Here is a 144179-nt window from a genome sequence, read left to right as displayed (position 1 = left end):
AAGATGTTTTTGACCAACTAATTTAAAGTCTGAAAGCAAAGTTATGCAACTCAATTGTTGGGGTAACCTGTTACTCTTAAATCTCCAAGTTTTCCTATCATGTCAATCAACCTGGCTTCGGAACGTTGTCATACCATTTGCCAGAGTACACCGGCCAAGACTCAATTAAAGTGATCAGTGGACAATGACGTAATTGATGACGTTACTTGGAAGGTTTCAGAAGATTCTGATATAGCAATATTGCTGAATTCTCTCAGTACAAATACGTTAATCAAACGTTTTGAAATTCAATTCATATCCCTATTTGAAGAAAAGCAACATTATATTTATATCACGGGATTTATATCAACCTAGTCACCTGACTCACCTCAATAAAATGATCATATGAATCATTCTACAACTGGTCTTACAATGATCATATCAATCATTTTAGTGCAGTGATAGCACCATCTGTTGTTATTAAGTTTATGCCGTATATAAAACGTTTTGAAGGTATATTTAACATCATAGAATATAAAAATATATAATTTGATAAGGTTGTCGATTACTTACGGTTACGCAGGGTTGTTTGAATTATAACCCCACTTTTTGTACGGTTACGTAAATTAAAAAAAAACATCCGTGATAGTTCAGGTTACACATTTTTAAGTTAAGCTTAGTGTGGTATATGAGGATTTCTCTGGAAATTGGGAAATGCTCTGAGCATGTTTTGAATATAATTATTAAATGAGTAGGGCAAAGTATACTGATCAATAGGCTGTATGTTTGAAGCAAATTGGGCCTAGTTTTCATAATCCATCAATTTATATTTTCTTTGTATCTTGTTTTTATCAATAATTAATGCAGTTAATGAGCTAAAAAAAATACACTGAAAATTTATGCATGGATGTTTTAGCAAAATATTGGCAAAAATTACATATTAATGAGCCTTTTCAGTCACTTTGTTGATTATTGATTTAAAAAACCCAATAGGATACAAAGAACATATAAATTTATATATTTTGAAAACCGAATGTCCGATTTGCTTCAAACATATTGATAAGTATGGTTTGCTCTACTAAAATAATATACATAGAGCACTTCCAAAATGCCCAAATACCACCTTAAGGTTACGCATTTTTAAGTCCTGACGAGCTGAGGGCCCAGTAATCAACAAAAAAACACCAACGCCGCAAGCCCGGCAGCCGAGGGCTGAGACCAGAAACTCCCACAGTGAGGACTTGCAACTATTGGAGTTCCAATATAAAATGGCCCGCAGGGCAAGAAAACAATGCGTAACCTTAAATTATCGATTTATTTTCTTTAAATTTTTTGCTATACCCCTTTAAAATTTCCCTAATTCTTCAGGCCCTGCCCTCTGGCCGGGCCCTCTGGGGGGAGGGGTGGGTAATATATAGTTTAACCTTGAACGATATTGATTTGAGCGCTGTTGCTGATACCTTCCCAACCTTCTTTGAGGAATCAAATAACATGTTTTTATATTCTATGGTCTCAAATATATCTTCAAAATGTGTTATATACGGCATAAGCTTAATAATAACAGATGGCGCTATCACTGCACTAAATTGATTGATCTGATCATTTTAAGACCAGCTGTAGAATGATTAATATGATCATTCTAATAGGGAGATTGGGGTTGATTTATATAGTAAAACATAATGGTAATACTTGCCTTTGGTAGTTGCGATAGTAGTGGAGCAATGAGAAATAACGTCAACAGAATGATTCCACACGAAAGAATAGATGCAACCTGCAGAAATCAAAGGTATTTATTACATTTTTTTTGTATTATGAAAACATTTTACAATTTCCTACCTCCTGTGATTTGGGGTTAGTTGTTCGGGTAAGGTAAGGTCGCCTTTAGTTTTAGCATGTTTGGGATAAAGTAAAGTCATCTCACGAAACAACTGCTTTTTCTATAATTGGATCTAGGACTAAATATTACTGTGGCTGTTACTAGGGCAGGGGTTGTTATTTTGGTGGTGTATGTAGATCTAATTATATAAGTAGGCCTATATATGTATTATTTTATATAACAGATCATATTTCTTAACATCGTACTGAAAATGGGTAATAATAGAAAGTATACCTGTGTTTTTCCACCGGCTCCTTCCTGAATTCCTGAACGACAAACCGAGGTAGAAAACGGGTAGCAATTGAAAAATGAACTTACTAACCCTGCTGTCCCATAAGCCATAAACTCCTGAAAGATAAACATTATGAATATCTTTACAAATCATTTGTTTTGATATCATTCCTCAAATCCACACACTCTTTGAGAATCTGGATCCGAAGACACCATGTTCCGAAGACAACATGTTGTTTTCGTTGTTGTTGCATCCTAGAGTTTATACTAGCACCAGAATCGTAACAGCAGCGGAGCAGCCTCAGATGATAGTCCATACCCGAGAGTCCACAAATTCGGAGTCAACAGTTTTAAGCTATGAGTGAATGGAGAATAATGAACCGTTCCATTTGAAATCATACCATTGATGGTTACAGACTTTAATGACATTAAAATGCATAAAAATATAAAAAGAGCATATAAATGCTGTACCTACCTGGTTAGCATTAATTTCATAGCCATGTTTTTTCGCGTAAACCTTCGCAGCAGAATATGAAAGTGCAAAACCAACGATAGCTATAGCGAAGATGTCAGGTAGCACAATTTGAAAATATTCTGGTGACGGTATCTGTGGAGGTGGTAAGCTAGAATGACAAAATCACATCACATCATATTTAGGGAGTGTTCATAAATACTTTGGTGGGGGGCTGGAATTTTTTTTTTTTTCATGTCGAAAATTTTGTTAACCCCCCCTCTTCGCGAACCCAAAACTTTTTGACCCCCCTCTTAATGGACCTAAAACTTTTTGACCCCCCCTCATATAGGTTCAAAACTGTTTTGACCCCCCATCAAAATTCTACTAATTCAATTTTACTACCATTCAAATGGCACTAATGATACTAAAATTTGTATTCAAGTGCAATGAAATTGTACGCATGTCATTGATATAAAATATGTGGAATTGTGGAAATGTTTTAAAGTAGCATGCTAAATTTTTTGCCATTTGGAAGCTAAACAAATGAAATTTGATGCAAAAGTGGATTACATACGCGCGAAGCGCGTAAAAATGTGTACTTTGGGGGCTAAAATGGCCAAATATGAGCTTAATTTGGTCAGAAACACATACAGGCGTTAACATTGGGGGGATGATTGAATGTGCCATCCCCCCGGATCTGCGCCTATGTTTACTGGGACTTTTTGTTGCGGCGGTGAAGCGCGCAAAAACAAGACTATTATAGCCCAAAATACAGGGGCGTAGCCAGTTTTCTTGGTCGAGGGTTGAATAAAATTTCGGGGGCACAGACGGGATAAATAAATTGCAGTTGCAATACCGGTTTTGTTTTTTAGAGAGACTGTACATGTATTTGAGCTTCAAAAAAAGGCTTTACTGGGACAAAACGCGTGCAAAAATTGTGTATTTCGCCCATGATGGGATGCAAATACCTTTATTGTGACAATGTGCGCACACAGCGTGCAAACATTTTGTATTTTACACTATTTTGGTCCATGATCGGGTTGAATTTATATGGAAAAGGGCCTCCTTGCTCCTTTTCTTTGCTCTCCAGATTTTCTCTTTCATTTTTTTCAGAGGGGCACTTTTCTCTTTCATTTTTTGTCAGGGGCCCTTCTGCCCCCTCTCTACACTACTGCTGAAATGGTGTGTTTTGCTATTAAAGGAGTATTTCGTGATCCTAGCATCTTCTTTTTATGACATATTTCAGTAGATATCCACGAAAAAAGCTTATTCGCAAAATTTCAGTTGCTTCCGATCGTGCGTTTGTGAGTTATGCATGATTATGTATTATTGCACTGCTCCATAGACAATGTGTTGTAATTTCGTTCTGGTGCACCAGAACGAAATTCAAATTTCACGATATCTTTGCTAAACGAATTAATCTGCAAAAAATATTTTGTACAAAAACATTATGTAGCAAGAGGTTTCCAGTGATATGAAAATCTCAACTTTTTTTGAGAAAAGTGGGGGGATGATGCTGTGGATCACGAAATGCCCTTTTAAATTGATGGGCCAGTTTGCGTGATCGCGAAGCGCAAAATTGTGCAATTTTACCCTATTTGGGTCCAAAACATGGTGCTTTTCGATGTGCTAAAAAAGTTGCACATGGCAATTATTGCTTTAATTTGTCTTCTTTAAGGATTTTTAGGGGATGTCCCCCATGTAAAAAATTAGGGGGAGGACGTGTACCCCGGTTCTCCAAGCTTCCTCCGCCTATATTGTAATGCAACATGATTTAGTTGTATATATCAGTGATAATAAATGAATAATCTGTACTACATGAAACATTATTGTAAAAATGGTCAACACTAAAGAAGAGCAAATATATTGCAGCTTTTAGTGATTTAAAGAGCTGATCAGAAAGAACTGACACAAACCTCAAAATTAAGTTATTGACGACAATTTTTAACATTGGATCAAATGTACTTTTGTTCTGGTTTAATATGGGAACATTTGCGCGCAGCAGCTACGAAAATTTTGTACACCCCCCCTCTACGTGACGAAAAACCTTTTACCCCCCCTGTTCATACACCCAAAACATTTGTACCCCCCCCCCTATTCAGAACTCCTAAAATTTTTGACCCCCTACATATTTTCCAGCCCCCCACCAGAGTATTTCTGAACACTCCCTTAGATCGATTATTGCAAATTGACAGGATCAATTAATTTGTATTTTTCTTAAAATCTCAGAGGGTCTCTGTGCAAATATATTGGTAGTTTTACAGGACCACGAAGTAGCCATTAATAACATGCGAATTATTTAAAGTTTTTGTTACCTCATTCAAATTTTATATGATGCATTCAATTACCCAATGGGGAGGTCCCCTATCACAGCAACTCCATACTTATCCGCGAATTCTCCAAAGGTTGACGCAATGAGAGCTATGATTACCTATAGTACATAGATCGATTGGAAGACATTTTAGAAGGATAGAAAATGAGACAAATATGCAGACAGACACAAACAAACACACATCACACGTTCTGTTCTCCAAGCAATTTGCAGACATATAATAGCATGTTTGTCAATGTGTTATTATTTTATTCGCGCAACCAGTGACTTAACCAGGGGCATTGGGCATGAGAAGTCTTGCTCCCCTATTGCCCCCACCTCTTCCCCTTGTTGGATGCTGGCCGCCCTGATATTTAAGGTTTTTTTTATGCCACACTTGTTTGATGTGATCATCTGTTAAGTTTTCTAATAAAACATTATATAATGTTCAATTCTAGACCTGGACAATACCAACAGCTATCGCACTAATATACATAATATTTTGTAGCTATTTTAACATAGATTTTTCGTTTCTATATCCAATTCTTCATCTTTTTCTGCTTTTTGTGGTAATTTTTATGCTATAAACTGTACATTTGTGTGTAAATTGAGGGCGCTGTTTTCATATATTTTAATTTTAAACAAGCCAAATAATATGAATTATTCCTTATATTTCATGATAAAAAGTTTTTGAAAATTCCCTTGCCCTTTGTTAGTCTCTTTTCTGACATGTCTGATGTTCCAATACAAGTGTATATCCATTGTAAATACGATTTAAGTTAAATAGCGCCATCATTGTTCAACTTTTCTTAAAAATGAATCAGTTTTACATGCCATCAAACAACCGTGATGCCTTTTTAACCCATGTTTGATCATATTCGTCATAATCATGTTGCCCCCCTCCGGGTCGGGGTTGCCCTAATTGAAAGTTGCCTTGACCCTCTTTTCCCCACCCCTCTGAAAAAAGTCCTTTTTACGTCTCTGCGCGCCACTGCGTCATTGTTATACTGCGCGCCACTAAGTAGCCAAACGTATACCACTTCAGTTGACTACAACTTGATTGAACCCATTATCTTGTCTCAAACATTACGCTCCCCACAAACAAACGCACCACATCACAGTCCATCAAACCCCAACACCATCCAGGTTGGCACACCCCAACACACATATCTTATCTACATCCACGCACTCACCCCCACCCCGTGTGCAAGTGTCTAGTATAATCATGATAATTTACAAAATTGGAAAAGTGATGTAACATACCACCAACAGATCTGTGGGGATTGGCAGCCGTTGCCTTGGTTTTGCATCAACCTTCTTCCTACATTTGCCCCTATAAGCCTCATAGTCCAGGATTTCGCTACCAATCACCATAGCTGATAGTACTATTACTGACATCAATACTGTTACAGCGTTACAATGATCCAACCTGGAGAAAATCTCGATGTAACTCTGGAATTAATGCAAACCGTTGACATGGCCACGAATACATTTTAAACAATTTTATAATAAGTTACAGGAAAGTAATGGCGCTCAACTAGGTATTATAGACTTGACATGGATAATCATCATCATCATCATCATCATCATCATCATCATCATCATCATCATCATCATCATCATCACTATTATCATCATCCATCATCATCATTGTCAGCATCAGCAACGACAAAACTACAACAAAAATGCCATACATGATGCAGTCATGTCTACAGTAGAATTCATCTCGACCTTTGCAGGACTTAAACCCCATTAAAAGCTATTAAACCAAGATAACACTCATTGAAGCAGCTCAACTGATTAAATCAGATCTTCTCTGGTTGTGTACAAGTGTCTGTTTTCAATGTGCGACATCGCAATAAAGCTGGTATTACAGCTTCAGTTGGGTAACCGATTATAAAGGAAACGAAAGGAAACAATGGTATGTGTACCATTGTTCACGAAATGACACAAAGACCTGCTTTTTGTTAACCAGCATTCTTCAAAATGAGCAACATAATGATTGTTGACTTAACACTGTTTGGAAATAATTTCTTCATATTTTTGGTGTTATCTGTCGTTTACATATCCTTCCTAAAACACAAAAGTGCGACCCTCTCCAAACATCTAAATTACCTAAAAATTTAGGACATGTTACAAAACTTTATTTTCTAGAACCTATTTAGAATAATTTAAATGTAGCTTTTACCGTTTTTTTGTGGCATCCTTCAGAAGTGAGCGGTCCGATACCAATATTTTCGGTCAAATCTCCATTCAATTAACACGGGGAGTTGGCTAGCTATGCCTTGCCCTCACTCATATTTTACAAAAGTGCGACCATTTCTGAACATCTAACCTAGCTGTAATTTTAGGTCATGTTAGAGAAATATATTTGCTAGAAGTTTTGGAGAATAAATAAAATATTGGCTGGTTATTTTCACACAGTGATGTTAACTAGGCAAGTGTCCATTCTCCCAACATATATCATTTGTTGAGGTCACACGTCAATGGTGAGAGCACTGTGTATTGTGTATAGGAAAACGGACAGTAACTGCAGTATGATTCTAAATGTTGACCACATACCTTGGGTAGTACGAAATAGTCGTCCTTTATTTTTGGTATCTTTATTCCAAGCAATTCTTTGAATTGACTTGTAAATATATGACAACAAGCCCCGGTGGTGAATCCTCTCACCAATGGCTCAGAAAAGTACGTAGTTATGATTCCCATTCGAAGAACAAACATGCCGATCTGAAAAGTGGAACGTATTTGTTACTATACTGAATGACACACGTATCAAATTCAAATCTTGTCTACGTTTGTAGTACTGTATGTTGCTTTATACGCATTGTCCCATCCCGTCCCAGATATTTTATGGTATTAGGTAATGAATTTGAGAGTAATATTGTGTTTGCGTGTGTATCGCCCAGCTCTGCCAACGAATTGATCGTAATGTAAAGAAGAAAATAGCTATGAAATTTGATTGATCAGTATTAAAACTGCTGTTTGCCTATTTGTTCTTTCCCGTTTTAAAACACCCGCTTATTGATATTAGATGTTTGATAATGTGGGTCTCTGCAATATTATTTCGCTGCCAAGCGATGTGGTGAACACCAGAAAGTCTCATAGAATAAAGCGACTGCAAGCACAAGCATACCATGTGATGCGATTGCACAAAGGCCGAGACACATGAAAACGCTGACCGGGCCACTCGTGGCGTGCTATCCCCGGTCTTGTCTGCGGCATCGGAGGAGTCTGTGGTTCGAGAACGGACGAAAGTAAACAACTTCTCTCTTCATTTTCTTTCTTGTTTTCTTGTTTCCTTCCTTCTTTCCTCTCCCTGCGCCAAAAAGCAGAAACTGTGTTAGGGTTAAAACTCAAGTCAATCTGCCCTCGAAATCTTGTAGACATGTTGACTATGAAACATGTATTATTCCATTTTCTTATACCTTCCTGCATTTTCTTCATAGCTAATGACACCCATGTCCCCAAATCCTTGATTTTTACATACCTGTACCAAAGCCACCAGCATCAGCAGACTACTTGCAGCAGCTATTCGTATATCTTCCTCATTGATAGGTGTTTCAGTTGTTCCCACTGTATCATTGAAGTGGGTAGAACTAGTTGTTCCTACTTTCTGGTCTATAACATTATCCAAAACACCAGCAACCATTATTGAAGTCACAGCTTCGGCACCTAAAAAAGACAAAACACGATGCACGGGTTTTACAGAGAAGTAATTCATTGGTAGAGTACCAGCGCAGTCACCTTCGGAGCCTTATATCACCCTTATACAGATGAGCACTCCATTATAAGGCCTCTTTGAAGGTGTCTTGGAGCTTCTTGGGAAGTATTTCTTGAACTGCATATCTCCTTGTCTTGGGTAGGCATCAATTGATTCTCTGAGGTAGTGAGGTCTCTGGACTTAGGACCAGACTCTGGTGGGTTAAACCGGTTTTAATTGCGCACAACCGTCACGCTTCCCTCTGAGATAGATTTAATTTAAGTAGTTCCTAGTAAAACCAATAATGATTAAAGTTTAATGTGAAAAAGCGAGAAAGTATTTGATACGAGAATATAGTGCGTGGCTCAGTAAGAGTTTTGTCTCTGGTACAAGAGGTTCTCGGTAGAGGCAAATATCAAACATTCATCCGCTTTCTCATCACTGCATTTGAATAGTGGGTATGGGGTAGACTCAAGTGTATGACAAAGACCTCGCAGCCAGTTCCACCTGGCTGTCTGCTACGCTGAGCATCATGAAAGATTAGTCTCTGACATTAACTGATTCACCAATCACCCGGGTTAAGGTGGGCTGGAGGGGAGCATGACTAGAGATGGCGCTCAAATAATTAGACAAAAAGACACACTCGGTATGGGTACCATAAAGGAGATCCTGAGGCTTGATATGCGAGTTGTCATTTCCGCCCCATGTGCATGATTTTTCTCGGGAGGGAAAAACGCCCGAAACTTTTTGTTTTAATATATTATTGGCCTTAATTCGAGAATCGCAAGACCTTGACCTACCTTGACCTAAGGCGTCGGCACGGGTGGATCACTCTGCCTTGCCATCTGTGTCATGACGCTTTGCCAGTAAAAACCCACAATTACAAAAAACATTTTTGCACAAAATTTGTTGATTTTGCCCCCCCGAAATTCACTTTGCCCCTCAATCCCCACCCCGCCCCGAAAAATTTCCTGGCGCCGCCACTGATGATCGCATCCCCGGGATCTACTCCTATGATGTCACTTCTACTATACACACTCATAGAAATGACTTGTTCGCCTTGTTGGCGCAATTCAAAAGGAGTAAGTTTGGACAACTCAAAAATAGTGCAACAGTTGCCAAAACAAAATTCATTTTAGTTATCCGAACTTAAAAAATGCTGAAAAAGCTCACAAAGTTCTGTCAACTAATCTACTTACTTAAAAAGTTGATGTAAGTCGTTGCGTCAACTTTTTAAGTATTGCCAACTTCTGAATTCAAGTTCAGGGAAAAATAAACAAGGTTCAAAGAACCAATTAGTTTGAGTTATTGTAACTCAACATGTAAGTTGATGTAACTCGTTCATATTAAGTTACTGGTACTTATTGTTTTGAGTTATTCTAATTTGGTACTTTGGTACTTAATTCACGTAATTGGATCATTTTCTGCACAATTAGCAGTATTCAAATATTTATTTTTGTAATCAGTGCAAAATTTTATATAGCACACCTCTAGAATATTATGCTAACCTAGGCTAGTTTCATTTTCTGAGTTGTAACAACTCAATAAAGTAAGTGCAAATGAGTGCGACCAACATAATGATATCGAGTCAGCGTTACTCAAAATTGTACGCGTTGGCATTACTCGGAAAGTTGACGCAACGACTTACATCAACTTACTGAGTAATGCCAACGAACAATTTCTATGAGTGCAGGTAAGATAATTTTTATTTCTGTCTCTATTAATTTAACCTGTCTTTTTATCGAAAGATAAAATATGTATTCAATGCCCGGGATTCAGTGCAGACAAACTATCTAGTGCCAGTTTATCAATACAATAATACTGTATGATTGATAACCTAGTTTTTTAAATGGCAGATTGTGTATAAAACAAAATCAATACAGTTTGTTGATACACTGGTTTTCATTAGTTTATGTTAGATAACGTGGATAAATACAGAACAATTCACAACTTACAAAAGGCAATCTTAGTGATCCCATCAGCAATATCGTAAAGATGTAGGAATAGCTTTAAAGAGCTCTAGGGATGGCTTCAAAACTTGACCGCCGGTTGGCCGGCGGTTGAACCGCGCTCCATTGTTTATAACAATAGAAACCGGATCCAATCGGACGGAATCGCCCTGAACCGGCGGTCGATCGCCGGTCGAATTTTGATTTCATCAAATGAGAAAACATTGCCTTATTTTGATAGATTGTGCACTCGACTCAAAGAGCCTAATGCCGAGCAGTATAGTAATGAATAGACACAAATCTGTAACATTGGTATCTTGCTTATCTGCTATTGAACTGTTTGTGGAATAAAGTTCTGGATCCGGAACATCATTACAAAATCGTGAATCAGATGCTGTTAGGAGTTGGACAAACATTGCGTACATGTTTGAAAAAAATTGAGGGCGCAATCTTTGTGAAATCTCACAACGCCGTTTAAAAGTGAAGGATAAGTCAATAAAAATTTTACTAGGTATTTATTCATAAGAAACCATTGGGAAAAGAGAAGAAAGGGACAGTGTTGATCAATATGAAGCCCCGTTCAATTGCATGTAGCTACAAGTTTCCGTATAGCTACAGACAAAGTCCACAAATGTGACATTTTACCCTAATTTATCATGTTGACGCACTGAACCACAAATACCTTAAAATGGCAGCAGTGGCGTAGACAGGACTTTTTCAGAGGGGTGGCAAGGCAAATTTCCGGGGGGGGGGGAATAAACTACATTGACGAAAATGGTCAAAATGGGCTAAAAATTACAAAAAAGGGTCTCCAACAGGGGGTGGTGGGACTGGTGGCAAGACTTCTCACGGGGGCCCCCTTGGCTACGCCACTGATTGCCAGTGCGCCAGTAGCGTAGCTAGCGGGGGCAGGGTGGACAGAGTGCCCCCGCCAAAACATGAAAGAAAAAAGTGACTCCTGACAAAACAAATGAAAGACAAAATTAGGAAGGCGGAAAAGAAAAGGCCCAAGGAGCCCTTTTTCATCAAAATTCAACCCCGATCATGGGCCAAAATAGTGTACTATTGAAAATGCCAAATTTTTCTCGCTACGTGCGCACAAGTCCCAATAAAGGCGTTTTTGGGAGCTCAAAGATTTGGCATGTACAGTCTCTCTAAAAAACCGGTCTATGTGTATATCCCACCGATTATACCGAGTCAAAATGATGCAACCGGGAAAAGACCAAGAAAAGCTGGCTACGCAGCCCCTGCATTGCGTGCGCCTCGAATATGTCGAGGCTGAAAGTTAGAATTAGGGCGAATATTTATAAAAACCGATACCGATGGATTTTGGTAATATTTCAACAAAAATGTCATAGAATGAGAGAAACCATTTCAAAGCATCAAAACCCAAAATGCACTTTTTTTTGCTAAGAAACATATACAACGTGGCCATTGTCAGGACTTTAAAGCAGCCTTTTCACATGGCCCACAAACAAATAGTTCCTCCTCGTATTTTCATCATATTGGTACATAATCTATACATGTCACCTAACCCTAACTGAGTATAGTGTTATATCTTCGAATCAACTTACCTAAAGCAATGTGTCGTGATGTCCCTAAAAATGTATAAATTAGACAGGGGAAGAAAGCAGCATATAAGCCGTATACTGGTGGAAGTGAAGCCAGAAGAGCATAAGCCATTGCTACATACCGAAAGAAAATAAAAAGACAAATTTTGTTTACGTATTATATTATAACCACAAAGACAGGACAAGTCTGACAACAAAATTTTTAAACAAAGACTTGAATGCTTGAATAAAGATTGCAATTTGTCAACATGGTCCATACGCCTTACGCCATGTCGTTCTTTTAAATCAAGTGATGGCAGGGCGATTCCAAGAAATCATTTAAAGTAAGCCGTAAGGCGCAAGTCGATACAACTGATTATATTCAACTTACCTATAGGTACTCGAGATATGCCCACAGTAACACCTGCGACACAATCACCGATTGCGTTTTTCTTGATTTCATATTTCGGCAACCAACTAAGCACAGGAATCAAACTGTACCCCAACTTGAAGACAGATTTAGCGGTGAAGTTTTTCATTATCTTGTGTTTGATGCTTGTACTGTTGCCCTGCTGAGCAGATCCATTTTCAAGTTGAAAATCTTGTTGAAATGCATTTTCTGTGAAGATTGGTCGAGAGATCTCCACGGAACTGCGTCTCCGATTCAGTGCAGGGTTGCTTTTAGAGATTGACATGTTTTTTAGTTCATTCGTATCTCATTCATTCACCTCAATCGTATTCATTTACAAACCTTTGGATACTAAAGCTAACTATAGGTTAGTGTTTGGAGAATGCATATAAACGCTGTTAATAGTCTACTTGGTCACGGTCTCATAGAACACACAAACTCCTTGAACATCTTTTCATTAACTTCTATTACCCTCAACAAGGACTATCTTGTTTATGATGTTGACCAATGACCATGCAATTTGAATTATGAAGTGGTATCAAGATAGCAAAGAGTCCAGGGTTCAATATTCAATGTATCTTATATAATAATGTCAGATGTCCAATACATGTGATGGCATATTTTATACCAATCCACATCATGATACCTGATGCAATTTGTTCCCAGTTGAAATTGTTCCTCTACATTGCGGTACGCGCAGGTAAGGTGCTGAAGATCCCGATGTTCAGTGACCCCTTTAGTTTCTGTCAAAAATATATTTATTTCACAGACTCCTTTAAAGAAAGTTTGTAAATTATATACTAAGTACTCAAAGACCCGAAGTTTGCTCTTTGTGGCAATTGTTATCGATGTCAAATTTTGTGGGGGGTGGGGGAGTTAGGGCTATAAACGCTCTTTTTGCCTGGCATCACCCTATGAGGTGTATTTTTATGTATATGCTCTCTGTTCATGTTGGTTTGAAGTTCGCTGGGTTTATATTTTGTCATGATTGACACCGATATCCATCCAATTCCGAAGTCATCGATGCATCGGCTTGCCTCTGGTCCCGCTGGCATTACTGGACTGATTGTGTACTAAGGTAAAAATCGTCATCAAGCGGCACGATACTATTAAACCAGCATAATAAATCATAACCCTAACCCTACTTTCCGAACCCTAACCCTATTATATTGAAAGTTATACGTAATCCGGTCATTCTTGTTGATTGCATATTGAACAAGCGGTGGAACGACCAGTGGTGTAGATTTCTTTTTGCCATGGGGGTATGGGGTTGGAAAAATAATTCTTGAAGTACAGCACCTTTTGGTGACAGAATAGGTTTATATGGTGGCGCGAAAAATATTGCCATATTGAAGCTAAAATGTTGAAATAATGGCGGAAAGTGGATCAAATTCGCGCAAAATTGGCACTTTTTATGCTAAAATGGCTGAATATGAAGTTAATTTGCTCAGAAACCCAATGTTCAGGCTATTTTTTACAATTAGGAGGGGATGATCCCCCTTATCAAAATATTGCCCAATCCTAGGGATTACGCCTATGAATGCGACCGTGTAACAGTTCAACGTACTGCGATACATTAAAACATTTGGAGCGGTCTTGATACGAGTTTCTGATGGACTCTAGGTTTATTTAGTTAAATGAGTCGTGGGCAGATAGTTCAGATAATGCCCAAATCTTGTGTCAATGTTATTAACACTTATATCATAAACGTGAACTTGAAGCGGGTCACGTCACTTAACAATACTAATCACAACACCTCCAAACAAGCGACAATAAAATTCAACACAGAAATTATTTGTTTCATGATGCAGTCATGTCTACAGTAGAATTCATCTCGACCTTTGCAGGACTTAACCCCATTAAAAGCTATTAAACCAAGATAACACTCATTGAAACAGCTCAACTGATTAAATCGGATCTTCTCTGGTTGTGCACAAGTGTCTGTTTTCATGTGCGATATCGCAATAAAGCTGGTATTCATAGCTTCAGTTGGGTAACCGATTATAAAGGAAACGAAAGGAAACAATGGTATGTGTACCTTTGTTCACGAAATGAGACAATGGCGTGCTTTCGTAAACCAGCATTCTTGAAAATGAGCAACATAATGATTGTTGACTTAACACGGTTTGGAAATAATTTCTTCATATTTTTGGTGTTATCTGTCGTTTACATGTCCTTCCTAAAACACAAAAGTGCGACCCTCTCCAAACACCTAAATTAGCTAAAAATTTAGGACATGTTACAAAACTATATTGTCTAGAATTTTAGAAGAGTACTTTTAATATTGGCCGGTTATTTTTCACACAGCGACGTTAACTAGGCAATGTACTATTACCTATAACATTAACTAAAACACCAAAGTACGAATATTTCCAAACATCTAAATTAGCTAAAAATTTAGGACATGTTAAAAAACTATATTTTCTAGAACTTTAGAAGAGTACTTTTAATATTGGCCGGTTATTTTTCACACAGCGACGTTAACTAGTCATATCCCCATACTTTTAACGTAGGGCTATTTGTAGAGGTCACGCGTCAATGGGAAAGAGCACTGTGTATTGTGTATAGAAAAACGGACAGTAACTGCAGTATGTACAGTTTTATATCCGGAGTAAACCCGTCTTGTTCCATTAAACCCGGTGTAGGAATTAATCCGTAATAGTATGGGTCTTAATTCTAAGGAAAGAATATAAGAGAGAAAAATCTTCTTTGATTTACACGTGAATTCCTCTTTATTTTACAAATCTTGGTACTAAAACAAAAACAAAAACAAAGGAAGTCCTATCGTTTGAAATTGAACATAATTTGTAAATGCACCCACCTGATTTATTTTTCCAGTCACTGTAAATCGCTCAAACAACCGCCAGATGGCTTCATGTAATCGTTCGACCATCCTTTGCGCTCATTTTAGGGAAACATATTTAATACCATACACCTTAAGGTCCATTTTGTACGATATTTTAATATCATAAACTTCCTATATAAAATTTACATCATATGTATGTTTCTATCAACTCCAGTGATACTAAATACTGCACAAAATAATCCGAAGTTTCTCTGGATTTTGGCTGAAATCCATTTTTTGACCAATTTGATTGAAAATCAACAATTGTCGAGGTTTTCGGTCAATTAGAACATCAGTGTGACGTAAATTTGAGGCTTTTTGTACGTTTTCAGACGTTTTAAAGCGGAATATCGAGAGGACGAGGCATTTATGACTTTAAATTCAAACTTTCTCTGTTGTCCCAAAAAACACAATGAATTTGGCTGAATCCAATTAGGTGTAAGTTGGGACTTATGTAAACATTATATGTCAACAAATCAGGTTTGAAAAAAAAATCGACCAAACTCATTTTAAAGATAAAGAAATGGAGCTCAGACAAACTGGCACTATATAATAAAGGAGAGAAAAAATCAGAACCGTTCGGATTCGAACCAGCGCGCACTCATGATTACATGTCGTTGAGTTCAACACCACACGCAATAACAGCTCATAGGAGATCTGCCGGCGAATTGAACATGTAATGATTTTATTCTCTCGAAAATGTCTCACGGCCAATGTCATTTTAAAGATTAGATCGTACATTATGGCTTTAAAGTTCGGTTCTTACACCGAACTGGAAAAAAAAAATATACGTTGTTAGCCTAGAAGTTAGTATCTTCACTGTCGATATTGCTTTCCTGATTGTCATCCCCAACATCATAAGCATCATTTATACACGATGAACCGGCCGGATCCAATTCGGCATTCTGAGGAGAAATGATAGTTTCTTCTTCCCCGCGGGTCACGGGGTCAACATCACTATTACCTACATTGTAAGATTCATGTTTTCCCCCGTGATTCAATTCTTCATCTGTTGTTTTCAGACCTATTTGGTTCGGTTCTTTTCATTTCCAGTCGTCAGTGCATATTCTACAGCGTCGTGCAAAGTAACAAACATCTGATCCAGACGGATTTGATCCATGGAGTTCATAACATCGGAATTCTTGAGTGTGTTTTGTATCCTGCCTAAAAGTTGAGAGAGAAAAGAGAACAACGAACGGGTACATAAAGGGTATTAATCTATCTTTTGACATTTTGCTTTGGCTTTGGTGGAAAAGGGCCTCCTTGCCCCTTTCTTTTCCTTTACCCTCCAGATTTTCTCTTTCATTTTTGGTCAGAGGGGCACTTTTTTCTTTTCTTTTTTGTCAGGGGGGGGCACTCTGCCTTCCCTGATTGAATACTCAGATACTGCTATGGAAGGATATGTGCCCCAGACAGTCGGTCGTGGATGATTATGAGAGCAGGCAAATAACTTCGCGAACTCTTTCAATGCATTATGTCAACTTACGACTTGCATTAGCGAAGAGCACAGTGATGCCCAATTTGGTACATTCAATTGCAATAGTTTGTAGTGTTTGCATGCCATCAATATCAATAAACGCCATCATACTACAATCAATCACGATGCTATGGATGGGAACTGAACTAGTCACATTGTCTCCTTTTTCCGATTCTGTCATACTGCTAGTTTCCTGTAAAAAACATGAAAAGACGTGAAGTGTTTTTAAAAATATCAGACTGTTATGTTCCAAAACTTCACTACACACGAATTTATATGGTTGTCAATAATTTGTGTTTGGTGGCGTATACCCAGGCCGCTCCTACTCGTGAGGCTGGAGTAAAAGTGAATGTTGCCGCCCCTTCAACAGCCAGAAAAGGTTTGCAATTTTTTTTTTTTTTTTTTTAAAAAGTGAAGAGTAAAAAAAAAGGATAATAAGCGCTAGAATTTTTTTGACAATTTTCCGCCCTTTTTTTATTAAATTTTTTTCCCGCCACTTCTTCTTCTGCCGCCCCTTCCTTTCCACCTGCTTTAAACACGGGGGCTCGCGCTCCCAAAGGCCCCCAATATACGAGCATGGGTGCTGTGTTTGTTTGTTTTTGTTTTGTTGATACTTTTCTTCAGAATATTTATGTCTGTTTCGTTTGATTTTTATTGACATTGACTTAAAATTCTGCCTCATGGCAACAAAATGGGGTTCTTTTTGTGTGCGTTTTTTTTTTCATTTACGAACGTCCGATTCAGCAAGCAAAGTACGGTAAGAATCATAAAAACTGCTTATTATTTTTGAGTGTATTATTTTTGAGGTATTATATATAGGTATTATACTAGGCTAAAATATATATTTCACAGCTTCAACCTACTTTCGTCTCTGTAGTCATGTTCCGTGGATTTATCCCGATTTTAGAATAGAGTGATTTCTTGAAGAAATCGACATTAAAAAAACACAGAGAAGAAGAAAAACGGAATATCTTTATCCCTGTAAGATCCTCAGCTGCCTAGAAAAAGATTGAAAATAAATTGATGAATACAAACAAGATTAAGAGTTCAAGATAAAAATGTTTATACGATTATAGTTCTATACAAGTGTTTGCACGCGCGTTGTAAAAGGTACACCTTCGCCTGGTAAAGGTACGTTACTATGAAACTTGTCTGATTTCAGGTGGAGATAGATGCACGGTGGTAGTGGTGGTATTGTTTTTTGATGTTGTTGTTGTCGTTTTCAATCTTATTGATGATGATTTTGTAGATGATAATATGAACAAGGTGGAATAACAATGCCATATTTGTTACTGCTGCTATCATGGCTACCGCTGATTGGCGGCAACAATAACTTAACATCTTGGAAGCAGATACTAGTTCATGCTGTCTTATGGCTGCGTTGTCGTTATCTATTTGCTGCCCATATTCTCTACAAAATATTCTTAACGTTACATTGTACCATTTATCAGCACTACACAAAATATTTTACTCAACTTGAGTAAAAAGGTCACAACTCAACAAAGTGAGTAAATACTATTAATAATAGTACCCAACATTGAGAGTATTATTTATTAATATGAGCTCAATGTTGGGTATCATTTACTCAATTTGAGTAATTTTTTTACTCAATTTGTTGATTTTGTGACCTTTTTACTCAACTTGAGTAAAATATTTTTAAGAGTGTAGATTATTAGAAAATTACTAGAAATTACCGATTTGATCTTGCTTTCTTCTCTGTATATCCCTGTTCCTTTAACACGAGCCATTAATGACGTTTTAGGATTCTGCATTCTTACTATCACCGATAATAATGAAAATGCAATACCGATGTATAATCCTATATGGACACCAAGTAGAATTACACCTAACCACGCGACCACCCAAATTAGCTGCAAAAAAGAGTTGGACGATATTTAAAAATGTTGTTGATTTGTGTACATACTGAGGTATGAATAAAATGTACATCATGTATTCTTATTTTATGTACATGTATGCAAACGGCAAATAATTGGCAGGATTTTTATGTTGTGTTTATTTTTTGGGTTTTGGTTTTTTGTTCAATACTTTCGGTTTTTGTTTCTGTCTTTATATATTGTTTCGTTTTTGCTTTTGCTTTATGCATGATCCATGAGCTCAGCGCGATTTTACGGTCTGATACGTCGATTGTTATCATTGCAAAACGCGCAGTTGCGTGGTGGTGTGCGTCACAGTGTCATCGCCCCGATATCTTCATGGCAAAAATCCCCATGATGGCAGTTCTTCAACAGCCACACATGGCCATTTTCTTCCGACCTGTTTGATAGTTTTGAGACTATGGGCCGAGGGACCTCCGACTAAGGCTATTGACAATAGCCTGGTCATTGACCTCTGTAGATGTCAGTGAGCCTCGCCCTGGTACGTCATCTGCTTTAGACTACCTCCGCCAGTGGTCTACACTGCGCTAGTACCGTATTATGTTCCGTAACCCTGAGTGTTGACGAACGAGGGCAGCAGTCATTTTTTTGTTCTCCACATATAAAATCTAAATTTTGGTAAGTTTTTGATTTCAAAACGCACGGTTGGTATTCAATACGCACACTTAAGATTATCTTTTTCTTTCAATACATATATTCAAGTGCAAGCCTTACAGTTGGTTTTTATAGAAACCAAAAATGATGGGAGATATTCATCATTTTCTACCCCGGTATCCAAAGACCTTATGTCTGAATATCAAATAGCAGCTACACCACTCTACGCTAGTGCACAACTCGGCTGCCCAATTCCCTTAGCCTTACCTGGAAAGGACAATAGCGCGAGCGGATACTTCAAATTATCTCATTGCCACCAAGTGGTTTAATCGTTCAGGTCTTCTAAAGGACGGTGAGACACTGCTTATTTTGTTGCCTCGACCATGTAGGATTTTTATTGTTTGGTCGTTACTAACAATAGGGTAGTTATCATTGATTAGGAGCGTATAGAAATGTCAATTCTATTTTGTATATTGTTATATAGCGGCGTGCATAGCAGATACACGTGTATTGATTCAATATAACTATTTACCTGGCGTTGTCGCTGTGTGCGCGTGTGTGGTCTGGAGTGGTGCATGGGTGTGAGGGGGTGCATGTGGATGTGTAAGTCTTTAAGTCTTTGATAACCTTTGCGATCTTCCCATGCATATACTTACAAAATCAACCAAAGATACTTTCCACAACTTAGGTAAATCTGCAAAATGGCGAAATATACCACGCATAGCTACGATAATCATCACTGCCAAAGCACACTAAAAATAAAAGCATCGATATTTTGTGTTATTTTGTATAATGACTGAAATGATGTTTTGACTTTAATTGATTCAAGGTATTTTTGACTAACTTTACTGATTAAATTATGTCTAAAAAGTGACATTGTGCAACTTCATTGTTGCAAGTAGCCTTGTGATCTTTATTATCGTCCATATAGTTTTGTAGCATTTCAATCCTTTAATTTGCACGAGTATGACATCCAGGGATAAATGGAGAGTTTGCATAAAGTAGTTTACTTCGCCGTTTGGAAGATAAAGCTCTCTACTGTGAAACTTTAACTTATGACACCCAGCAATGAACACGATGAATGTATAATGAATAGGCCTAAAGTTGACGAAGAAGTCGAAGTATGTCTAAACGGCATTTCGCAAACTCTCCAATAATTGACATTGTTACTATCGTATCGAGGGCACAGAGACTGGTCGATCGTCGATACCGTTAGCAACATTAATCAACTATTTGCATCAAATTGAGTTCATGCAGCAATTTGGGGGCAATATTGAAATCTATCTCTTACTAGTAAAACATGATTGGTCATACTTACCTTTGGTAGTTGAGATAGTAGTGGAGCAACGAGAAATAACGTCAACAGAATGATTCCACACGAAAGAATAGAAGCAACCTGAAAAAAGAAGTTACCCAGCAAACACAAAACGTTTTCGACATCATTCGCAAAAGGTTATAAAAGGTTGTCAGAAAACGTTTAAATGTCGGGTTATATAAAGGGTACATTAATGGTATTTAACGTTTTCATAACATTAAATAACATTTGATGGACAGCAAACACAAATGTTTTACAGAAAACATTTAAATATCGGGTTATATAAAGGGTATAAAAACGTTTTAAGAACATTCCAAAAACATTTTTGAAAACTTGGTACAAATCATTCTAAACAGAATGTTATTTTTGGGTTGAAAAATATTTTGCAAAAATGTTTGCCCAAAATATTTACAATAACGTTTTTAAAATGTTTTCACGACCTTTATATAACCCGACATTTAAATGTTATTAAAACGTTTTGTAAAAAAACATTTTAAGAACATTTCTGTGATTGCTGGGTGCAAATATTTTAACATAATGTTATTTAAGTGTTGACAAAATATTTGGCCAAAAATGTTTGCAAAAATAGTTTACATTGACATTTCGAAAACATTTTAAAAATATTGTTGTAGTGTGTTTTCATACAAAACGTTTTAAAACGATTTCATGACCTTTATATAACCCGACATTTTAATGTTATTAAAACGTTTTTAACTAAACCAAAACCCAAAATATAACTTATTTAAAACGTTTTAAAAACGTTTTTGTGTTTGCTGGGTATTTTACACTTTTTATTTTATTTATTATTCCCTGCACCGCGGTTGTTGTTAGTTGGCAGAGTATAGGGTGTAGACAAGTATACCCCTAGCCGCATTTGGGTTGGATTCGAGCTTCATAAAATATTGTTAACTGTACGTTCTGCCATATCATAGAACAATGCAATTGGATTTATAGAATTGAATATTACGGTTATATGGGGGTTTTTTTTCTTCTAGATTTAATAAACAGAATATATATATATACCTCATCACTTCTCAATTTCTGAATGACACACTTTGGGGGAAGGAAAATGGGCGATACTAAAAAATATACCTGTGTTTTTCCACCGGCTCCTTCTTGAATTCCTGATCGACCCATCGATGTAGAAAAAGGGTAGCAATTGAAAAACGAACTTACTAACCCTGCTGTTCCATAAGCCATTAACTCCTGAAAGATGAACATTGTGGATAGCTTGTGTGTTATTTATGTTTTATTGCTAGTTGCAGACAGCATTGTCAAAGACAATACATCTTGATACGAAGAGACCGGAGTAAATTACAGTATTATTAAGTTCCATGATCTTACATGCTCACCTGTCGCTTACAGTTCAAATGTGTGTTCATTAATGAACATTGAATGGGGCATGGTCTATACTTTTAGCTGATTGTTGAATGTTCATGAATTATTGTACAAATGGACATAACACATCTTCGAGTCATATACTAAAACCAAAGATACCATTGGAAATGCTAGGTGATTGACAAATGTTTAGCTACGACTAGAATATATGAAGTGATGTTATTGATCGTTGCAGGATATGTCTTTCACATCGAAAGAAAAGGGAAGAAGAAGAATATAAAAAAGCACTGATTCAGATGCAAGAGGAGCATATATCCTACCTGGTTAGCACTTGTTTCATAGTCGTATTTCTTCGCGTAAACCTTCCCAGCTGAATATGAAATTGCAAAACCAACGATAGCTATAGCGAAGATTTCAGGTAACAGAATGTTGAAGTATTCTGATGACGGCATCTGTGGAGGTGGTAATCTAGAGTGACATAATCACATTGTATCATAGTTAAGTCGATTATTGCAAGTTGACAAGATTGATTAATTGGTATATTTTATATGTCTCTCATGTCGTCATGCTAATATGATGGTAGTATATAGAGCCACCAAGTTAAAAATAATATGATGCATTAAATAATTACCCAATAGGGAGGTCCCCAATCACAGCAACTCCGTACTTATCCGCAAATTCCCCAAAAGTTGACGCAAGTAGAGCTATGATTACCTGTAGTAGAAGAGCAGAGAGACACTTTTGAACCCCCTTTAGAAGGACCAGAAAACAAACAGACATTCATACAGAGAGACATACAGAAACACACACCACATATCGGGTACCCAACCGACGGAAAACATTATGTGTCCAAGGAGATTATAATTATAAACATGTAGAGGCAATAGATTACGTTTTTCCTTTGATGCCGAATTGATTGGCCGACAGCCTATTCATAAAAGTTGCAGCATTGTTTCGAACAAAAGGGCTCAAATTGGTAACTAATGCGACACACACTAACCCGGCGGGTCGCAAGTGAGCTAATTTACGTTAGTAGAAAAATATGTATATAATATACCACAAAAAGATCTGTGGGGATTGGCATCCGTTGCCTTGGTTTCCCATCAACCTTCTTCCTACATTTGCCCCTATAAGCCTCATAGTCCAGGATTTCGCTACCAATCACCATTGCTGCCATTAATAGTACTGAGATCAATACTGTTATTGCGTTACAACGATCCAACCTGGAGAAAATCTCAATGTAACTCTGAAATACAAACCAGGAATACATTTTAATATAAGATGTATAATTATAGAGGAAAGTAATGGCGTTGGACTTGGTAAAGACTCGACAGGGATTATAATCGTGGTAATACTATTGTTTTTATTTATTATTTATTTCCCTTCGGCCATCGACCCCGTCGTCATCTTCGTCATGGTCAATCAATCATATCAATCATCATTATCATCATCATCATCATCAGTGATCATCATCGACATGATCATCAGTAACAAAAACAACATCGTCTCATGGTAATGTTAACCATACTTACCTTGGGTAGAACGAAGTAGTCGCCTTTTATTTTTGGTATGGTTATTCCAAATAATTCTCTAAATTGACTTGTAAATATATGACAACAAGCCCCGTTGGTAAACCCTCTCACTAACGGCTCAGAAAAGTACGTAGTTATGATTCCCATTCGGAAAACAAACATGCCGATCTGAAAAGTGGAACGTATTTAGCAGCTTGTAAACGATTTGACATTTATTTAAAAAGTTACATTTTCAGAGTCTTAGTTTAGCAGCGACGTAGCTTGTGACACCACCACTGCATCATGGACGTAAAAGCACAAATCTCATTATACTGTAGAGCACATATTTAAGCTTATTTATCTCTTATAGATGTGATAGATGTAATACATTGTCATGCGCATTTTGATATACCTCTTTGAATCGGCTGCGACCTCTACAGGCAACCTAAGTTACAATCATTTAATTGGTGATGGTCGCATTTTAAAAGTGAAAAAATTTGGCCGAAAAGATTCCAGCAAGCGCAATTAAGAGACAACAAATTTTCATTAGTCAACTTTATTAAAGCAGTATTGTGTTTGTTTCACTTTTTTCTTACCTTTATTTTGTCAGTTCCTTCATTTCAGTTCTCTTTATTTTTTTAGTTTCAATTCTTTGGCGTCCATCAGTATCTTGTAGCCACCATTATAGTTGTCCTTGTGCAGGGACGTCGCATGGTCCTGATTAGGCGACGACGCGTTCGATTTGTTCTTGATATCAATCTTGTTCCATGCACTGCGGCACTGCCTGAGAAGAATGCGACGCAAATGTGGTATCGTCATCATCTTATGGACCTTCCTCTTTAGGATGTCTCATCCAAAAAGGTTGAGTCCTTGACTCTTTGCAGACCTGAGGCCAATCTAGCAGCTCAACGAACAACCGGCAGACAATAAGCCGACAATGTATCTCACACCTCACAAGAATTGGCAATTCCGCTAGTCTGAAACTTCTGCCTACATTTTGCTGTGCCGACTTCTTGATCGGAATCGATATCGATTCTTCTTGCAGTCTCCTAAATTTCTCATATATTCTATCGATTGGTGCACGCAATTGGGTTTAAATTTTGAATAAAAAGGTGCGCATAAATTACTCACCACCTCAAAATTCCCGGGGAACATAACATACCCACCAACATATTACGATGTGTCCCTCCTGGACCCCCATGTCTCCAAATCCACCATTTTTACATACCTGTACAAAAGCCACCAGCATGAGGAGACTACTTGCAGCAGCTGTTCGTATATCTTCCTCATTGATAGGTGTTTCAGTTGTTCCCACTGCATCATTGGAGTGTGTATGCATTGTTGGTAGTTTCTGTTCTACAACATTATCCAAAGCACCAGCAATCATGATTGAAGTCACAGCTTCGGCACCTGTTTTAAAGCACACGTTTTATTCAGATGAATTGTGGCCAACTAAAAAGTATTTTGCTACCAATATTATGAAAGTTTGATAAATCCAATGCCTTCACATCATTTATTTAATATAATCAGGGGTGCAAATTGTGATTTCTTCCTCAGGAGCAAGGTTTTTAGGCTCAAGATTTCCTCAATCATAACCAGACATAAAATATCTTTATTCTACACTTCGAAAGACGACAATGGTAACATAGCATAGACTTGATGACAAAATCTTGGGAGCATTGTGTTTTGTCACTACTCTTCTGTCCAGCATCTCAGAAATCTTTCTCAGCTAGTTGCATTCGGTGAGCAAAATCATGTGTAAAGTGAGCTCTGTGTAGACTAGATTAAATAAATCAGAGAGTTACTTCTGAACACTGTTATGAAAATACTGTCCATCAAAGTCTCCTAAGTCCTGCAACTAGCAGTTCTAATAACTTTTCCTTGTCAGTTATCAAGTTTTTTAACCCTCTTGTTCATTTTGGTCCATTTCCTTACTTTTACAACTTGTTCAGTGCTTTATCTTTCTTCTTTTTAAATTTATTTCCTGATTTATTTATTTGTTTTCTCCTCACTGGCACTTCTGATAGTCCGAATAATCAGACCCAGAACAAAATATAAATTTCTGACATGATCCTGTTCTGGTATTTTCGTATTGATACACTGAATTTCCTTAATTTATGACAATTTTTCCATAAATTCCTAATTGCAGCGTTGTATAAATTTCCTCAGATAGGTGCCCAATTTCCACCTGCATTCACACATCTTCTTTTTTCTTTTTCCTCTTGAATTACATTGAACACCTAGTCTCGTGTTGAATTGTAAATTTGAACAATCATGTGAATTCCTCAAAATTGCACAACCAGTGTCTTGAGATTTACTCTCTTCCATTCAGTAGCTTCACTGCCTCACTGTCGTCAACTTGTTGATTATTAACTTGCTCTTCAGCTGACATCTGTTGTTTCCCTCTACGTTATCTTCTACCTCACTCCCCTTCCTTTTCTTCCTCTTTCCTCCCCTCCTTTCCCTCTCCTCTCCTTTCTTTTTCTTCTCCCTTACTCTTTTTTCCTCTCTCTCTTTTTTTCTGCTCAAGGCATTATTTCCTCAATTTTGACTCTCATTTCCTAGGAGCGGTGCTCCCCGCTCCCGCACAATTTGCATCCCTGATTATATAATATTCAACTGAAAAAGCAAGGCAGAAACCCAATAGCGACACAAGAAACACTGCATTGAAAGGGATCCCTGCAAAACAGCTACCACACCAAGAACAAAAACATTTTTATAAATATCTTTTTTAAATTTGTAAGAAAAAAAAATTATTAGCCTTCCTTTACTTATTTTGCATCAGAATTTCGGCCTATAGCGACCCTATATGATTTTATATTGTGACGAATAATTACATATTGTGTGTATTAAAGTTTATTCGTATGGGGCTTGGATCTCATGTACGTTTTCCCCAAACCATGGTTGTTTGATGTGGTCACTTATGAAAGTTTCTAATAAACCAAAAATTATAATGTTCAATTATAGACCTGGACAATACCAACAGCTATCATACTACATGTATTTATTTATAGCTATTTTTAAGACAGATGTTCGTTTCTTTGTCAACTTATTTATCTTTTTCTGCTTTTTTATGGTAATTTTTATTCCAGAAACTGTGTATAAATTATGTGTGCAAATTGAGGGCGCTATTTACATTTATTTCGAATTTAATTTAACCAAATAATATAAGTTATTCCTTGCAATTTATAACAGAAAGTTTGTTGAAAATTTCCTTGCTATTTATTACTCTTTTTCTGATGTTTTAATGCCATTATACCAGGCTACCCCTTGTAATGATGAAAACACGATTTAAGATAAATAGCGCCATCATTGTTCACCTTTCCTTTAATATCATGTTTACATGCCATCAAACAACTGTGTCACAAGGAAAAAATAACCACGCCACAAATTATATTTGCTCGCGGGCCAGGAGGGCCCAAATCATTTCAAAGACTTGTGATTGAGGGCTAAATACACCGTGTTACTTTACATCGATAAACATCGCGTTTGTACTTGACATGACCCCCATCATGACCTTTGTACAATTAATGTGCATGATAATTTGATTTCCGTCTGTATTATCTGTCTTTTTATCAAACGAGCAAATAATATGCAGACGCGCTTTGGTATAACTTAAGCCTAGCGTCTAGCGATATTAGTACAGATTATATTAAAATGGTGGGGGAGGGGGGGGGGGCAGTGGTGGGTGTTGACCAGCCAGTTGGGGTCGGGGACCCGATTATATAATGTGTAAAATGGCCGCGAAGTAGCCATCGCGTACGCATACGAAATGTTTGAAAAATGAAGGCCCAATTGAAGCCATTTATAGATGCACCATTTTGCCACTATTATTATTATTGCTTTGAAAATAGTGTAGGGTCTACGTGTGTCCAAAGCAGATACCAACCGGATACTTATCTCTATTATATGATCATATCATATCAAAGTGAACTTTTGATCCATTAGCATATATAACCGTAACATATAGATAAACACCGACTTTAATATTTGTGTTCTCAAACAATAATATTATTAATATAGGTTATTGTCATAGGATTGTGTTATCATTGCTTTGAAAGGGTCTTCAAAAACAGCGCCAAAATCCTTGCTATATCAACCCGGGATATCAACGGGACTGTCGGTGTTTTAAAAAATCGCCCTCCCAAAATATCTTAGATTTTCTTCAACATATCTATTATCCTGCATGTCAAACCTAAATTTGTATCTACCCCGGGCCTGTGCCAGCTCTTCTATGAAACTGGGCCAACTCTTGTCGGCCATACATATTCGAATCATTTATTGGTAAACGTCTTCAAAAACAGCGCCAAAATCCTTGCTATATCAACGGGACTGTCGGTGTTTTAAAAAATCGCCCCTCCCAAAATATCTTAGATTTTCTTCAACATATCTATTATCCTGCATGTCAAACCTGAATTTGTATCTACCCCGGCCTGTGCCAGCTCTTCTATGAAACTGGGCCAACTCTTGTCGGCCATACATATTCGAATCATTTATTGGTAAACGTCAACCCTAAATTGGTATATACAACTTACCCACAGCAATGTGTTGTGATGTTCCTAAGAATGTGTAAATTAGACTTGGGAAGAAAGCAACATACAAGCCATAAACTGGTGGAAGTGAAGCCAGAATAGCGTAGGCCATCGCTTCAAACATGAAAAAAAAAAAGAAAAATGAAACGCACTCACAATATATTTGTTTGATATGTTATATCTTTATTTAATGCTGAATTTGCGTAAATAAAAAAGGTAGTATACACTATTATGTAGCCAACAGTCTGTCGACAAAACACAGTGGCGTACCGTAGCAGCCCCAACCCCGGGGGGCTGAAGAAATTTTAATTTTGCCGCCCCTTCCTCAACAGCCCGAAAAGGTTGACCCCATTTTTTTCTCGGTCGTTTGAAAAAGTGAAGAGAAAAAAAAGAAAAAAAAAGAAAAAAAAGAAAAAGGGTTTCAGGCGCTAGCGCCCTAAAAGCAGCACATTTTGATGTATAGTACCATTTTTTCAAAAAATGTATGCTTGATCACATTTTCCGCCCTTTTTTAATTAGTAATTCTTTCTGCCGCCCCCTTCGATTTTGCCACCCCTGTTTGGTATTCTAAAAATACGCGCATGAAACAGCGAAGACCAGCGACACATACTTTGACATTTGTTCGAGCGAGCGTATCCGCTGTGACAAAAAAGGTTGCATTCTTTGTTTTTCGCAGCGATTTTCTGTTCTCCGCTGTGCACGGCTGTTTGATGTGGCCATTTTATTAAATTTTCTAACAAAACATTATAATAATGTTCAATTAGACCTGGACAATACCAATAGCTATCACACTATATACACACATTTTAAAGCTATTTTTAACATAGATTTTCGTTTCTTTATCGACTTTTTCATCCTTTTCTGCTTTTTGTGGTAATTTTTATTCTATAATAAACTGTATATTTGTGTGAAAATTGAGGGCGCTATTTACATGTTTTAAATTTAAATTTGCCAAATAATGTAAGTTATTCCTTACATTTCATAATAAAAATGTTTTTTAAATGTCCTTGCTATTTGTTACTCTTTTTTCTGATGTTTTAATGCCATTATACCAGTGTCTACCCCTTGTAAAGGTGCAAACACGATTTAAGATAAATAGCGTTATCAGTGTTCACTTTTACTTTAAAATGACATAGTTTTACAACCCATCAAATAACCGTGTGCGATTTTCTGTTGTCGGCTGCAATTTTCCGCTCAAATGATCAGCTTTCTTCGGGGTTTTGTACTTCTTTTTGCGCGTTTTCTGCAACGGAAAATGCTATATGGCAACGTTTCCACTGCGTCTGTCGCAACGGCAATACGCACGGAAGACGTCAAACTTTAATACTAGCCTTCACACTTTCCTTTGTGAATTCCGCAGATACGAGGGACAGTCAATACGTTCATAGAACAATCTCTTGTTTTCAACTTAGCCACCAAACGGCTTTACTTGATAGCGTGCTCCAAGTTTACCACCCAAACTAGTATGATATAGGCACATATTATTGTACTTTTATTTTGTAGAATCCCCTTGAATCTAAGAAAATATCGCTGAAGACTTTAAGTTTGCACAACTTTGGCCAAATGGTGATCTTCCTAGGATTGGGAGATGGGGGAGATCCAGGTGCTCCAAATGAATGGACTCATAATTCCCGTGATGAATGCATGTCTAATCACCTGGCATTGTCCGACTTCATTCTAAATGTATAGGAGGTGTATTATAGACCTGATTCTGTCAATTTATTGCAAGATATCAATCTTTGCGTGCCGTTCAGTCTGATTGTACCCGTGATTTATGGGAGGTTGGCTTACTCTGCAGAGTGTCCTGCCCGTATCCATGAATGCAGAAACCAAACATTATTGGAGTCATATTGTGAAAGAACAAGCTTTCAAACGAGCTCAAATTCATTACACTGTGACAAAGTAAAATATCTTGTAATGAAATGTAAATAAATTATTGACTGTTGTCTTTCGTATTAATTTAATATTCGGCTTACCTGTAATCATTACTGCTAAATCACAATATAAAATGAATCGATAAAGTTGTTACACCAATGTATATATATTCAACTTACCTATAGGTATCCGAGATATGCCGACAGTAACACCTGCGACACAATCGCCGATTGCGTTTTTCTTGATTTCATATTTCGGCAACCAACTAAGCACAGGAATCAAACTGTACACCACTTTGAAGACAGATTTAGTGGTGCAGTTTTTCACTATCCTGTGCCTGATACCTTTGCTGTTGCCCTGCTGATCAGATCCATTATCAACTTGAAAACCTTGTTGAAATGCATTTTCCGTGAAAATTGGTCGAGAGATCTCTACGGAACTGGAACCAGACATTTCGATGGACATGATGCTTTGAGTATCTTCACCTCAATCCCATCAATTCATAAAGTTCCTACCGAAAGTCACGCACGTTTATGGCGATTTCAGAACACACAAACTTCTTGAACACGCTTTTCTATTCTCATGAATTCACTTCCCTAAATTAGCACGATGCATGTGCACTTTCCTTTGTTAATAGACACAATTTGACTTCAATGGCATAGTTAGTATATTATGAATATTATCATTCGGTGTTGTATCAACATGATCATGATAACATGCAGAGTCCACGGTTCAATATTCAATAATTTATCTATATCAGAATGTTAAAAAGATATAAGGACAGAATGCGTAGAATTATAAATACAAAAGACAATTCGTTTCGAATTGTTAGCTCCGGGACACTCCTCATTATTTCGTTACTGTGGCAAACTCCGGTTTGTAACCCGGCGACGTCCATTTGAGAGGGGAGAGGGAGCCAGAGGGAGGGAAGGAGAGAGATGAGAGATGGAGAGAGGGAAGAAAATACACATTATTATTTTGCAGTAAATACTTATTGTTCTGTATCACCAAAAGAGTATCTTTTACCACAGAATGCATGAACCAAATCCGTTGGTCACTGAGGGTTCTTCGGGTTAGCCCTACCACATTGCCCCCTTTTTAAACAAACTATATATTCCAAGACACCATCCTGAGAACTGAAAAACCCAGGCCCTGTGGTAGGGCTACTCCGGGTTTACGTACATGATGACATACTCCCATATCCATTCCATTCCAAAAGGGGTTAGATCGATTAGAAAAGGAGCAGGGTGGATGGGCGCGGAGTGGTCTTTTGGATTGAATGACAACTGCCAATGACGGCTAAATAATATTCATCCACTCCAGACACTTATGCTGCACAGTAGTCTCGTGTTGTTTACCGCCTTTGCATTCAACAGGACGATCACCCGCTGTGTAGAAGGCCACTTCTAGACTTACTGTCTACAAGCTGTTATGGCAGCGCGGAGGTGGTCACGTATTTATAAATATATTCGAAGCATACTGTTAACTAAAGGCCATACTGATGCAAAGGTGGGCGCGCTTAACTTTGCAGCGTTTACACACGTATATTGTGAACCTGATTTGTCCTCTAAATCGTATTCCCTGCGCGAACGCACCGTCAACATGGTCAATGAATATACTGTGACATGATAACATGGTGCGGTCTTGATCCGCATTTTCAGACAAAACTGGACCAGATTTATTTATGTAGGCTAACATGGTTAATGAGTCGTGCACCGAATGAAGATAAGCTTAGATACTGATACTACGCAAGGTAAATGAACTCAAAGGCCGCATGTCACTTTGCATAAATCACTGAACAATATTTAAAGTACACAGCACAACAGCGCAACATGACTACAATTAAACAAAACACAACAGACTGCAACGCAATGCCTACTCTTAATGGGCCCTACTCTTAATGCACCAACACAACGCAACGCAAGTTACGCAACTGTAAACGCAACACATCAGAACGCACTGCAACGCTACATAACATAACATTATACCATACAACAAAACACAAAACAGCTTCATACAACAACAAAACACACCCTACAAAATTGACAACACAACACACAATATTATGCAACAACGTTACAAGCTATGGTGTACCTGAGGTGTTTGGGTATGGGGTGCCATAAGCATGATAAGGTATCATTTTGTCATTTTAAGACCTGAATGAGTCTTACCATTAATGCACCAATGGAAGATTTGGTCATCCTATTTTGACAGTCGGGTCCGTGGTATTCTTGACCACCATGACCCAGAAGTGGTTAACTTGTGTACTTGCTTAAGGTGAGTGCTTTCGAACTATGATGGATTTCCACAGCTTTGTACCCTGCATTGCTGTCCTAAAGTCGGGCCAGTATCTTGCTTGAGAACATCAAAATAGGTCAGCAGGTCTGTCAGGGCTTCCTTTTTAGATATTTCTGAATTGCTGGCCACTGCTCACGAAGTGAAGAGTTGGTTGCTACTGAAGAGTTGTTGCACGGGACTCCAAGACATGGAGAGACCGGGTCGGCAGTAGGTGCTGCTGCCGGTGGTACACATGGAAGACCGTTCGATGTATCGTGGTGTAACAACCATCCAATTGCCGCGTGGCCAGTTATAGGATAACATCAATGCTGCATTGCCATAGCAGCAAAGACACAGCTGCACTGTTGCCCCGGTCCCCGCACTCCGTGCATCCGCGGGTATTCATGCTCGTCGAAAATTTCGCGAAATAAGGGGTGTTTTCAGATCAGAAACGCGATTCGCGAAATACACAAAAAAGGGGTGTTTTTTCAAACTACGTGTTCGCGAAATTTAAAAAAAAAAGGGTATTTTCATCGAGCAGCCTACGCGTTTCGGCCAGAAAAGGGTATATTAGAAATATCGTTCGCGTTTTAGCGAAAATAGGGGTATTGTCGAAGGGCAAATAATTCGCGAAATCGCTAAAAAAGGGTGTTTTTCCCTAAAACTTCGCGAAATGAGATGCAAATGAGGGTTTTTTAAAGTTAACCGACAAGCATGAATACCCGCGGATGCACGGAGTGCGGGGACTGGGACTGTTGCACCAAAAATATGATATTAACATTCTTGGGAAGTGTTCCCTTCCAGATTTGTGTGAGTTTGCTGCATCCATGTCCCCTTACTGCTGCCTTGCGTGTCTTGATATCTTTCTCCGAGCCCAAACTTTCCATCCAGACTACACAAACCGGTATGTGTGGGACATACGTCGGTGTTTGCCTGCCCTGCAAACGAGGAAACACACAAGACTTTTAACATTGAGCACCGTCCTCGGTTTTCGGCAATATAGGCCGCACTGTATCCTGATGGCAAACGTATTTTAGAGATACGTCTGCTATTGTGCATTCAAAATACTGACCGCAGTTGGTAGACATATTTTGTTCTACATGTATATCATGCAGCTGTATACACATCGGTATGTCGATTAAACGTCGTTCGATATGGCCCCGTTTTGATAGCAATACACGAGGTCCACGATTACCGCCGCAGGATGGTAGGAGTGCAGTGTGTGACATGTATACTTAATTTCGGCTACATCCATCTTTAACATGTTTAATCCAACCTTTGCTATACTGTGGACTTAACTCTGCTCAGCAACTCTGAATCACTCCATTCGACTGTCGTATGCAAAGTCAAACTCGGTGACCACCTCAGGGCTGACTCTTCTACTTTGTCTCTCTACTAAACGGAATTCCAACCCTTCTTGCTTTCCATCTATCATGTCTATGACCATCACAAACAGATATGGTGTTAAGGTGTCACCTTGTAGTACACCTGCTAGGATCCCAAACAGTCATGTCCTCTCGTCTGGTGACAACACTTTATAGCCTTCTACATTATAGTGGATGCTTCCCGGGATGCTTTCTCAATTACAATCAGTCCGCGAATTCCATCGGCCATAGGCCATAAGAATTTTCATCCAGACCCAGTCTTGCCTAGATGGATATCAAAGGCTTTCTCTAAGTCAAGGAATGTGATTACTGCCAGTAGGTTGTTTTGTCTTAAACCCCTTCAATTAGCCTTATCAGTGCAAGCATATTGTGTACAGATGTACTCCCAACTCTGAGTCCATTCTGATGGCTCCTCAAGCATTTTCAAGTATTTGTCTAGCTCTGGATGTCGGATCTGATTCTGTAAAGGATCGTCAATAAATTTCGATTGTAGGTTTTTCGCAACTATTGAACTCCGGCTTATGTCTCTGTAGTTTCCTCATGCATGCTATATGATGAGATCCCCTGATTTATAGGAATTTGGAGTGATATTAAGGATGACGATTTAAAGATCTTATCAATTACCCACATTATTCATTAATGTGTCACTCTCTCGATCATTTCGATAGTCCAGTTGTTAATTTTTCAGTTACAATCAAGAACTGCGACTCTGGATGAATGCAATGCGCAAATAAGCTAAAAATGAACAGCGACCAAACAGAATTTTTATGCACTTTCCTTGCTGGATCCAACCATAGCCAGATGGCCTTCAAAAGCTTTGAAATCTCCATCCAACTCAATTGTGGGTCCATTGTATATGATGCAACTGTAATATTTTTCGTCTGTGCCCCCGAAATTTTATTTTGCCCCCCTGACCAAAAAAGCTTGCTACGCCCCTGAAATGCTCACAACCTCGCACTCAGTCATAGCCTATACCTATTAACAAAGCAAGGGAACTCCCTCATTTCTTCTGATTCTAACCTCCGAATTTGAAACATCAGAAAATTGCCGGCAGCGACATTTGGATACTGACAAATGTGTTTTTTCCTTTTTCATACATTTTGTACCGTGGCAATTTGTATGTTTAAATCAATAAACACTTTAATTGTATATGTACACCACGCATGTATATTATACCTAATAGGAGGGAGCCCCCACCCTTACACTGTCCACTGCACACAACACGCATACCGTCAATTAGTCCGTCAAGGGACCCACGAGTGCGTTAGTCACGATCACGCGGTAAGGTGTGGATTGAATGCACTCGTGGGTCCTTTCTTAAAGGACTACCATCAACAGAAATTGACATCCAAAGACCTTTTGCATTGTCATTTACATTATTTCCCGCAATCAACCAACATTTCTGTGCTGGTTCGGTTCTAGGTTTAATCACTGGTTATCATTTTTTGTGCCAGTGTTTGTAAAATGTAAATTCCCTTCCAGTCTCCTGGCCTTCCCAATCAAAATATTTACAAGCCACCATCTTTTAATTTCATGCATCAAAATGTTTCAGTACATTTTGACCTCTTGTATTTTTGTCACATCGACCGCTGAATCACACATACTTTGTACGTGTTATAAGCTATTTTGCTCGTAGCAATCTCCTTTTCCGCAAAGGAAACCGGCTTTAGATGGATATCCATGTTTAACCCCCCTCGACACACACGCCCACATCCAATTGGTCGAAAATTACATTTTCAAACAAAAAAATAAAAATATAACATCATTTCATTATTGTATTTGAAATTTACTTTAAAATGGTTTTAAATAAGTACTAACATATGCAGTCTTGGCCCTTTGGTTCTTGAGAGCTTTTTGTTATTTTTTTTAAATATTAAAAACAATCTACCTGGAGCATTTATACTTTTCAATATCTTCATATCCTTGAGGCGAGGTTTTCTTGAACTGAACGACCTTAGTGAACTTCTTATTACAGACCAGACAATAACTGTCTTGCCCGAGGGAACCACTTTGAAGTCGGTTTCCGTCGCACTTTAAATTAATTTTCTATCGACACAATTTGTTCGTTATTTCTAGAATGTTAAAAGTTGAATTTTTTAACATTTGTTGGGATTAATGAACCAAAACAAAATAAGAACCCTTTGTATGTTTGTGATAATTGATTTAGCAGGCGTGTGGATGGTGTGTTCGGTACGGTTCGGTGTAATTAAGTTATCCGATTCTTAAAAAAATACATAAATCGGTCAGTCCTTTTTCGTCATCGGGAAACTATATCAGCTTATATCAGCAGTGTATGACTGTGTTTTGAGCGGCTGTGACGAATACAAAATGCGGTGCCGTGTCCTTACATATGGAGTGTAGCTCATTTGTTTGTATTAACCAGATTTGAAGAAACAATTATTTGAAAAGTGAATCGAGGAGCTAATCAAGGCCGTTGTTATTTTCATACTAATTGTGAAACGACATTGTACCTTGGCTAACAACAGCAAAACAATGGAAACGACTTTTCACAAATTTGATACGGTCTATCGTTCTTAAGATTGAGAGCCTTCAAAATATGTAGCGGCAACTGGACAGAATTATTCCTGCATTAACTACAAAATCGCACTGCGTGTAATACAGATATTCTTATTCTTGAAGAGCTTTGAAGAACGCAAGATGGAATTTTGTATCATTTTAAGGTACTTTGTCTGGAGTTTAGTTGGTGTCATTGTTTATGGTGTGGAATTACCGATATCAAAGAGATCTATACACGAAGCAGCTCAAAAAGACACAGATGTATCATCGGCAGATGAACCAAAAAGGAATCCAGAATGTGTTCCTGACCATTCTCAGGTAATTACTGGTAAAACACTTTAAACGCTTCACCCCTCCTCCCAACCACCATGGAAAACAATTGATTTTCTTTTTGTTAATTGAACATAATTGCAGCAAATGGGAAAAGTCTGATAATAACTAACACTGAAATTTTAATATTTTGGTACAACATGCAATGAAGATAGGGATTTAAGTTTTTTCGTAAATATATATTTAACAAAATTAATGTCACTGTGTGTCATTCCGTGCAAACATTTTGAACAATTATTATTACTAATTTTTAAATATGTTGTAATATTAATTACGATAAATATTTAGAAACAAGGCAGCCTTTCACTACTTTTTATTGACCTATATCATCATGCATAATTATATTTGCAGTTCCTACAGTTTTGAATGAAGTGACATTCTGAGAAATGCTAGATTAATTTCATTTGTCTTTGTCGTCTTAAAAAAATGCAGGAACAAAATGTAAGGTTGATGTTTTGTGATTGCATTTTCGTAACATACTAGCAATTATGTTAGTTAATTAAAAATAGCTTGAATAGTGCTCGTATTAAATTGTGGAGCCGACGATGTAAACACACATAACACGTTATAATGTATGTAATAGGCCTATTAATTTCAAGAGAGCGTGATTTGCCCAACCTCACCGGGGCTCGAACTCGGGACCTCTTGGCACTGAAGTCCGATGCTTAGCCATTGAACACATTCTTACCTTCACCTTGTAAACATGATTAGAAGCTAAATAGTATGTATCAAATTCCTGGACATCAATTATCAATAACTAAACATTATCACATTATCCAGCAATACTCTATAAACATACCGTAAAAACTCGATAGTTAGCATATGTGCTTACACATGAAATTGAAAACATGAAATTGTACCAAAGTCCGGCGCTCTAAACCAATTGAGCTGATGGGGTTGAGACACACATTTGCAGATTTACTTGTTCGTATATAACTATATATGTGTATCGATGATTTGCTCAAAACCCTTTACACTTTTGTGGATGGTTTGCATGTTTTAAAAGCGCTCGATAATATATATGCCAAGTATCGAGTATTTACGGTATATAGCCAAGTAAAGTTAACGCACTTACAAAGTGAGGCAAAGAATGTGTTCAGAAAAGTGTCTGAATGCTAAACATTGTCAGTAGGCGCTAACTTGACTACCAATATATAAAAAAAACAGAAGAAAAAAAGCAGAAATAACAAATGGCTGAACATGAAAGACAGAGTACCATGCCTAGCACCGTGACCACTGTACACTCTAATTTCTTATTCATTAAAAATATAATCCATACTCATTGAATTTTTCCCGTAACTATTCGTTTTGATGAGATATACTGTTCATGTGTTCATTTTGATTAGGTATAATCACTTTGAACCGACAATCTTATCAAAACGAATAGTTTCCGTTTTATTTTAACAAGTAACTATTCAAATTGACAAGATCTCCAACTCATTATTTGACAAAATTACCCATTTCATTTTGACAGGATTTTGTTATGTCCCTCTCTGAGAAGATAAACTAAACTTGATCGTCCATTTTGAGGGTCATAGACTCAAAATAATGCTGTAAGTTGGTAACCCCCTTTGTTGGATTCACGGCAGTCAAAATTAGTGAGCCTACCTATGGGTTACCAACTTTTTATACTAAATGCTTTTAATCTGAAATCTGATTTACTCAAATCTTGTCTAGTCTAAACCGTACGACTCGGTCAATGGACTTTAGCAATTCTGTTACTAGTGATCAGAGTCTAAATATAGTCTGGTAACTAAGTAAAATCAGGTCATATAGGCTACTCGTCGGACTACACCAAAATACAGAGCATAAATGATATGGGGATTATGATCGAGCGGCCAGAGCCGGGTGGGGGGAGGGGTGTTAGCCTGAGTCCCTGGCCTCTCACTCGCAAAATGGCGGACAAACATGGCGGCGGCTCGTTACAGCACAGTGCAACGGCCGTGCGTATATTCGAGACTGGAGGATTTAGTCTAGGAGGGGTGTTACTTACGTATATAACTAGTGTACATACGAGGATGCCGTTCTAATGGGTCGCTCTTTTGCAAACAAAATCCCTAAACATAAAATTACATAATACGGTATCTCAAGAACCACAATACCTTAAGCAATTTTTACAATTGCATGTTTTGCATTCCATACCCATTCAAATCTTCCAGATGTAATTTTTCATTAATCCCCTAATCTAGACAATGAAAATGTATTTTTTGAAGGTCTAGCGACCATGACTACTCCGTCGCACCTTAAAAATCATTTCAGATCACGTATTGTTTTGTGTATCAAATGCCACAATTAAGCTTATCAATAATTCTGATAACTGCACAATAGTATAATTTACTTTGCATTAAATAAACAAAATCCAAAATAATTTACTTTGCACATCTCACTTCCCTGATTAAATAAACAATATCCAAGCAAACGATAAATAATAAATAAACTAAGGCGATGACTTTTTCAACTCTGAGAGCTCCTGGTTGTCATGGTTGTGTAATGTGTTATCTATTGGCTATGGGCAGACAGGAAATCCAGCTCGCACTTTACTGTCAGATTACATTCTCAAAAAAAAAGTAAGAAACTTTGAGGTATACATGTCATATCTATAACCCGTTATAACATGCAGGCATAGACAAATCACCATCATGACCCTCAAACGTACCAATTTTCCTTTATAAGTAGGCCTATATCAAATCTAAATCTGACCCTATATATATTTCCTCCTTTTGACCATGCAGCTGTCGTATTTTAACACTTTTTTCTGACCATCCCCTTACCACTGTCTCTCTGGTATGTCTTGACGACATGAGACTGAACCCAATCCGAGATCGTCGTTATACTGGATTGAGCAATTGCTTGGACGCTTACTCCCGTTTATCCGGGCGTTTATCAGACTAAGATATGAGAACATTGGTTTATTAAAGATTGCCTATCTTGCTTGACACATTTTGAAGCTTCTTGACAAGATAATGTAGTGATATACCTGTGTAGGATCTTAGCAGCAGTGCTTTTGAACGACTTATTTATAGAACTTTGGAGTATATAGGTATTTTACCGCCAGTGCATGATGATGCGAAAAACTTTTCGTCTCGATTTACTTTTGCCGCAGTTTTTGTTTGTGAACTATTTGACAGTTTTAACACACGGTGCTCATTTTGGTTTTGGTCATCGTTCTGCAGGTCCGTTTGTTTGTGGAGTAAATGTTCAGGTAGGCATGGTTGTATATATAGTATTGAATGATTATTAACATGATTAATCAGATTCCATGTATACTCAATATTCAAGCAAGATGGAACTCAAGTTTAAGAAGTGGCGATTGTAAACCAACATCAGAAAATAAAGTCTTTGGTTTTTAACTTATTTACTCGAAAATCAGTTTGAGAGTTTTATATTGTCTAGCAACGAAACGTAATGAAATGGAGCTGATGACATAAGTATATCATACAGTTGTCGCTAATTAAAAGACATGCGTTAAGGTTCTTCCAATCTTGTTTTTTTTTTGCTAGGCTACTGGTTGTAAAATGGAAGAAGATACATATTTGATATTAAAAAATGTTACGAGTAAAAAGTGCCACTTATACAAGTTAGGCTACTGGTTGTAAAATGGAAGAAGATACATATATTTGATATTAAAAATGTTAGGAGTAAAAAGTGCCACTTATACAAGTCATGTTTAATGACATTATCACTCAAGTTAAAATCTGGAAGCGGATATTTGGGTGATTGACAGCCCAAAGGAAGGAGATATTATATGACCCTTCCCCACGCGCGATAAACATTGAACCAAACGCGGTATTCATGCAATTGTCGGAAATTAAAATTGATGATAAAGAAAATATGTACAGAAAAAATTAAGAAAATAATGAGAAACTAAAAAGTGTAAGCCTATATATGCACCCCAAAGAGTAAAAATCACTCCAAAAAGAGCGAATTACATTTCAAAAGAGAGAATTTCACTCCAAAAGAGTAAAATGGGCACTCTTAAAAGTGCCATATAGGTCTATAAGGACTGAATAGCTCTTTTTGGAGTAATCCTTTACCTTTATAGGCCTATATGGCTCCTTCAAATAGTGACATTTCTTTCTTTCGCAGTGAAATTCGTCATGAATTACTTACATTTTCCCCCAAACATTTTTTTAAATGTTCTGTCGTGTTTTAAGTATAATGAATCCATACTTATGTCACCTTTGAAACTTATGGTAATATGAAGTTCAAAGAGCTCATGAAAAGCTCTCACATAATGTGATCTTTTTGGAAATTGCGTTTATTTTCCATTTCATAATTTTGTGATATACGGGTTGTTATCTTATCAGTGTATCTCACACAATCACAACATTTGCACAAAACTTATAAACATGTACATCTTAAAATGCTTTTATATTTCCCTGGCGTCTTTTACCACCACCCACCATCCCGGCATGTGTTTATTTGAAGTGCAACATAATACACAAAGATGACATTTATCGGATTCAGGTATCCTGTGGTTTTCACGGGTCATTGTCACGGATACGAACTGTGAAATCTAATGATGATGCACGGTGAAAATCAAGTTCAACCATTATCATATAGAAAAGAAGACGCCATGGAAAATCAAAATGTTAAAGTCACATCACTTTCCTGCTGAATATATAAGTGGAGGTGCGATAATTATGTGCATACCTCGAGGTGAAGTTGGGGTGAGGGCAAACAATTATTAAAACAATTACGATCCAAATTAAGAGGAGAGGGGTAATCGGGTTTGGCAGGTCAAATGAGGGACAAGCAACTTTGACTACGGATTTTAGTGATAATTTAATATTTTAAGTCGTGAAACGGTGTATGAAATCTGCGAAAACGTTCAGATATGCAAAATGCCGGCAAAATGTCGCTTTTGAATACGTTTTTGGAGTTTGACAATGTTTGTTTTATATCTAAAGCGGCAAAGCTTTACAAAAGTGCAAAGTTCTATCGATTTCACTAAAAAGTTGAAACACAAATGCTGCTTTCATTAAAATTTGATATTTCCAATTATTACAAACGAGTAGATCTTTAAACAATATCCGATCTTGTAAAAGAAGGTAATTTGAACGTATAGTAAATCCTATTGTATCTGCCTAAGGTCGAATTTGTTTCCAATTTGTTACCAGACTGCCCCATGGAACCAATATAATAGGGAACTTAATAAAATATATAATATGTACACCTGGATGAAACCTACTGGACGCGAGTAACCTTCTGAACTTGGTAATGATAACAAACGGAGATGGAGTTACCTCTAAGTAAGAGATATATTAAATGCTATCCCGTCATGCACTTTAACCTGAAGTTCAATGCGTTGCATGATAATGTTGACCAGAACATATTGGTGCTATTCAGATTGGGTCCATCGAGGTGCCGATTTGCCGAACCCCGCCCATTCAGTTTCGTAGGTAATTTTGCCGAAAATTGGCACCCACAACAGGATTTTTAGTAGCTTTTAGTTAAGATAGGGTAGTATAATTTACTGATTTTATAGTAATAAATTCCCGTATGCCTTATATAGGCCCTATGTAATTCATCCCAGCTCAACATAAGAAGTAGGCCTATACTAACGGTCACCAAATTTGAGGAGAATTTCCGGACACAAATTTCGGAATAAAATGACACAGGGAGAATTTATCATGTTTATGTATCTTTGATTTGATCTACCTCCAAACCAATAATTTTAACCGGCAAAAGAGAATTCTGTCAGCTCAGAGCTATAGATTTTGATCTAGACTGCCATAAAAGTTTACACCCGGTGAATTCTGGGAAGACATACTATTCAACATCTACCTCTCCATATTCTATCTCTACTGTCACGTCTATTCTGCCATGAGCTCATGACAAAAACATCACACGTCTGTAGCCGGTCTTGTCAAATTTGCTCTAAGATGATAGATGCCTATGCATGTGAATGAAGCGCTCTGGAATCTGGCAATTGAGGGAACAATCCTACTTGGGGACTGGTCACAATTATCTTGCGTACTTTGGAATAATAAGTTTGAAGTCACCCATATAAAGATAGTAGACTATCCAGTGGGAGTAGGGGACATTTGGAGGAGAGTGCCCCCGACAAAAAATAAAGAGAAAGGTTCCCCTCGGACAAATAATGAAAGAGAAAATCGGGAAGGAAAAGGAAAAGAAAAGAGGCAAGGAGCCTGTTTCCACCAAAGTTCATCCGGATCATGGGCTAAAAAAGTGTAAAACACCAAATTTTACCTTGTCCAAATAAAGTTCCTTTTTTGGAAACTCGGAAGACTTTTACATGTAGTCTCTCTAAAAGAAACCCGCTAAAGTACATATTCAAAATGATGCAACCGTAATATATATTTTTTAATACAGTTTTTCATTTGTATTTTTGTTTATTTTCAGGTTCATGATATTGGAACAGTATATCGGCACAATCTACCCGAGAGCACAGAGAGTCAGCATTCAGGACGGTGTCCTCCGGCGCCTAATGAACTGATGCCAGAAGCATGCGATGTGTGTATGTGTTGGTCTGATTCCCAATGCGGACCTGATCAGAAATGCTGTTATAATGGTTGTATGCAGACGTGTTTGCACAAAGTAAAACCGCCACCTGGTAAGACTACGTTAATATATTCGTTGCCATAAGGCCCTTTGGTATTACAATTAGTGGTGATCAGTATTCCTTATTGAAATCAATATAGCCCCACGTTTGACCATATATTTTAAATGGTTTGACTCGGCAAGATATAGGAATGCGTCCAAATCCGGGTCCAAATCTTGAAGAAAAATAAAATAATAAATAAAACTGCTTTGAATTTGGTTACTGATGGGCTAAAATACTCTTGAAATTACTCAATTGGCATGATCATCATGATTGCATCAATGAGTAGGCCTATCTTTGATTGTATGGTCCACGGGGATGCAACACCATGGTGGTGATGAGTAAAGTGTTGTTGGTTTAGGGCGGAGAGAAGCCAGATAATGATGATTATCATGACGACGACGACCACAATGATAATCATATAGTGGACTTACGGTGTGTTTTCTGGAAAGGAAAACCGACACCTGGTAAAACTACTTTGTGCTGCGTGTGTGCACGTTGATACAGCACTTAACGTTTTATAGTCCAATGCAGTGGTACAGCGATGGGCTGCGAATGAGGGCCAGCGAACCTTATATTTTCGGTCTATAGAGAACCTAAATAAGTACTAAATTTAAACTTCGAATATTATGATGGTCAGCTACGCCACTGCGATCCATACACCATCCCCCAATGTTAGACCATATGCATAATATGTTTCTGACCAAATTTAATCTCATACAGGTTAGCATAAAAATTTACAATTTTCGCGTGCGCATTTATTTGTCCAGGTTAATGTCATATTTTACCCATTTAGCTTAAAATCAATGATGCCCAATAATCGTAATTCTACTTTCCTTACTAAGCTGACTCCGCCCCTCATTTGTATAAACGAATCCGAATCGGTCTAAAACAACGTTTACCCCTTTTAAGATATACAAGACACTTCGTCGACATATTTATATAAATTATCTCGTTCTCCCCAATGAAACTATGGTAGTTTCATCCATTGATCATTTAGTTCGTTTATGAGCCATTTTGTTGTCTTTGTTGGCAGTACTATGATATTCATAATTTACCCATTCGTTTTTTTGTTTTGTTTAATTTGCAGTACTTGATTGGTTAATAGAACCCACAAGGCGACCTCTTATTAAAGGTAAGCACTGAGACCGAAAACGTCCTAATAAAGATAAAATGTCACATTTTGCATTTTCGGTAGTTTTTGTTTGTACTCTTTCGCTGGGATCACTTTAGTTTCTTATGTAATTGTATTGTTTCAATTAAAACGCCAAACAAACAAACAAACAACATGCAACAGGGCCTGCATGAAAAGTCTATGGAACTGGAATACCAAAATCTCTCTGGGCTGATATATCGTAATCAAAGGCAATGGCAAATGAGATTAAGGTTACTGTAAGTGTAATATCATTCATTGTATAAACGATAGTTGCAATCATTTTGCGGCATTTCGATTCTCAGTTAAGGGATGGGGTATGAACGTTTGGACAGTATTTATTGTGGGACATTAGAGCACATCAGACATATCGAATTGCATTCTGAATACGAAGAATGTCCTTCTGATATCAAATAATTTTGACTTTTGAAATTTGCAATGTAATACACATTTTATGGCAAATGATTAAAAATTGATATTTTTGATATTAAACAGTACTCGAAATAAACTTTATAAATCTGATGATTTATACTTAAAGTGTATGTAGGTGGGATGAAAAGCCAACAAGCAATTGAAAATTTTCACCTTTCGTATGGTAGATATGGATTTTGTCCCCAAAACACCAAAAAGGTCTTTTAGGGGAAAAAATCCATATCTTCAATAAAATTCGGCTTTTCCTCCCAGCTACATACACTTTAAGAATATATCGTTAGATTTATAAAATTTACTTCGAGGACTGTTATATATCAAGAATGTGAAAATATCAAATTTTAAATCAAAAATTATTTGATATCAGAAAGAATCTTCGTATTCAGAATGCAATTTCGATATGCCTGATGTGCTCTCATGTCCCACAAAAATACTGTCGAAACGCTCATTCCAGATCCCTTAATAATAATATTTCTCTATTGCTGCAACGTAGTAAACATCAGGCAAGGGATGAAATCAAAACTCGAACGGCGGTTGACCGCCGGTTTCTATTGTTCTAAACAATGGAAACCCGACGGAACCGGCAGTCAACCGGCGGTCGAGTTTTGTTTTCATCCTAAGTTAGTTCAGAATGTAAAACAATAATGTATTATTTTCCACCCATAGGAAATACTTGGCTGATGCCTGGTCCAGAAACACAAGATACTGGTATGTATTTAAGTCAGGAATAAGCAAAAAAAAATGTTTGTCTACAGTAACTGAACAATGAATATTTATGTGCTGTATAAATTAATTCGATACAAAAATTATATATCTGTGAATCATACTCTCTTAAATTGACCAATTGAAATATGTAAATCTTTTAACAGTTGATGATAGGAATTAATCTAATAGATTGAAAAATAGATTGATGGATTTTTAGTTGATTCTTACTCTTTTTCATCCCCAATCAAGTGTAAATATGCTCCCAAATGGCATGCGTTGCATATTATGAGATTTTAAACTTTTTAGAGTCAATTATTTTCAATTGCAAAGGATTTGTCCTAACTTCAGTTGGTAAAAGGTTGAAAACAATGCAATTGTATCCTTTCAACTGAATATTCAATTGGAAATGATTTGACCTCAATCGTTCACTTCTTTTGATTGATTAAAAATTCAAATCATTCGACATCGGCAAAAAAATATTAAATTGAAAAATTAAGAGAGCACCTCATGATCAATTTCAGCGACAAATACTATTTTGGCTTATGTCATTAGTAATTTATTAAAGGTCTTGGAATTTTTCCCAGTCTGAACTTAAAATCAAGAACAGTATACATACCAAAATATAATTTAATGGGGAAAAACAAAAGTGACTTGTCAACTGACCAACCAAACAATTAAAATCAGTTTCGTGATTTGCTTACAATTTTGGAAAAATCGCGTTCCAATCGGCAAGTTTGCGTAAAAGACAGTTGACAACCAGCTTATTTTTGTTAATGGGGCCATATGCTGAACTTGAATTTGTTGTTGGGCAAGCAGTATTTTGAGACCGTGACCCTCAAAAATACCTCCCAAATGAACATGTAGGGGAAAAATTAAGTTGATTCCAAAAACATTTTCAAAAATGCATACCTCAAATTATTTGTCTAGCGTGTACCTATAGTTCTTAAAAGAAGTCATGGGACACAACGTAAGGTCTGAGGACGATTTGCTTGCTTAAAAGTCAAAGTTGTTCCAATGTTCGTAAAAAAATGAGCCAAATTGCTGGTCTAGCTTAGAGGTTTCAGAAAAAGAATAGTTTGCACTATCTGCGATGTCTAGTTAGCATGTTACACATTTTAAAGTCTAGTTAGCATGTTACACATTTTAAAAATAGTTAAGATATGTTTTAAAAATAGTTAAGATATGTAGGATTCAATGGTATTTGTATTAATTTATTATCAATATTCTGTACGTCACATCGCATGATCGCAGATAGATAGTAAAAACTAACCTGTTCCTGAATCCTTTAAACTCAAGGAACAGTTTGCCTCCATTTTACGAAAATCCGAGCAACTTTATTTTTTACCCCTGTACAACATGCAAGTTGTCCTTAAACCAGTTGAGCCTGATAACTTGGTAACAATATATACACGCACATTATGTTACATTTTTGTGATCCTTTGGGCCAGACGAATAATTTGGGGTTTTCAGTGAATTTGGAGCACGTTTAATTTTTGCCCCCTGTATGATCCTGTAGGGGTTTGGGGTCTTTTTTTTACAACTTGGCAGACAAAATATTTGAATTTGGCATTAGGGGAACTTGTCGCTAAATAAGCACATAATTTTCAAAATAGAACTAGTCTACTGGTACAGTAGGGTCCTTGATATCTTTTATAAATAATTATTTATACCTTAATTTCACAAGCAAAGTTTAACAAGAAAACTACAAAAATGGTGACGGAAATTGGGAATGGATTTGATAAAATGTCTTACAAACTCAGATTATTTATAGCTTTAAATTATTACTACCTATTCCAGAAAAATCCAGAGCTATTTTTTTTATTAACAAATATAATCCTGTTTTGCCAAATGAAACGGCTAACTCTAAATCTTTTAGTTAAGTCTGAGGGAAAATGTGCTAAAAACATGCAATTTTGCACGATTTCTTACAATTGCAGTCGCAAACTTCAAATTAATGTTAACTTTGATAATTGGTTATTAAAGATATTAGAAAATTTTGTTTACCAAAAATTAGATTGTATAACCTGAAAATAGTCTAAGTATAGGTTTTTGGGCTTGATTGTCACAACACATGAAAAACACCCTAAAAACGCATGTTTTTGGCTCTTATTTCTAAAAATTGGCCCAATATTAAAATTTGACTTTTATTGCCAATTTGAACTAAAGGACTAGGATTTAGCTATGTTTCATTTGGCAAAACAGGATAATATTTGTTAATCCTAAAATACTAGTGCTATATTTTCTGGAGTAGACCACAATTGAAGTGTTGGTTAAATCTATTTGTCACCAATGTGTTTCTTTGCAGCAGAGACTTGCAGTACATCAATCGAAGATGGAGTATCTCCTTACAATGTCCTACAGGATATGTGTGTTCCATACAGGACTTAGGGGATCCAGCTAATGGTATACCAAATAGAGGAATATGTGTCAAAGTATAATATAGACAATAGAATATCAAGCTACTGGAATTACTTGACATTATTTCCCAGGTCTGCAACACTTCTAATTTGATGCTTGAAAAAGTTGTTTGGTTCAGCAAAACCAGATGGTGAATAATTTATTTTTATTCGACAAAAATATCATGAATTGGATGAGCTTGTTTCAAAGGCATTTCAGATTTTGTTTTAATGAGGATATGAGGATACAAATTCTCAGCGTTAGGTAGAAACTTTTGTGAAATAAAACCACAGGAAAGTGGATAAAACATTTTGGAATACATAATAATATGTGCATAGAAAATATCACACAAAATCATAATGACTTGGGTATCTCATATTCTTAAAAAGACATACAAAATCATATAAATATTTAACTTTGTGGGACCTGTGAACAAAATATTGTATTGAAATATATTTATAAATGACAATTTTACAAGACCATTGATATGATATATATCATGCTGCACAAAATGTGTACTTTTATTTCTTATTGTTGACTCAAAATATTATACAAATCAGAAAAATAAACTTGTATGTGAGATAAAGTGTGTGTTTATTGATTTATTCCCAATATCATATGTTGATATCTAAGAGTCCAACGATTTATATTGCAAAATAGATACAAAAATATAATTAAAGTGTGCTAAGGATTCGGTTTTAGAATTACTTGCTAGAAACAAGAGCATATACCCAAATATGTGATTCGATCAAGGGAAATGAGTCAAATGTCACTAATATATTTTGAGATATTGGCATAGAAACTGTTAAAATTTCTTTGGTTTATATTGTTTTCAGTGATTGATAAACTGATGCAACTTTGCAAAAAGTTGTATCAACATGGGGTTTTCAGTTTCTGAAAGCAAACTCATTTTCGACCAGGGTTGACATGTGACTCATTCCCCTTGATCATGTCACATATATATAATGATTATTTATGTGCTTTGGTAGTTCATGTTGATAGATTAACCCTAACCACCTAGGGGCTTTTTGGCGACGGGAAAGGAAAGAAGGAAAGAATAAAGAGAGAAAAGAAAGAAAGAAGTTGTTTGCTCTGGGTGGGATTCGAACCCGAGACCCCTCGCATGCCAAACACTCGGTCGGCGACACTTTGCCACGGGTCTTGGGCTTCGCTGGCCAGCTGAAACCGTGCCTATATATCACTTAGGGCGATTGCGTCATCACACCACGTGGGATGCATGCACGAACAGCGCATATATCGAGTAGTATTTTGTAGTATTCAGGAGGGTTAGGGTTAACAACATCAAAATCATGTTTAGTTTCTGCACACGTCCAACAGAGTTGCCAAGGACAATTAAACATCATTAATTGAGTACACAATGTGCACAATTTTCCACGTATAAAAACTATTACAAAATATTGTTCTTAATTCTTATAAAAAAGCACTGATTTTAATAAATAATTTGTTATAATATTTGTATACTATTTATACAACACTTGCATTATTTGCATAACATTTAAACACATACTTTGTTTCAATCATCTGTCTATCAGCTGCATAGTAGGGTAGCTGCAGGTAATATGGGACAGCAGGTAATATGGGACACCTGTTTTCATTTTAAGAAAAAGTAGCTTAGAGAAGGTACACACTTTAAGTTGATTTGTTAAGTGTTTAGAGACATCAATTGTGCTTCTAGAAATGCAGTTTTGGAGTCTGTGTATCAAACTCTTGGAAATCAATACCAAAAAGAGTGAAATTGCCCAAATATTTACGTCGTTTTTTTGGCCTGATATAAAATCAATGACGCCACATTTTATGATTGTGTATCCAAATACTCTGGTACTGAGGGTGCATTTGTCACTTTTTATGATCTTTAGGTGATGGGTTAAGCTTATCAGCAGGTAAAATTCCACTGAAAAGTGGCACTTTCCTTTATAAATGATTATTTTCTCTGATTTTCAACTGAATGGGTGCAGGTAATATGGGACACATAGGAAATTGTGTGCATTGTCAATGCGAAAAGCAAAACTATTTAGAAAATTGAATTTTCTTGTTGAAATTTGCATTTAACATTCAAAATCATGTAACAAAAATGTTTTTAGAACAAAAGAGTAATTTTCTGAACATTTTGATTTTCACCATAGAGATAACACAGTGTCCCATATTACCTGCACATGCAGGTAATATGGGACACTTGACGATGACGTCATTTTGACGTCATAGCGTCCAAACAAACATAAAAACAAGATAACATTGCCTGTTTTATTAATCTTAAAGGACAGGTTGTTCATCATAACAATCTCTTTTAGGCATATCTTCTATAGTTTTTATGCACATAAGCTAAACGTCCTTAATGGTCCCATATTACCTGCAGGTACCCTAGTATCCAATAATCAAAGCGGCTAATAAGGTTGACTTGTAATAAACTGCAAAGTTATAGTAAGTCCTTGAACCAATAATAGCTGAGCTGGTATTATTAGTGTCAGATACCAGGTTGCCTTGATATGGAGGGCCGGGAGCATTATCGACAACACATTGATCAGCATATACAGTAGTGGTTGCCTATCATCAAATTGGTGGAATAAAGACTACCGTACACCGTGCAACATTGTGTCCTATAGGAATGGTTTGTTGCAATTTAACTCATTTGATACAAAGACGTTTCATTTAGTGTGTCATTCATAACATGGCCACTATTCCTGACATTTGGTGAATAGCATACTTTATTATCCTTACCTAGTTCTGAAGATTGCAAAACAAACACAGAAACTAATCAGCATTGAAGAGATTAGATGCAAAATACACTTTGGCTGCCTGTATCATTTGTTATATCAATTCCCAATATCAATGTTATTATAATGCCGTAAAAACTCGATAGTTAGCATATGTGCTTACTATCGAGTGCTTTTAAAACATGCAAACATGAAGAGCCCCATCTACAAAAGTGTAAAGGGTTTTGAGCAAATCATTGATAGTTTGATACACAAAGTTATATACGAACAAGTCAACCTGCAAATGTGTGTCTCAACTCCATTAGCTCAGTAAAGCGCCAGACTTGTACATTTTCATGTTTTCAAAGCGCTCGATAGTAAGCAATATGCTAACTATCAAGTTTTTATGGTAAGCAATTGGAAAGGTATCTCGCTACACAACAATACACAACACAAGGCACAAAATCACACACTTAAAAATCTTTTGGATAACCACCTTTTGTGTCTGAATGTCTGAAGTATCCAATTACTCTTATGTTAGTCCACAAATCAAGGAATGTGAAATGCCAAGGACAAGTGTTCTTTCTAAGGATTTTGTTGTTGGGTCAATTTGACGATTTACTGAGATTTTTGGCCTAAGGAATTTTTTCCCAGTGCATAAAAATAGGGATTAAGAATAAAAAATTTCCTTTTTCTTCCTGGAAGGCTTTGTGCCAATTCTAATTTATGACAAGTCCTGTGCCAATCACGAGCAATAGGGCCTTAGCGGGGACAATGCCAAGGACAGATATTTTCTTTGTCATTAAAGTTATTGCCACACCTAAGAATGCTTGTAACTTCAGTGACATCTGTTTATGACCTCACAAGACAAAGCAGCTAAGAATTAGAAAGGCTTTCACCCAAAAATCCATAACATGCAAACAGGCTGCAATGAGTACACCAGCAGATTGGGAAAGTTGCATCAGAAGTAGCTCTTACTGCATCAGAACTAAATATATATTATGAAATTAGAAGCAGCAGTTTGCTATACTCCAGTAGCCAGCACATTGGTCTCTTGATTGGCTGACAGAATAGTGCTCTTATTGGCTGTTATAATAGCTATGTTTTGATTAGCTGTTAGGATTTGAAGTGCATCCAAATTTGCTATTTTAGATGTATTCCTTGAAAACCCTATTGCTTGTTAAAGATTGTAACTCTTGCATTAGCAGTTTTCAAGTAATTTCACATTTAACTTGTTGTATGTTGCTACCATCTTCAACTGGATGACTACACAATGGGCAGGTGTATGAAGGATCAGCGTCAAAATTACTCTGAAATACAAAACAAGACAAAAGATATTTAAACAAAATAAATGTACGCAGAAGTTATAAGATACTCTATTTTTTATTCTATAGTGTTTAGTGTCATTCAACTAGCCAACATTTTCACTCATTCTATCTTAGTTTAACATGTACCAGGTGTGAAAATATGTATTCAAAATGCAGAATTTGAAGAAAAAAAGGAAAAAGTTCAGACACAAAATTTTAATTTTTAAAGATAACACTTGGCAGGTTTAGTAAAGATAGAGATATCAGGAAAATCCTTGCTTTTTCAGATTATACCATTTTGCAGTATGTATGAAAATATATGGCTTACCATACCTTCCTGAGAAACAACAGTTGAAAGACTTGTGTTAAGGGATCTAGAATGAGCGTTTATTGCGTTTCGACAGTATTTTTTGTGGAACATGAGAGCACCTCAGACCTATCGAATTGCATTTTGAATACGAAGCATGTCTTTCTGATATCAAATAATTTTCATTTTTTGAAAATCACAATATAATACAAATTTTATGACAAATTATAAAAATTTGATATTTGTCTAATTTTTGACATATAACAGTCCTCGAAGTAAATTATATAAATCTAATGATATATTCTTAAAGTGTATGTACCTGGGAGGAAAAGCCGACGGTCAATTGAAAATTTTGACATTTCATATTGAAGATATGGATTTTTTTCCCAAAAAGACCTTTTTTGTATGTGTGTTTTTGGGAAAAAAATCCATATATTCAATACGAAAGGTCAAATTTTCAATTGATCGTCGGCTTTTCATTCCACCTACATACACTTTAAGTATAAATCATCAGATTTATAAAGTTTACTTCGAGTACTGTTAAATATCAAAAATATCAATTTTTAATGATTTGCCATAAAATGTGTATTCTTCAATCTTCAATTGTTACACTCCTAACAAAGCGTGATGCTTGTCCAAGGAGATTCTTGATGATGCTCAAAGATGTGCAGTTGTGCGATGTGCAGAAACTATACAGGTGCGAGTAAAAGTAGATGCCCAACTAGATGAGCTGGTGAACTGCAGTGGGTTGCATAGCCCGGACTGCAGGGAGAGCTACTGACTGGAAGATGTTTGGTGATGTTGCTGACACAGCTTCCAGAGGTAGTCTGTTCCATGTAGGAATTGTCCGAATAAAAAATGAGTACTTGTACAGGTTGCACCTTGCGTGCACTGGGTTATAGCGGAGTTTGTGTGATGTTCTACCAACGGTGGGATTCATCTTGATGTTGGGTGGAAAGCCGATGTTGATTAAGCTGTGATGAATCTTGTAGAACAAAGTGCATTGGGACATTGTTCTCCTTATGGCAAGTTGATCCAATTGCAGTTGGTCTAGCAATGGTGTTACGCTGGCCTTTCTTTCAAACACTCCCGTGATAAATCTTACAGCTTGGCGTTGTACACCCTCCAGAGAGTTGATGTCACGAGCAGTGTGCGGACTCCAGGCAGCAGATGCATACTCCATCTGTGGTCTTACTAATGCTTGGTACGCTTTCAGCTTGACCTCGGTGGAACAGGGCCCAAGATTCCTACGGATGACACCTAGAGTGCTGACAGCTTTTGCTCTAATGTTTGATATATGTTGCTTTGGTGACAAGTCACTGGATATGGTTACTCCAAGATATTTATGACTGTTTGACTTTTCAATGACTTGGTTTGAGACAGTGTAATTATATTCAGAGGGTTTTTGCTTTTTAGTGATGGTGAGATGCTGACACTTACTGGCATTAAATGACATCTGCCATCTATCTGCCCAGTCAAAAACTGTATGTAGATCTTGCTGTAGAGTTTTATGGTCTTCTGGTCCCTTGATCTCATGGTACAGAATGCTGTCATCAGCAAATAGTCTCATTTTGGATTTTAGTCCCTCAGTTATGTCATTTATGTATATAAGAAATAGGGTTGGTCCTAGGACCGAACCCTGCGGCACTCCTGATATCACTGGGGCCCAGGAAGAACAGGAACCATTAATGACGACACATTGTTCTCTATTTGTTAGAAAGCCATTGATCCATTTAAGTGTATACAGGGCTGCCAACTTTGAAAAACACATTTCAGTATTCCCAAACCTCAAAATCACCATAGTGCTGTGATCAAGCACAAATCAGCATTTTGAAAATATACTTACGGTTCTCAAGATATTTATTTATTCAAGGCATTTATTTATTTGTACCTTTTGCTTGTCAAGTATCCTTTGATTTTATTTTGTTTAATACAGTTTTGTTTGTATATTTAATGCCTTGTAAAAGCAATTTCCAAATAAAAACTTGAAACTAGCCATGTATAGCTATGAATACAGGGCTGCCAACTTTGAAAAACACATTTCAGTATTCTCAAACCTCATTGCTCCATTTTGTCAAATATTTTTACCCGATGATCCTTTTTTTAAATCTTATACTCAATGACTCCCTTTTTTCAAAATATTATACCCAATGACACCCTTTTTTAAAATTTTGTTTGTACCCAATGACCCCCTTTTTTAAATGACGCTTTGTACCTGATAGACCCCTACTTCGCGACGCCGGTAGGCACATACCCGTCACTTCTAAAGTGTGTCCCTCCCCGGGACTATATTATAATAGATAGTGGCCAGCACATTTATAAAGGACTGATTAGTGATTACTCACTACAATCTTCACTCTTAAACTGTGTTTTCTGAATGTGCTGATCATGTTGATTGCTAGTCGGAAACTCCTGCGAAGCTATGGACATGGCATCTTACCTACTCCATTCTATAACAGTCTGCCCAGTGCCTTGTGTGTTTTTTCTTCAATCATTTTGTTGAATGTAATTTTATATATCAAATAAAAAAAGATAGAAAGTGACTTCACATAAGTTATGTGTCATTTTATTTATAATAAAGAAGTTATTAAATTAATAAAGTAAGACAATTTATTTATCTGTAAGTGCATGTCAAATGGGGTACATTGTTCAATACTATAGGCCTACATGAATAAATTATGCCCATATTATAGCTAGGCCCTAAAAACTTTATTTTGTATCGGATTTTTCCTGTTGAAAAGACAAAACTGATGTTTATGATAGCAACCATTTCATCAATAACATTTTGAGTCATTTTTATCCATAAAACGACACAGGATATGATAGATAACTACTTTCACATCAATAGGGTCCATATGATCACAGGTTGTTGAGAATCTGTGATATGATGAAGATTTTGATTCTATAGATCTGTTATCAACATGATATCACGCTGTTCAGTGGTCAAGGAGTAAGGACCCCGGTCAAGGACACTGATATGACATCATAGGTGATGTAATGTTCTTCTGCTGACCATATGATGCTGTATATTAACTATTATTGTTACATTTAGGCCTATACCTAGAACTTTTAAAGTCATAATTAGTTCAAACATAACTTTGGTAGTACTCGCTCGTTTTCATTCGTTGAAACGGCAAAACATACTTACTTTTCCTTACAAATCGAATAACAATAATTTTAAAACATTCCACCTCAGAGAGGGGTTGTCACCCATATACTGATATACCATGCATTGAAAAAGTGCTACTCACCTTGAGTAAATGTTTACATAACTAATTGGGTTTAGTGACTGGGTAGATGTGTGATAAATGAGTGAGATGTTTATTCATAGTAAGGGTTGCCAACCAACAATTTGGTAGCCCAAATTGGGAGAATTTGAGACACTATTTGCTCATGGCTCGTGCACAGAAGTAAGGGCCTACACAGCACGAGCCCAATTGGTGCTTTATCTATTGACTTGCAGAATGTAAGGCACAGCAACACTGAAAAGCAAACATTGTAGCCGCACTGAAACAGTAAAGTTCAACATCTCTTTTACAAATTCGCACGATCAAGGAGTTTGTACAGTGTTTGTAATATGAAAAGCACCACAAACAGTCTGCATAGGAGACTATTCCATGAAATTTGGTAAAACTTTTCGTAAGAAAATGCTCCAAAAATGATACTTTCTGTCCGAATTTTCTTAGCTAAATAAGTAACAATCATGAACGATCATGCAAAGATCGCCGCCTCAAATTACCAGATCCATTGCTCAAAAGATGTAGCAAGAGAAAGAAAAAAACATACAGAAAAATGGATCATGCCTAGAGTTCATTGCGCTTGCGCAATGAGCTAATAACACACTGGTAACAAAAGTTTTGTATATTATAGGGGCAAGGAATCCAGTTACTACACTGGAATTTCAGTGACTCAAGACAAGTGGTACATTATTTATGATAAGAAAAGAGGTACCGCTAGAATGTACCTCATTTCTTAACATATAATAATGAACCACTTGTCTATAATCACTGAAATTTCAGTGAAGTAATTGGATTCCTTGCCTCTATAATATACATAACTTTTGTTACCAGTGTGTAGTTATTTTTTGAGAAAAATGCAAAATTAGTCACAAATTTATCAGGAGGTGTTACTGTAGTACCACCTTAAAAGAATGAAAACAACAAATTACCTCAGTATGACTTACCTGCAGATTTGTAGTACCTGTACCCAAGTCCCAATTTCTGTACCCGTACCCATGGCTTTGTACCCATACCTGTACTCATGCCCTATTTTGGCTTTGGACCAGGGACAGATTTAAGCGGTAGCCCCGCGCCAGTAGATTTTGCATCGGGTCAGTAAACTTCCAACAACACTGGCCGGCGGGACCTCTAGAATTTTGGGCCTGATATAACACATATGACATTTATATCTTTATTTAATGATTTTTCGTATATATTCTTATTCTTGCGTTGCTAGCAAGTTGGAAATATATGGCCGCTTTTTACGTCGATAGTAGCAGTAGGCCTGCGCGTACTACTTCCAATCTCTTTCGCGCTCTATCTGATGATGATAGCGATACCACAAAAAAATGCATATTTGAACCTTTGTGAACTTTTGGAACTAAAAAAAGGCAGGACTACTGACTGAACCCCGGGACTGAACTTGAGTTAGTGACTACACTCTCTACATTGAGTACATTCAATACAAAACAAATTAAAATGTTAAGGTTTGCTTTGCTTTAAGGGATCGGATAGCAACATTTCCACATATTTTTGTGGGACCTGAGAGCACATCAGACATATCAAATTGCATTTTGAAAACGAGGAATGTCCTGATGATATCATATAATTTTGATTTTTTTATATTCGCGATATACACATTTTTATGACAAATGATTAAAAATTCATATAGATTATTTCCCAAAAAAAAACACCAAAAAAGATATTGAAAAAGCTGGGCCAGTAAATTTATTGCAGGGCCACTAGATTTGCCATTTCACTGGCCCGGAGGGCCAGTAGAAAACTGAAACATAAGTCTGTCCCTGCTTTGGACCCGTACCCGTACTCATGGACTGGTACCCATACTCATGGCCTGGGACCTATACTCGTACTCATGGCATAGGACCCGTACTCATGGCCCGGTGGTACCCGTACTCATGGCCAGGGTACCCATACTCATGGCCCAGTACCTGTACCCATGGCAGGTACCAATACTACAAGTCTGCTTACCTGGATGCAGTAATAACAGAACACATGAAGACATCCAATCTCCCTGGGACAGGTGGGCCACTCCCCGCATACGGCACATTCCTTGTATAAATGCTGTGCTCGTCTCTTTGACACATCCATATCTGATGAACTAATACTGAAAAATGTCAGGTGACGCTTGAAGAAGTTGCGGACCCGGTGAAAGTTGATAAATGGTAACAAAAAGAATATGAATTCTGCGAAGCCATGCCAGAGGAGTTCCCTAGTCATGTATTCAAAACTGACCTGGTAAGAGAGGAAATAAACAAAGGAGACATTTATTAGTCTAAAAATGAAAAGGCAAAATTAAGCAAGCCACAAAATCGCCTCAAACTTCAGTTCCTCCCAGGACAGGTGCAGCCCGTCACTCAGAAGACCCGCTAGTCAGAAGACCCGTTATTCAGAAAACCCATTATTCAGAAGGCCCTCTAGTCAGAATTTTCTGAGTAGCCGGCCTTCTGAATAACAGGGCTTTTTGTTGTATTTTATGTAAAAGTCCTGCTACTCAGAATTGGGTCTTCTGAGTGAGGGTTGCCCCCACAGGACAACCTAGCCCTGAAATTACAGAGCTGCTGCAAATCTTGCATCTTATCTATTGTTTTGAGCCCCTTTCTACCAGAATAATAATTCCAGAATCCAGATTATGTCTTGGAAGTATATGATATCTCTCTAATGTAGTTTTACATAATAAATTATACAATACTGCTGTTACTAATTTAATTTTCAAGAGAGGCAATGTCATTAAACATTGGCTACGTACCTGTCTAACTGACTGGGGTTTAGAGAACCACGCCCGTATACCAAGTATTCTCTCATAGATGAATTGATATCTGCCTTGCTGTAAAAACACTAAAAAGTTTATGAGTGATGCCACCTGTAGAAGTCTCTCTAATACATGAAATACCTTCCAAATCTGTAAGAAAATAGGTTGAATTGCAATTGTAAATATGTGTACATCCATATCAAAACGTTGCACTTGTCGGCTGCTACATGTGTCTCATTTCACATAATAGCTAGGAATAAATACCAGAGTCATCTCCGAAGTGGAGGTCGCTTCAAATAATCCCTAAGTCGTATGGTTAAGGAATGTTCTTTGTATTCCTAAACCATGTGACTTGGATGATTGGATGTGACTTCACTTAGGAGATGAGTCTAGTATTTATTCTTTGCTATTATAATTATGTGAAATGAGACACATGTAGCAGCCGACAAGTGCATCGTTTTGATATGGATGTACACATATATTATGCTATAGAAGCCAGTATTTTAATGTATTGTCAGTTGCCACTCACCTTCCATTTTGTATACATAAGGGTGTTTGTTTTCACCAACAAACTTGGACCCACCCATGACATTTCACTCATAAAGTGTGGGGTATACAAGCTTCAAAATAACCAGGCACCCAGGAACCATTTGCCCAATGGTCATAACATTTTGGCTCCTGGTCCACACCAAAATCATATGAACCAGGCTCTACATTTTTTTTAAAATAGAGCCTGGTAGTTAAAGCAGGTTTTGTATTTAATGTGTACAATTGAAATTTAAATGACTCTTAGCTCTTTAAAAAAACTCTTAGCTCTTTATCACAAGATAATCTCAGGACCAGTAGTTGCTTTTTCCAAATGTGTGGCAGTGTGGCTCCTGGTCCAGATCTGCTTATTTTGAAGCTTGGGGTATAGGTCCTACATAGTAGGTGTAAAACCAGGTCCACGGTTTGGTGGTTAAATATCATATCTTACCACAAAAGTCCATGCTTTCAATAGTGAAATGTTATGCATAGATGACCAGGTTTATGCTGTTAACTACATAGGAGGTTCATAGGGCCCACATTTGTCGGTGAAAATGTGTAGAGTGTGTGTGTGTGTGCCTACATGTCTTTGTCCTGAAGAAGTCAAAGCTACTCCTGAAGAAAGCTTGACAGACTTTCTAATATTGTTCGACTGTGAACCTGCTACTAATTGTTATGAACTCCCAAGCCTATCCCATAATTTGGAATATGATATTCACTGATGAAAATCATCATACTCACTTTTTCAAAAGCTGACATATGATTTGTACCAAGCGCAAGATCATGTGACCTCTCCTGCAGCCATTTTAAGCCAATCAGCAAACAAGCATACACCCGTCTCTGTAGCAGACTCAATTTGTGCACACTGGAGGATTCTTGGGCATATTTTAAATTTAGCATCTGCTGTCCCAACGTTGAGTGTGTAGAGTTGATAGAAAACTATAAGTAAATGGGATACAAAGGACACATCAGAGATTAGGTAAACAATTTGCCATTGACAACCCCTGTCCTGACATGCTGCAACCCCAATCCGCTTCCACCCCCCTCAACCACATCATATTTCTGGTATAGCTGATACAAGTGATACTCGTTTATTAACCTATAAATAACATGATCAATTATGTGTTGGAAACATAGTATGAGTCATTTTGTTTTTATGTCTCACCTGCCAGAGGAGAAGTCTCAGTGCTGCATTTAACTCTGGTTCAATATAAGCAAGGACCCCTGGCTGAAAATTAATATAACAAAGTTGGTTACATTTTCATGATAAAAACCAAAAATAGCAGTCCTCAAACCCCAAATCCCCTCTAGTCATCACTTTGAGGGGAAGTATTAGAAAATACATACTTAACCAATGAATGATTCTCCTGTTTTCACTGTCACTGTCAAGATTTAAATTGGCATCATTTCATCAACAATCAACATGTGAGTGACCAATTACAAAGGTTGACATTTCCAACATACCTCATAACCTCACGGCACATACTTTTCATTGTTCCCTAACATTTTAGAATTTAACATTTTTACAGTTCTCCTACAATCCCTAACAAAACAGTTCCACCTTACCTGAAAAAATTGGAATGCTCGAGTGAACTGAGCCTTGAGAAGTTCATGGAGCTCTGTATCCAACTCAGAACTATCCAGCTACAAATGAAAATACAGATGAAATCATGGCTACATCACTGCCCCAAAGTACTGGTACAATTTATATACCCAAATAGTTTGCACCTATTTTGTTATAAAGCTATCTCTGCTAAGTATATAAGGATTGAAGAACCCTCAACTTATGAGTGTCTAAGTCAAGTCACATTCAAATACATGCAACTTCAAAGTTAAAACTAAGCTCAATATTACCAGTAGTATATTTGATATCCACATAGGCTAAGGGCTATGAAGTGATTTTAAACAAAATCTGAGAGGGTGACCTGCCAACCTTTTTTGAAAATGTGCATTTAAAAGGTATTGAAACAAAAACCCTGATCTGCGCTATTACCGTACTGAAGTACCGTATTGGGGGATGATGCTGTTGATCGGGTTACGGACCTTTAATTCGTTTAGCAAAGATATCATGAAATTTGAATTTCCTTCTGGTATACCAGAACGAAATTACAACACATTGTCTATGGAGCAGTGTAATAACACATAATCATGCATAATTTAGGTATGCCAGGCAAACCTTAATTAACACATTTGCTAGTCAGCCAAATTCGCCTAGAACACAATACATATATATTTACATAGAAATTTAAAAGAACAGGTAGGTCAAGGAAACCTACATAAATATGTTGTCTATACTTCACTTGAACCAAATATATGATTTTTTTTTATGGTGATGAGACACTCGCACATGGAATTTTAGAGGGATTTTGATAGCAGTTCCACATAGAAAAGCTGCTATCATCATGAGATTTAAGATCTAGAAACACCACCGAAATGCTGTTTTGTTAGCTGAATCTTTTTGATGAAAGTCAATCTCTGACAAGATGTAACTTTGCTACGGAAAGTGCTATGACAAAAAGGTTTTCAGTTTTGGCTTTCTTTACTCAAGGGCTTTAATTTGATATGTAAAATGATGCAGTTTGATGGCAAATTTTAATTCACCGTCCTAGCATACCTATTTTTTTGTTGATTGCATTTGACATTTTTTTGGGGGGGGGGGGCTTTCATCCTTAGTATGGACATGACCTGTAGGCTAGCACATATTATATCAGTGACTCATCTTCTATTTTAAGTTCTAATCTATAAAGCTTTTCTCAATTTCTGGGTAAAATGATGCAGTTTGATGGCAAATTTGGATTCACCTGGCATACCTACATAATTCGCAAACGCAAAATCGGAACCAACTGAAATTTTGGGAATAAGCTTTATTCATGGATATCTACTGAAAAATGTCATAAAAAGAGGATGCTAGGATCACGAAATACTCCTTTAAGCAGGTGTAAGCTGGAACTTTATTGACTTGCACAGTAACAAAAACAGAATAATTCTTGCCCATTACGAGCTGATCAGTGTCTATCAGTGATCACTAGTATTTAGTCATGCATTGCATGCTAGTAGTATAGGCAAAATAACAAATTCTCGATCATGAGAGGATGTACCTTCTGCGTCAGCGTACTTTTCATAGAATAACACAATCGTGCGACCTGTACGACCGAACCTTGACCTTGCCTAGCAACGACCGTGGGATTGGTCAATTCTCAAAAGCTGTGTTTGCGCCGTAAGCGCCGGCCTTTGCATAGTACGCTCGACGCAAATAACTGTGCGTACCCAAGTTGGCTCTTATGATCGAGAATTTAATATTTTGACTATATAGCTAAAATAATAATTTCTCGATCATGAGAGTATGAATGTAGGCCTACTGCGTGCACTGCGTATTAATGTCGCAAGTTTAGTGGAATGACACGATAGCGCAATCAATTGTGCACACACAGGAAATGCAGCGCTACCAAAAGCGTGTGTGGTACTGGTAGGCATTGTACGCCGACACAATTAATATCATTGCCAATACATTGCGTGCCTATATTGAGCTCTCATGATCGAACAGATCGAGAAACTATTATATCAGCTATAGTAAGTACTACTACTATAGAAAAATTATTTAATTCGTGTATATCGTGGAACATACTCTTTGCGTGGCTGTGCGTAGTAAGCTGTTGTACGCAGATAACCTAGCATATGGACTCGTGCCGTAGAGTAGCGTTGTACGCTCGTGTATTAGCATGATTAGTCGCAGAGTAACAAGCGTAGTTGAATATTCCACGATGTACACAAATTAAATAATTTTTCTATAGCAAAGTTGAAGTTCAAGTTGTGCCTTTTTTTTAGGTATCCCAGGCAAACCTTAGTTAACACATTTGCTAGTCAGCGAAATTCGCCGAGACCGGGGCCCAAACACAATGCATATTTACATAGAAATTTGAATTTTTTTTCGAGGATAGGTCGGTGAAGGAGACCTACATAAATATGTTTTCTATACTTCACTTGACCCAAATATATGATTTTTTATGGTGATAATCAAGTCGCACATGGAATTTTAGAGGGATTTTGATAGCAGTTCCATTAAAAAAAGCTGCTATCGCGTTGAGACTAAGATCTAGAAACACCCCTCAATGCCGTTTTGGGGAATTTTGCTAGCAGAATCTTTTTGATGAAAGTCAATCTTTGACAAGATGTAACTTTGTTACGGAAAGTGCTAAAATGACAAAAATGTTTTCAGTTTTGGCTTTCTTTACTCAAGGGCTTTAATTTGATATGTAAAATGATGCAGTTTGATGGCAAATTTTAATTCACCGTCCTAGCATACCTATTTTGTTGTTGATTGCATTTGACATTTTTTTTGGTGGGGGCTTTCATCCCTAGTATGGACATGACCTGTAGGCTAGCACATATTATATCAGTGACTCATCTTCTATTTTAAGTTCTAATCTATAAAGCTTTTCTCAATTTCTGGGTAGGTAGCAACTAGCAAATGCCATGGACTCCGATGGAGCAACTTCAGCAAGGCTGTCGAATTCGACAGCAGCTGAGGCTGAGAGCTGCACTAACTCTCAGCCAGGGTTCTCTTTGCCATTTTACGAATATTTCTGGGTACTGATCATGCTAATGATTAAGCACAGTACAAACTGATAAATCAGATTACATTTAGAGAATTCTAACCTGATTTACACGCAGAACAATTTGATCTTTTGGAGCAGAATTTCCTCTGTCTTCGCTAGCAGTCGCCATTTTCCCATCAATATAGTCACGAAAGAGAGATCGTGTCATTGGACGAACCTTTCTTCTACTTAAAAATTATATTTAAGCATAAATAGCACATATTTTACGTCTGATTTATAACTGTCAATAGCATCTTTACACAGTAAACACAAACAAGCATGACAGGGAGCACATGTACTGTATGTTTGTTTTTATTATGTTATTGTGATGCACTGACCCATGAAATGTCAAATCGATTTTAGCCAATTACAGCAACCGTTAAATTCTGACAGATTGGATTTGAATTCGGAGGGGTTGCAGTCCGGAGCTGAGCCAGCTGTTTGTTTACATTGCGGATTAGATATCAAAGATCTTTAAAGCTTCAAGCTGGAGTATTTGCACAGTGCTGTGGTTTAATTTAAAGTTCCCTATAGCTGTCAGGGTACTTGGGATCGGAAAAGGCAATTTAGAGCCTATTTTTTACGCAGTCAGCGCCAGTGCAGGTAAGCTTACCAAATCAAATGTCAAAAACTCAAATCAAAATCAAATGATCAGTCAAAGCAGAATTTCTGCCAGAGACAGAGTGAAACAGTGACTGTTAACACACACACCAGAAATTTGCCAATGATTAGGTATGCTAGGTGAATTCAAATTTGCCATCAAACTGCATCATTTTACATATCAAATTAAATAAAGCCCTGGCCTTGAGTAAAGAAAGCCAAAACTGAAAACATTTTTGTCATAGCACTTTCCGTAACAAAGTTACATCTTGTCAAAGATTGACTTTCATCAAAAAGATTCTGCTAGCAAAATTCCCCAAAACAGCATTTAGGGGTGTTTCTAGATCTTAGTCTCATGGCGATAGCAGCTTTTTTTAATGGAACTGCTATCAAAATCCTCTAAAGTTCCATGTGCGAGTGGCTCATCACCATAAAAAATCATATATTTGGGTCAAGTGAAGTATAGAAAACATATTTATGTACCTGATGAATTTGTTTCAATATTTATGTAGGTTTCCTTCACCGACCTGTTCTCGAAAAAAATTCAAATTTCTATGTAAATATGCATTGTGTTTGGGCCCCGGTCTAGGCGAATTTCGCTGACTAGCAAATGTGTTAACTAAGGTTTGCCTGGGATACCTACAATGATTAGGCTCAGCATCAGTTCCAAGCCTTGAAATAAGCAGACTGGAACCAGGAGAAATTTGTTTTTGAACATTGCTCCTGGTTCACTGGGATTTTGCAAGAACCAGGAGCAATTTCTGAAGAAACAGGAGCAATTTTCAAATAGTAATCCTTTTCTGCATATAATACCAGCACTACTGCATCAAGTGCAACACTGGAACCAGGAGCAATTTGATCTAGAAAATTGCTCCTGGTTCATGTGAATTGTACAAGGACCAGGAGCAATTGGTGGCTTTACGAGAGCAAATTTGCTCCCCGCGCCCGCTTATTTCAAGGCTTGATCAGTTCCAATAATTGAAACTCCCGGCTCCGACCGGGAGTTTATGTTTATATGTGTTTAAGGGGGTACTACACCCCTCGATAAATTTGTGTCTATTTTTGCATTTTCCTCGAAAACTAATAACACACTGGTAACAAAAGTTATGTATATTATAGGGGCAAGGAATCCAATTACTACAATGAAATTTCGGAGAGCCAAGACAAGCGGTTCGTTATTTATGATAAGAAATAAGGTACCGCTAGGATGTACCTCATTTCCTATCATATATACGATACTGAACCGCTTGTCTTGAGTCACTGAAATTTCAGTGTAGTAAAATTGGATTCCTTGCTCCAATAATATACATAACCTTTGTTACCAGTGGGTTATTATTTTTTTGAGAAAAATGCAAAAATATTCACAAATTTACCACAGGGGTGTAGTACCCCCTTAATGTGCATTCACATACATACTTTAGCCGTCGGTACAAAGAAATTGTTGCTCCAAAAATGATTGAAAATTTCACATTTGTAATCATTTTTCACCACAAAATATGGTATGAAAAATTGAAAACACAGGTGAGCAATGTATGAATATATGGAGAGGTCAAACAGGTTGTTAATTATTGTCAATATAATATTTTACGACATTTATAAATATGACTGATTGACTGTGTACGCATGTGTGACCAAATCTTTTTCAAACACCCACTAAACGAGTTTTACCCTACCAGCAAATTTAGCCCCTTAATAAGGTAATTTAAAATAGAATTTACCCCCTAATGAGTTAAAATGTAACAAATGTACCCTTTTTAAATTCGTAATTTACCAGAGATTTGAAAAGGTACCCTAAACAAGTTGTTCAGTTTCAGAAAACTACCCCTATTGAAAATCAGTGTTTTTAGACCCTAAATGCGTCACGCGCATAACTTGCCTTAAAAAATACCCCTTTTTACTTGTTTTTTTGGTCACGCATGCGTACAGACCATTTATGTGAGTGATCCCCGGCCTTGCATGCTTGGAACTTTTTTTTCTTTTTAATTTAATTTTTTTTGTTGCAAAAAATAAGAAAAAAGTCTTGGGTTGGCGGGCCGTTGGCCCTATTTTTAGGGTCGGTCGGGTTACGCCAGTCAAACAATAATAGGCCTAATATATATTTGTTGGAATGTCCATTTCAAATGTTGACAAGAAACAAATGTCAGACTGATGATCACATTTAGCTACAACTACATAATAATTACATTAGCTCATAGCTGTAGGCCTACCGTATATTTTTTCACCTTTTTTGTAAATAATATCCTTTTTTATGTTTAACACTAAACATCCAACCCCTAAATTTCAAAAACTTTATGGAAATGTGGATGCCGTTCTATATTATTTTTGTGTGTGTGGTGGTGGCCAGTAGCAGTAACAGGGACTGCCTTTTGAGGAGAGTGAGAGCAATCACTCTCTACTGCTCTCCTTAAATCTGATAGGAGAGTACATGGATCAAATCCATGGGTTCCTACAGTCATTAAGATTGCCACCTGATGTCCTTTGTATTTGAGTTTTCAATTATGGGAGCAGGGGTAGCGCTAGGTTTTCAAACAAGGGGTCAAAAATTTTGAATTTTGTGAAGCTATGGATCCAAAACAATAGAAATAAAGGGCGAAAATTACCCTTTAGCAACCTCAAAATGGTAATTTTGTGCGCCAAAAGCTAAAACAATGCGCCTATGACCCCATGGCGCAAGTTAGCGCTACCCCTGTATTGGAGTACTTCTGTCATTGATGTAAACATTGACAAAAAATGAGGGCTGATGACACACATTCGATGGGTGTAATAGGAGAGTGAATTTAGCTCTCCTTTTAGTTGACCATTCTCTCCTTACATTTCATATGGAAACCTTTTTAGTGAAAAGGACCCTATCAAAATTGGCCTGAACGCACAGGTCACGCATAGTGAACACAGATCGATAATTAGCAATGAAGCCATACACTATCGGTCGAATTTTTCATTGACATACGTCTCATTTATCGCTATTTTATATTGTGTTTTATGCAAACAAAAACACACATTTATTCTGTATTATTTATTTTGCAATATTGTGGTTATAGAATAATACAAAAGTTAAAAATTTAATTACAATTTGGCCACAAATTTACGAAAAAATCTACACGAACTTTGCGAAGAAGCTTGTCCACATTACGCACAATAGCTCACTTAACCTCTTCAGCGGGTTGTTTGTTTACTTCTTGATCGATTGGCTTTTGGGCATTCAGTGTGTCAAAATGTTTAGGTCTGTGCAAACGACTAGGATATGACGGCCTGATGACTATATTTCAGTGTGATTTCAGTCCGACTTCGAATTCACAATTTTTTCTTTCTTGAACACACGCAAGTCTTAATCTGAAGCCATCAAAATGAATGTTACATCAATGGAAAGCAGTCACAGTGAAGAAATTTTACTCAAGAGATCCAAGTGATTAGATAGGGCTGTTTATTTTTCTGATGAATAGAAGCTGACTAGAAGCTCCCGGTTTGTCAAGAAACGTGAAATTTACACAGACATTTTCGCGATTTTTGACTAAAAATAAAAAGTTTACCCCTAGATACGCATGTTTATTTTTGAAAAAATCAAAAGATCACAGTATTAGCTCCATGTAACAAGCAGATCCAAGTTATATCACTACAAATTATGTTTAGGTGGCAAGAGATGTAAAAAAAGACCCAATATTTTAGCCCGCGTTTCCATAGGAGTCCAAGCGTGGAATAGCTCAGAAAATCTTAGTTCCCCAAAGGTTTCGATATGAAATGTAAAACAGGGACTGTCTAAATTGGAATTTGCAGGAGATCATTAAATAGCTCTTCTGGAGCCTTCAACTTCAAGGAGAGCTGTTTAGAGCATTTAAAATAGAATATAAGGAGAGAATGGTCAACTAAGGAGAGCTGAAAATCACTCTCCTGCATCAGATTTAAGGAGAGCAAACAATAAATTGCTCTTGCTCTCCTCAAAAGGCAGTCCCTGATGTAAAAGCTCTAAATATCTCTCCTTGAAGGCTCCAGAAGAGCTATTTATTAGCTCTCCTGCAAATTCCAAAAGACAGTTCCTGCAGTATCAACCATATATGTGACACACTCTGGTCCATGGGGGCCAAAGGCGGCAAATTTAAAATTGAGATGAAGGTACAAATATGGAGTAAAAAACAATAAAATGCATAAGAAAATAGACATCATAAAACTTCATAACTTTAGAACCAAATGTGATATACCTGTGGTGTTTTCAGTATATGATAGCATAATGTTTGTATGAAGTACGGTAATATTAATTATAGTACCGGTACCTCAATTTTCAAAAATGCCTCCTTTGGCCCCCATGGAGCAGATGATCGTGTCACATATGAAGAGCAATTTGTTTTAAACTGCTCGAGACCCATTCCATGTCAACTCCAGGGATGTGCACCGCAGCACCTCTTCAATTTTTTCTTTTTCTGTGTGGTGGTAGATATTGATGAGAAAGTAAAATTCGAAAATTTGAGCTTCATACTCCATTTAGTTTTTCCGTGGCATCAATTTGAAATTTAGGGGGTCAGCGTAAAAATGTGTGCCATAGCGTGAAAGACAACGTTTGGAGGTCCATAAATGTATAAAGGGAACCATTTACAACTTTGAAAAGTATGTATTCTGGGGTACTTATTTGTGTAGAATTGAAATCTGGCATCAGAAAACTTGTAACTCCTTTACTTTAAAAGATATAGGGCCCTCAAAATGCAACTTCGTCCATCCAGGACCAACTTTGGGGGGTCAAAACTCCAAAAGTAAAAATAATTTTATTGTCCATTTTTTTTTTTTTCTTAGCCCTTTGGTAGGACATTACTCTTATCCTATATTGAGCCTATTAGAATACTTTTCGCTCAATATTACCCATACAAAACCCCAATTGTACATTTTTTGTACATTTTGACCCCCCTGAAAACCAATGTCAGACATTTTTGCCCCACCATCAACTTCAGGTATGTTGAAGATATGTCCTTGGACAACATTTCTGAGAGATATTGGCTTTGGGACTCGATGGCTTCAACACATCAGTAAGTTTTGCATTCTCCATAGAGTTGTACACATTTTGATTTACATGTATAATGCCTACAACTCTGGGTTATGTACCCCAGAATACAAAGTTTACGCTTCATGGACCTCTAAATTTCAAAATTGATGCCACGGAAAACTAAATGGAGTATGAAGCTCAAATTTTCGGATTTTACTTTCATCAAATCTACCACCACACAGAAAAAAGAAAAAATTGAAGAGGTGCTGATGCACATCCCTGAGTTGATATGGAATGGGCCCAAAGGACCTTTTTTTAGAATTAATGCTTGACAGTTTTTCAGTTGTATTAGTTTACACCATTTTTGTATTATTTACTAGATGTGGAAATTTAATATTCTCAGTGGATATGCTCAGTGGGGTCACAATATTCTATCTTCTGTGGGTCACTGTTGGTCGGGGGCACTCCCACTTTGGAGGTGATGCATATTACATGTATGTAGGGCTGTTAAGACCCCATTTTCAGCGCAGCTGTCACCTAAAGACCCAATATTTGTTTACGAACACATGCTCTGTCACCCGAAGACGGAAGACCCCTATTTTTTCCATTTGATCTGTCACCCAAAGACCTTATTTTTCAATTTGAACAGCAACTTTCATTTATCACTGAGATTTGCTCCTTCATTTTGCATAATACACTTTGTCCAATTTGTTTTTCTCATTTCTTCACAAAATGCAAAAAACACACAAAAAATGCAATGGGTGTAGACCGTGTAGTACCCCTTTAAAGGATATCACAACATTATGCCTTATATTATGCCTTAAAATAATTATCAAGCAAGAATAACATGTTTTTATTCAAAACAAACTCATGCTGACCATAAAAACAAATAAAAACAGCCGGCTCTCAACATGCGATATTCAAATTTCCTGCTCCAAAATTGTCTAGTGCAACATCAATTGACGTAATGGTTATTTGTGCTCAATTGTCGCCAGCCTTCATTGTATTACTGGGATGTCACTGCACTGGACAATTTCGGCACCCGGGAATTTTGAATTTTGTGTGTTGAGAGATGGCTGTTTTAATTCGTTGGTCAATGAGTTTTTGTTTCAAATAAAAGGAATGTGATTTGTGATTGATAATTTATTTTCTAACATACAACTTACAAGGCATTTGAACTTGTGATTGCGGGAGACATCCTTTAATTGCCCTCAATGTCAGTTTTTCATGAAATCTTTCATTGTATTGCCTTTTATTCAACCATCCTTTGATGTTTTAATGAATCTGTTAAAATAGTCATCCTTTGATGTTTAATTGATGTATAATGTATTGGTTGTTTGTCTGTTTTTAGCACCAATGAGCTTTTTTTTTTAAAAACATGGATGCCCTTATTGCCAATGTTTATAACTTTCATTTTAGTTGTTCTGTTCAGATTTTAAGTTGAATATATGGTACCAAAATGAAATGAGCAAAAAAACTGCAGAAAATTAGGTGTAACTGGATTAGAGATTGCAATGAAATCTTCTCTTGTATGCTGGTGGTGGGACTCTTGGGCAGTGTAGGTTTGAAAGGGAAAGTTTGTTTTGATCAAGCCTTGAAATAAGCAGGTGCCAGGAACAAATTTGTGCTTGCAAAGCCATCAACTGCTCCTGGTTCTTGTAAAATTCACATGAAGCAGGAGCAATCTTCTAAAACAAATTGCTTGTGGTTCCAGTTTTGCACTTGAATAGTAGTGCTGGTATGCAGATATATGCAGATATGGATTTGCTATTTGAAAATTGCTCCTGTTTCTTCAGAAATTGCTCCTGGTTCTTGTAAAATACCAATGAACCAGGAACAATTTTCAAAAAGACATTGCTCCTGGTTCCAGTCCACTTATTTCAGTGCTTGGTTTTATATTTAATCAAATTAACAATAGTTGGGTGGCTTTAAACCGTAACATTTTAACTGAGCGAAGTAGTTACTGAAGAGCCCTCAATTTGTACAATAGAGTGACCTCAATTTGTACAGTACATGAGGTAGAGGGCTCTCTCTATTGAAGCTATTGGCTATATTGTTTGGGAAGGAAATTCTAACAAACATTTTATTCAATGTGTTAGTTGCTTTAGGGTTAGGTCAGATTTGCCCTATGTGTTGCCTGCTCCCTCCCCCACCTGCTGAAAGGGGAGGCATAGTATTTGGTAGCATACAGGGTTGCGCATGTGTAATGGGTGTGGTAAGGTCAAGAGCAAAAAAAGAAAGCGCATGCCTAATGCAGCATTTGTGTTAAGGTAGACCAGGAGGCGCTGCTGGCCAAGGCAGGGTCGCTGGTATGGGCAGGCGACTTGTGGGTCCAAGTCGTCTCTCCACATACATATACACCAATCCGACTACGCCATTACTGTGATGTCCCCGACGTAAAACTGCGGTGTCCCAAGGTCGGGGGTTCCGTCAATTACTTGTTAGTGTGCTATGTACAGAATTGTACACAACAGTGATTTTCAATATATACAAAATTTTATGAATTGATTGAACAAATTAAATCTCCCGCACTGGTACATCTGTGGTTCTGTCAATAGAGGGCCAAATACAGTAAATGCTTCTCGGATTGGTGTATACCTCCTGGATCATTATGACCAGCATTAGGCTATATTCAATACATCCTTTGTCTCAAAGCTCCCGCACGTGTTATTTTTTAAAGTAAAATTGTGCGCATTAGGTTATTTTTTTTATATCATTTTTTATCAACAAAAAGCCAAAAAAACTCAAGATATGGTCTGTATGAATTGACGACGTATACGTATATCACAGTATCAAAATGCTTAAATCACCTTGACAAGCATTTCAAAATTCTATATTGAAAAAAAGGGATATAAAATGCATTCCGCATTAGGTTTTTAAACACTGAAGAACTTTGAGACAAACAGTTAAATTAATATAGCCTTATAAATAGCCCCAAACCCTTTCTATGGTGTTTTTATTTGGGGGCCAAATTTCTGGTCACTTTTGACCATAATGGTCTCATTTCAGCATTTAACTCCTTGAGAGGTTTTGTCAGAGGTGCCTATGTCATGTATGTGTTGGGATGTGTTGCCATGCACACTGCCTGCTGAACTTCTGAAGGCCTGTAAACCATGTCCAGGGTCGGATCCAGGAATTTTTGATAGAGGGGGCCTTTTGGTGAAAAACGAAAACAATGGTGTTAAGGGGTTACCCCCGAAAACTTCGACGGTTTTGGCCCATTGTTTGCTGTTCATGACCGAATTTGTTCATTTTTAAAAATTTCTTTCATTTTTTGTATTTTAAGTTAGGCCGGCGCCCATTGCTAGTCAAAAAATAAATCCGCCCCTGATGTCCAATTCAGTCATTCTTAGGACTTTTCATCAGTTGAATGCAAGAATTTTTGTAAGTGCATTGTAATAATGAAGCAGATTCAAATTTAAAGATCTAGACAATATTCAATAATTTATTTATATAAAAGTGAATACATGTGATGAATTAGTGTCAGATGGCAACCATTCACTTGCACATCACCTGTACAAGCTGGTGCACAAGGCCCAAAAGTAGCCTCATTATCAATTTATTTACAAGTATAATAAATTAAAAGCAGGAAAGAATCAACCTATTGAATGAATTTGACCACGGTATTTACCAGCATTCATTACCGGAATTAAAACGCTTCAGTAAATTATTTATTTATTGTCTGACGGAGCCGATGCAGTGCACTTTAAAGTCTGACTTGGTCATATGGCCACCAAGGAGACCACAACATTGACAAAATGCTTATGGGCTTGGATCAGACATATTGAATTGCATTTTGAATGTATACGAGAAATGTCTTTCTGATATCAAATAATTTGATTTTTTGAAATTCGCGATATAATACACATTTTATGGCCAATTATTTTGTAGCTGGGATTAAAAGCCGTCCATCATATCAAAATTGTGACCTTTCGTATTGAAGATATAGATTTTTCCCTAAAACACCAAAAAATGTAGGTCTTTTGGGGAAAAAATGTATATCTTCAATATGAAAGGTTAAAAATTTCAATATTAATTTTCAATTAATCATCAGCTTTTCCTCCCAGCTACATAAACTTTAAAAATTACATATCATTAGATTTATAAAGTTTACTTCGAGCATCATGCTTCGAGGACTGTTATATCAGAAATATCAAAAATATCAATATTCCATATTCAGAATGCAGTTTGATGTCTGATGTGCTCTCAGGTCCCATAAAAAATACTGTGCAAACATTGCCATCCGATTCCTTAATACAACTTGAGCTGTTTAATTTTTGCAGCAAATTCTCTCATGAAAATAAAACAAGCCTAGTATTAGCAGCATGAAACATTCTACAAATTATTAGCTGTTGACCTTTAAAAGTCTGTGTTTTTGTATATTGATATTAACCTCTTTTGAAATCAGTAAAATTAAATTTCATTCACATGAAACATAAGTTGCTACATAGTGTTCTGTCTGCCTGTTCTTTCTTTGTCCAATAAAACAGCACAAGCTTTAATGAATTTTGTTCTTTTTTTGAAGGTTAATTGTTATTAGCATCAAACAAAGGAAATTACATCAATGCTGAATTTATGCATACATCGGCTATTAATAGTAATTAGCAGATACTCTTAAGTATATTCTGTTAGAATTAATTGTTTAATAACAAGTGGTTGAAATGAATTTGAGAAAAAATGGTTTTATCCATTTATCTTCTGAGTCCTATGTTAATTTTTAAATTTTTAATTTGAAAAAGAAGAAGAAAAAAAAGTCAAACATTAGGTCTAATATAAAATATTCTTAGAAACAAATAATGTTACCATTCATCACAGTGCCTCTATGTGGCCATCTACGTATATGACTGTATGTGTTTAAATCTGCATGTTATTACAGCCTGTCGATTATGTCTTTAAGTGTGAAACATTTCTAGTAAAGGAATCTTCAGATTTTATTATAACATTTTGAAACAAAATGACACAAGCCAGTGCCCTCTTTAATTATAATAATGGATCGCAAACTTGATAACGTAACATAAGCTCCACTGTCCCAGAACTTGGAGTGTGTCAAGTGAATGGTTGATTTGTAGTGTGTGTCCTTGTTTTACACAAGTGATATTTGTGGTAAAAAGTACCCAATTGGAGAGCATGTGCAACGAACCAGATGTGAATAAAAAGCTGGCATATTGCATTATTACTGTACGCATGAGAGGAAGCTTTCTTGTTCTTATTGCGCATATTACAAATGTGTGGTTGAGTATTGATGAATCAACCAATCTGTAGTGAGTACTAAAGCAAGGTACTGCTGGATGATTGTCAGACTTCTTTTCCTGATTGCGAGTGATGAGGAGTGTCTGGATGCTGGGTCTTAGGAGATGATGCGTTGCTAAGGGTTTGCTTTAAGACGATGCATTGTTGTGAGCTTGCCGAGTAAGAAAAGGAAATTATGTGAAGTTTCTGCTGCATTTATGAATTATTGCAGCCCCAGTCAAGGTAAGTACCTTCAATCACTGTTGTGTTACTTCCCAAGCTTGTCAATCTTGGTATACAAGTATCATCCATAACTGAAATGCTACAACCCTTACCTTTGGAGGGTGACATTGTAGAACGATGAGGCATGGATGATAGAAGGATTATAAAAGACACCATTACATCTTTCAGCATCTTTTGCAGTAATTTCAACAAGAAAGATGCATTCATGTTTATGTGTTTGTTTGATTGATGGTGTGTGAACATGGTGAAGGTAATTTGCTGCAACGGGACAAACACACAATAAAAGTGTTTTAGTCTAAATGGGTTTGACAGTATATTGGGCTATTCCATAAAATAAGTGCACACCATCTATAGAGGAGTAACTTTTCAATCAAAAAAATGTCTGTATTTCCAAGTATACTTACTGGAAATGACTGGAATTCCAATTGCCAAAGTTACAAGAAAAGGCTTGGAAATGCAATTAAATGAATGAAAAATCACAGAAATGTCCTAAATGAACTCTCAAATTGAGGATTTCCAAAATTTTGAACTATATTCTGCTGGATTTTTTCACCTTTGAACACTCTAAAAGTTTGGATTTCCAACAATTAAGACTGGACAAAAAGTCCAGAAATCCAAACTCCGCTATAGGGTGTGTGCATCTATTTTCTGGAAAAGCCAAATTTATACACATCCACCAAGCAGCATCCTGAATGTTAGACTCTCAGTTGAGATTCAAAGAATCAAGATTTTTTGACATTATAATTTTAAATGATTTCTGCAAATGATCAAACTGTCCCTAAAGTAACTTTCATCTGCATTTAATCTGATTTTGGCTGCTGATATGGTGAAAATCTCATTTGTTATTCAGGGGGATTTGGATATGAATAGATATATATGGTCCTCTCATATGTGATAATCAAGTTTGTATCATCAGATCAAGTTTGTATATCATCAGATATGTATTGTATTATTCTGCCTGCACTTTTTGAATTCAAGAACAATGAAAGTGCAAGTGCTCTCTTAATTGGATTTTGTATTATATATATAGCCTAATCATCAATTATGTATTGTTTTGAACATTATAACGACATGTGCAGCGTGCACTCAATCACTCAATGTTTCCCTGGCAGCGTTTATATATTAAGTTTAGACTGTCTGTATCCAACATCATTACTGAATGTCATTGCTGAACACTAATGGCTGCATATAATGTTGTGAGAATGTGAGATACTTATCAAAGATCAGTACAATTATGACGGTTTAAATTGCCCAAAAATACCAATAATTAGTGTGCTTTTAGCATTTGAAGGTTTTTATTTATTGATTGATTTTGTTCATTATGCTTGGATACTGAGGATTAGCAAATGTCAAATAATTTATTTTTTATGTTCTATCCCAAGTTCAGATATAAGGCTTCATGAAGTATAACCATGATCATGCTGATAACAAATTAATGCACACATTGGAAATAGTCAATGTTCTACATTAGCATTGAATTTTGACTTGCATCATCTCACAGGAACAAAAGTATTCCTCAATACTCACATCACCCATGCTAAATATACACCATAAATTGAGATAACAAAACTTGTAAGATGCAAGGGACATTCTATCCAAAACAGTTTGAATTTGGCAAAAGGAGACACTTTTGGGCAGGTTATGAATTTTGAGGTCTTTACATATACAGGGGAAAGTCCCCGCACAGGCAGGTATGTCCGGAGTTTTTTCTCTGGTATATCTGCCTATGCATGTTATGTTTCCATTTGTAAATTCATGTTTAAATGTGCTAGTGTGCGATGCGTTATTCTTCTTTCCCCTGTATATTGATATATTAAGAATAACGATTAAGCATCATTAATTTGATCTCGTGCGCTAGTTGTAATGTTTGAATGTTTCCATGTTCCAGTGTATGATGCGTAAACCTCTTCCTCTGTTTGTCTTTACATATCTTAAATACAGAGATATTTTGCTCCACAACGCTATTTTCCCCAATGAAATCGGACATTCCTAAGCGAAGATATTGAGTTCGGAAGTTATGGTATTATAAAATTGGAAATTGAGATATCGGCCTTTAAAAATATTATTGACAATGTTGAGAGTAGGAATTCGCTGAAAAATGTCTCAAAAATACAAGATGCCAGTTATATTCGGTCTGAAACTATCAGACAATATTTTTAACATTAATAACATCACAAATTCAAGACAAACCCAAATTGTGAAAAATCACCCACCGGCAGATTTTTGGCTATTTCTCCATTTACGATCCTGCCCAAAAGTGTCTCTTTTTGACATGACACGTCACAAATGCTCACTATTTTAAACCAAAAATCCGGCCTCGCTAATTAATAGCTTGTGTCAATTTGCTCACTATTTTAAACCAAAAATCCGGCCTCGCTAATTAATAGCTTGTGTCAATTTGGTCCACTTCCAGGCACACTTGATATTGCAAGACATTAATATTGTCATTTGCTGTCAAGTATTTAGTATTTAGCTGTAGTGCTCCTAAAACATTTTAGATCATTACTGAAATGTCATTACTGAACACAATAATGTTATTAAAATAATATCAATTAATGATAGAAGAGTTGCTGGTTATATAGCATCTGTTCTTCATTGGGTATACCAGATAAGATGAGAAGATCCTCTCTGGGTATTACTGGCAGTAGTGGTTGGGGTTTTCTTACTCTATAATTGAAATATATCATAAGGCAGCTATTGCATATTTCAATGAACTCAACTCACACATAGTGTATAATATATGATTAGGTGGAGTAATGCATCATTCTCTGATATGTTGGGTTAATGAGTGTTATAATGCAATGTTATCTGATCATGTTGATGTGGTACCTTCATCATGTTGGTGATAGACATGATAGATGTCTGAATAAAATGGCACAAATATAATTTATTAATTCCTATCACAAGATGAATTGTAAATCAATTAACAAAATACTTGTTAAACATGTCTCCATTTAGGCCTGTAGGCTGGTTACAAAGCATTGGTATGCCATATCTGTGTATAAGTATTGGATATCCAAACAACTTTCAATGCATAGAGATGTAAAAATCAACACTATTATTCAATAAATGTAACTTGTGTTTGCTGCCATAACTAGTCAATAAATTGTGTGGGAGATAGATCATGCAACCTTGTGCAGCTTCTGGGCTGGTTAGTGCTCAGCAAATGGCAAAAATCCATCAATTAGTTCACATTTAACTAACCAATGAGGACTTAAAAGCAATTAAACATGATACACACACGCTGTTGCTATTATCAATAACTAGTTATTGATTACTGACAATACTACTGTGAGCAAAGACAAAAGGCTGTAGTAGCATCAAGTCAAAATTTCGCTAGCACAAAGGGTAATGCGGTTCTAACAAGATATTGTTGCCATTAAATTTGTAACTTGATCATTGCTAAACATACTACTGTCTTTGCTACCTAGTACCTGTAAACATTGTAAAACCATACGAGAAGATCGCTGGAGTGGAATAGCAAAACACAGTAGCGATACTTGCATGGAGAGAGGATGGCGTAATTGTTTGCTTTTAATTGACGATGTTTGTTTGGGACCTGATGTAGTACATTAGCACTAATTATGTCCATTATGAAGGACTTTTGACAATTGTCATTTGGAAATATGGTCTGCATGATCTGGTGAAGGAAAACTGTCCTGTATGTCACAATTTACCTGGAGCACACATAATGTAATGCCTCTGTGGGATCACCTGGACAATGCCACTTCAGATTGCACATGTATGGTACAGTACTGCAGGTCAAGGTACTCACTTTTCTCCTCAGTTGTGAAACTCACTACGTGAAGAAGACAGGTTGCATTAAGCAGATTACGCTGATATTATCAGAATTTAGCTGTCGCTGACTAGTTAGAATCAATTCAAATTGTCGCATGACAGACATTCAAATAACCCAAACTGATTGGTGTATTTGGGGGAGTTTAACCTAAGTGACAGTCAGCTGATAACTGCTCATCATCTTCATGAGTAATTGACATAATTGCATAGCATTTTGATGATACTGGAAATGTTTTGCATCAACATTTGAGGAAAATGAGTGCAACCGTTGAAGTCAAAGAAAACAGGGAACCACCGGATGGTGAAGTAGTCCACGAACTGGATACAGAAGGGGAGACTCAACATATCGGGGTCCTTCCAGAGACTCAAACTTTGGACAATCTTCCAGATGGCTCAAGTTTATCCCTAAATAGTCCAAGCCAAGGAGCACACATAATCGAAAAAGACCAAAATCAAAATGAAACCAAAGTTGATGAACTTGAGGCGGTCTCTAACGAAGGTGCAACCATTGTATCAGATGCAGATACATCTGGCATTGAGACCTCATCAGAAACTGGTAATGTAGTAGGTGGGACAATGTTTGCCATATTTGGATCTGAAACTAACATTCAACAGAGTTTGTCACAGACTGATTTGTCTAAAACAAAAGAGGGTGTTTCCAACAGTGAGATTGCATCAGAGAATAGATCTGCAATGCAGAGTTCGTCAGAAACTGATTTATGTGAAAGAAATGATGAGGAATCCACAAATAAGACTCCATTGGAGACCAGTATAAGATCTAGTATTCAGCTGAGTTCTTCTGAGACTAGTTTATGCAAATCACTGCCTGGAACACCTGTAAGTGAGACTGCGTCGGAGGCTGGCATTAGTAGATCAAGGGCTGGAAGCACTAAGAAGAAGCAAGTGGTCATTGAAATAGAAATGGTTGTAAGTATGATGGAAAACAAATTCAAAACTTTGGCCTATTTAGCAGGCTCTATTAATGCTAATATAGAAAATTTGAAAAACCAAGATGAAATATTGTACGTTAAAAAAAATTAATATGCTCCAAAATGTAGATCTTCATCAAATGCCATCTGAGATGATATGGTGTGATTCTGATAAGTTCCCAGTTTTTAACGGAACACCCTTTCATTTTGTTCATTTTAGTGATAAATACCCCATGCAAATTTGATCAATTTGAATAAAGTTTAGAGGGCGCTGCTGGCATATATGGATGGACTAAGCTAGGGATGCACAGGAGGGAGGGTAGAAGAAGAGTTGATCGGGCCCTCAAAAATGTGTGAGGGTCCAAAAATTGAAGAGCAAAGGCCAGGCCCTCAGAAATTCTGCTTATTTCAAGGCCTGGATACCCTTCGATGGCTTGATGTGGATTATATATTTGGACCCGCAAAAATTTGTGAGGGCCCAAAAAAATTAAGATCAAGGGCCCAAATGGCCCTCAGAAATTCTGGCTTATTTATAGATTTGTGTGATGTAGAATAAAGAAAGATGAATGTGATGTCATCTAGACAGTAAAATGGAAAAATTGAAAAGCTAACCATTGGCTTTAACAGTGTACATCAGTCTAGATTATCATGCACTTATTCACAAATCAGTGTAGTGGAAACTTTTTACTTCAAATTTATATGATTAATATGATATTGAATTGAGATTAATTATTATAAGATCAGAACAAATCTTGATATGTGCTGTGCATACACATGTTGTTTAATGTGTGGTATGGCAATATCATGATATATATCATGGTATGTATAACTTCATTTAAATATCAATGTTATTCATAGCGTCCTATCAACAAGGATGTTTGATGTCCTGCATTGTCCGGTGTTAGTTTTGGAGCAGTATTTGCCTTTCCTTAGTTTTTGTGTTTGCCAAAACTACCTTGGGCTACCTTGTACTCACTGTGTTTGAAGTTGAGAAGTTTTAGTCAGATTCAATGCTTTGATGGTAGATATTGAACAGTGATGCACATATTGAGGGAAAAGAGGAGTATAAGAGGACAAATCTGTAGATGCCTATTTCAAAATTTCTCTTTCCAAAGTGACCATGCAGTGATATGTACTAAATCAGAGATCAGTACGTCATGAAGTTACAATTTTGCTCATTAATCGTGATAATTCCCCAAGTGGTTTTACCAATTGTTTTGGATATTCTTTAAGTTTACCAAGCCCATGTCATTTATTTCATATGAAGCCAGTTATTTTACAATCAAAAATGGTCAAAAGATCTTAGTAGGAATGTGAACTTGATGGAGTCAATGTTTGTCTAACTAATACATCAGGTATGAATAAAACTAAGCCTTATGAAAATAGTGCCTTTTCAGCACTCAGCAGTGGGATTTCATACCAATCCCTTTTCTATGATACCCTTGGTATCAAGAGAGAAAGAGAATGTTATACAAACCCGGGTATACAAAACACTGATTTTATTGTTTTCATTATAATTTGATCAACTTCACACACAGAATTTTGCTAGTGGCTGAAGTTTTTTGGCACGATTGATATGTTTCTTCATAGGCCTATGGTTCCTTACACTGCAGTGTGAGCCCAAACATCCTGAGTTTCCGTGAGAACTACAATGTTGTATTTTTCCAAACATTCAAACATTTCTTAAAAGTTTCATGCGGAGATGACTTCTTTTAGTTTATGGTCAAATGGTGTTAGATAGCATTTTCGCTCAAAGTTTAATTAGAAGTTTCTGCTGGTTCAGCTCCAATTGTTTGTTTTTTCCTTCGTTTTTTAAAGCTTAGAATAATGCTGCTTAGAAGTTCATTTGTTTAACGAAATGCTTAGTATAAAGATAGAAGTTCCTCTAAATAGTTTCTGCCTTAGCTTAGCAAGCAAACCGATTTACGTGTACTTTGAGCTCAAAAACATTAGTTTATTATTCAATTGATATCTCACTTGGGCCAGATAAAAAAGCGACAAAATTGATGCGTTGCCTAGTTACACGACGCTTTTGATAGTAGATTTGTACTCCAGGGATACTCGCGTGGGGTGACGCCCACCTCCTTGGGTTGTTTGAAGAGTGCATGAACTAAATTTCCAACAAAAAAATTCGCTTAAAATAGTCTCGAATTCATTCGAATTTCTGTCTGTCCTTCACATTAATTTTTTTCAATATTTCATATTTTGTGTGGAATAATAAGGGAAAAGAGATGATATGTTTGAATGATGTTGGCAAAATCACAGACGAAATAATTGTGTGCCAGTGTGTGTCGTGAAAAATTGAAAGCCGTGAAAATAAATTCCGCCCTGAAGTACCCTTTGACCCGGGGCTTTCCTTTGATTAAACTCGCCGGGATTCACCGTGTGTGTACTGGGTTCATGCCAAGGGTCGCGTGTGTGTTGACATGGTTGACGGCACGGCTACGGTGTAATCGGACGAAATTTTCGGAGACGATTTCAGACGCTTCTGTGATCGAATAAATTACAACAGTCTATGTTTGGTTGTAATAAAGATTTCGATCGGTATTTACTGGTGCAGTCTATATTGTACTGTTGCTACATATGAGACAAGAATCATTTCCAGGAAGTCGCTAAATTGTGTTTTTGCCACATCATAGCAAGCATACACACGCCGTACATGCTCGGTCATATGCTGCACACGTACTCTGTAGCTGTATCACACGGTGAAATCAACACGATTCAGACTTGATACTTGAGAAACAGATGTTTACAAATAGTTGAATTGTGGCGTTTGTTTTGCCCGTAAAACGACCTGAGCCTGAGTACCTGAATATTGAAGATCTACAGGAAATATCACGGGAGAGGGAATATTAATTAGATTGGAATTGATGTCGAAGTCACACCGATTGTAGCATGGCTCATTTATCGAGTAAAGAGGAGCGACTGGAGCGTGTGATTCAGGTTTGTACGAGGAAATTTGTTATTAAATTTCACCTGTTACAAATCGGTATTAGAGAAGCTTAAAATGTCATCTTCATTCTTAATTTTAGGCCCAACATTGCCAGTTTTCACGACTAAAACTACTACCTTACAAAGCTCTGTAGCCTGTATATTTTACAACTAAGCCTATACATGAAATCGATTGCATCCGCGATGAGAATTATTAATTACGCATGCTGGTCAAATAAATAACATGATGATAATAAATTATTGCAATTACATTATGAATGTAAACGCAAGATATGTTCTTTAACAGTTCTTACGGATTTTCCGATTTTGCCTTGAAAATGGAATCTAGTAAAATGCACCATGATCTGATGTACATTTGTACTGGTACAGTACTGTGTGAGATAAAGTCATAAACCCGGAAGACAAACAGGTGTTGTGCAACCATAGTTCATCCATAGCGTACCTAGTTACCACCGCAGCGGCTTAATTTAATATCTACAAATCAAGTAATCCAAATAGAAGCTGTGTGTGTACTGAATTGTCGTTTTCAAAAAGGTGTTTGTTTACAGCAAATGTAATCCTTGACAAAATAGGTTCATAGATCTTGAGGTGAATTAATCTTGTGAGAACATGGTGATTTTGATAAGAGTCGACCCTGTTGAATAACATTCAATTTTAGGAGGCACTAGTTTTGATCAGGGAGTTGGAAAGGCACAATTTTAGTGATCCACAGCCCCACTTGCACCAAAAAAGTTGAGAGGCCTAAATCCTATTTAACATCTCATAAAAAAATGATCACAAGTACACGGTACTTAATTTTATATTGAAGGATAATCTTATTGATGCGTAATCATTTTATATGGAACATCCAGAATTTATTTGAAATAAAATCATTATTCTTGAATAATTAATTTCATTCATCCATGAAAATCATAATAATGAAGGTACTTGAGACCAAGTAGGGCCTGGATAATGGAAGGAAAAATAGATAATCCTGACATTGCAAATAAAACACATCAATATTATCCAAGACTAGTTTACTAATCTTGGATATAAATTATTGGTTTTGCAGTTGGAGGAAAGCATTTGGGGACTATTATAGGCCCCTACCTTAGAATAAATTGTGTCATTGAAAATTAGGATCTTCTCATCTTCTCTGGTCTTACAAGGCCATGTGGTTGTGGTACTTTTCTACATGTGTACTTCAGTAACTACTGCAGCTCTTCAAAACAATCTACCACTGCTACTACAGTCATTACCATGGGGTTTCATTTTTAAGCTAGATCATCTGTGTTAGCACTTGTTCAGTACGCAGGACAGTGAATTAAAGGCCATCTCTGACATTACAAAATAACTAGTTCTAGATCTTCTGTGATGGTTTCCCACCTCAGCTGCATGCACCCAGTGGTTAAGTTTTGAAGCTGTAACTAGCAGCAGTCATCAATCCCACCCCTGCCACCCAGCTGTAGAGTTTGAAGCTGTAGATCATCTGTGACTCTTATCATTTCTACCCTGACTCCCACCCTGCCACCTATTGGTTTTGTTTTGAGGTTGCAGATAGCAATCCAATCCCACCCCTGCCACCTGTGGTTGAGGTTTGTAGCGGTTGAGTAATTGAGGTTTCAACCCCACCACTGCCACCAGCAGTTAATTGTATTGAAATCATGACAGTAACCCCACCCCTGCCACCCAGCAGCTGAGTTTTGAACCTGAAGATCATTTGTGACAGTTATCAATCCCACCCCTGCCCCCCAGTGGGTGTTTCGAACCTGCATATCATCTGTGACAGTTATCATCCCACCCCTGCCACCCAGTGGGTGTTTTGAACCTGCAGATCATTTGTGACAGTTATCAATCCCACCCTGCTAGTCCTGCTACCCATGAGTGTTTTAAACCTGCCGATTGAACCTGCAGATCATTTGTGACAGTTATCAATCCAACCCCTGCTACCCAGTGGGTGTTTTGAACCTGCAGATCATTTGTGACAGTTATCAATCCCACCCCTGCCACCCAGTGGGTGTTTCGAACCTGCATATCATTTGCGACAGTTATCAACCCCACCCCTGCCACCCAGTGGGTGCTTTGAACCTGCGTATCATTTGTGACAGTTATCAACAGTGTACAAATTAAGTGGTCATCCGGTCATCCTGAAGCCCAGATTTGCTGGCGGATGACCAGAAATTCACTGCAGGTTATCCGTCGGATGCCCATACTTTATAAAAAATGTTTTTTAATATTTTCTCTTTTGGAGTGTTACTTGACCTAGAGCTAATTGCTAGGATCATTCATTGTTGATTTTTAACAAAATGTTTTTTTAATATATGCAAAGTTCTAATTTAACTTTAAAAAAAATTAAAATTTTAAATTTTAAATAATATATGGATGACCAAAAAATTTGGCGGATGACCAGATTTCATGACCCTGGTCATCCGCTGGATGACCTGATTTTTTTTCTTAATTTGAACACTGGTTATCAATCAATCCCACCCTGCCCCTGCTACCCAGTAGGTGTTTTGAACCTGCAGTTCATTTGTGACAGTTGTCAATCCCACCCCTGCCACCCAGTGGGTGTTTTGAACCTGCAGATCATCTGTGACAGTTATCGGAAGAAGATCTCAATCCTTCTCTTCTGGGAGCATAGGCTGAAAGAAGCTCACAAAGATAATTAGGGGCACGGCCCTGAGAGCACTTGAAAACATAAAGCAGAAGTTTAAAAAGAATTCGGTCCTGGATTGGAAGCCAATGCAATTGAATGAGAAGGTTGGAGGTACCAGTTGAGCGAGGGACAGAGAATATCAAACGCACAGCACAATTTTGCAGCTTCTGCAGTCTATTTCTTTCACCTTGAGTGATGCTATAGAAGATTGCATTTGTAACAATTCCACTCCTGCCATCCAGTGGTTGTGTTTTGAAGAGCTCTGCAGATCTTCTGTAACAATCCCACCAAAGCTATCAGTGTTGGAGCAGTTTTTGTTAGGCCTGGCATTTTCGGGTAATTTTGTACCCGGGTACCCGCCGCAATTTTCGGGCGGGTAACCGGGTACCAAAATACAAAAAAAAAAAAAAAAAAATTTTTTTTTTTTTTTTTTTTTTTTTCGGTTTTTAGTGTCTCTGGACCTAGACCTAAATGCCAGGATCATTCATGGTTGACCTAAAAAAAAAAAAATAAAAAAAAATTTCAAGATATTTTGTTATTTTTTATATGAAAATTGATAATTTGTATTCATGTCATAGTCTATTAATGATTTCAAAATGTATTGAATTTGAATGCATTTTGAAATCATTAATAGACTATGACATGAATACAAATTATCAATTTTCATATTAAAAATAACAAAATATCTTGAATTTTTTTTTTTTTTTTTTTTTTTTAGGTCAACCATGAATGATCCTAGCATTTAGGTCTAGGTCCAGGGACACTAAAAAACCGAAAAAAAAAAAAAAAAAAAAAAAATTTTTTTTTTTTTTTTTTTTTGAATTTCGGTACCCGGGAGGGTATTTCCTACCTGGTAATGTAATCTCGGCGGGTACCCGTTTACCCGACCGAAAATGCCAGCCTTAGTTTTTGTCAATCCCACCCTGCTATCTCAGTGGTTGTGTTTTGAGACCTTGCAGAACGTCTGTGACATTTATTAATTAACACACCAAAACTGCAGATTATTTGTGACAGTTTCACCCCTGCTATCCAGCGTTGAGTTAGCAAACTGCTGATCATAGATCTGCGATGTTATCAATCCCACCCTTGCCACCAAGTGTTTTTTTGTTTTTGCCTCCACCGGAGGTATTGTATTCCTTGTCTGTCATTCCGTCCACCCGATGTTGCGAGTGCATTATTTCTGGTAAGGCGTATAGTAATGGGATTTGGTGGAGGGTCAAGGTCACCCAAGGTCATCCAGGGGTCATCTGAGGTCAAATTAGTAAAAACTGTTTTTCTTAGAGACTAGGGGTTGCAGGTTCCTCAAACTTAGTGGGTGGGTGCATCTTGACCAGAGACAGAACACGTTCTGTATTGGTTAGTGGGTCAAGGTCACCCAAGTTCATCTGAGGTCAAATTAGTAAAAACTGTCATGGGCATGAAACTTGGTGGGTGCAGTCAACATTTAGAGTTACATTTCTGGCATGTCATTTTGGGGTCACCAGGGGTCATCTGAGGTCAAATTAATCAAATCTGTTATATAGGGATGAAACTTGGTGGGTTCAGTCACCATTTAGAGCCAACTTTTGGGATGGTCATTTCTGACTCACCAGGGGTCATCTGAGGTCAAATTAGTAAAAACGTTCATGGGCATGAAACTTGGTGGGTAGAGTCACCATAAGCCAGGTAATCGTGACAGCCAAGAACCGCCAAGTATGGGTGACCGCCTAGTAAATAATGTTTCTTCATCAATCATCTTTTGGTAAACAGTCGCTCAAGCCACCAATCACCTTCCAATACAAACTGCGCAACATTGCATCGTGCAAGCCAGTGATCTCCATGCAATACAAACCGCACAAGATAGCGTAAGACCCGTTAGGCAGCCTACTTGTTGTCTTACTCCAGCATAAGACAGTGTGCATGTAAAAGAACGTCACAGGCTATTCGAAAAGAGCAGGGGATCATTCCGGTACTGTTGACTATACTTCAAAAATACACTCATCTACTCTAGGTTCCAGAGTAAAAAAATAAGTACAGCTTGTCTTGTCTGTACGCAGTGCGATACTCATACATATGAGGGAGGCACTAATAAGGAAGAAGATCAGCTCTGTCTGTCCATCTGTCCATCCTTCAGGTCAGGGTTGTTTGATTTAAATCATGCTGATTTAAATCATTGATTTAAATCGCGATTTAAATCACTTTTTTTTTAAATCACTGATTTAAATAAACTTTTTTCATTTTTTACTATTTTTGATAAATGTAAGTTAATTTAATAAATACCTGGTAGGATTGTACATATGACTAGCATTCAACTGGTACTATTTTGAATATATCAAGGGGTATAGCAGTTCTTGGAATCAAAAAAATCAAAAAAATCGATTCAAATAAAAAAAAAATTCTGATTTAAATTTTAAAAATCTGATTTTTAAAAAAAAATCAAAAAAATCAACAACAGTGTGAAATATTACATTCTCAAATTGTGTTTGTAGACTTGTAGTCACGATTAAACAGGAATAAATGTAATAAAGTTGGCATCATTGTGTGACATTGTCGTTCAAGTTTGTACAACAGAAATATTATTGATTATGTTTTACCTTTGATGTTATTATCGTTTTGTTAATGGTTTTAATGCTTTTAAGTTTAGAAACCCCAGCAAAAATATACTGTTGATAGGGATAGCTAGCATACAGAGAAGATATCTTACCCTTCCCAGAATCCTTTGCAACATAACACATCCCCTCATTTCAACAAATGATGCTCCTATTACTTTGTACAGGTTTCCTTTGTTTTCATTTCGAGAATAGACTGGCTGAACAAGGGTCGCTAGTCAAGAATTCAACATATTTTGCAAGATCTGGATGTGCTCTGTTTACTGAGGTATATTTTGTTGACCCGTGGCACGACATAGCAAATTAGTACAGAATATTGAAATGGAAGAAATGCATTATGGGAAGTTTAAGAAAACTTCTCTGGTTAGCATAATAGCCACCACAATGTTTCTAATTTTCAATTAACACATTTAATGCTACAACATTTAATGGTTTATTGGTCTTGCACAGATCCTCTACACTGTTAATATAAACCCAGAAATGCGAGGAAAATCGGATTGACTTTTTTTTCCAATTTTAAATTTTTTTTTTTTTCGGATTTTGAGAGTCCCTGGACCTAACATCAAGTGCTACCATCATTAAAAAGTAGAAAAAAAAAATTAAAAAAATTAAAAATTGTGTTTAAAAATTTTTTTTCGCGGATTTGGAGAGTCCCTTGACTTAGAGCGAAGTACTGCAATCATTTGTGCTTGATTCAAAAAAATTTGCAAAAAAGTTACCAAAAATGACAAGTTTGTGTCCAAATGGGACCGATGTGTAACTTGTGTTCACTTCAAAATCTATTTAAGATATAGGCTTGTGTACAAAACCAATGCATTTTTATATCTTTAATAGATTATGCAGTGAACACAAGTTACAAATCGGTCCTATTTGGATACAAACTTGTAATTTTTTGGTAACTTTTTTCCAAATTTTAAAAAATTAACCACAAATGATTGCAGTACTTCACTCTAGGTCAAGGGACTCTCCAAATCCGTGAAATATTTTTTTTTTAAAACACAATTTTTATTTTTTTTTATTTTTTTATTTATTTTTTTTATTTATTTTTTTATTTTTTCAGATTTTTCAGAAAAAACAACAACAAAACACACCAACCACTCAATCTATGGCCATGTTTGTTAATGAAATGTTACTTGTGGTCATTGCACACACTTTGTCAAGATCAATTCAGCTTTTACTTGTGAATGACAATGCCCTTGACCATGAAATATCAAAATCTTAATCAATACTATTTATAAAATCCTTTCCTTCTAATGCTGGTGGTTGTTGACCTGTCTATGACAAATCGTGAGGTATTTTTACAAAGAATTGATCAAATTGTAACAGTTCAAATTAATCAATTATAATATTTTCATTCTCAGTTTAATATGACAAAATATTGAAAATACATGCATCAAGATATTTGAAGATTCTGTGTTTGTTCACGTCCTTTATTATATTAATAATTTGTAAATTATATTGATGATAATGATGAAGATGGTGATAAGAATGATTAAAATGATAAACAGGCCTGGAAATAATGTGGAAAGCTCCTTCCCGGGAAATTTGGATGGAAATTAAGGTCCTTAAACAAAGAAATACATAAGAATTGGGGGTGGGGGGGTAGTCTTTTGAAGGGAAATTTTGGATCATCTTCCTGGGAAATTTTCATTTTTTCTAGTCCTGATGATAAAAATGATGATATTGATAATGATTGCACCAGGGTTGATGGTTCAAAGTTACATTCTCTTCACATTTCCATAAAACTGAAAGTATTACAGAATACTTCCAATTACAGTTTGATGATGAATTTCTGAGGATGGTTCCTCTTCCTTTTTCACATTGATATTCATGATTTTGAAATATTTTAATACTGTGTGTTTTGTAAATTGAAAGTCTTGTAATATAGTCTAATACTAGTGACAGAGAAATCAATAAAGTGATGCTCTTTACATCCTCACTGAATAAAAGCAAAATTTCTTGGACAATTATAATATCCTTAATTTTTTATTCATTAAATTAGCATCTTGGTTGCCAACAACAACTTGGTTTTTAATCACATGCAGCAGGTCATTGTCACTGCTAACCTTGAACCTGAAGCTTACAGTTTTGTTAACACAGACGGACTCATATTAATACAAATGTAATTTCAAAGTAGCGTCCCTCCATCTGAAATCTTTGGCTGGTTAATTACATTTAGCTTTTCATAACTGCTTGACAATACCACCATGAGTCTTAAGTTGAATTACTTGCATCACTACACCTATTGTAAGGAATTGTTTCTTCTCGATGACTCCATGGACGGGACGCTTTCCTAACCGGACTTAGTATCACTGTACCAAGTGTTCGTTCACACATCTTTTTTGTGTATTCGCTGTACCACATTGTGGGTAAGAGGGGAAAATCGATACGGAGAAAATTTGTATTATTTTTGTTCAAAATTGGATGTGATTCATATTTTCGTCAGGTGCCGAATGAGCCTGAGTTTGCCAGCATATGTTGTGTGTGTACATGTATCTATTGTGTAGAATTCTCATTTTGACTTGTTAGTGACTCAGAGAAATGATAGTTTTGTATTATTTGGTTCAAATTTTGATATGAGTTCACTGGAGTCGGTCACAGATGGTGAATTATCTTTGAATAAGTATCAGTGTATAAGAAGTTATGTTATAAGGGAATAATTGTTAAATGCAGTTGGGTGTGAGTGTACAAGGCTGATCAGCATTAGACCACAGTTTATAGAAGGAATGGACGTAAGACATTTTTTATGTGTAGCATTATCAGTTTGCACTACTTGATTTTTGTTACATTTGCACACTTTACATTGTATAAGTCTATTGCATAAAATTGCTACACATTTCCAAAATTGTGTTGCAAAGTGATCAAAATTAAGTAGCATTTTGCTCAGCGATACCGGCTATGGCCAACGCAGGGCAGAGTATACTGAACTCATCTCTCAATTTTGTTTCCTTTACAGAAACTGGAAGACACTGTTTTATCAAACGAAAAAGACGAGATTCCTTCAGTGCGTGGAGAAGGGGATAGCAACACCAAGGTCCCTGCCCGCATCCGAGAGATACTCACCAAGAACTTAGCAGTAGATGACGAGACTCCCCAGCATGATTTTTCCAATGGTAGTTTAAATGGCAGCATGATGACGAGTCCCAGTGTACTATCACTCCAGGAGGAGAATCGCATGTTGCAGAATGAGTTGAGCCGGGTAGAAGATTTATTGTCGTCAAGCAGGGCAGACAGAGATGAGTTGGCTATCAAGTATCAAGCTATGGCTGATCGGGTAAGGAAAAGGAATTTACTTCTTTAATTTATATAGTACAATCTTCGCTTCAATTGTTTTTGTTAATTGTGAGGATGGAGTACAAGCAAGTTCTTGTGTGTGCAGGGGTGTTGGACAAATCAACAATAACTCAAAGTCAAATCAGCGTTAAAATTTGCAATGCATTGTGGGACAGTTTTGGGACACTTTAGCTTTGAACTATGACCTATCAGGAAAATTGTTTTTTGTATACATGTATGTATACGTACAAAATATTGTTTGAAATGGTTTATTGGAATTAAAGAAATTTAAAAAAAACATGATTACCTCACAAATCGTTTATTTAAAATATTTTAATTATAACATTATTACAATAATAAATAAATGAATGATAATTAAAGCAATTTCCCTGATAGGTCAAAGTTCAAAGTGTCCCAAAACTGCCAAAACCGTCCCACAATGGAATTTGTGATGTCGATGTCACAAATTGTTGATATTATGACTTCATAAGAAATGTCTTTTCCCATTTATTAGTATTTCCTTTTTTTTGTTCTCACAATTCTTTTATTTTAATTTTTAATGTTTGGTGTCCAAACTGTCATTTTTTTCTGTTTGTCAGTTCCTTTGGGCATTCATTTAATTTATAGTGGCCTTGTTGCTCTCTTTTGTTTTGCCTGACATCATTTCCAAATTTTGTAAATAAATAAATAAATAAATAAATAATTAAAAACAACTACCAAAAGTGGGTGTTTCCATTGTGTATTTCAGAAGGGGTTAAACTAATAACATAAAAATCTGTTAAGCATCCAGCTGTTACTGTAAGCTTACCGGGGTCAGGGTTCAATTCGTTAAAAATTTTTTGCGTAGCAGTTTTTGGCTAATTCATCATAATCAGGATACTTCCAGATATACTAAAGCACTATAAAAAGTGCTATACAAATGCAAAATTGGGTAGCAGTTACTTCAAAATATGGAGCAAACTGCTATGCGATACAGCCGAATTCGAACCCTGACCGCCGAGTGACCGGGGTACTGTATAACACCATTTATGCAGAATCTTTCTTCTGTGAATTCATATACAAAGCACACAGAGTGTTAAATATATAATAGCGGCAGGCAATTGATTCTTTAAAAATTTCAAAGAAAACCATTAGAGAGATCAAAATTAGGCCATTAATTCATCAAACTGGAACTTAATAATGAATTAACCAAATTAAAATTCTGAGAATTAGGTTACCGGTAATAGATCATTATTGTTGTATTTGATCAATTCAATTGTAGCAGTGACCTTCATTTGTCAGGTCTGATATTGTTTTGAATATGAGGCTTCCTGTCAGTTTGTTATTCATTTTGTTTAGCCATTCATTCAGCAGCAGATGCTCCTATAGGCTATAGCTCTCCTTGTGATGTGCATTCAGCGTTGGACGTCGTAGCCGGTATCACGGAGCAAAATGCTACTAAATTTTGATCACTTTACTACACAATTTTGGAAATGTGTAGCAATTTTATGCTATAGACTTGTAGTGAAGTGTGCAAATGTAATGAAAATCAAGTAGTGCAAGCTGATAATGCTACACATAAAAATGTCTTGCGTCCAATGCTGTGTGCATTTAGTATTTGTACAAATATGTTGAAACAATTACGGGCCATTTCAAAATAGGGTAGGGCGGGCAGCCGGCAGATTTTTTTACAAATAAAAATAAATAACAAAATAACAAAATTAACAGTTTTTGCCAACTCTGAAAAGTGCTTTATTTTGTACTTTATGTTTTGCAATTGCAATTTGACCTATTGTTTTCCTTTTTGAAGAGGAACATTGTATGTTGATAGTTGCGATATTTGGTATGTACATGTAGGCCTAATATATGGATAGTTAGAATTGTAAGATATGAATTCATAATACAAAACACCCAGACAATTGAAGATGATGTTAAGCTTTTTGACCTGTAGACATTTCAATCATATGGGATGTATGGAGCTGAGTGACAATTTACAAAATGCATATACAACAATGTGGTGACAATTTTCTGCATGAAAGCAAATATGACACCAGAGAATTTGGGACTTGACGCTTTAAAAAGCAGTAAACCAGTTCTGGTTCAGATGCAATTAAGTGAATAGGGTTGGTTTCCATTGTCATAGCAACTGTAATTGAGAGGAAGTATAGTAGTATAGGCCACCGATTATTGACACCTTAGCTTCCACATTTCCCAGTATGGTACATTAAATTACTATCAAATAAAATGTATTTACAGGTACATAATATCATGAATTGTGGTTTCCAGCTGAAAGCGAGCACAAGTTGAACTTGGGTTTGCTTTGGCGAAAACATTATTTATAATTCATTTTCACTTTGTGGAATATTTTGTAATTATTGGGATCTAGTCCTAATTACAAATGTATATACCAGGGTCATTAAAAATATTGGAGACAAAAATTGCAATTTGTATCACTGAAGGCCAAGTTGTAATTTGTGTTCACTTCATAATCTATTTTAAGTACAAGTGCATTAAAAACCAATGTATCTTTAATTTTTAGGTTATAAGTGAGCACAAATTACAACTTTACCCTATGTTGATACAAAATTGTATTTTTTTTTGGTAATTTGTCCCAAACTTTTTTGAAAATCAACCACAATATTAATGATCGTAGCACTTGGCTTTAGGTCCAGAGATTCTCTAAATAATGTGCAGATTTCCCTCAAATGTCCACCCCATTATTTTACCTTTTTTGGGGGGAGGGTTATGGGTATATGCAAAGAAGACAGTTCTGGCATTAACATAATTTTCATTGACTTCAGTGAAAATATCCTGTTGTTATTACAGGAAGTACTAGAGATAGTCTCCTTCAATTATTGTAGAACTTTGCAGTGATAAGTTTGTGGTATCCCTTATCAGTGTTTCACACAACAATGCCACATCCAGGATGGAAGCTCTTGAATGGTTTACAATGCACTTCTTGATGCGAACTTGACAGTTTTGCCCTTGAAAAATACTATAATTACTTTGATCATGAGATATATTAGTATTTGCACTTTGAAGCATTTCTAAAATTTAACTAATTACAAATAAATAGCATACTTTTGATTCAAATTATGCACGACTAAGACTTTTACACAAAACATTGTTCGTATTTTTTGAAAAACATTACCAAAGCAACACATGATCTTTGACGACAATTTTTTATCAGATTCAGAAGTAGGCCTATGTAGACTTGCATGGGTTTGGATCCTGCATAATAAAATGTCAATTATTGTACACCAGTCTTTAATATATACACACTGCTATAGGGTAAAGCATGTACACATAGCATAGTATTCTTCATTTTAAAATGAAATTAAAATTTCAATTTACTATCTTAGACTGCCATTAAATATGGCTCACTGTACAGGTCTATTAAACTGTTTCACACCTGTGCTGGAACAAGACTAGGCAGACACTTGTCAATTAGAGTCTTAATGAATATGTAATTGTTTTAGCTACCGATAACTGACTACGTTACTACGGTGACAAATTGTTAATAAGATACAGTACACACTGAACAAAATAAAGGCAGTCACAATAGTTGCGTTCACACAGTCAGAATTAAGGTAAGTGTAAGTGTTGGAGTAGCTTTAGTTGGAGTAGCAGGGTGGGGATGATAGTTGGAGTAAATATATTGAAGTTACACTTACACCACCCTTACTCTGACGATTTACTGACTGCTAAATAGCAGGAGTATCTAGGTACATGTAGGAGTATTTACCCTCTTGTGACCACTGTGAGGATGAAAAGTTCAAAATGGAGAAACATAATCCACGGATTTTATCCACAGTTTTAGGCTTATTTTCTATTCTTCAACTTTAAACTTCAACCAGAAGCATTACCATGATTACAGCTCAGTTAAGTTGGTTGGAGTAGCGGTTGAAGTAGGGGAAATATAATGTGTGCAATATTTATTTCTGTTAAGGTAAAGTTTAAATGTAGGTTTAAATCTAAATGTAGCTAGCATGTGAACACAGCTTATTACAACCAGGAAGGAAGTGGCAAAATCAACTCAGGATTGGTATAGCACTGCTGGCTCACCGTGTAGATTGCACCTAAGCCCGGACACCTAAGTCACTAGGGAAGTTTTAAAGCCCGGAGTGGTTTGTGTGGGGGTGTGTGTGTTTTTGTGTAGGGGTGTGTGCAGGATTGCTGATAGTGATTGAGTGTAGCTTTGAGTGAAAGTGAATTGTTCAAATTAGCGAGTGAACAGACAATAAAGTGAGTGTTTGTATATTAATGAAAGTTAATGAGTGTGTGGTTAGGATGATTGAGTGAGAAAGTGAGTGATTGAGTGAGAAAGCGAGTGAGTCCCGGGAGTTAGTGAGCAATATAGGAAAGTGCAATATTCTTACAACTCACAAATCACACACCTTCCTAAGTCACAAATACATAATATTGCACTTTTATTCATTGAAATTGATGATCACGAAACTGTGAAGTGAAGTGACTCATTCCTGTTTTCAAACTTCAATATACAGATTGCAGTGACGACAAACTTTTTTCACACTGCCTCATAAAAGATCTTGCCCAAGACTAGCCACGTATTCCATATTTACAGCATATTTATGAAGAGTTCCCCCTTATTTCCTGCAATTGAATTAAATCCTACACACTGGCTAGCAGTTTACAACAACAACATGGCTGCTGTAGTGTGCTGTCCTGTCTTGTTGCTTCCGAGTAGTGTGCATGTAATACATTGATAATGAATGTACTGAATGTAGAAGCTAGTATTTCAAAAGAGAAGAAAGTAAGTAAATATATGTCATTTTCTGTAAGTTTTTATAGTTGCAAGTGTGAGGAAATGTGTGTTTTGCTATACATACCGAGTCCTGTGCCAGCATTATTTGGCGCTGTATTTTGTATATGTATTGTAGTGTAACTTCCAGCAGCGGCATCTAACAATGTCAAATCCTGAATGAATGTTTGAAAAGGGGGGAGGGGGGAAGGGAACAATTGTTGATATGAAAATGTAAACAAATATAGATAAACCATGAAATATTTCATTTTTATTTAATATTTGTCAATGTGGAAAAAATATGTGGCTCATACCCCACCCTCGTTATGTAACCAGTAGGACGTGATGACTGTACATTGTACATTGTGTCATTTTCGAGAACTCATACATTTTACCTTATTTATATTTGTACACAACTTTTGTTCAAGCTTTAATAAAATAAAACCAAGCAACTTAGCATTTAGCTTCATAGAAATAGTCTTGTGACAGACAGGATATGTGTGATTGATGTTATCAAGAAACTGTTTTGGGGCCTAAATGGGAAACTGCACTGTAAACTCTGTCTAAAATACACAGTATAACTTAAATAAATTGAAATAATGATCTGTTTGTATAGTAATGCAGCAGTCATAGATTTCAAACAATTAGGGCAGGCTCACATTCTACTTGACTACATCCAACCAATTACAGTGAATGCAAGTTTAAAGGTTTCTAAGTGCTTTGAAAAGCTAAGTTAAACATGTTTTACAAACTGCCTGATGCTGTTGAAAATGCTTTTGGAGAAGAGCAAAGTGTTTCTGCACGATATTGATATCTCGATAAATGTTCAGCTTAAAAAGTAAACCTAAATGTTTGCAAGTGTTTTTGTTTTTGGTTTGATACACCCATTCTTATCTTTTTTCTTAAAAATTAAGTTTTAACAATCATTCAAATTAATGAGATGGTCTAAAATCTAGAAACACCCAAGGTTATTAAATGGCAGCTATAAAGTAAATATTAGTTTTAGAGTTCATTATGTTGGAGCATGATAGACTCAGTACACCGGTCGATCTTACCGTTTCCGATGTTGATTAAGATACTTCTTGCATCGATCCCGAGATGCGGAAAAAACCAATAGTCATTTTGTCCCACATAAATGAATAAATAACAAAACCCCCGATCCCCGAGTGGACTCACCCATTCGGTGACGTCACACCTACGATAATCACCCTTATCCTCCTTGGTTTCTAGATGAGATAGACGTGTGGATTTTTTTTTTTTTTTTCTAAGTATCATTACGAACCAAAGGATTAGATATACAGTTTGTTTGTTACACTGAGGTAAAAACCAACCAGTATAGTCGCTAGGAGATAGTTTTGACGACATTTTTCGCTAGAAAAGTGACAAAACGATCCAAAAACTTAGCTTGTATGTGTGTTTCCGCTCATATACGGGACACACGTTTTTCAAAATGGCCGCCTTAGGACGCCATTTTATTTTTGTTCTCACGTAAAACAACTATAACAGACTAGTAAGTTACAATAGATGTTTGTACAGTACTGTGTATACATGTATGGTGAGTGATTATCGCTATGTTTATGGTGTGCTCTATCGTTATATCTTTCAGTACGCGTCTGATGACGAGTTACTGCTAAGAGTTCGGTGGGTTTCCGAAGGGACCAGCCTGACAAATCTTCCCCAAAAGGTTTTCAGTTTTTCATCCCTTTGTATATTTTTATATCATACCACTACATCAGCGTCAGCCACTGTGCGTGTGGGTCTGTTTATTGGGCTTGAGCTTGTGTTCGGGGGTAGTGCTATACGCTCCCCGATTACTACAATGTCTAGGCCTTGTCAATCATGCCCTTCCCTTGTGCCAGAGTGGGACCCGCATCCACTCTGCTACTCCCACAGGGATTGCTCTAAATCAAATAAGTGTGCTTCCTTTTGCATAGGCTTATCGGACATCCACTTCGAGGATTTAGAAAGTAGCGCTGTTTAGGTCTTCGACACAGACAGAAGACGAAGACTAAGAAACAGAAGCCTACAGGTAAGATTGATATGGTAGGTACTAGCGAGGCCGGCAAGGGCCACGCTAAGGTAACCTCTGGGGCTCCGGTCCCGGGCAAGCAGGCGGACCCTCCGGGACTGCTAGCGAGCCCGAAGGCCTAGCAGCCAGCGAAAGCACTGACTTAACGCTAAGCTAGTAGCAGGCAGCAGGGCGGTACTTGCCCCTAACAGGCGAGTACCAGTCTACCAGTGAGATCTCTAGCGAGCTTCTTGCAGGTGGACACCCGCCTATTGCTGGCGAACGAGCGGGTCTAGCACCATGAAGTAGCCGGCGACGGACAGTATGCCAAGGGTACCCCGGGCTTGCCTGGGTTGAATCCTAGCATACAGCGTGCAGCGGACTTGCCTCGGCCGGTCTGTAGCACGCAGCGCGCCAGTGGAACCCCGGGCTTGCCTGGGTTGATCCACGGCACGCAGCACGCCTTTCGTTCCCCGCAAGGGTCGAATGAAAACGTGCATGGGTTTAGCAGAGACGATACCGGGGCTGACGCTTCAGGTGTAGTCTTAGCAGAACCAACTGGGGTTGTCACACGGCAGCAGTTCCCATGGTGGGACCGCCGAGTGATTCCCTGGGCCTTGGAATGGCTGCCGGCTGTCCTCCGGGACTGGCTAGCGGCTATACGGGGTTGGGCTCGCAGTCTCTCACGGGACAGCGACCCAAGTGCAAACAGTGGCAGCTACCGAGACGAGCTACGGCTTGACTTCAGTGGTAGCCACTATGCACGCGCCCATAGCTGCCGTGAGTGGTCCGCCACACACAGCGACCTTGGGCGAGGCTCAAGAGGTTAGGGTAGGTAGTTTGAACAGCCTGGCTGATCAACAACCCACTTATGTCCTCGAGAGCCAGCAGAGCGTGGGTGACCCATTACAGTCAATGGGTCAATTACCCTCTTATGATCGATCACTATCTATTCAGCGGAGCATGGCTCCATTGATTGATACTGCCTATTCAGGTAGCGAGGTGACTGATCGAGGGTATACACGCTCAGCTACCCGTGATACTAGGCAAGCTCCTTTTAGCCAAGGGACAGCCAGTATAGCGGGGTACCCATACACACGGCTTGATCCTCTAGCGGGGGACGCGGTGAGGCATGGGTACAGTGGTACGCGGCCGGGAGCCCTACCGGGCACCTACGCTACAACCACGCAGGTACCGCAGTACTGTCCTGGTTACCACAGTCTCTGTGGCAACAGGGGGGGGGGAGGCGGTACTGGTACTGCCGCTCCATGGGGTCTCCTGGTGGCGGATCCTTTCAGGGTCAGCTACCAACAGGGTATGCCCCGTGGTATCCGCCGCAGGGTGGTTTCTTCCACGGTCTACCACCGTGGCAAGTGCCGCCTAGCGTTGGGCGAGCAGTACCACCAGTTGTTACCCAACCCGGCGGCGAGTGGCTAACCCTGATACAGCTCAGGGTAGGCCGCACACTGCTATGGCTAGGGCGACAGCAGCGAGAGCGCGTCGGATCCCGGGTGCTATAGCTAGCATCTCGGGTCTAGCGGGAGTACTCCCTCTTCTGCTGGTGTTCAGTTGGCTAGCCACACGGTGGCGACACCTCCCTGTCCACCTTCAGATGCCCGTTGTCAGATCTCTTCCTCATCAGAGAGTGAGTCAGAGTCTGAAGGCGAGGGAAAGGAGTCGGAAGATGAACCAGTAGCGACTCACAGTCTGATGAGACTGTGCAGCTAGCTTCAGGTATCCTTCCCCGCTTCCCGTGAGGAACTCGCTAGCAATGGTCTGCCTGCGGACACCGCTGAGGTGATGAGCCGTGTGGCCCAAGGTTTGGGCCTGGCTTTCTCTCAGGAGGAGTCCGTTCAGGAGGACCAGGGCATCTTTTCAACAGGATGCCCAGCCAGCGCGTCCACACAAGGGTCGCCCGCACTTGCATTCCCGGGGACCTCAAGGGTAGGTTTCAGAGGGCTGTCAGGCTCGCTGGAGCTTCGCCGCGTGCTTGCACGCTTCCACTGCGTGTTTCGCAGGAGGACTACTGAAACCTACCTCAGGGTCCCTGACATGGATCCAGACGCGTTGCCAAGCGCCTGCCGCTAGCGGCCAAGGCGCACGGGTCGTTCTCCCCCAGTGGGAGGAGGAGCTAAAGCTCATCGATAAGCGAGCACGCCGCTATCAGAGTCTCTAGCGTCGCTACCACGCTTGCCGAGCACCCCGGTAGGAAGGTAGCGAACGACCACGGGCAACGCCGAACTCTTCCATGAGGTTAATCTGTTAGCGGTGCTAACAGCTAACCTCAACGAGAGTTCTATGGGCCTAGCCCATAGGATGTCATCTCGCCGCCGGGAGAATGCCTGTCTGTCCCTCCAGTCAACTTATGGCTCCGACTTTGCTGATGCAATGAAGAAGTCAGACTCGGTGGGACAGGGGCTACTCTTTGGACAGGCCTTTTGCGCTACGGTTGAGGACCGGGCAAAGAAGGCCACCAATGAGAGCCAAGGGGAAGGGCAGTAAGGCGAAGAAGAAGCACAAGAAGAAGAAGTCTTCTAAGCGTTCTTCAGCGCCAGCTCCAGCTTCAGCAGGACGCGCACCACAGACTACACCCGAGCCCGAGGTTACTCCAGCACCTCCCAAAAAAACTGGGAAGCGCAAGAGTAGTGCTGGACCGTATGGCAAGCCCCCTAAGAAGAGCCGTTCTTCTAAGGGTGGCAAACCAGATCGGTCCTGAGGGCACGGCGGTCGACAGTCCATGCCGGCAGGTTTGGACTTCCCACAGGGATTCCCCTGTGGGCGGCCGCTGTGCACACGCCCAGAGATGGCATGCCATCTCACCGGCGCCTGGGTATTGTCAGTGGTCAGTGGGGGTTACAGGCTGGAATTTACCAGCCCCCCCTCGTGCGCCTGCACGATTCAGAGGTCCACGGTAGTGCCGCCAGACGGCCCCCAGCGTCGGGCACTACTGTCAGAGGTCACTCAGCTTCTCACGGCAAGCGATTGTCCCGGTCTACCCCCTTTCACCAAGGGGTTTTGGAGCACGCTTTTTTCTGGCTCCAAAGAAGACCGGCGATTGGTGGTCCATTCTGAACCTCAAGCCGTTGAACGAGTTCATCAGGCCCAAGAGGTTCAGAATGGAGACTCTCGCTTCGGTGCTAGCCTGCCCCATCAAGGGTATGTGGGCGGCATCGCTAGATCTCTCGGACGCATATCTGCATGTTCCGAGCGCTCCTCAAGGTCAGAGGTTTCTACGCTTCAAGGTACAGGGTCAAACTTACCAGTTTCGATGCCTGCCATTCGCTTGTCCACCTCCCCAGAGTGTTTACACTCCTGGTCAGGCGGTGGCAGCGTACCTGAAGCGCAGGGGAGTCAACATGTGTTGCTACCTGGACGATTGGTTCATTTACGGACGCACCCGCTGGAGACACAGTGTCTCGTGGAGTTAGTAGTCCGTACGGTGCGGGACCTGGGATTTCTGATCAACGTCAAGAAATCCAATCTGGTCCCGACGCAGACACCACTATTCTTAGGGGCCCAGATCAACCTCAAGGAGGGGATCGCGGTGCCCTCACCCGAGAGGGTGACGAACATGGCCCCGACTCTTGGCCGAGTCAGAGGGGCACCCGCTGTGGCATGGATGAAGGTTTTGGGCCTTATGGCCAGTATGGTAGACCTCGCACTGCACTGCCGCTTTCACATGAGGCCTATACAACTACACCTTCTAGCCTTTTACAGGCCCAGTCGTCACCCAATATCCCTCGCGGTTCGATGTCGGAGATCGCGAGAGAACTCTGGTGGTGGACCCATCAGCCCAATTTGACTCAAGGTGTCAGGTTTCCTGCACCAGCGGTGCGTCACGGAGTGACGACCGACGCGTCAAAGCTGGGCTGGGGGGCCCACATCCACGGGACTCAGTCTCGGCCTATGGTCGGCCACGGAGACGGAGTTCCATATCAACCTTCTCGAACTTTGGGCAGTGGAGAGAACTCTCCAGCATTTCGAGAAGGTGATCGTGGATCTCATATCGTTGTCCAAACAGACAACACAACCGTGGTGGCCTACCTCAACAGACAAGGGGCACCAGGTCACCACGGTTATGCCTGCACGCACTTCGCCTGATAGGGTGGTGCAAGGCCAGGCAGATTACGTTGAGAGCGATGCACATAGCGGAGTCACCAACATCCTCGCGGACGATCTGTCACGAGGAAAGGTGTCGGGACCTACAGAATGGTCCCTTGCTCCGCAGGTCGCCCAGACGATCTTCGAGGTGATGTACCACCCCTCGATAGATTTGTTCGCATCTCATCGAAATCATCAGCTGCCGGTGTATTGCTCAAGGGTCGCAGACCCACAGGCATTCGCCGTGGACGCTCTGTCCGTGAGACTGGGGAGGAATGACTGCTTACGCTTTCCCCGATCTCACTGCTCGCAAGGGTGGTGACCAAGATCGGGAGGGAGGATTGCAACGTCATTCTGATAGCACCGCTTCTGGCGAAACACCTGTGGTTTCGACCGATGGTGGATCTACTAGCGGCTCAGCCGCGAGTACTCCCCGAGTTACCAAATCTACTCCGGATGCCCGGAGGAGAGGTACCAAGTCTACCACTAGAGCACCTGCAGTTAGCTGCATGGCCCTTATCAGGGAACGTGCGGCGGAGGGAGGCTTTTCATCAGAAGCTGCTTCTCTCATCGCCGGGGTAGACGAGAGTCTACCCTCCGTCACGTATAGTCAGCGCTTGGCTCCCTACTACGCATGGTGCGATGAGAGAATACATCTCCACTAGAGCCCCTGTGCCTCTAGTGGCAGATTTTCTGACAGAAAAGTTCAGGTCAGGACTTCAGCAGGCAACGATAGCCAACTATAAGTCAGCCATTCTCTCGAGTCATCGGGGCTTTGAAGACGGGTCGACTATCAATTCAGATGGGTCCCTAAGTCTTCTTCTCGACGGTATGTTCAACGAGCGCCCGCCGAAAGGAAGGTGGTCCCTCCATGGGACCTCAACACAGTCTTGGAGTATATTAAGGGTCCCCTTTTGAGCCCCTGTCAAAAGCGACCCTTAAATACGCCACTCTTAAGGCGGCCTTTCTTCTGGCGTTGGCTTCGGACGGCGCTGCTCAGAGTTGCACGCAGTCTCAAGTCAGCCTCCGTGATTTACTAACAACGGAGCGACGCTGTTTCTTCGCCTCGGATTTCCTTGCAAAAAATGAGCGGTACATTCCGACACTCGCCTCTTCCTCCCCAGTATTGGGCAGGGTTCGTCAATAGCCGAAGACAGGTTGTGGTGCCCGTGAGGGCGCTACAGCACTACCTTGGCCGAACACAAACCTTAAGAGGGGCTCATGACCGCTTATTTATCACTCACGCAGAACCGCACGGTCCAGCCGCTAAACAGACTCTGGCACGGTGGCTGGTCCAGGTGTTAGTGGACTCGGGCGGCAAAAGACGCCGCCTCAAGGCCCACTCAACCAGATCTATCTCATCTTCGTGGGCCTACCATAGGGGGGTCCCCATAGAAGAGATTTGTCAGGCTGTGTCTTGGAAGAACCCGTCGTCCTTTTCCACGGTTTACTACAAAAACGTAAACCAACGACCAGGCGATAAGTTCTCCAGGGCTATTCTGCGGAGATAATATGGTGGTTGGGTATCAGGTGTTTTGCGGACAATCAGAATTCCAACATGGTAAGAACCAGTGTTTCTATTCTTAACCACTGAACTTTCAGTTCAGGGGTCTTTGTCTGTTCACGTAGTCTTTCTGTTTCCGGCCGTGAGGGGGGGAAATAGTTTGACCTCGCGATTACCATGCTACCCACTCTCCGATCCTTATCAGATGCTGGCCAATCTTGTACCTCCATCCGTCGGTTACTTGCTAGATCGATCTTTCAGATGTTGATGCAAGAAGTATCTTAATCAACATCGAAACGGTAAGATCGACCGGTGTACTGAGTCTAGTCCCAAACAAAAATGTTTGGTAGACTCATAACCGTGCGATCTTACCTTTCGATGTTGATTATCCCGACCCGCCGCCCCTACAAGTTTGGCCGAGTAGGGGCTGCCCAAGTCGGATAAGGGGTGATTATCGTGTGTGACGTCACCGAATGGGTGAGTCCACTCGGGGATCGGGGGTTTTGTTATTTATTCATTTATGTGGGACAAAATGACTATTGGTTTTTCCGCATCTCGGGATCGATGCAAGAAGTATCTTAATCAACATCGGAAAGGTAAGATCGCACCGGTTATGAGTCTACCAAACATTTTTGTTTGGGACTATTACATAGCTTGTACTAATATCGTCCACTAGACTAGAGCTGGTTGTACGAGCGTGGTGGTTCTTTGACAAATTGTCCATTCCACGAACGATGCATATAGTGTAGTTGGGATATATACACTTGTACTTTGTAGCCAAGACGTTTGAGGCACTTATTATAGGAACGATGGATATGGATATTGTCAGCAAGGCGTCATATTTGGTATGTGTTTTAAAGCTTACTATATTTTGAATTTCATATGAAAAGCTAGTGATTTTAATTTTAAAAAATGATCAGAAATGTACAATGTAATTATTAACCAGGCGATGTCGGTGTGTGGGAGTCACAAATAAAGCACAGATATGTTTTCAAGCTTTGTTTATAATCATATTTTGTGTGGCTAGCTAGTGGGTTGCAATTTTGCATATTTTAGCCTTTGACCTGACAAATTATGACCTTTGACACCTGACATACTTCTAACATTCAAACATCCAGGTTGCATTGACCTATGTAAATCTTAATCAATACCAGATATTAAGAGTAAGAAGAGGGTACAATGGTACATGCTTCCTTCTAGCTCACCTTCATCAATACATGATCAATATGATTTATTGCATAGCAGGAAATTTTTGTTAGGTTTTTATTTTCCCGTTTTTTGCAGTTCAGAACCACAAATTAAAAAACCCACAAAAATAGTTTTTACCCATAGGCTTTTTTTTGCAAGATTCTTAAATGTAGGAAACTGCAAAAGTGTGTGAAAAGTTAATACATTTTTTGTAACTATTTACATTATCTGTCTTGAAAACTTCTCTGGGTTCCTTCTGCTTTAAAAATAAAATCAATAGGCTCAAACTGAAATATCACATTATTATTGAGTTTTAAAGAGAAAACCAAGGTTTCATTAAAGTTATTGAAAAATTCCAGGGAAGGGTATGAACCAAGAGGTTCAGATAACTTCTATAATTGTCTTGTACAACATGTACAGTTGTCTTGTACAACTGTGTCTTCTGTAGTCATTCTGGGTTTAATAATTTAGGGTTGCAGCACTATGTGGCAAGGAGAAGGTAAGGGGAAACTTCTGAAATATTTGATAATGTATAAAATTCTAATACAGCAGTAGAAGAAAGTTTTCTTTATTCCACATAATGTCATTAAATAACTAGCAGTGCAATAACACTACATTTGAATCATATTGAAAACATACCAGTCTATGTATTATTAATATTATCTTATAATTATAAAACATGATTAGCTTCGCTATCAATATTTTGATTAATATTGAATAACTTTTAGTTCCATTTGTCACTGCAATACTTCAATAAAAAGAGTTGATCCAAAGGGTGTAAACATCAATACTGAACCCATAGAAGTGGTAAAGCCTGGAATGTGAATACTAGACAAGAGGTTTAAATGTCCCATGTTTATCTTCCAGACCAATTCTGCCTGTCTGAATTCATAAGGTCATATTGTTCACATTTTATTTCATTGATTACAAGAAATCAAAAAATCAATTTCAGTTACTGAATGGTATAGACGCTATCGGTGGTAGTAAGGGACGCTATCTCTGTGTACTCTGTACACAACGCCAGTCTCCCTGTGCGTGTGTGTGCAGAATTCAATGAGTATTTACTATTTAAATATCAAGTAGACAGCCTTGGGGATGTGTATATCTTGGATAATTTTGTCATCTTGATGTTTTTGATGAGGATTTGATGAAGGTTAATTGTGTCATAGTTGCCTTTGGTTGTCAGTCATCATGAGCGAGACAGATGAGGAGTCCATTTTGACAGCGGAATCTGTCAAGAACAAGATACAGCAAGCAAGTATCAGTGTGGAGAGTAGTTCTTCTAAATCACTTCTTGTTGTGCTGCTAACTTTCCTAGATCCTCCTTTGACTCTTCTCATATCTATCTGAAATATCTAACATTTATTTTCTTTAGGAATAATTATAGGTCACAAACACATAATATAAGTAATAATAGATGAACATACACATAAAGTTGTAACACTAAACTCTGTGTCCTCAGGTGGACCACAAATGAAGTGGTACAGTGCCCGGGGTACAGTGAGGTCCATTTCAGGCTTTGAATTTCCAAATGTGTAATCAACCCCATTTTACACAGAAAGAAGTCAACTTCAATTTCGACTTAGAATTCAGCTTGCAACTAAGGCTAAGCATATACTATTTTTGACTGCTTGTTTATACCATGTACACCAAGCCGAGAATGGTAGTCCATGTACTTCAATGGGGAAATTAGGCTTTTACACCCTCACTTTCTCATACTTCTGAAGTTGAGTTCAAAACCCGTGGATTTGTTTGCACCCAAATAAAAAAAGAGTTCAAATTAGACTGAAGTCATCTTCAGTCTCTGTGCAAAATGGGGTCTCCTCCTAGTTGAACATAAAAAGAAACTTTAGATTAAAAAAACTTTTACAACTGAAAAATTCGCGAGCATATCCTAGTTCATTCGGGTACATGTATAACCAACCAGCAATTAACTTTGTGTAGCATTAGAAAAATTAATAAATATTATAACACATTTTCGAAAAAAAATCTTTCTCCTTCTTGACTCTCATACACTGAACTTGTAATTTGCTTTGAATCAACAACAAATGTCATAATTTCCATTCTCATCAGTGGGAGGATACAATACAGCGTGGAGATCAACCCACCTCACCCACAGAATACATGGGCTTGCCGAACCCTAGATTAGCCGTCATACTGGAAGAATACCAAAACGTCAAAAGACGATACTCTGAATCTGGTCCCCCATCTGCTGATAATGTCAGTCAACCCAGACCAAGTCTTACGCATAAAAGCTACTCTGACCTGACAGGGTCATACAATGCAAGACAGCGTAATCAGATTCTGGAAATGTTAAAAGAGGAGAACACAAGACATGTGTATGGGGATGGACAGAATCAAGAGAAGATACAACATCAGCAACAAGTAGTACTTTCAAATAAAGAGGTAGTTTGATCAGTGGATACCAGGGTATATGTTTTTAAACAATTGATTATCTATATGGGTAATGGTGAATACATTTTATGTTGGTTTTCTGTTGGGATATCATGATGTTTCCCACTCTTACAAAAACCCTGTCTATAACCATCTGGCCATCAAACTTCGGTGTATCATCATGCGGTCAATCACGGCAAGTGTCATATTTTGATGAGAGACACTGCATCATTATAATAGGTGTAGGATTTGGGTAATGAATATTGATGAAAAATTGAAATAAGGACTAACGTAATAATCACTTAGAGCTGCCAACTAGTGCTGATTTTCAGTATTCTGTACTGTTTTTACTCAGGAATACTGCAAAAGTACTCAAGATGAAAATGCTAAAGAATACTGAACCTGAATGTGTGAAAATACTAAATGTTGTATCAAAATGCTGATTTTAAGCCATGAGAATACTGAAAGTGCTTTTCAAGGGTTGCAGGTGTCTAAATAATGCAGCCAATTGAGGAAATTTGAACTTTCTGAATAATGTGGTAAAGTCTTTTCAAGATCAGAGTAAAGCAGTTCTTTTTGTTTGTATCTTGTCAGATGGAGCAGAGCTACAAGGCTGATGCTGGTGTGGAGAAGGAGAGAGATGAACAGAATCGTAGCTTGGTCACTCAAAATATTGAGTTGAGACGTAAACTTGAAGAAGAACACTCCAACTACAAGAGGAAGCTACAGGCCTATCAAGATGGACAACAGAGACAGGCCCAGCTTGTACAGAAGTTACAAGCAAAGGTATGCTTTGTTTTATTACACTTATGTGATGCATCCCATTTGTGTACATCACATAATTGAAAAGATGCACTTGTCGGCTGCTACATGTGTCTCTTTTTACATAATAGCTAGGAATAATACCAGACTCATTTTAAGTGGAGGCCACTTCAAATCATCCCCAAATCATATGATTTACGAATGTTCTGTTTTCTTACACCATGTGACTTGGAATGATTTGAACGGGTCTCCACTTAAGGTGAGTGGTATTTATTCTTAGCTATTATGTAAAAAGAGACACATGTAGCAGCTGACAAGTGCATCTTTTTGATATATATATATGGATGTACATAATTATTTGATTGTGTATCTTAAAGTTAATTTTATATTACTTCCATGGTCCGAGCTGTACGCCAGGCGTAGACGAGCGTACACACAGAAGAAATAAACAATCACGCTGATTAACGCACTTGACAACAAGCCGGCTAACCCATTGGTCTTCGGCGCGGCGTATAGTAGGCGACCTTGTCACTTCTACGCGATCGCAATTCACCAGCTCGTACCCGGACCACGGAAGTAATAACAAATTAACTTTAAACCATTATCTTTGGGTAAAATAACAGCAGTAGAAATAATAATAACAACAACATGTATGAAAATATTTAAAACAACAACAAAAACAAGGTCTGGTATATGGACTTAAAATCTATTGATAAATTTGAGAAACATTGAATGTGGAATCCAATTGAATCACATTTTAATATGGTCAAAATGTGTGCCAATTAATATGAGAAATGTAGAATGTAGAATTTGGTTGTATCACATTTTACATGGAAAAATGTAGGTCAATTTTGACTACAGGCCAAACATATTCAAAGCACATAATATTAGTAATCACTTTCAGTGTTACTTACATTGTAGAACCCACTGAATAATTGAATAGAATTAGAAATGAATAAAAGATGTATTGACCAATTGAATAGAAAGGACTGGCAGCAGGAACATGGTGTTAATAATAGCACTTATTGTCACTTTCATTTGTTTCTGGCAATGGTAATGGCATTCATTTTATTGTTAATTTGGATCATGTACAGGTGTTACAATACAAGAGGAAATGTGGTGAACTAGAGGGACAGCTGTCAGATAAATATGCTGAGACAGAGAGGCATCAGATATCGGTAAGGAAGAGTTATTCATTGTCATATATATATATAGGTGTATTGATAATTATTAATCATGATGTGAATAAGCTAATGAGTTGGAAAGTGAAAAAAATCCAAAATTCAGAAAGGGTGATCATAACACATACAGGGTGATCAACTACAATATGTTATATGGGGCTTAAGTCAAAATAAGTTTAGATTAAAGCACTATCAGATCACCTTATTTTATCCTTAAGCATACATAATGCTTTAGAATCCTTCATTTAGACACATAAGATCTACTGAAAATGAGCCTTAACAGAACAACTGAAACCAGTATTGTGCAAATATTGACCTAGTATTTATTTGTTTCCACATGAATTAACTAAAGGAGTCTTAATTCCTACACATATTTACCAGTGACTTTGACATTGCGGCTTGCAAAATGGATCGCCAATCAATAAGTACATTCTGGTGCTGATACTGGTAGTAGAAATGCTGAGCAAGAGTTGTTTGTGTGCATGTATGAAAAAGTAGCATGGTTTGTTGAAATTTTCATGCTAACAAACTTCTTTTTCCTGTACATGTAGGCCTTTTATGAAATATCAAAATTTTCCCATTTGGAGTGATGTGCATGTTTATTGAAATAAAAATAGAGAATCACATTTCTCAAACAAAATTGTATAGACCTAAATCAAAGAACTTTGAATGATTGAAGAAGATGATTGGCATTTACATGTAGGTATATGCACACAAGCTCACCCCAATTTTCAAAACATATGATGGCGTATATAGGTAAGCCAGGTGACAACTATTGCTCTATTTTATTAAAGTAAGATTAAATGTAAGCTAGACATTTTTCATGGAAACTTTACCTCTATAGCAAAGTAATGATGAAGGTTGAAAGTGTGTAAAATATTGTTTACATTTGTTAGTGTAAATTAATAGTTATGATTTCTATTTTCCACAGCTTCAGTCCACAACAGAAAGTCTGTCCAGTCAACTGGAGACTGCAGAGGCAAGACTCAAAATGAGAGAAGAGGAACATACATCAGATCTAGAAAGTGCTCTCATAAAACTAGAGGAAGAACAACAAAGGTGAATAGCAACCTACCAGTATCACCTGAAAATGTGCTTTACTGCCATAAAGTGAAAGATAGATCAGAATATTACAAAATTTAGCAAAGTTTCAGTTTATCAGATCCTTCAAATAGTTTCAAATACTACCTATAAAGTGTGTATTTTTTGTTTTTCACAAGAACCATCAAACCTCAGATTTAAGATTTTCAACAACTTACTGTGACTTAGAGAAGACTTCCATACGGCATCCATGTCAACTAATAGTTTGAAATTGAGACCATTGAGGAATTCTAGTTGCAGAATGTAAACATTTCTCTTCTAGATATCCAAAACTGATCTCCAGTTAAAATCCATGTATTTTGAAACTTTTAGTAAATAAACTAAACTGGTTTGATGGTTGATTTCTGACAGCTTGTTACTAACATGTCCATCATTGGTCCTGCCTGTTCTTAAAATGCAGTGGTTGATCATATGACTTAAGATTACAATGGCTACATTCTCTATCACAGAAAGAACAGTTCAAGATATCAATATTTAAAACAACACTATCCCATTAAATGTTGTACTAGCGTGAAACTTCAATTTTCTTCAAAACTTCCGATATACATGACTTCTTGTGGTGTAACATTCACAAGTCATTTCAGAGATAAGTTCATGATGTATTTTATATGGTTTACAGGAGTGCCAGTCTTGCTCATGTGAACTCCATGCTGAGGGAGCAACTAGACCAAGCCACACTAGCTAACCAGCAACTAACAACAGATGTAACTAGACTGACTGGTGATCTGAGTAAAGCCAGGGAAGAGATTGAAACAAGAGAGGCAGAATGGAGAGATGAGGAAAAGGTAACCATTTGTTTCTCCAATCTTATCAACAGATTAATTTGCAGCATTCTCTATATTGCAGCGATATACAACTTCTACACTGACCTTTTTATTGTGTTAATGATTGAGGGACAAAGGGCATGATTCAACAATCACCAAATTTTGATCTTTCAGTGGAATTTCTCGAATTTTCTATGGGACACACCTTTTGTATACTTCATTGATGCTATGTCACTGCAGGTGCCATGGTATATGACCAATAGAGGCCCTGCATGAAATTATCGATTGGCTCCAAACAAAGGATTTGAGCTGGTGTCCTTCACCGTAGTTATGGCGGAGTGCAGTCCATTCAATCAAATGTTGTCATCAACCTATGCAGGGTTATGTGTGTGAGACAAACTGTCACAGTAGATTGCAATCATGCTTTTGTTGAATGCATTTGAGTAGTCCGCCATATTTACGGGATGATACGTCACATGCAAGGCCTCTATTGGAAGACAATTATGCTAAAGATTATTTTCAAGTTCCAGTGGCTGTGACATATGTAATTTGAAAACAACAGCATGTTTTTTACTGCCTTTTAGTTTTACAACTAAATCATAAACATAACTAACTCTGTTATGATGTCTTTTTGCAGTCTTTCAATGATTACTTCAACTCTGAACATGGTAGACTACTAGCTCTGTGGCGCAGTGTGGTGGGTTTCAGGCGAAGCTTCAGTGAGATGAAAACGGCAACAGAAAGGTATGGCTTGTTGTAATAATTAAACATAATTTACATCTTTATTTAACATGTTGATATTTTGTCAGGTTTTGCTGGAGAATTAATCTATATTTCTACCACATAAAACTATCACTTCACAATTTTTTGCTTCTAATTACTATACAGTACTGTACTTACAAATCTCTTGTCTCCATGTACTCCATTCCATATTAGGGACATGGCACAAGCCCGTGCTGAAATGACTCGTACCGCCAGGAACGCTCACTCCGCATGTCTCAACTTGGGCTCCAATCTTCGCAGCGCTGAGACTGGTACCATGATGGAGATGGAAAAAGAACGTAGTGATCGCATTCATCTGGAGAATACCCTGAGGGAGAAGGTCAAGGAAGTGGTGGACTTGCAGGCCAAGTACGATGCTGAGAAAGTAGAGCTGAATGCAAGGTAAGAAACTTGAGTGTTTTCATAGGTGGCTGTGAATGGAGAAGAAGTGTTTATTCACCAACATGTGTGACGAGTTGTAACTCGAAACCCATCTATACTTGTCCATAGGATTTATATTTTAAATGGGTTTGGTCATATGATGGGTTAAATGACTTACAACACATCATCAACATTAGTGAAATCAACCGCTTCTTATAGCTAAAATAATAGTTTCTCGATCACGAGAGTATGAATGTACTGCGTGCACTGCGTAATGTCGCAAGTTTAGTGGAATGACACGATAGCGCGATCGATTGTGCACGCACAGAAAAAGGAGCGCTACCCAATGCGTGTGTGGTAGGCGTTGTACGCCAACGCAATTGTCATTGCGTGCCTATTGAGCTCTCATGATCGAGAAACTATTATTTTAGCTATAGGAAACTGAATTATTGACTTAAGTTCCTATTGACTTAAGTTCCTATGAAAGTTCTTTGCATTATTTTGTTGATGCATTGTGAGAGCAAGTAAAAAGGTTGTGGTCCCGATATAGTTTGTGTATCATTGGCATAACATTGAACCTAAGTGGCATTGTGTGTCTTGCTTCTTTTAGGTGATAATACAAATTCAGCAGTAAAAGCAGGTAGTATTTTTGATTTCAAATATAAATGCAATTGTTGACATTATTCTAATAATGTCTTGTTCCTCTTTTTTCTTTCTTTCTTTACAGAATCAATGAGCTTACCATCATGAATGAGAAATACAAGATCCAAATTGCCGAGAAGGAAAACCAGCTTAGTAACAGCCGTCCATCAGGCGATGCCCTCGATGCAACCGATTCACAAGACCCTCCGCCAGAGAGTGAGGCCCTGCAATCATTACGTGAGGAATGTGAGGCGCTGCATACCGCTCTCCGTGACATCGCACAAGCAGTGCTTCAGGATGCTGATGGTGCAGTGAATGGTGAAGACAGGGATGTAGATGAGACTAGAGATATGACATCTGATTTTACACTGCCATCCCCCTATGCAAGGTCAACACCCATGAGGTATGTATAAGTCAATGTCATAGACTAATACAGACTATTTATCAACAGTCAAAGTCCTTGTACTCTGTATGCTGTGAATTCTCGCATATTCACGAGGGCTGATCATGCATGTTTTAACAAGCACGCCAGCATTGTGTGCATACACGCTAGAAAGTTGTGCATCTTTGCAGAACATAAAAACATGCGGTATGTGCGTAGCTGTTTTGTATGTCGCACTTCATGGAACGATCGGCCCTCATTATCAGGTGATGCTGAGACTTTGTTTGGAGTTTGTCTGTATCTCTTTAGTCCATGGTGAGTGTATTGTATTACAATACCTTAGGTGATACCTATGTAATTGTTGGTCATTACTCGAGATTTGAGTTTAAGCAGACTGGTATCTGTTATCCACCCTCTGATTATTTTGAGAACAGTGCATCATAACAGAATAAAGTGCAGCTTGTGGGTGGCGTACCATATTCTAAAGTCTTGCCAAACGTGTGTATGGAGAAAGCAAATGAAGTTTGCCATAAATATAATTTTTTGAATCTGTCTACCCAGATAGTATTTCAGTGATATGAGATAGATTGGGCTGGACTCATTGTGGATTGGTATAGAATGGTGTACATACAGCTAAGACTAGCACCCATAGGAAGTGTGCCGAGGAGTGTTTTTGTGAAATACCATAGGCATAATTTGAGACTTATTGATGCGCATATATCATAGTATGGGCACCACATCTTTTCTAAGATATTACCATCATAATGTTCCTTGAACAATAGAAAGCAAAAAGACTGGCATTCTTGATTTAGTCATACCTCAAAATCAATTTCAATAATAATTATCTGTATGTTGTCTGATTTTGGTTGACAATTCATATATATATATATATATTTTAGGAAGGCAGCCCCAGCAGAAGATACCTTTACTCATGAATTCTTATGCAATTAATTGTATATATTTGAGGGGTCTCAAAAGCCTATATTCCATTGTTTCTTGCAATATCTTGCCAGCTTCTTTCAATTATATGCCAGTATATTGTTCATATTAAAATGTTTATATTTGTTTGTATGCTTCTTTCTTTGGTTGAATGGTTTACTAACCTTGTTTGTTATAGTTTGAAAATGTTTATTTACTTTGTTTATGCCTGTTCTGTGTGGAGACACATTTGGGTTAAACTCAGGATAGAAAAGCATTGCATTTGCTTGTCTGCTTATTATGTTGTTAAAGCCTAAATACGATTTTGTTTAAAACTGTTCTTTTTCACTTATTTTGTGATTTTGTTTCATAGAAAAATTAGCTGACACATTGAACTTCTTTATATAAAAATAACATTAGAGTTCCAAAATTTCGCAGAATTTGATATAAAGACAACTCATAAAGGGGTCCCTCTGTTGACCAAACTGAGAGAGGACTGAGTGGTCTATATGAATTTAGGGACCGCTGAGCCATCTTTTATTTAAGCCAAAATAATTGGATAAAATGTAGGAAACCCCACTTACTCTCTTGGATGTTTAACTGAGGAGATCTGTGGGGGCTAATCTAAGATTGCTCTTGCTTATGTTTGAAATTTTTTTACCAAATCTATTTAAAAGATTGTATATTTTGGCTTTAACTTGCAAATTAAGGAACTGAATAATGTAGTAATAAGTAGTTTACTTGGTCGTTATTAATGACTGCACTTTAGACTAGCAGGGACACATTGGTTCGTTTGTTCATTCATTCATTCATTCATTCATTCATTCATTCATTCATTCATTCATTCATTCATTCATTTATTTAATCTACCAATTCTCCATCATTCATTTGGTTATAAACAATTCAAACATGGTGTTTTGTGTTTAATTTTTTTCAAATATGATTCATAGTTCATAGTTCTGTAACTGTTTTGTTGAAATAATTTTCCTCTACTAACAAAAGTTGCATGCCATTTCTATCTTCCCATTTTTCATTCACCATGTACTCCATTCATGATGTTAACCAGGCGGACCCTCTCACCTCCTCGTGGTGTTAGAGGACGTCGTTTAGGAAGATCTCTCTCCCCTCGCAGGGCTACATCACCTTTGAGACGTACAATGTCTCCATCAAGATCAGAAGGTTTTGCAGACTCTACTTACTCTGCCGTCCTGGCTGCCTTACAGAAGAGACAGCTTCAAGTACAGGTATGTCAAGTCAATCATTATGTCTATATGCTTAAAGTCCATTAACATACACTACAAGATTCCTATTGGAGCCACCTGCACATGTACACCATCAACAAGGTACCTGACTGGTACATAGAGAGTACCTACACAGTACCAATGCTGCTATTGCACAGGACTCAACAGCAGTGGTACTAAACTGGTACTACATGGTCACAGACAAGTACCTTAGTGATGGTGTACCTGTGTAGGCAGCCCCAATAGGAATCTTGTAGTGTAGCTATTGAAAATAACGATTGTCATTCTTTAAGACAAGATATTAGAATATATCTGTTAAAATTGAATAACTTTTGCATTGAGGTGCAATGCATTTCAAACCAATAGCAGCGCAAACAGGGTGGTTACCTTGATTAGTTAGTTGATATTTTGTTAGAATTATATATTCCCAGTAATAATGTTCTATTTCCCTGATGATTACATTTCAGGAACTCCATGCCAAATTAAATTCAGCCAAAGAAGATATCATGAAATTAAGAAGACAATCAGAAGATATTGACTCCCAACAGAAACAAATGGAACGCAATGCACAAAACCTGCGGGATGAACTAGACGCATCACAACGTCAAGTGGATGACACCAGGAGGGACAGAGACCGTCTCAGAAACTCTCTGGAAGCTACTGGCAGGTGAGTTGTACTTAATACAGGTGTCCCATGTGAAATCAGGTTTCTTTTAGAGAAGGAGAACTGGGACTCTTATACCGGCACGTATTTGGGTCCTTGCCAAGGGTGCGCGGAGACGAATGAAAACAATTCTGCATCTCATCTTTGGCGTCTTGGTATCGCATGCAGGTTGCATCAAGTGCATCTCTCAAATGCGCCCATCATACATGTTGCTCTTTTGCATGACAACGTTTCCCTGGAGCGGATTCCGAGGGAAACCGAATACCCTCAATTTTTGCTCCATGCCTGTATCAAGATGGCGGTCGAGTCCCGGTTCTTCTTCTCTAATTCTGTGGTCATGTCAGAATAACCCATTTCTGCAAATTTAAGATAAATCCTTTTATAAATCCTCATTACTCACAGTGTGTATCAGTCCGACCCCATTTTATGAGAAATTGAATATTTTTACTCCTTTTGGTAATGACAAGTAATCAGATTTGCACAGAAACAAAGTGGAGAATTTCAGTCAGATTTAGGTAGTACATTATATCTCAAATCAACCAAGCACATACATTTACTCTAGAAAATAGGATGCATTTTTAATACTTCTTAATAACAATTAACAACTTTCCTTTAATTTTGCAGTGAGAAATCAGCTCTAGAGAATCTCCGTAGGTCACTCAATGAGCAAATCGAGGCATTAAACACAGAAAATGAGAGGTTACAGGCAGCTAATGCTGAGCTACAAAGACAAAGAGATAACTTGGAAGACGAGAAAGATGACAGAGAAAAAGATATGGAAAGACAACAGAAAGAGATCAGTAGGAGGTTAGTGTAGATACGGGTTTTCTTAGTGTGAAAGATGCCAGAGTTTAAATTCTCATCTTTTTACTCTCAAGTTCAGTTGCTTGCAACAATATTCCAGGCACCTTGATGCCAATAATGGAAATGTGCTGTTAACATTGAGAAATGGAAGTGATTGTCTGAATGTTTTTACATGCTACCAGGGAAAGGTTTAACCAAGATTTTTGATCTTACACCAACTTTGTTGTAAAAAAACCATTATGGTACCCAGGGATTTAGTGATAGGGTAAATTTTGCAAGGTGACAAAGAAAGCCTGACCTGACCAGATTTTGCATTTTGGAGATAGTTTGTAGCTGTTACCAAGTAAAAATTTGATTGATTTTGACTTAAATTGTGTTCAAATGGGTAAATCATAATATTTTCAAAATATGTTTGCACACATTTTTCAGATATTTCAAGCTTTTCTGTGTTTTTAGGGTCATTTACATTTAGCATCTTCCTAAAAAAATCCAGATCATACCTTTTTGTAATCTTGATCTTAATCATTTTTATTTTCAGTCATAAACTGCTGGAACAAATGGAAGGCAAGAATTCTACATTGAAGGAAGATCTTGTCACTTTGAAGGAAGCTCTCAACAAAGCAACACTTGAAAAGGAAGTCCTGGAACAAGAGAAATCTGAAATTAATGAAACTCTTTCACGAACTGAACTCCACAAAGCCGAACTTGAGCTTGCACTCAATAGAATCAAGACTGAAGAGGCTGGATTAAGAGATGCGCTGCTCAAGATGCAAGCACTGAATGAAGGCCTAGGACAAGACAAGATTGAGCTTAATAAAATCATAATGCAGGTGAGTAGAAATAACAAAAATTGTACCATGCTTAAGTCGCATTGATTAAGGAAACTGTTGATGTTGATGCTGTGCGTTTCAATCCCCTCAGTGTCATAATTTTGTTCTTGTAGAAAAATTGAGCTACATGTAGCTTAAAATTCCCCTGGACAAGGAACTTAAGGCTACTTGTCCGCACAAACAGGCCTGATTATTCCCCGATTTAAATCGGTTTTCCGATTTTTTCTACTTTCCGGAAGTGGATGATGATATTTCATCATAAAAAGTGCAAGAAAATTTTTAGTGTGGAAATTAAGAAAGTGTTAATTATAAACTTTTTAGGGGTTGCATGCATTAAAAATGAAAAACAATTTTAGAAAAAACCCATACAATTATATGCCTCAGAAACCCCGCCGTGAGGGGCGATACTATGGTCGCTCCGCTCCCTCCGTTCGCCAACTTAAACCAAAACAGAATTTTGTTTTTAGGACCACAATCAGGCCTGACAAATCTCTGGAGATAACCGTGGCTGCGATGGTTATTTTATATGTTGGCGATTAAGGTTCTGCACTTGTGTGTAGAATTGCATCTCTTATGGATGCTAAATGGTTTATAAGGTGCGTCTTGGTCTAAAGTGGTCAGCAAATTTTTTTAAAGTAAATGATCTTATGTAATTGCATGATCAATCTTTTTCTTTTTAATGTAAAGAACATGTAACTTGCTTGACACAGACTGATTTTAACTTTCCTTTTTTTAATCAGCTTGAAGACCAGAAGACATCCCTTCTGTCCGTCCACAGTCAGCTCGAGCAGGAGAAATCCAGCTTCCGAGAGGAGCTAGTCAGAATAGAGAGTGAGAAGATGGATACAGAGACAGAGAAAATGGGATTGGATCACAGTCTGTCTGTAGCGGAGCAACCAAACAACGTCTGGAGGATGACGTGGATGACCTGATTAAAGAGAGGGCTGAGATGCAGGAAAATTTATCACAGGTCGGTGTGTCATTATTATCTTCAAAGAAGCATTTTGTAGAATGGGGCAGAAATTCTTGAAAAAAATCAATACCTGAGAGGTGACAAACTGAGAGAAAACTTACATTCTCTTAGTTTTGTTAAACTGGAAACTTGTTTTTCAAATAAAGCAAGATAAAAATCTAAAGAGTGCATCAGTTGTTCATTACACTTAAGCAACCTTCAATAGTATTTACAAGTACAAAATAGACCTTAAAGTTATGTTCAAAAATGGCTGTAACATAAAATTTTATTATGAATTTGTAGGTGAGCCGGCAGAAGTCCGCTCTAGCAGAGGAGCTTCTGCAGACAAGAAAAGAAGTTGAAAGACATAGTACCTTGACAGTGAAAGTGGCCAGAGAGAAGGAAGAATTGACAAGAGAGAAAGCTAACCTTATAGTACAACTGACTGCTGCTGAGAGGGAGAACAGGTCACAGTCTGAGGTAAGTGTGTATTCTTTTAACATCATTCACTCAACAGCCTTTTTAGTAGCTTAATAAAGAAATTTATTATACAACTGTGTATCCCAGAGGCAGCCTATCAATTAATTTTGCACTTGGGTGTTTTGTGATCTTGTGGTTCCTGTGCAAGGCTGCAAAAGAAGGGTAGAAACAGTTTTTTTCTCTCTATTTTGACCAACATTTGAAGAAGCACAAGACCTGTTGAATTGAGTTGCTGATACAGGGATGTAAGTTTTCAGGATTACAATTTTTTTTTGTCCAAATTTCCTCACTTTTATTTATATAAAGTACGGATTGTCAGTATTTATCTTCAGTATTGTAGGATTTTCTGTTGACAACACTTTCATGCATTTAAAAACAAACAAACATATATACAAATAAACAAAGCCTGGTACACTCATCAAGGTTTCTTTAAATATACCAGCTGTGACCACTTTGTAAAATGAGTATCTTTTATAATATCAATTTCATGATCATTAATATAAAATTAAAAGCAAGTTGGCATAATAGACTAAATAGAGAGTACACATTGGTAAAAAAATAGCCTCCAGCTGTTTCACTTCAGTTGCAAATTATGTTAATTGGTCAAAGTATTCAATTTATATGGAAGCATATTAATTTACAAACAAAATTGTGTTCTGAAATAGAACATCAAAAGCTGGCCGTGAGAAACAGGTGATGCAGCATGAACAATGTAGAGCAATTGAAATGTGAGCTGAACTGATGGAATCTACAAAATGCAAAATGAGTTGTGTATTAGGTTAGCAGCTCTATATTTGAAGGAATCAAACTGAATAAGGTTTAAACAAGGTGTATGTAACTGGTTTCCTTACACTCGTTTAGGGAACTGAAAGTTGCTTAAAAAACACAAGTACACAAGAACTAATTTTTTTCTGTTGCACTTGTAGGTGATTGCAGCTTTGAATAGTGACAAAGAAAGCCTGGAGTCTGCTCTGTATGAGATACAACAAACAGCAGCTAAACTAGAGAATCGCAAAGAACAACTGGAAGCTGAGGTACAAGAACTACAGCTGGCAAAGGAAGCACTCACAGGTAAAATATAACAGAGAATGCAAGGTTGTGTATTACACAGTGCAGGTGATTGGCTGCTCACATGATCTGCCAATAGTTAGCAACAGTTGGTATATGTTGACGGTAATTCTTCTGTTTGAGATAACATTTAGAAAGGGAAATCTTGTCCTGAGAAATTAATGATACCATTGACAATGGGTTTGATTTCAAGGTCAACAATATCAACAACAAGAATGGATAAGTTTCTGTAATACGTCAGCTTCCAAATATTAGAATTGAAAAGTGAAGTAAAATGGACACAGTGGTGGTTAAAAATGCCAATAAAAATTACGATACAGTGTTATTTTATCATATCTGCAATTGTTTTAATCCATCTGATAGCCCTGTGTGAGCTTAACCTTTTGTGGTCATTGTGATACAGGTTAGAAAAAAAAACTAAATCACATAAGCAGAAACAAAATGAAAAAACAATAATATAAACACAAGAACCATACATTTCATAAAAGAAACATATTTAAAGGTTATAACAAGGTCATAAAGGCAACATAAATCTTTGTATCATGAATCAGATCTTGTTGATTGCAATCTCTTCCATTTCAGTTGATTTATCAAGACTTCGCAAGGAGATGGAAGTCGAGTTGTCAAAGAAGGACAGAGACATAGAAGGGGTACAACAGAAGATGTCCCAAGCTGAGAGAGACTCACAGTTGGCTCTCAAACAAAGAGAACAGGCTCATGAAGAAGACTTGGACAGATTGCAAAGAGAGAAGGTAAATAGTCAGTCAATGAAGGAATCACTCTGTTAACAAACCAAACAGGTATACAACGCACATTATGTATCAAGTAAAATGAGGTGTTATGAATGTTTTCCATTGAGTGTCGCCCAAAGGTATGAGATGCCTTGGGTAGCTGACATTTTCTAACAATAGTGGAATAAATTTAAAGCGCTTTGATACACATGAAAGGCTTGGTATAAATGCCAACATTTTATTTTATTAACACAATAAATATTTAACACTGCCACTCTGCTTCAAATAATGTAGCAGATGGAGCATAGATTGTGTGAAATTTGTGATAAATCCAACATATATTTGTTATTTTACTACAGGATTCACAGCGTATTGAGATGGAATCCAACAAGGAAGAATTACTTGCAAAGATGTCTAGAGAACATGATGAAATGGTGGCCAAATATGAGCAAGAAAAAGCAGAAATGGCTGAGGAACTTGCTGTCCTGCAGAGGGATAGGGATGAGAGTCTACTATTGGCTGAAAATGATAAACAACAGGTGGGTATAGACTGACCAAGGGATTGCAAATTTGGTCTCTTCTCTCCCCCCCCCAAAAAAAAATTACACACTTTCCCTGTGGCTCATCTGGTAAAGGCGGGGCAGATGACCCATGATAAAAGACCTTGTTACAGTTGGTTCCAATCAGCCCAATTGTTGGCTGCACTTGCCTGTCATATGAAAATGCCCCGACCAGCTATCTATGGTGACCCCTTCACCATGTCACTTGTACCTGGCCAGAGTTTTGTCAATGTTATCTCATAGATATCAGCTGTTAATGCCTAGATATGCTTGACATAAAAGAAATTATATCCCAATAATTGGTTATATGTGACATGATCAAGAGGAATGAGTCACATGTCGACCCTGGTCAAAAATGAGTTTTGCATATGTTTCTAAAGAGCACATTTAGAGCTTTCAGAAACTAAAAATCCCACGTTCATACGACTTTTCATTTCAAAGTTACATCAATTTATCATTCGATGAAAACAATATAAAACAAAAGAATTTTAAGACTTTCTTTGCCAATATCTCAAAATCAATATTAGCGACATCCGACTCATTCCCCTTGATCGTGTCACATATACGATAGTCATAACACAAAAGTAATAATAATAAATAGTGATAATAATAATAAATATGAAGGAAATCTCTATATCTGTAATTTAAAATCAATTCTATCCCAATTTCTGCAACTGCAATCATGTACTTTGTCACATTCTTCAGTCAAGGTTTTATTTTTGAATTACAGAACAAATATGATCAAATATTAGGAAAATATCATTTTTAATAATATTATTCCTGTCATTTAAGAATTGCCTGCTTCTTTCCACAGTCCCTCCACTTAGCCCAACAAGAGAAGAACACAGTTGCAGAGAAACTAAGCAGTGCACAGCGAGAGCTAGCCAATGCCTCTATGGAGATGGATAGAATTAAACGTGATGCATTCACTAAAGGTGAACAGGACAAGTCCAATCTCAATGCGTTACAGACTGAAATCAAGGATCTAAGAGCACACTTTGAAGACGCAACGTAAGTCTTTATCATTATTATACTACTTTTCATCTTGGAGAGTCAATGTCATGGTGCAGCTATTTCGTGCACACATCTATGCGACATATTTAAACGCGTGTATGTACTCCAGCGCTTTGAGTGAATGCTTACGATTTGAAGCCATGCCCAATGAAATGTGCATTGTGCATTAACATGACTGACTCGCCAAGGTGAAAAGTAGTATATTTATTATCTCATCCATGCAAGCCAAGCTGTCAAAATCACAAGATCAAACGTGGTCTCAGCCACCAGAGATCATTCCTTCCATCATTCCTTCCATCATTCCTTCCATCATTCCTTCCATGGAATGCTCTACCTGGTCCAGTTACCTCCAACCAGAATCGGCTGAGCTTCAAGCGGGAGGTTAACAACTATCTTGGTGCCAACCCATCTGCGCTACCACAGTGATAGCAGCTGTTAATGCGTTTCTTAGTTCAGACATAAAAAGTCATTTGAAACCTGCAAGCCTTTGAATAAAAACCTTTGCAACAATGGGTGTAATTTTGATTTAGTTGGGAAGCGATTGCCGAATAGGGTGCAACTCTACTAGTCTTATTACAAGACTGCCCTACCCCAACCCTAAACCCTAACCCTAAACTCCGTAAACGAGGACTGGACTCAAGTCTAGCAAGTTGCACCCTATTCGGTAATTGTACCTTAGTTGGTTTCGAAGAAAAAGACGAAGCAACCTAAGATTGATTGTAAGTTCTGTATTCAGACATAAGTAATCAACATAATTTTTTCTGTCCCCAGTGATACCCATGAGAAACAGATGCGTGAGCTGAATAACCAGTTAAAGGAAACACAGAAAGCTAAAGAAGCCACCTTGAGAGAGGTCAACGAACTTAAGACACAACTCAAGATGGTAGAAGAGAGCCGAGACAGTGTAAGACGTGATCTGATTGAGGCACATCGCAAGATCAGAGAGGGTGAGTGCAGTTATGGGATGATCTGAGTTATAATAGTATAGTGGAAGTCAACAGCTAAATATGAGTAATTGAGTCGGTGCAGTGAATAATTCTTGGAGGCTGAGCTATAGAAAATTAACCATCTTGTTATCGAGGTGTTTGACAAGGGCAATGATGGGTGAGTGGAGTAAGTTGCCACTCTTCTCTGACCCGTATTATTTGTTAGTGTCAATATTTTATTGTGGGGTCTCCTCTACCTATTTGCAGCACAGCAAGTGCCACCATTCTTCTAGAGTTCCCCAGTGATAATGATTTACTTTCTGCATAGATTTTTAAAACACCAATATCCATGATGCAGTTTAGTTGAAACTTGGGCTTTTGAGTTTAGAGTGTTGATGAGATTAATGAGCATGATTTCATGAAACTGTTGTTTTTATTAGTATGTAGTTGTAACATAATAATTTTTGTGACATTTTGTGTTTAGGTGATGAAGCAAGAGAAGTGATGCGCAAGGAAAACCAAGAGCTGAAGAGGCAATGGAACGATGAGATCCTTGAGAAAGATGCTGTGAATAAAACCAATGAAGAACTAAGAGACAAAGTCAAGAGAGTGGAAGGAGACAAAATGCTGCTTAATCGCTCAGTGGATGAAAGGACCCAAAGAGTGTCTGGTAAGGATATCTGACTTAGAAATATTTATCTTATATATATATATTACACTTTTACATAGCGCAATTTCATCAAGATCACAGCACTGCTATTTATATATATGAATATCAGACAGTGCACATCATGTCGGTACTTGGATTGTAATTGTGAACTAAAGCCTGTAAACATACTCATTTTGTGATGTTCCTTGTAAAATTGTATAAAAGTCATCTATAAAACTTTCCAATTGTGATAAGCAATGACATGTTGTCTCCCAATTAATTTAATTATATTGACTTTCACTTTGCTTTGGCTCTTAAAGGTTGAAGTAGCAACCTTAGCATTTTTAGGTTGCAGAATCATAAGGTATATTGCTGATAGCGTGTGATAGGCAAAAATGATGCATGCTGGGAATGAAAAGGGATCAAATTCAGTGCCTCTGGTGATGAATTTGATAGCTTTTGAGCCCTTTTCATTCACAGCATGCATCATGTTTGCCTAACAATTGCTGTCAGCAATACAACTTAATATCAAGAGCTAAATCAAGGTTTATGTTGTAAATTTAGAGGTGGTTCCATGTTATATTTGTGAAGTGTGACAAATTTAACACTTTTTGTGTGTGTTTTAATTTCCCCAGTTCTTGAAGAATCAAGTACCAATATCCAAAAGGAAGCAAGTGAGCTCAGGTCTAGCCTGAGAGAAGTAGAAAAGTCCAGACTAGAAGCTAGAAGAGAGCTGCAAGAACTCAGAAGACAGGTGAAGACTTTGGAGTCTGATAAAGCAAAGAACCAGAAAGATATAGATGATCTGCAGATGAGGATATCCAGGGGAGATGAGAGAGATGAAGATAGTAGACAGGAGATCTATTCACTGAAACAAAAGGTATGATTGTTATAGTGTAACTCATATGGAATGCCCAACAATGTGCATTCAACCTTGTCTGACTGCACATGAGCTCACTTACTTTTCAGTTCTCTTGTCTCCTTTGTGTGATGTCAGCCTGACCAAGAAAATAGTTATAAGAGTTTTGAGGAGTCAATTTGATTGTGGTGTGAAAGTAAAGAATGTGTCAAAAAAGCCTTCATTGATATTATACATATTTGCTGTTTTGTAGATTATTTATGGTTTAACATCATACTTGTTTCTCTCAGGTGGTAGAGACAGAATCCGGTCGTGAAAGCATTCGTAAGGAGGCCCAGAATCTGCAGAGAAGGTACACCGAACTGGAAGAGGAGTTACGCCTCAAGGAGAAGGATTTCCAGATGGCGCTTGAGGAGGCCCGTAGTACAGAGCGTAAAATTGTTGAGAAGTTATGTGAGCACAGAGGTTTGTCTGGAAAACCTGAATTCAGAGCTGGGAGATATGAAGCTGAAGTTGAGTGCTGCTGAAGGAAGGATTAATGGGTTAGAGGCACAACTTGCTCAAGTAGAAGGTATGGAAACACTTCATTAGGGCTGTTCCGTTTGAAATCCTTACTACCCCCTGTGGAAGATTTTGGAAAGGCAGCTCCATTTGAATTTCATACACTTTTTGAGAAAGATTCAACCTGAATCTTACACAGAAGGAGGATGAGTTTGAAATGGAATTGGATAAATTCATACTCCCACTGTTGAAGATATTTCCAAAATCTTCCACAGGGGTAGTGTGGAATTATAAATGGAATATTTCTTTGGCATTTCCTTTCATCATGTAAAAGAACAGTTTGTGCTTGTGCATAGCTCACTTTCAATCAATATTTTAGTTAGCCAATCAAAAACAATTACTGAATGCAAAATGGAAAAAATTGAGTACAAATTTCAGCTGTGTAAAATTGTACTGGAAGTATTTTCACAACTGGGTTTGTAAGGTTTTTAAACAAGCTGGTGATTTAGAGTGGTTTAAATTAATATTGAATACATTTCATTTTGTCATTTCTCACAGGTGCTAAGCGTGAAGTTGAATTCAAACTTGGCAGTCTTCACTCAACCCTGAGGCGTACTCTAGGTGTTGGCACAGGAGCCAGGGCACCTAGTCCAGCAATGAGAGGTCGTAGTCCAAGCCCAGGCAGAAGACGTGGTCGTTCTCCTGGAAAAGGTATGTGCAAGTCCATTGTGTATTCAAATGTCGCTAAGTTACAGATGTAGTAAAGGAAGATTGTAAAAAATTGATTTTCCCTACGCCATGGATGTTTTTCACATATTAGCATGTGAGCAGAATTCAATTCCCATGGATACAGATAAACTTAAATTTTATCAGCAGGCTCAAATTATTTCTGATCCGTGTCGTATTTTGCAGACCTAACAATATTTTATATAGTTTACATGGTGAGATGTATAAAAGACCACTAATTTCATCATTTTGGGAAGCAAATTATATGTTGGAATTGTTAGATATTAAACAAATTATGTTTGGTTTGATTTTCCATAGAAAATTGTAAAATTCTATACATTTGGAAGTGACGTCAATGATTTTCTTGGTTGCACCGCAAACATACTGACAAACTGCCCTTGTGTGTGTGCGCTCTTCATGATTAACTTCACATGCACAATTTGATACTGCAACCAGTGAAATACACATGTATGTCACTACCAAACTTAAGGTGAACCAAATTCTAGACAAACCATTTTAAGGGTTACTTTGGAAATCTTTAAATATCACACTGTTTGCAAATTTCACACAAAATTACACATCACTTCATATATTTCTAGGTTATGACAATACCTACACAACTACTACAGATGGTCGAGGTAGTCCAATACCAATGACGGGATCCCCAGAGAGACCAGAGAGGTCACTCAGTCCTATACGCAACATGTCAGCTGAAGGATTGGAACAACTAGTGGCTGATATTGATCCAGAGACAGTCAGAATATCATTAAGAGATTTTGCACAAAGGCTTAAGGAAACTGAAAAACAAAGAGTAAGTACTGATTTCTATATTGTAATAGATTTTAGCTCTAATGCACCTGATGACAATCTGAGAAAAATACCAGGATTTGAACCTTGGACCTAGGTATAGTCCACTTGGGTACTGCTAATGATAAGTGAATACGATATGTAGTGTTTGACAGAATGAACATTACAGGATTTGTGTAATATAAAGTTTCCCCTCTCATCCATATCTGGCCGATATCATCTCTTAACCTCTACCTGTGTGTTATGTGTGGAGTCTTTTAAACACTGACACTATAATTTAGCACTCTACATTAACTTAAGTTTATAATTGAATACATTAATATAAAACCCACCCAAATCCATACTTTAGCCAAATTGAGTTCATGAGTTCATTGTTGCTTATACACAGGCCTATCACATGTATAAAAATTTGTTTTCTCAAAATCACTTTCCATGGACTTTGGTGGGTTTTGTATTCAGGTATTCAATTATGAAAGTGTTGCGTTCCAAATATTAGGATTTGTTATTCATATTTCATATAATGATGTACATTGTTTCTGCAGGATGATGCATACATTAAAGTAAAGAGCTTAACTCATGAAATTAACGAAATGGAAGAAGATAGAAATCGCATTGAACAGCGCCTCCAACATCTTCAGAAATCCCTGGGAGAGATGGAGGAAGGCAAACGTGGTGCCGATGGTCGACTCAGCAGTGCTCAAACCGCCCTTATGTTACAAGAAGAGACAATTCGTAGACATGAGAGAGACAGAAAGGGATCAAACGACAAGATTCAAGCTCTTGAGCGATCATTGCAAGCCTTGGACTCAGAAAAGCGTAGTCTGCAAGATCGCATCAGTAAGATGCAGCAGAACGAGCAGCGAATGGAAGGCGATAAGAGGCAGTTACGAGAAGCCTTGGAGGCAGCTGAAAACCATTCTACACAGCTAGAGTTGAAGAGAAGATCAGTTGAAGGGGAACTCCAGCGATTGCAATTATCTATGAATGACAAGGTTACTGAAACACAAGTAAGTAACGAACAACTTATATGATTTGACTTGGAATACATTTAGGATGATATGTTATTTTGAAAGGAAAAAATAAAACAAATTAATGAACCAGTAACTTCTTGATATCAAGTAAGCCAGTCTATTTTATTTGTAAATATTGTTCAAGTACGAATCAAGAGTAGATAGCATTTTTGTAAAAAGTTGTGTGGCCGATTTAGCTTGAAGAATGTTTGCCAAATGTTGCTGAATTTAGTAGTTTAGATCAGTGTTGCCAGTGTTCAGAAAATTTCCTGATTTCAGGAAATTTTACTTGATGCTTCTGTAAATTACATTTTTCAGGAAATTCTTTTGCCATTTCAGGATTTTTTAAACCACTGACCGGCATCTCTGCTAGATATACATAGGGAAGTTATGAAAAAGTGCTAGCATTTCCAAATGCTAAAGAAGTAGTTCTAAAACCATGCTAAATGGTATTTGAGAATATACAGAAACTGTCAAAAATGTACAATTGTTTGATCATGAGACTGGATTTTTCTGATTATGAGACTAGATTCTTATCACTAAATTATTCCCATCACTAATCACATATTTCAGGTTTCTCAGGAGCGTATTGAGACTCTGATGAGGCAGATCCAAGAGCTAGAAAGCAAGAGTACATCTCTGCAACTCACAGTAGATAGACTGACCAACACTCTGGCTAGGAGTACAGAAGATGAAAACCAACTCAAAGACAAGGTAAGTACATCTCTGCAACTCACAGTAGATAGACTGACCAACACTCTGGCTAGGAGTACAGAAGATGAAAACCAACTCAAAGACAAGGTAAGTTGACTACTAAGTAACTAACTTAAAGGACTTGTATAACTCCATTATTGTAGGATCATCATGCTTTACAAAAAGTAAAACAATAAATGTACAGACAATAAACTCGAATCAAAATTGGATAAAAAACAGTAGCAGAAAATGAGATTTATGTACTATTTTGCAAGGATTTGGCTCCTGTTTTGGTTTAACTTTTCTGTGTATTGTAAACTAGTTAACTATCTTTTTTAAGTGTTGCATTGGGGTTCATCTTTTGTTTTCATCATCACCTTATGTAATCTTTCAGGTTATGTCACAAACATGTCACAGATGGTTACCAATTAATTTAATGTGCAAGACAAGTGTCTGAATACTGATCATCCGTTATTCATTGATGATGGAATGTAGTACATAGGCTACATTATGAAGCAGTGATCGCTATAACATTGATACATACTACAAAGTAACTTTGGTTGATTCCACCCTGTATAGCTCTTATTGAATGGGACAAAGAGGATGTTGCATTTATGTCCTAATACTTGTGTGTCTTAGTTAGTGAATGATATGTTCATCTATGGCATGCAATGTATTAAATGTATCCTCTATTTCATTATATCCGCAGCTTCAACACTTATCACTGACCCTTAATGACAGTACAGTAGAATCTACAGAGTTACAAGATAAGCTTCATCAGGTGCAGCAATCATTAGCTAGTAGTGAACATGATAGAAGGGTGCTTCAAGAAAGACTGGACACAGCAAGGTAAGAACACTTAATAGAATATACAGATACTTTACTGAATACGCTTTTGCTGAATTCGAGCTGGCAACTAACTAGTAAAGGAATTTTAGTACTGTTTTTACTGAAATCCAGAAGTACAGAATTCTGAAAATACTAAAGAATAATGTCGTTATAAATTGTGGTACTAGAAAATTTGGACATGCTAATGTTGTATGGAAGCCATTGATTTAAAGCTTGGTCAAGAATTAACATTATCCTTCCTCTGCCAAATTGAGGGAAAGAATACAATTTTAATTCTTCAAGTACTAAGTAACTCATGATCACCACGATTTGAAGTCTTCAGAATTGTTTCAGAAGGTTGACATTTCCAAAATGGTGAAATGTGTAAACTGAATGGGAAATTTCCCATTCTTGGAATTTTAGATAATAATATTACTAAATTTGTGATGATTTAAAAATGATAACCAATTGGTATATGAGGCAGATGCAGCTCATTAATGATGTGTTCAATTTTGTTTTTTACAGACATTCAGCATCAGAAGCTAAGAAACAGAACCATCAATTGATGGAAAGAGTACAGCAATATCAGAATGAACTGTCAGATAATGAATTAAGAAGGATGGAATTAGAAGGACAGATTCGCAACTCACAGGGGGTAAGTTGTTAACAAAATGTTGGTTAGAGTGTTGCAGACTTCCATGATTGTGTTATATTTTAGTGCGCTAGTGTTAAGGTTTCCTGACAAATTTGTGTCAAAGATATTTGTGTAACTTGTAGCACTGGCAACATATCTTTATTTTTTTTGAATTTCTGATGATTGGAGAATTATACTTTGGGCCAAATTCAAAATCTTTCAAGTAGTCTTTGTTAACTGTTCATATGGTACTCATTGTTTCTGCTGCCAGATTAAATCTGTCTAATTACATCTTGACCTTTCAGACCTGTTGCATAAAACAATGAATATAGCTAACAGATCGACATTTATTGACCCCAAAGCTCAAAATTCTTGATGATTGAGACATTTTCTTGATGTAAATTATGTCCAGTAGAAGAGTAAGACTTGATTAAGCCCAGGGAGTGTTTGGTGATGTATTTTGACTAATCTGTTTGTTGATATTCAGATGTTGAAGCAACGCCAAGAAGCCGATGAATCAACCATGTCACAGGTGCAACAGCTACAAGGTGAAAAGCGCACTCTACAGGAACATGTAGCCACGTTACAACGGGCGTATGCAAATGTAGAAGCAGAGAAGAGGGAGATTGAACGCAGTGCTGGTCGCTTAGAAAAGGATAAGACTGCTCTTAAGAAAACTTTGGATAAGGTATGTTGATTAAACAAATAAAGTAAGGGTAGAGTGGAAGTAGGGTTCAGTGTGAGAAGCCAGCTTTACAGAATGATATAGTCCTTGTCTTGGAAAATGGTGTATTTATACGGTACCTGAACAAAGACGCAGGTACAAGCAAAACCATTTGGCAAACATAAAAGTACACATAATATTAAGGCCAAATTCATCATGATAAAAAAGTTTTATGTTTGACTTGCATATATTGATGTTTGGTAACATAACTTGTTAGGAGATGAATTGATGACATTTTAGGTGATGTTTCTCTCACACCAGATTGGTGTGCTCGAAATATTAAATATGGCAACTATTCTTTGCCATGATTTTCATTATGCTTTTACCACAATCACAACCACCATTAGTATACCAACTGTTGGTTAAACTGTGGTTTGGGGTCTAGATATGGGTTTTATGATTAGGATAGGATAAGGAAAGAATTAAGTACGGTATTTGCTTTTTAAAGACAAAAAGTTTGGTATTCATAAGGAACTCGTAACTCATCTTATACCCCCAGGTTGAGCGGGAGAAGATTCGCAGTGATGAGACAGCCATGAGGGTCTCCTCAGAGAAAGGATCTCTGGATAAAACATTGGGTAGTTTTGAACAAGAAAATAGTGACTTACAACGACAGATACAGGCATTACAGGCAACACTGGCTGAGACAGAACAGCAACATGCACAGAGGTGAGTGATTGGTACATTCTAAATGATTTAAATTACTTACAAAGCATAATCACTTCCCTCTTCATTTATGAGTCGGATTGATATTGATGGGATTGCATTGGGCTATACCAGTTGAAATCCGTACTCCCCTTATAGAAAACCCAACCTTAATCTTTCTCACTGGTGACGTGAAAATTAAATGGGGTTACCTGAAAGAACGGTAACTCTGTTTGAAATCTACATCCCATGTGTGGGAGATTAAGGATATTGTCTTCAACAGGTGTATGGATTTCAACTGAAATAACATATTTTCACATAATGCAAGAAGGATCTAAGTGCTTTATAATTGCTATGCACATCCAAATTGTGTGCATTTAATAGACGATTTATCATTTTGTGATCAGGAAGTAGTCTTTCATCATATCAGTGGAGGCATGTTTAACTGCCTTAAAAGATTAACAAACTGCCAATCTGACAGAAATGATAAGCTAAAGATTTCCGTTCTTGATTAATTGAACTAACTTTTTTATCTCAATATCTCAGGTTAATTGAGTTGACTACCAGACATCGTCAAGAAACAGAGATGGAAACGGAGAGACTTCGTACAGCACAGTTACAAGCTGAGAGGACCTTGGAAGCCAGAGAAAGAGCACACAGGCAAAGGGTCAAAGGTCTGGAAGAACAGGTTAGTATAACAAATGAATGAATAATGCTGATATAGTTATTCTTGTTTTTGCCATGGTTCTGCCAACAAATTGATTGCAACCAAATATATCCCATGTTTATGCCATTTACAAATTGCATCCAGCATCTGCTGTAATTTCTAGCTTCAACTACAATTGTGTCATCCAATATCTGTAATTCTTAAACACTTGAGAATATGACACGATATCACACGGGTCAACACATGTGCATCAACGTGATACGCGCACTCACTATTTGAACCAATCGGAGGCGCATAGCAACAACAGAGCTGATCGATTTTAAGCCCTAGGTAATTCCTTGCCAAATGCAGGATTTAATTTGATTAAAATTTGTAATACTTGGATTGGTATGGTTTGAATTCAATCATAAATGTGCCTTCGCTGAAATGAAACTAGATTTCAGTTACAGCTAAAAATAACAATAGTTATCATTAAGACATGACAAGACATGCTCTTATTGTTATATTGTGTTGCACATCACTAATAGGTACTCCCATTTGTGACTTGTGAGAAAAGCAGATGAGGTTACTTTAATAGAGACTTATAAATGGTATGAAACAAACATACTCAAACCAATATTTCATGTGTTTCTTTTCAAAGACTTCAACACTGAAAGATCAGCTCCACAAAGAAATGCGCAAACGACAACAGTACATCACCCGCAGCTCAAAAACCAATGATGAAATTCAGGACCTTCGTAATCTTCTAAGTAAGTACAGCATTACAGAACTACAATCTCAGCTATGTTAAAATTCTTGGAATTTATTACTTGTTTTGTGGCCCTTTTTGGCTATCTGTTAGTTTTGGAAGTATACCATTCATTATTACTAAATTTTTTAAGTTTGAAAAAAAAGATATAAACAAAGATAAATATAGAATGTATATATAGCAGAGGAAAATACATTCCATTTACTTAGGAATAAGAGTTCCAGAGAATTGTATGTGATATTATGAATATGAACTGCAGCTTGATAATTTGAAGTATTGAAAATTTCCAGGTTGATGACTGTGGTAAAGATATGACTAATGTTTTCCTTACTCCAATTCACACCTGTTTTGTAGGCGATTCTCTGCACAATGTGTCACGTGACCCAACGCTAGACCCAATTCTTTTAGAGCATGAGACACGTAAACTAGACGAATCCATGGGATACATCGACGCATCGCCCCCTACCAGTCTATCAGCAAAGCACAGGACACGTAGCACTAGTCCCACAAGACTTAGCGCTCTACAGGCTACCTCCACACCTGCTCATGGTAAGATAACACTCAATAATACACAATGTTACTATAGTGGAAATTTTAATTGCATAAACACAGCCTGACATAGCGTGACAATTTTTTGTGTACACTACGTGATGTACGCCAGTGTGTGTGACTGTGCTTGCGCAATGCGGAAGTGAATCCAACCATGCCAACGCACTCGTGATTGGTTGCTACTGTATCCAAGGTTGTGTGTTCGTGTTGTAGTTTGAAATACGCAAAATACAATGGCGGTTGGATCGAATAAAGCTGTTGAAAACTATTCATTCAATTGAAATTTCCACTATAGCTATCATAGGGATTTGTATTGAATCTGAGAGCATAAATGCTTTAAATGCTACAATCCACTGCAGATAAGCTACAACCCACTCTCGGTAAAACTACAATCCACCTCAGAAAAGCTACAACCCACCCTCAGAAAAACTACAGTCCACCTCAGAAAAGCTACAGTCCACCTCAGAAAAGCTACAACCCACCCTCAGAAAAACTACAGTCCACCTCAGAAAAGCTACAACCCACCCTCAGAAAAACTACAGTCCACCTCAGAAAAGCTACAACCCACCCTCAGAAAAACTACAGTCCACCTCAGAAAAGCTACAACCCACCCTCAGAAAAACTACAGTTCACCTCAGAAAAGCTCTCAGAAAAACTAGTCCACCTCAGAAAAGCTATAACCCACTCTCAGAAAAAGTACAGTCCATCTCAACACTTTTAACATGATACGATAAGGATTGCAGCCAGATTGGGTGGGACAATGTACTTCTACATGACAAAATGTATGGAAATATTTTGGATAGAACTGGAATAAAACAGTGAAACATGGCTGTCATTGGGAATCAGTTAGAAATTTGAGCAAAATTATCAATAAATTAATGCATGTTGGCCTTCTTGAGTAATATTTAGTTTGTGTAGTTTCCTCTTTCAAATAAAAAAGGTTTAAAAGTTATAAATATCTGTTTAAGCAATAAGGTGTTCGAAAGTTTGTATTTTCACCAGTATGGCTACTACTGTTGGAAAATACAAGTGAAGCTGTAATTATAAAGCTTATTATTACCTTTTTTATTTGTATTTATTTGATTTGAAGAATAAGGCTTTTAATGGCTCTATGTAGGAAAATTTCTATTAGCTGCATCCATTTTAGAGATGTGGCATCTATGTAGATATCTTTAGTTAGTAGTGTGTAGTGTTTTGTGTACAGCACCAAATTATATTTGTTCCTCACTTTTTCATTGGCAGATTTCAAAAGATCTCCAAGACCTCATTCGCGGTCATCTACTTTAGGCATCAGTCCAGTCTCAGCACGTTCTATACGAAAGTGAGACCAAGCTCGCCTCTCAAACCCCGTGATTGGACATGACGTTGGAGGAGACCATTGTACATAGATGTGTGGTACCGTCCCAGTATTTTGTTAAGTTGACTTTTGTACTGTTGTATTTAATTACTATGTTGTTGCTATTTTGTGAATGTCAAAAACAAATGAATTGGTCAGTCGGTCATCAGTAAGCCAGTCTTTGCGTGGGTCAGTATTCACTCATAAACTCAAATTTCAAGAATAGTCAGTAGTGTATATGATAATTTCAAACTTTCTGATATGTAGATCTTCCAGTTCTGTGTAGTATGCAAAAACAATCAAGTCGAGGGCTCAGAGCAACACAGACTCATCTCCACTGTGGTCATTTTGTGAAAAATTACATTTAAAGTATTCTAGCTTCAGGCCTTTGACTGGTCTGTGACTTTATTGAGGTTGGAAATATTATCTTTATTGTCTTACAATATTATCTTACAATAACAATAATTATTGTCTTACAATATTATCTTTACAATGTCTTTATTGTCATTGGAAAACCCAAAATGTTGGTACCAAAATTTTTCTGCCAGAATGGAGATGAGGCGGTGTTGCACTGAGCCCTCAAAGTATATAATTGCTGAGATGACAATGTGTAGTGTGCTTCTAAATCAGTGCATTATTTTGTATAAACTATGGAATACTATCACCATTATCGTCTATAAAATGCATTCCATGGTTAGTGGAACTATATTTAGGTCTTATAGAATGTGAAGTAAATTTCATAATTGCTCAGAGTTATGTGCTGTGTGTCGAGTATGTACGAGTGTGAATGCAAAAGTGATAAGCATCACACTGATTGACAATCATAAACCATTGGTCATGGAGTGTGTAGAAGGGATGGAGACTTCGCCTGTTCTATGCACTCGATAATAACCAATCTTGGAACTTTGAACAATTAAGAAAGTTACTTCAATGGTTCATGTGTGCTAGCATTTTTCTTTATGGTAAATATTTTGAATCATGCAAATCTTGATATGTAATATTAGCCCAAATTGACATTTTCTTGCAAAGAAATGGGGCATTATTCCCTGTTATATAAAAATGTAATAGGTTACTTCACTGCAAAATAAAAACAAGTTGCCAACCATATAAAGACCTTTTTGTATCGCAAAATAGATGGACAGAGATGGTTGAATTTTAGATTTTTTTTAGAAAAAAAAAGTACATCATAATGCTCTTACCAAGTGTGCCAATAGTTGTTACATGTAGTTGATAATGTAAGTCATTTGTAGAAACTGCTATTATGCCTTCAGTTTGGTCCAAAGTACATCATGTTATGAATTAAAGTTGTAGTTTGACACTTAGTTCATAGAACCAATGATAAAATAGGTATACTTTAGATTATATTAGTTTTTTTAACAGGAAGTGCTACCCTCTACAAATAATGCAAGCAAGTAGAATTGTCAAAAATAATGAGATCAAAGTTTTAATGATACCTTCTTCATGAAGATTTTTAGCCAAAAGAGATGTATAAAATGTTTGTTAATATTTTCCAATTTATTGATTCAAACCTTTATCTGTAATATTTCTATAATTATGTACAGTTGCCAGGCTTTCAAGAGAGATATATTTTTCAATTAGCAATTTACCTTCCCTTCCCTCGTTAGCTATGCATGTTTATTGATTACATTTTAATTATTATTGATATACCTTATTTTGATTGATGTATATGTATACATTGGATTTTACTGAAGAGGTATAAAGTAAAGATAAGCATTATACTCCATTCAACCTGAACTAAGAAATTAATCATGCAGAAAATATACCAAACTGCAAACAGGTTTATACAAGAAGTTGTAGCCGTTTATATATGTGATCATTTGAGAGATGAAAGGGCCTATTATTACATAGAATTATTTCTTAAACTTGTTTGGAATATAGCGGATGTGGTTCTGAAATTATGTACACAAAGTGACACACTTGAATCTGTACTGGACTCACATGAGTTTTAGGCTGTGGAGCTTTCCCCCGGTTAAAATGATACGTGGCAAGGTAAGGTGGAGGCATTGCGGCTGACGCTTTGCGTCAAGAACAGTGCAAGCCGAGTGTCATTTGACTTATAAAGAACATGTGGAGTACTAATTTGCCAGAATTCTTTCAGATATTTGGTTTACTTAACATGGTCAGTGTCAATAGTAAAGAGTCACTTTCCAAGTCCACACCAATTTGTGATCACTGGATAAGCAAACTAAAGATCACTTAATTTTTGATGAGTGTGGAATCTACATCGAAATATAATCACAGCCCTAATCTTATTATTTTTAATGTGTCTTACTACACCCACATTTGTCAAGGTCACTGTCATCTGTATACATACAAACCATGAGTGTGAATTTCATGCAAGGTTGTAAAACATGACCCAACACTTGGCTTGATCTGAAAAAGTATGAAACTGTGTTGCACTGTGTATATCAAAATGAGATACCCAGACTGAATTATGCTATGGTGTCAAATGGTGTGATTGTTTCTTTGCTTTGTAAATTTGTGTTGTGATTGTAGCAGCTAAGAGATACTTAATACATTCCATTTGGTTAGCTATGTGAAGACATGTATGCGTGTTGTCTTGTAGGCATCTATGTGTCTTTATATAGGGCAATAACATCAACTTTGAAATTAGCTAGTGTAATTTGTATTGTGTGCTTGTTGTGTGTAGAAATTCAGTGTAAAATTATTATGCTATCATTATGATGATTTTAGGGTATGGTAAAGGTCAAACTACTTGTGTAATTTCAGAAGTATATAAACTGATGAAAATCTGGTAGTGACTTATGCTGCTTCAAATTACGATGTGTATCATTTGTAATTGACTGTAAGGCAGAAGGATAATGTAACTGATTGTTGAGTAATGATGTCATAATAATTTTGTTTGACTGTAAAAGTGGGGTATATGCCAAGTATTGGGGAGGGGGGTAAATTGTCTCGAAGGAAATTACAACAGAGAAAATTTGTTCAATTCTTTCCCCATTTCATGTTCAAGAGGTTTTTGCTTAATGAACAATATTGCATGTTTTGAGAAATGCATACTTGTGTTTTGTTGTGAGTTCTATGTTCAAATGACCATTAGGTACATTCCTTTACAACACAAAATTTACAAATTTGGTAATCCAATGTATGCAACTCTTGTGACATTTTAAAGATTTTTTCTGCAGTAAAATGCTATCATGATGTTTAGCTGTGACAAGTATCATAGTCTTATTGTTTCCCCTTATCAAGCAGGTTAAGACCTGAAGTGCTCAGAAAACAATGGGAACACTCCACTTTTACAGTAGGATTATTAAGTGTTGCTGTGATTGTAGCTTAATTTACGTAGGTTATAAATTAGTATACAATGAACTTTGAATTACTTTCAAGTTCTTGTGTGTTTTATTGTTTTTATTCTGGGCTCCAAGCAATATTCCTTTATGGATTGCCAATATGGTTTGATTGTGTAGATTGGTTTGTGATATTTCCAAACTTGAGTTTTGGAGATACAACTCTACGTTTAGCTATGTTTGTTGTAATTACCTATATAAATTTAAGACTTGAGTTAAGGCTAATAATATAGCTATGTGTGAATACATTCGTGCAAGCTTAATAGACTTGCGTTAAGGCTCAACACTGCATCACCTTGAGATTTCATGTGGTTCTATATGTTAATTGGCATGTAAATAAGCTTTTGTGCCTTAAAAATTAATATTTGGACAGCAAAATGTTATGATTATAATTAGTAATAAATCTTTTCTTCACACACTCCAGTAGAAACTTCTAGCTGTTCTTCCAAGTCAAGTATAATTGTGTGCTTTTGGGCAATAATGCTCTCTAACCATGCTTGTAATGCTCTTAGATGGAGTATAAATTTCAAATTTCTTACATATCAAGTAAAGTATTAGTGTTTTGAGATTTGTGCAAGAGTGACTGATCAAACTTTAATGTTATTCTATAGAATAATGTCCTTTCATTTTGTGGAGTAACAGAGAGTACTTGTATTATACCTGAGTATGTGCCAATGGTAGCTTGGTTTTATTTTAGTAATGTATATACAGATTGTGATATTCTTTCATAGACTTGCTAGTTGAAGGTGTGCTAATTATTATGAAGATGACCTATTAGTGTCAAATAGTTTTTTTATTGAATCTCATCACTTGAACACTGCTTAAAAGCAGGAGGTAGTGTTTAACAATTGTGGAATACAGTGTATTAAGAACATGCAGGGTCAAACTAAGGTGTCCATAAATTCAAACAATGTTGTGTTAAGGTTGACCATAGGTGATAAGCATGACTCTTCAGTGATATAGCATCACATTCACTTGCGAACCCTACAGTAATGCAACGTATGTGATGTGATCAAGCAAAATGCACTGGATGGAGGTCAACATTTTATTGCAATACCAACCAAAAGAAGTTTTGAACTATCTGAAAATCATTGTACCTAATATAAGGAATTTAAATTCTACTTAACTTTGACATGGGTAAACCTGCAAAGTGGACAATAATTTTAAGTAACAAATGTCTTGATGAGAATCATTTTATTTGATTATATCACAGTGGCTGTTTATTTCATGTGCAACAGGTTCTTTACCCTCAGCACACACAAGATGAAGTTTTCCTTTCACTGTAACCAAAAGATCTTTGCTTTTTACATTTCATAAAACATGTAGAAAAGTTATTGAGTCATGTTACATAGCGTGTTGTGTTTCATGTGTACTGACTATTGTTTTGTTTGCTGCTCTAATGTGACATGTTGCTAGTGTTGTGTTTTAATATGTTTTTCCCATAACAGTGTGACAAATTGATGTTGTGAGCATTTGTTTTCTTTCTTTCCAGTCACACAGACTTAAGCTTATATATTTTTGCTAAGTATTTTACTGTAAACTTTTGATGTATCTAAGTAAGCTTTAAAAATCTTAAGCTTGTTGGTAGGGGATGTTTCTCCCTAAACCAAGCCAACATTAGGGGTCTTGGATGAAAATGTGACCAAAAATGGCATATAAAGTGTAAATTTGTCAAATAGTTTACAAGTGTAGGTTTGCAATGTAATGTCATTCACTTTTGGTTAAAAGTTATGCAAAAATGCAGCAGTTCTTTGGAGTTGAAGCTTGCAAAAAAAAAATCAGCTAGACATCTTTTGGCATCTAGTAGTCTGTCCCTTGTAACCAAAATGCATTCAAACATTTGCCAAGAACTTGAAGAGTAAGATGAAGGGATCTGTAATTGATATAGAAATATACCAACTTTTTCAGTTTGAATATTTCATCACCTCAAATTGAGATTTGTTAGAGTAGAATCAATATAACTGATACTTGAGTTATTATTTGTTGACTAGTATTGAACCTTGGTCTTTCATTGCTCTATGTAGTGTGAGCTTATTTTAACCTCATGTATGGTGATATGTAGTCAAATGAGACACTAGTAAATTATGGCTTGACCAAATACTGACCTCAGTGAACCACTGCAGTATTTTGATTATCAAGATATAGAACAGTATCCTTAAAGTTTTGTTATGGACGTCTCTTTTTTGTCCAGATTGCCTTTACCCTTATTCCGATTTTGGGACCAGAAATTCTGTAACCATCTGATATTTTCTTCAAACAAGTGTTTCAAACTGTAATAGCCAATTTGTTGAAAATTCCCATAAAAATCAGCAGAGTAATATTTGTGACAGCTTAGTTAATGATAACAGCATTTGCTACTTAAAAAAGTGTTTGGATCGCTAAATTGCTAACATTTTCTCATAATGATAAACCCTAGATAAGTAAAACAAATCCCATATCAATTGATTCTTTTAGTACAAATCATACAGAGATGGTTTATATTGTTTTGGTTTTCATTAGGAAGTTGTAATCACAAGGACATTGGACTCTTTCCCTTGTCAAGGCATGACAAATAAATTTACACATTCTTTTATTTATTTAAAAGAATACGACCTTGCATCACAATTAACGAAAGAAAAAAGTAACAGGGTTGTATGTATCTGTTCATTACAAATTAGGAATCATACATTTTTATAAAAATGTTTGATTTCTTGTTCATGAAGTGAACAGTTACATATTTCATATATTTGACATGTATCACAGTAATGTATTTATTTGATTTGGCCATGTACTTGGTTTCTTTATTATCTTGTGTGATTTTAAAACTGAAAGTTTGGAAAGTGTAAAAACTTCTTGTGTTGAATCTTTGTAGTGTTTAATGCTGCTCTCTTTCATTTTCTGAGCCTGATGTAGAATGTATGTGAATTTTTAAAATATATTAATTTCAATGGATTATGCTGTGAAATTTTGACAATAAAATGAGAAATTGTGTGAAAAAGCGTGTGATACCTTGTATTCCCCAGGCATGAGAATTTCCAGTCAAAACTCTGGAACCAGTCTTTTTTGATGTCAAAATTCCTGCAGTTTTATTTATTTTCAGCCCATTTTCAGGTGTTTTTGTCCAATTTTATGCGCTTTTCCAGCTTTTTTCATAAATGCGTAGCACAGTGTCAACAGCCAGTGTTATAAATATAAACTTAATACTCCGTTGGTGAGCGACGGGCGATTGGTATTTCACCGAACGCAAGAAAAGGAGCCTACCGTATCTAATTGGCTAGAATCGATCGCTTTGTCGCTCAGAGGTGTAGTACAAACTCAAAATGGAGACATGTATTCAATTCGATTGAATCGATATTCTATTATTGACGCAGATAAAGAAAGTCGGTAAATATACATTGAATTATAGATACAGCACCTGGGTTTTACACAGGTTCCTTTGTATGATTCATTTCTCAAACAGTTGAAAATATCACAATTTTTACTTTGGATTTTAAAATCTTTACTTATAAAATGCAGTTAAAGATATCCACAGCAAACAGCAAGGCCCCACTAATTAGTGTATTGCTTTTCGAGTTAGTGTACTGGAAACAAAACCTGCGTTTTAACTGAAAACAAATTTTCTATAATAGTAACACCATATGTGGTACTGATCATGTGCAAATCGTAGAATAGAAACTAAGCGGCAGGCTCTATGGCAGGGCTATGGTATCTCATATCATGTAAATGGTATGCTTAGCCTGAGTCGCTCGACCTATCTCGAACGAAATCGCCATGCATAGCTTTTGAAAAAGTGAGAGGATTCACCGTACTATCACGGCAATTTTTGACACGAAGATATAGGGATGATGACGCAGTGCGTAGTCCCATGCCTGTTGTAACTTTGAAATGTGGTACCCCATTGAGACTCATCTAAGCCTGCATCTAAGCATGATACCGAAAAATTCTATCTACAAGCATATCGTTATGAATTCGGCAGACGGCCAAATACGGATTCGGCTTTTGGTAAATTCATTTTACGTATGCATTACTTTTGAATTTGAGAACAAGGGATCAATACTTTACCTATAGAGGGCAGCATATTGACTTTTTAATGGTTATCGTCGATGACCGTACTGCGATGCACCGTTAGCTAACCCTGTATGTCGCCCTCTTTTGAATACTTACTATGCTGTTATCATTTGATCTCCGTTAAAAAATTGATATGCTGCCCTCTATTATGTACAGCATTGATCCCTTGTTCTCAAATTCAAAAGTAATGAATGTGTAAAATGAATTTACCAAAAGCCGAATCTGGATTCGGACGTCTGCCGAATTCATAACGATATAAAATGCCTATCAATGAGGTTTTTTTTTTATGAGAGTCGAAGGGCAGCTACCCTGCACAAAAACATTACAATAGATTGGTCTTACAATAATATATGTTTGTACAGCCACCTGTATCAGTAATATAGTTGCTCAAACTCCAAAATAATGTTTTTGTGGAGGGTGTCTGCCTTTTTCCTCTTTGTCAAAAAAAACCCTCATTGAAAGGCATAATAATGCTTGTAGGTGGAATTCTATGGTAGTAGCATGTATTTTGCCAGCGAAGTGGTTACACATCTCCCTAATAAATGGATCACGCCCCTGCCTTTTAGAATTAGTAGTACATGCCATAGACTTGTGATCATTTCAATCGTGGTGCATAACTCCATGATAAATGGATCATGCACCTTCCTTTTAGAATTAGTAGTACATGCCATAGACTTGTGATCATTTCAATCGTGGTGCATAACTCCATGATAAATGGATCATGCACCTTCCTTTTAGAATTAGTAGTACATGTCATAGACTTGTGATCATTTCAATCGTGGTGCATAACTCCCTGATAAATGGATCATGCACCTTCCTTTTAGAATTAGTAGTACATGCCATAGACTTGTGATCATTTCGTTATGTGGTGCATAACTCAAAAGCATGATCCACTTGACATGATGATAATCGGATTCAGTGCACATAACACTTCAATGGTGAAATGGGTAGAAATGGAAATAAATGACAAATGTCATCTGGGTGCATTGAGTTGCAAACAGTGATAATATTGTGATTTTCAGTTGGCAGTTCTATTTTCCTAAATATAGATTTGTGTGAAAAATTTACTTACTTTTAGTACCCTGGTCTGTGCTGCATACTTGTCCAAGTAGTCAGAAGGGCAACGTGAAACTTGATAGTGTAGCAAAGTGAATGATACCCATTTAGGTGCCAGCCATTTATTTATTTATTTATTTATTTATTGAAAACTTCCCAATCAACATTGGTTCCACTACAAATGATCCAGATAAATGAGAAGTATTTAGATAGATGGACCCAATAATGCATTTGAAAGTGACAATTTTTTCAATTTATTTATAAAAAATGATGGGTACTTATTATTATGATACAGGTTTTAATTAACATTCATAGATTTCTGAATCAAAGAATTAAGTCTTCAAAAATTACTTAACCAGCCAACATTTTTACAGACCACAATAATTGTTGATTGGAACATGTAACAATGTTAAATTAAAACAATGAAAAGTACAAAACTCTATTGATACACCTCTGGTAATATTTATTGCAATTTGATTCATATTTTTTGTCTATTTATTGCAATGATTATAGTACAACACATCAGCAAAATTTGTCTTTTAATTATTGAACTACATGTAATCTAATCAATCATTACAATCACAAACAAACTTCTGCCAATAAAGATTGATATAATTTTGATATAAGTGAAAACAGCTGCTCTTCCGAGTCTCATGTGGCCCATACACGTTCAATTTTATTGGGCAATATCAAAAAGACCTCAGATACAAAATCTATGCATCGTGTACAGTGCACAATGCATTATGCACTGTTTTGGTAATATTGCCCAATAAAATTGAATGTGTATGGGCCACATTAACCTCAAATTAAACTTTCACACACATCTGGTTAACAGTGGCGTAACTAGGGTTGGTAGCGTCCGGGGCAAGAAACAAATTTGGTGCCCCCCTCCCCCATTCTGGAAATTATTGCGCGGGGAGCGCGCGAAATTTTGGACAAATAAGGCCTACTACTAATTAATTTTGGTTAATACTAGAAGTTGAATATTGGTCTTAAAATGTTTTTTAAATTGATTATGTGCTGAAATGCATGTGAAGCGCGCTAAAATTTTGATCGCTTGGAGGGGCACAGAATCGATGCTGAATTGGTCAATTTGGCACCCCCCTAAGGGTGGCGCCCGGGGCACGTTGCCCCCCTCTGCCCCCCGTAGTTACGCCACTGCTGGTTAATGATTTTATTGCCATTATTTCCAAAAGTGGAAAAACAATATTTTAGGAATGTTCATGATACGAGTGGATATATGCATACGTAGTGGTAGAAACAATGAATAAAGAGTTTAACTTCGATATTACACTATTTTTCGCTCACCTGGAACGTTTACATACATACATAAACAACATTTAATAAGGCACTTTTTCAACTTGATCTACAATTGGGATATTCCTCACTGATGACATGTGATTGACAGTATGACATGTAGGATCAGTGAGGAATATCTGATTATAGACAATTTTGATTTAAGTGAAAGCACCTGCTCTTTTGAATCTAAATAGCCTCAAATTAAACTTTCACACGCACCTGGTTAATATGATTTTATTGCCATTATTTCCAAATTTAAAAACGCTGATTATAAAACAAAATACAAGTGAAAAAACTACATTTTATGAATGTTCATGATATTTTAGTAAATAAAACAAATCATAAAACAAGGTTATGTATTCATCACAAAGCTGGGAGTTAAAGCAAGTTTGAATGTTTCACATTTTAATGATTTCCACCAAATAAAGTCAAATTTGAATCCAAAGTTCACACATAATTGAATACCTGAGTGGAAGGGCCCAACTCCATCAAAACTGTTTTTGAGATATTAAGAAAAAACTTAATATTTGGAAAAGTTTTATAGACAAAATGTTTTCGTCTTCAGGGGACCTTTAATACATGAACATACAATATTACATACATTCGAAATTATGTATGAAGTTTCCATGGCAACGGTACAGGTCTTAATACGAGCTGGAGTTGGGCCCTTCTTCCACTAATATACCGCAAGTGCCAGTTTCGTGTTGTAAATAGCTACAGAAATT

At 37.3% G+C, this 144179-nt stretch overlaps 4 protein-coding genes and 1 long non-coding RNA gene across 7 annotated transcripts; 2 read left to right on the top strand and 3 right to left on the bottom strand.

Moving 5' to 3' along the window:
- Window positions 1-15875: 15875 nt before the first annotated feature.
- Window positions 15876-18649, bottom strand: LOC140152685 (sulfate anion transporter 1-like). Its single transcript, XM_072175146.1, has 4 exons — window positions 18479-18649; window positions 17648-17782; window positions 16794-16977; window positions 15876-16471 (listed from the first exon to the last, which is right to left on the bottom strand). The coding sequence occupies exons 1-4, from the start codon at window positions 18554-18556 to the stop codon at window positions 16332-16334; spliced, it is 537 nt and encodes a 178-aa protein (XP_072031247.1). The 5' UTR covers window positions 18557-18649; the 3' UTR covers window positions 15876-16331.
- Window positions 18650-19939: 1290 nt separating this feature from the next.
- On the bottom strand, window positions 19940-21792 carry LOC140152694 (uncharacterized). The gene is made up of 3 exons (XR_011859039.1): window positions 21681-21792; window positions 20592-20669; window positions 19940-20025 (listed from the first exon to the last, which is right to left on the bottom strand). It is a non-coding gene; the product is annotated as an uncharacterized lncRNA (long non-coding RNA).
- A 13924-nt stretch (window positions 21793-35716) lies between these two features.
- LOC140152665 (WAP four-disulfide core domain protein 1-like) lies at window positions 35717-47645 on the top strand. Of its 3 annotated transcripts, none has more exons than XM_072175126.1 (5): window positions 35717-36341; window positions 42720-42930; window positions 44009-44053; window positions 45167-45208; window positions 47514-47645. In XM_072175126.1, exons 1-5 carry the CDS (start codon window positions 36165-36167, stop codon window positions 47591-47593), a joined length of 555 nt encoding a protein of 184 aa, XP_072031227.1. In that variant the 5' UTR covers window positions 35717-36164; the 3' UTR covers window positions 47594-47645. The 3 variants fall into 3 exon arrangements, with proteins under 3 accessions (XP_072031227.1, XP_072031220.1, XP_072031235.1); XM_072175119.1 differs by having other exon boundaries at window positions 35728-36341; window positions 47511-47645; XM_072175134.1 differs by lacking the exon at window positions 35717-36341 and adding an exon at window positions 39152-39555 and having other exon boundaries at window positions 47511-47645.
- A 3704-nt stretch (window positions 47646-51349) lies between these two features.
- Window positions 51350-63346, bottom strand: LOC140152658 (peroxisome biogenesis factor 2-like). Its single transcript, XM_072175107.1, has 7 exons — window positions 63097-63346; window positions 60007-60084; window positions 59606-59668; window positions 59182-59379; window positions 57913-58065; window positions 57135-57398; window positions 51350-51623 (listed from the first exon to the last, which is right to left on the bottom strand). The coding sequence occupies exons 1-7, from the start codon at window positions 63202-63204 to the stop codon at window positions 51525-51527; spliced, it is 963 nt and encodes a 320-aa protein (XP_072031208.1). The 5' UTR covers window positions 63205-63346; the 3' UTR covers window positions 51350-51524.
- A 15277-nt stretch (window positions 63347-78623) lies between these two features.
- On the top strand, window positions 78624-135781 carry LOC140152652 (uncharacterized). Its single transcript, XM_072175093.1, is given in 37 exon segments — window positions 78624-78798; window positions 89932-90249; window positions 106779-106970; window positions 108041-108124; window positions 109059-109186; window positions 109848-110013; window positions 110630-110736; window positions 110929-111156; window positions 111863-112180; window positions 114144-114321; window positions 114786-114985; window positions 115607-115789; window positions 116325-116616; window positions 117357-117507; window positions 117510-117586; window positions 117872-118048; window positions 118975-119119; window positions 119699-119868; window positions 120207-120386; window positions 121222-121418; window positions 122193-122368; window positions 122832-123017; window positions 123632-123876; window positions 124146-124307; window positions 124309-124426; window positions 124915-125067; window positions 125682-125893; window positions 126432-126896; window positions 127473-127700; window positions 128302-128441; window positions 128946-129075; window positions 129542-129742; window positions 130278-130447; window positions 130970-131111; window positions 131731-131839; window positions 132193-132387; window positions 133630-135781. Coding segments are annotated over 37 exon segments (6612 nt in total). The 5' UTR covers window positions 78624-78792; the 3' UTR covers window positions 133713-135781.
- Window positions 135782-144179: the final 8398 nt, after the last annotated feature.

Source organism: Amphiura filiformis, chromosome 1, assembly GCF_039555335.1.
Source record: "Amphiura filiformis chromosome 1, Afil_fr2py, whole genome shotgun sequence".
Classification (NCBI taxonomy): Eukaryota; Metazoa; Echinodermata; class Ophiuroidea; order Amphilepidida; family Amphiuridae; genus Amphiura; species Amphiura filiformis.
The sequence above is the reverse complement of the archived record's forward strand: the minus strand, read 5'-3'. Positions and strand labels throughout refer to the sequence as shown.

Coding starts and splice junctions, on each gene's coding strand:
- LOC140152658 (XM_072175107.1), bottom strand. CDS start 63,204: ATGACACGATCTCTCTTTCGTGACTATATTGATGGGAAAATGGCGACT. Junction 59,669..60,006: donor GAGCATTCCAATTTTTTCAG/GTAAGGTGGAAC, acceptor ATTAATTTTCAG/CCAGGGGTCCTTGCTTATAT. Junction 59,380..59,605: donor TGAGACTTCTCCTCTGGCAG/GTGAGACATAAA, acceptor ATTTACTTATAG/TTTTCTATCAACTCTACACA.
- LOC140152685 (XM_072175146.1), bottom strand. CDS start 18,556: ATGCAGAATCCTAAAACGTCATTAATGGCTCGTGTTAAAGGAACAGGG. Junction 17,783..18,478: donor AAGAAAGCAAGATCAAATCG/GTAATTTCTAGT, acceptor ATCTTTTTCTAG/GCAGCTGAGGATCTTACAGG. Junction 16,978..17,647: donor ACATGACTACAGAGACGAAA/GTAGGTTGAAGC, acceptor TGTTTTTTACAG/GAAACTAGCAGTATGACAGA.
- LOC140152665 (XM_072175119.1), top strand. CDS start 36,165: ATGGAATTTTGTATCATTTTAAGGTACTTTGTCTGGAGTTTAGTTGGT. Junction 42,931..44,008: donor CAAAGTAAAACCGCCACCTG/GTAAGACTACGT, acceptor TTTAATTTGCAG/TACTTGATTGGTTAATAGAA. Junction 44,054..45,166: donor AAGGCGACCTCTTATTAAAG/GTAAGCACTGAG, acceptor TTCCACCCATAG/GAAATACTTGGCTGATGCCT.